Here is a 144,179-nt window from a genome sequence, read left to right on the forward strand (position 1 = left end):
ACTAAGTGTATAACCACTGAAGTTGATATAAACATGAATAAAACTGTTTTAATTTATCAGGAATTCCTCTACAAGTCTAGTACAAGAAGATGGAAGCCAGAGGCCCAAATATGATTATGTATGATTTTTAAACTAAAGATCTATGCTTAATTAAAGTTGTTTTTTTTTATGTTTGTGTGTTGGTTCGGTACTGACATATAAAAACTAAAGAAAATAAGATTAGATAATATATATATATATATATATATATATATATATATATATATATATATCTAGGGCAGCCATGTATATATCATGTCTCCCTTGGTACAGCAAATCTGTCAAGCAAGATATGGCACACAGACCACCGTTCTATATGATAGGATGCTGGACAGGACAGGGTAAAAAAAAAAAAATAATAATTAAAGCATTTAAGTTAGAAATTTAAGGCTGCAGGAGAGTTAAATCTAATAAGTTTGAGAGTGGAGCAGAAGCCTGTTAAAAAACATATAATTTGATCCAATACCTTTGGTTGCATCTATAAAATGAGAAAGACAAGACGGTTCAAGAAACATATATAACTTTTTCACCAACTCCCAAATGAGTGGAAAACCTGGCATACCTCAGCATGGTGTGCAGTGTGTCCTTAAAGGTGCAGTGAAACTAAAATATAAGGCCAATGACAAAAATTTTTTGTGTGTAATCACTACTAAAATTACTGTAATGCTTTTATTTTCTTTAAAATTTATATTTACTTGCTGTGGGTCCACAAACACGTCAGCGGCTATATTTGTGTCACCATTTTTACTACGGTGTCTCTGAATGGACAAACTACTCTGTGTCTGAAGTGAGAACCCTGTGAGCTTTAGAACTGCAATACTGGAACCACTCACAAATGTTTATGTCTGGAAGAATTTTGGCCACTAATGGCCACTGTCATTCACCACTGTGCTTGGCATTTGACATTATTTTCTATGCCCACTTTCCCTGCTAGATATCAGTAATTCTAACACACTGTACCTTTAAGAAATCCAGCAAAGACCTGACCTGGCTTCAGTTGATCCATCTACTATTGGCTGAAGTCTCATCAGAACATAGATATAAAGGCTAGATGACTCATCTGTGCTGCTGGCCAATAGAGTCGAACGTCTGCACTGGCGGCCATCTTGCCACGGTCAGGTCACTCATTCATAACAATGTTTTAATGGTTCATGCACTTTTTAAATAACCATAACTTGCTCAATTTTATAGCGATTTTTAAAGGGTTTGGTTTGTTAAACGCCAGAGATGTAACTATGACGATGCATATTTATGAATTAAATTATGAATAATGATAATGAATAATTATAGCTAAAGATTCTAGAGCCAAGCTTTCCTATAAAAATGAACAGATCGGTGCAATGAATGTACACACGCAGAAGGTATTTACGTTAAATCAATATTTAGGCTACTGAAAGCGTACAGAATGACATGATTTATATATATATATATATATATATATATATATATATATATATATATATATATATATATATATATATATATATAAGTATTAAGAATATAAAATAATTTGAATTATTACATGTTTACTTTCATGACCCATTCTGCTGCTCTGGTGATCCTTACTGTGCCTTCTCATAAAGAACACAACTGTGCTGCACGTCTAAGTACTTTTTTAAAGACAAAAGCTGCAATTTCAACATGTTCAAGTATCCAGAATTAAAGCCACGTTAATAACTTTTGTAAGAAACGAACCCATTTGTAAATCCATCAAGACTTCCACAAAATAACAGTACTTGGGTTTGTGCAGATCACTCACCTTTCCCTCAGATACCACAGATCCCGCCAGAGACCTTGCCTGTGGCAAGATGGCCGCCGGTGAGGACGTCAGAAACCCTGCCATAAAGCATCTATGGTTGAGAAGCCATTTTTAAGAAATGGAAACAGGGAGAAAAGACTGTGTTATGTCACATGATGAACTGGACATCAACATTATTGAAGCATCTGGACAGAGAATGGAACAAAAAGCAGAAAACATCCAAAGACCTTTGGAAAGTCCTTCAAGAAGCCTGGAGAAATATTCCGGAAGAAACTACAGAAAGCTTGTGTAAAAGCATTCAGACTGTGTGGAAAAATAAAGCTGCTCTAACTAAATGCTGACATTTGTTAGAATTGTACAAACTCAGTTTCGTGTTTTTTGTTTGTTTTTTTGTTTTTTTTTACTTATACTTACTTTACTTATACTCATATAGCACTTTTCCAGTCAGATTGACCACTCAAAGCACTGGTTGTAAGACATTCTGCTCTTCCTCTTGAGCTACAGCCGCCTGGCTTACCTCTGTAGCTCGCCAGTGATCATCTGGTTGGCTCTATGGATGGATTTGAGGGCGTTACACCCGTGCGTGGGGGATAAGGGTGTGTTTGCTGTTGCTAGCCCTGTCTCTCTTGTTGCGTTTGTTTATCGTTCAGCTGAGAAGAAGGAAACTAGCGGTTTTAATGCTTCATACCAGCACATATTTCCCTCAAAGTGTTTTTGGATAGGCACCATTTATCAGTCTCACGTCAACCAGACCCATGTTACTTTCTCTATGTGAAGTGGAAGAATGAAAAATATTGATTACAGCCTGTTACAGTTTCAGATATTGTTTGCCTTCATTTTATTTAACTTTTCAGTATTAATGATGTTTGCTATAGTGGCAGCTGTAAAATCTGCTAGTCTTCAGACAGCCAAGCACAGATGGATTTATACTCCAGATATGCAGGGGTGGGTCTTGAAATGTTTTTGGAAGTGGGCCAAGTAGCGGCACTGACCAGGAGAAGGGTGGCACAAATTATTTTTTTTAAAGGTCTTGAATTTATTAAATATTGAACTGATTATTACAGTGAAGTAAGTGATTATCTAATGTAAAAAAAAAATCAAAGAAAAACCCCAGTAAGGATTGGCTTGCTCTTTCTGTTGATACAATACAGTATGAACAGGCAGATTTCAGGCATAGTCGCAAATGGTGATAAGCCATGATTAATTAATTGTAAACTGTGATTAATCTGATTAATAAATTAATCATTTGACAGCCCTAGTGAAAAAATGTCCAGGAAGCTATAAAGTACAGCTATATTTTGAGATATAACTAGTTGTATTTTGTGGCAGCAAATTTGACCCATCGCATTCTTTATGTCTCACTTTTAATATCCACACTCCCACCCTCCTCCCTCATTCCTGTTCAAATCAAATCCAGGTTCACCTCAAACTTCCTAAAAAAACTGAGCTCCTCCTCATTGGCACAAAATCATTATAAACCAGTCACAGTCTCCCCCTCCCCTCAGGTTAAGAATCTCATCCTCGATAGCACGCTGTCATTCCATTCCCTACATCGATTACATCACCTGGTCTACTTACTTCCACCTTCACAATATGAACCGACTCCACCCCTCGCTGTCCACACTGCCTCCATCCTTGTCAAGCCTTGTCACCTCCCACATTGATTACTGAAACTTCCTCCTCTTTGGTCTCCTCCAGAAGTCCCTCCACAAGCTCCAACTGGTCCATAACGCTGCTGCCTGGATCATAAAAAGAACCCATCATCACATCACTTCCATCCTGCAGCAGCTCCAATGGCTCCCAGTCAGCCAAAGAACTGATTTCAAACTCCTCCTGTCCACCTTTAAGGCCATCCATAACCTTGCCCCACCATATATGTCTGATCTCCTCCAGCCCGCTCCCCACCTCAGCACCATGGGTAGAAGAGTTGTCAGCCGTTCTGCTCCCAAACTCTGGAACTCCTTACCACCCGACATCCACAATATTGACTCTTCCTATCTACTAATCTAGACTCAAGACTCATCTGTTTAAGATTGCATACTCACGCTCAGCACAGCTACACTGTCCTCTACTCTTTTACTATATCCTGATTTTATCTGTTGTTGTTTTAGCTGTTTGTTTTTAAGTGTCCTTGAGTTTCATGAAAGGCGCTTTTAAATAAAATGTATTATGAAAACAATACTTTTGTTTAGATTTTAACCATCAAATCAGTTGATTTATTTAATCTGTCTATATAAAGAATAATGTCAAAATACAACTATTCTTAAATAAATAACACACAAACAACACAGGACAAGTCGTCAGAAATATACAGACATTTATTTACAAACAAGCTTGCATTTGCATAGAAATTTAAAATTCCAAAATACAAGTTTTAAGACATTAAAGTAAACAGATTTAGGAAAAATTATTTTCTCTGATGCAGTATTTAGCACAAGGGGAAAGTTGACATGTGAGAATCAAAGCTTACATGCTGCTTTTTCCGTGTTTATCACATAAATACACATAAATAAGATTGTTAAGTCTTATATTCCAACAGGTGGAATCATCTCATGTTGCTAAGCAGCAGTCACAATCGCATCGCATCATTACACTTATCGTTGTCATTAGTTTGGTCACCATCATCTCCAGAATTATGACGTTAGAAATATTTGTCTTTCTTTTCTTTTGGTTCTTTCTCTTTCTTTTTTTTTTACCCTTTTCTTTTCTGCAGCCTAGTGGTTTCACTTTAACAGACATCTGTAGACAAAATTACACATTTTGCTGCTGAATTGGTTACAGCTCATCCCTGAAAATCCTCTGCTTACACACTTCGAGTCACACAGCCCTCTCAAAGTTTAAATAAAAACATTTTTTTATTATTGCTGTGCTGCAGTTGTATAAAAGAAGGGAATAAAATCAAGTCTTAACTGTGTTTTGGTTTAAAATCTAAAAATATGTATTATTTTACATGTAGGCATATAAAAATGAAAAATAAATGTGCATGAGGTAAGCAGAAATCTTTCTTTGAAGCTAGAAAACTGATGAAATAATTTTTCGTTAGAACAGTATATTTAAAATATTTGAGATAAGTTTGTTCTGCTTCAGTTATCGGCCATCTTGTCAGGTGTCTGGAGGCGACATGCCGAGGATCAGCTGGTCGCTGTCACAACCTCTTGCTGTCGAGTCAAATGCTTCATCGTCATCCTCTGCAGGGATCTGCAGGGTCAAAGGACCCAAAAGGTGGGACTCTTAACATGGAAAAATACTTCTGAAGAACGCAGACTGCAGCCGACTGCTGTCAGATGTAAATCTAATGCTGAAGAGCATAAATGTGCAATAACATCAGCTAGCTGGCTCCTGGACATTTTCAAAGGTCCCAATTGAAAATAACTACGTCAGTAATGTGTTTCCTCACAAGTAGGAGTCATCAAACATGAAATTTAACTCCAACATCTTGCCAAATAAGGTCACTTTTGGTTCCAGATGGCGTCAAATATTGCAAATGACCCTAAACAAACAGCTGATCAGCTTCAGCCATAATTTGTTTACAGTCAACAGTTCAGACAGTAAAATTTCTTGTGATATTTGAACCTGAGATCCCCACAGCAAGAGGCGTAACTGCCCGGCTTCATGCCTGTAGCCCTGTCCCTCTGTCACCATGACAACTCCCCTCTTTACAGTATCCATTTTCCATCATCCCCTTTCTGATGACGTAAAGCTCGTGCAATTAAAGAATCTCCTCTTCTGTACAAAATCTAACTTTTTTTTTTTTTTTACATTTGAATCACAAATGAGGCAAAATATCAAAACAACTTTCAAAAATATAATATATGCACATTGGCTCCAAACATTTAGATCTCTGATTTACATCTGGTGAGCACCCTACAGTAAAATCTCTCCTGCAGGCGTGTTTGTAATCAATAAGTTAAAAGCTGGGCTGTGGATGCTTCCTAACACATCCAAATATCCGAAACCAAATGCTTTCTGTTCACAGCTATTTCAAAAGTTAACAACAGAGAGATAAAACGAAGGGGAGGGAACATGCGGTAGTAAAAGGGATGAACATTCTTACATTAAAGCTGTAAGAAAGAGTGAAGGAGAGATGAACATATTTCCTGAGATGCTTCACCTGGAAAGTTGCAGTGGGGTGGGGTGGGGTGGGGTTCTCTAAGATGCTCACACACACCTTCCTCTCCACATTCACCCACCATCTATCACTTTCTTTTCCCTCTCTGACATCCATTCGTATTAGAAAGCTTAGTGATGTTTATATTTCTTTGGCATGTTTGATGAGCTCTGCAGCTTTAAAATAAATTTAGTTAAATTAAATGAAACAATGAAGTTTGGCTTGAAGTGAAGCGTCAGGTTTGTGATTAAAAATGGCACAAAATGCCTTAAAACTGTCAGAAACTATCAAGGTGTGGAAATATCATGAGGTGAGGGAAATATTAATGGTTAATGTGTTGTGGAAAGTGTGGATGAATCAGGTACCACACAGTCCTCTTTGTTTTGTGCTACTGGTGCAAAGACCGAACTAAAGAAGCCAGGGTGGTTATAATACGGGGGCTGGTTCCTAAGGAGGGTGGCTGTCCTACGGTCCCTCAGAGCCTTTTACATATTAAAATTCTTCATCGGGGATGGCTGTGTTGAAGGGGTGGTCCCAGAACGTGGTGGTGATTCCAAAACCTGCAGATATAAATAAAAATCACATCATATAAATAAAACAGAAAAAAAAAACACGTAAATCAAAGATTTTCTGTAACTGTGTTTTTCATCAAACTGCTCACCTGCTCTCTGGTGCTCAAAGTGGTGTTTGACGTGGTACGCCTTTAGGCCGTACAGATAAGATCCTCTTTTTGGTGACCCGTAGTGAAGGTAGTAATGGATCATATCGTACACGACGTAGCCGCACAGCCCTCCAACGAACATGCCGACTGCAATGGTCTCTGGAAGTATGCTGCTGAGGATTAAATAGAAAAGTCCCACCACTATGGAGGCCAGGCCGGGAGGGAAGACCAACCTGGAGCCGTCAAACGGAGACTGCAGAAGAAAAATCATACTTTTTTTTATTTAAAAAAAGAAAAGAAAAGAAAAAAAAGGCTGTACAGGTAACAAGTTGTGGGCGGATGATTATTTGGACCTTCAGACTAAAAGGACTGGACTTTCTTTTCATGCTTCACTGTTCGGTTTGTGTCTCTACAAGCTGGAGGGAAGATTTTTTGTGTGGTTTCAGAGACGATTAAAAACATCTTTGAAACATGTCTCATCGAGTTCAGCAGCCAAAAAAGAAATGAAAACAAAAAAAGTTTTGACTCAGGAACTGTGGTGTCTAAAGCAATCAGCAGCTAGAAAATAATGGGCACTGATGGCATTTAGGTCTAAATACATATTTTATTTGTTTTTTTTATATTTAATATGTATAGATATATTTTCTTTTCTTCTTATTTACATAATATTTATTTCCTCATTGTTTGTTGACATTATTATTATAACAAATACAAATTTAATTTAGTTTTGGTTGTAAATATCATCATTTCTGTTATTCTTGTTTATTTCTTCCCTTAAACTTGTATTTCATACTGGTTCATTTTACTGACTGAGTAGAGTTTCATTTACACTATGTCTAGGTGTTCGGTCTTATTAATTTTTTCTTTCTTTTTTCCATGTCTTTACATGGATTTTTTTTCATCATTTCATTAATAGTTTTTCTCCTTTTAATATTTACATTTTCTTGTTAACTGATTTTTGTCTGTCTTGTCTCATCTTGTCTTGTTAATTGTCATTTTTGTGTTGTGATATCTGTTATATATATATATATATATATATATATATATACATAATTTTTTTTTTTTTATTATTTCAATTTTTGTAATGGATGTTTGGAATTGCTTGAGTCCAGTGAAATAATTATTTGCATAAAGTGAGATTTTGCCTTTTGTAGAAGTTCTTTCTGGTATTTAAGCGTTCGTAATGTAGAGAATGATCAGAAAATGTTGCTGACTCATCCTGCAGGTTTTTCTTTCAGTTTAACCCTTTATTGGGCATCAAAAATCAGCAAGTAAATAAAGGGTTAATGCTTTTTCAGGTTTTAATAGGACCTGCTCAAGCAAATCATGAAGAGCTTCCTCTCTTCAGTTTCACAGGAAACAAATTCCAACTGTTTTCATGTCAACTTTAATCTCATTTTCAGGTTGTAGCAGCAGGTTTTCATCATTATTAATAAAACTGTTTCTGTTTTCAAAGGTTGCTTTGAGTTTCAGACCAGAATTTAAAAGATTTCAAAACATTGACGTTCAATAAGTGAATCTAGTGTGTTATTGAGCTGAGACTGGCAACAATTTTTGCAGTTAATCTGCTCTTTTTAGGAATTTTACAGGTTGCATTTTAAAGTATCTACAGTAACACAAGGGTGTCAAACGTACGGCCTGGGGGCCAAAACCAGCCCATCAGAGAATCCAATCTGGCTAAAGGGGATAAATTTGGTGAAAAGGAAAATTACTAGAAGACACTAAATGCAATTTTTGTCCATGATAGGTTGCATTTTGTATGTTTAAATGTTCTCTGGCACCTGCCAGACCAACATAAATAATGTTTTGCATGTTTTGTCTGGTAAAATTAAGGTTAAATATTTAGATAAAAAAATGAATTCAAACAGACCTTGTGGATCGGTTGGAAAATAGCATACACACTGAAAAGAGCATATATCTACTACCATAAGGTCTGTTTGAAAAGTTTTGGAGTCCTAGTAAATTAAGATAGGTTATTATGTGGCTTTTTAAATTACCATATAAACTTTTTTTACCCTTTAAAGGTTTTACTTACTTTATCATTCATGCTACATTGCACCCTACAAAATACATTAAATCAATTCATAGCTGAAACTAGTTGATATTTCAAAAGATGCGACTGAAATTGTTGCTCATGGTTTAAACTAAAAACATGACCAGATCGCACAACTTTTCTCTGTGCTGCTCAAAAAGAGATGCATTAAAATAGGCTGTGATGTGTTTCTGTGCATGTAATATTCTGCCAGTCTGGGCTGTAAAAGTGATGTTGGAAATCTCCAGAGATCAACATGAAAGCACTTGGGTGTCGTATTGGTGGTTTAAAAACCTCCTAACAAAGCAAATTTTCCTATGACTCATTTAGAGAAATGAGAGCTTCTAGAAATACAAATATAACCTCACATACGAGCTGTGATCTCAGCGGCCCTGTGGTGGTACCTTGTGGTGCTGGCCGTGCAGTAGGAAGTGAAGGGTGATGAGGTAGTAGTTATGAGCTGGTGGTTTCATGTGGAAGACGAAGCGATGGATGCAGTATTCAATGAAGGACCACAAGAACCAGCCTAGCATGAAGAGCACTGGGAACATGTACTTATGGATCGGGATGGAGAAGTCTGGAAACACACACATGCAGATACTGATACGGACTCATGCTGACTGGATGCAACCATGACGACAAAAATAATGATTGGTTGTTTGGTTTGTGTGTGTTGTGTGCAGGTGTGTTTACTTGAGCTGAGGACCACCCTCGTGGTGCCCTGTGCCAGGGTGGTGTAGCAACTCCAGCTGAAATAAAAGACAACAGGGAGCCACACCACCAGTACCCAGTACCTGTAGCAAGGGAGCAGAGTAAGTCACAATCACACTCATAGATATCTGACATTACCTTAAAATGCACTGATGTGTGTTAGTTTTTACTGTGTGTCAGTTTTTGGATACATTTTCATTTTGGGTAGTTTTTTTACCATTTCACAATTTTTATTTAAGCACTTTGAATTGTCTTGTACATGAAATAAATTTGCCTTGCCTAAGTTTTTTTAAGCTTCAGCTGTCATTAACAGTAGCTTGACAGAAAGATGACTTGTAGAAAAAAAAGCCTGAGGAGTTGTAGCCTCTGGACATACATGCAACACATTACACACTTTGTGGAGTGAGAACCAAGAAAGGGTGTGTAAAAATCTGATAGCTTAGCCTGCAAAAGTTAATGTTCACCATGTTTTTACCCGATTACCAAATTTTTGCTAAACTATATCCTAATTTTCCTTTCCAATCCAAAGTACAAAGACAATCCTTTCTCACCAGGAAGTTTTGGTGCTGGCCTCCATGAATGGGTTTCCAAACAATCTGATTGGTCTGTCGACCGGCTGATGAACCCAGGCATCGTATTTCTCTCCGAGGTGACCCACCTGCCACGCCAGGGGTTTCCGCCAGTCGACCAAATCCTGGAGAAACACAAACAATTAAAAAATCTGATTAGCTTGTTCACTTAATGCAGAAACTGATATGAAACAAGCACTTTGCACAGAAACTGGTAATAGTTTTGTCTCCAGCAGGTGGCAGCAGAGATTAAGGAACCAAAACAAAAATGCCAACAAGTAACCGGTCAAAACAGAAATATTATGTAGAATGAATTTGTTACGTGCATGTAATTTTACAGGTTAACCTGAGCAATCTTAATTACTGTGATAATGAAAGCTTTTCGTTGAGTCCAAAGGCCAGAGACAGCAGCTTTTATAAGCTCTTTACAAGCTGCCACACGTGAGTCACGCTGCTTTTGAGCCTGAACAACAAAGACTCTGCAGTGTATTTTTTCATTGATCTGAGGTCAGTTTGGTCATATCAGAATTTTGTTTTTATAAATTAGGGTTGAAAAACTGATCCTGAGTCACAACTTATGACAAAATTTGCTTATGAGGAAAACATGAGCTGAGAATTAACCAGATAAACCACGACATTTCAGCAGAAAGTCATCACGTTGGTCATGTTTCTGCTTTACAGTTTTATCTTTCAAGTATCTCATGATGTCAAATCTTTGACATTTAACTTACTGACATTATTTATAAGTTATGCTTATACTGGGGCACAGCCACTTGGCCTAGCTTCAGACTGATTACAAGGGATCAGGGGTGGGTCTAGAAAAATTTTTGACGGATGGGCGAGGCAGGAAAAAGGGCGGCAAAAAACTGGTCAAGATTTTAGCAAATAATGAAATAATCACTACTTAAGATGTTCACCTAATATAAAAATCTACATTTGTAAATGCAAACAGCTAATGATATATATATGTATGTCTTTTTAATCAACAGTTTATTTATGATGATCTTGCATTTTATGTCTTTAATTACTGCTACACAAACATTTACACTTCACTGCTAATGAAAACAATATGTACTTTCAGCCAAATCTCCAATATTTCCAGCATTAATAGCTGTCTAATGTTGTATTATCTGGTGGTTTTATGACTTTTAAATACACCCCCTACTTTTTGCGTAACTCCACCCATTACTGAATTTGAAAAATGCCTACACTACACTACACGGGTTGCTGTGGGAGGTGTGGGGTGGTCAGGGAGCGGAGAATGGGCGGGATGGGATGCACAGGTAGAAATGATTGACAGACAAACAGCTCAGCTCACATCCCTTCATATGCGTTGGTGGGTGTGGTTTTCTATGCCTGCTAGGCGAGGACCCATCTATCTGCATCTGGAGGGAGGGGGCTGTGGGGTTTTTAAAATTTTCTCGTGACGTAGATAACCTCTCTATGTCACGAAAAACATAACTTGGTTTTACCCTGTAAAGGGAGTTATGAGCTATTTTTTACCCACAAATAAACTAAAGAAATACTAATTTTATAAACAGTATATGTAATTTTTATCATAATTAAGTAATTCTGTGTTGTTTACAGCTCAAAAAACATATATTTGGGTGCACTACCCCTTTAAGTATTAACAAGTTGGGCAGACCACTACTATCACCCACGTAGGCATCCGGTGAGATGATGCTGTATGAAATGTTGATGCAGAGCAACATATAGAAGTACATTACATGCTGCATTCACTTGCACTTGGCCATCTGAGACTTACTCATGTAACGTTCAGCGGTGTTATAATTTTATTGTCTGTTCTCGGGGTGGCATCTGAGGGGCAAGTCAGATTTTAGGGTGCTACGTCTGGCTCGTCGTTGCAAGAAATTAGAAGTTACTGTCCACGTGATAATATATGCTTCACGTGTCCTTATTTAGAGTCAAATTACCAAAGATATCTCTTGTAATTTACATCTTCATCTTTACAGCAAGTATCATGTAAATGCATTTAGTCACACTGACAGTTCAGCACGTGAAGGCAGCTTGTTGTAATCACTCCAGGCTTTAAGAGATATTCACCCTGCAGTACGGAGCCACAACATCCATCATCCACTCAGGACATTTACTCATTTAGCAACTTAATGTTGAAGAACAATAATCATGTTTCAGTAGGGTCAGAAACCCAGGGGACAAAATGATAATCATAAAAACTTTTTCTTTCTTTCTTTTCTTTTTTTTTTTCCTGCTCTGGTTCAAAAGCGTAAGTGTTGTGCTGCACCGTTAAGCGCAGTCTGATTCGCAGCGGTCCCTTGGAAAGGATGAAAGTTGGAAAGGAGAATCATGCCTTCTTCTTTATTCCAAACTTTCTAAACCTTCACTACCCACAATGCAACTGTAACTACTGACATCTCTTTTAAATGTTTCATTTATTTCTCACAAAGGCTGATTTAACCCCAGGCTGTGAGTCTCATGCAGAGCGTGTGAACTTCACACTCTCACATGTCCCACTGAGTCATTTTCACGTCTCAAAAAACACTGATAAGAGCTCAGATAAATGTTTTACTGATACTAAAAAATAAATGATGAATTGACTTTCTTCTTTTGTTATTGTCAGCAACAGATTTCAAAAGAGTTGGGACAATTTGTGACACTGGAAACACTTCTGACCTGACTAAACCAGCTTGTTGAAAAGTGAAATTGATTACCATTATTTCCATTGAACAACAGTTTGTGGGAGGGGTTTTATTTTTAAACACTCCCAAACGGTGTTTCAGTGAATGGTAGGACTGGAATACAGCCAGATCAGTTTAACAGCTAAACTCTTATTACACAGTCATGCTATTACACAACATGTAGAACTGGGTTTTTGTCCACGGTGAAATAAATTAAAACACCCCTAAACTTGCATTATCTGCAACCTGTTTCTATACTTGAGCATTAATAGAGCTGATGAAGTCACTCATACTGCCACAGATGCTGTCTTTTGGTTGTGTTTATTTTAAATGCGTGCTGATGACAAGCTGAATGCTCGGACCGTTTTTTACTTTACCATTTTAAATTAGCTCAGACTAAGAAAAGGTGGTATATTTCTGGATTTTGATATATGTACACACGTTTTCAGTACATTTTGGGGCTTTTCTAAACATGTGCATTGATTTCCACCACATTAAATCATGTCTGTTTTTAAATGCAGCACACCCTGAAGAGAAAACAAACATTTTTCCTGCCTTTCTGCTTGTCCCTTTTGTTTCAGATTACTGAAACCCTCTTAATATTTTAATGATTTAATGCATTGGCAACAATTTATTCTTGTAAGTTAACATAAAGAAAATTTAGTCTCCTCTTTTATCCAATCATATTAATGAGCGAAAGAAGCAAATTAACCAAAATAGTTGTGATGTACTACTTTTTCACCATCTATTGTCCTGACTTAACACTTTTTGCCAACATTAAATCAAAACAAACTTTATTTAAAAGACATTTAACATTTCTGTTACAGCATTTGAAAAGTTTTCAGCTTTTTAAACTAAGGTTGTCACGATGCAAAAATTTTAAACTCAATATAGATACTAAGAATGATGCTTGACACTCGATACTATTTTTGATACTATAGAGGGGGGAAAATGTATAATTTTAATCAAAATCAAAGCACCACAAAAATCACACAATCCAAACAATACAACAAAAATAGATTTAAAAAATGTATTAACAAAAAAGACATTAACAATGTAATATTTTTAAAATCTTAGTTTGTGCAGAGTAGGGTTGTCAATATATTAAAATTTCAAACTTGATACTGATTCTAAGGATGGTGCTCAATAATACTATTTTTGATCCTATAGAAATAAAATTATTATTCCTTTAATCAAAGTCAGAACACCACAAAATAAACAACAGAAAATAAGCAATACAACAAAAATATATTAATAAATATAAGAAAATACATTAACAGCTTAAAATAAATGCATAATTTTGAAGCTCCATTTGTGCAGAGATAGTCTTCATACAGTCTAACAGTGTTGTCAGGCAGTTTGCTCACTGTGGTACAAAAAATATCAGACGAGAGCAAGTAAATAGAACAAACAAACTAATCAAGACTATCTACTTTTTAAATTAGATTAATTAAAAAACATAAAAAAGATTAGCTTTTTAAATGTTTTTGTAAACAGTCTACATTAAAAGGCATTAATATCTGACTGGAAGCCAGGGTTTGATCAGCCAGTAGCAGCTTTGTGCAGTTCATTTTCAGGTTGGTTATGGAGCAGAAGACAACGTCTAATCTGCTGCTCTTCCTGCAGCTTGAAGATGAGGAGGACGGGGGAGGGGAGGGGCCTGCGGTATAATCTGCGAGATTCTGCGAGAATTGTAAACAATAAGTGTTTTCACATCACTTTCAAAGTTTCCAATAACACCAGAAAAAGTCTCCAAATTGGTTGCTAGTCGCCGCTTTTCTTTTTTCTTTAAAGTTTTTTCTTTTAAAGAGGTCTAAAAACTTGCTAATTACACTGACTTTATATATATATATATATATATATATATATATATATATATAGCAACAGCTGTTTTTTTTTTTATGTTTGTTTGTTTGTTTGGTTTTTTCCCACGAACCAGCAGATACCAAAGTGACATTTAAGTATCGATACCCGTGCTAATTAATATCTAACTAGATATTAAATTTTAGAATCGATTAGTATCTGAGAATTTTTGTTTTTGTTTTTTTTTGCTACTCTTGTTTCATCTTTATTTTTATGCAAAACTGCATGTAGAAGCTCAACCCTTTTAAGCACAGTCAACATACAGACATTGTTTTTTTCAGGACAGCCTCAGTTGAATTATGCCAAATAAATGTGTCGATGAATACATAGACAGATAAATAGCGACTTTGCTACTTACAGTTACTTCTGCTGATCACCTAAAGGGTAAGCTATCTATCATCATTTCCCCCACAGTTCCACATGACTGAGAAACGGTTTGGAATATAAATGATGGTGCTTGGGGGTGTCGATAAACTGCCAGAGTTTTAAGGGTTAACAAGTAGTTAATGAGAGACTTCCTCAACCAAAGTATTGTTGCTTTCAAGCTGAAACTGAGAAAACAATCAGAAAGAAACTGTTCAGAGGTCAGTTTCCTCCTTTTGTGTTATTGCCAGCTATTCAGGAAATCTGTGGTATTCCTGTTTAACAATATGTCAGGCAGGAAAGTCCAGTGATGTGCAGCACCTGCTCATCAAGTCAGCTCTTCATTTGTTTTCAGACTGAGAGAAAACCTCTCACTAGGCAGAAAAAAGAAGTGACAAAGTTTCTGTCATGTGGTTAGCAAAAGCATGGAGGCAGATTATTTTGCAACATGCAGGTAAAAAAAAACATTTGTTGAAGAGGTTATGATCATATCTCGAGAACAATTTACAACTTAAAAAAAAAACATTTTAACAGAATACCAGCAGTCATTTAAAATAGAAAAGGTGATGTTTGCCTGCATTAAAACGAAGATTCTGCTTTCAGTTTCAGACATTAACAGGTGAAAGAAGACACAAGGAGAAATAGACTGTGCATGTTTGAAGACGTGCTACATTCCTGAGTGTCACAGAGGTCCAACAAGGTGTGCCAAGTCACACCATCTCTCCATCACACACGTTCAGCCAGTTTAATACTTTGAGAGCTTCTAGAGATCACTCGGAACTAAATTTTTTTACAATTAACAAGCAGGTACGACATCCCATGTGCAGTGGTTATACAACCGCACTTGTAGTGCTGTGCAAAAGTCTTAAGCCACTCCTCCTTCTTTATATAATACCAAAAAAAAAACAAATAGGTGCACTGATTTATTGAATTTACTGAAAATATTAATGGAAATACAGTGTTTAAGACAATAACAGAGTTTGTACAATTCCAATAACATTGAACGTGATTATTTGGTCTGAGCAGCTTTATTCTTCAACACAGTCTGAACCCTCTTTGTTAAGCCCTCTGTTGTTTTTTAAATAGTCTTCAAAGCATTTCTGATGAGACTTCAGCCAACAGTAGATGGGTCAGACGAGAATAAAAAAAAAAAAAGAGATCAGACGAAGGTCCAGATGCATCACTGAGCTCATGTGTCAGGTCTTAGTTGGAGTTTTTCCTCTTTCTCAAGGATATCACTTTCAAATCCTAGATAGTAGATGGACTTGTAGATAGTATTTTAGACCTAACACTTCTTTTCTTGTCCTCCACTTATACGGTTTCTTCAACTACTTTAAAGACACTGCACACCAAGCTGAGATAAGCCAAGTATTTAGCTAACAGCTCTTTGGAAATCACTTGTTGCTGCTGAAATACTATTTTCTGTCTGTCAAACTGTGTTACCTTCCCCATTTCTATAGAAGCAGCTAAAGAAATGGATCAAGAGGGGTGGGTAACCTGCATGCGTGAAAACACATATTCCGAGTGTTGGGTAAAAATTGCCTTACTGCACTCTGACAAAACAAAAAAACAAACAGATACCGTCTAAAGAAAAACGTGAGTACCTGAAGAATACCTTTGTTCACATGGCACTAGAGTTTTGGGAGCCTGAAAACTTTTGAAACAAGGTCAAAAAGTGGTTTAGTGAGGTCAGTGAGATGGTGGAGCTATGATAGTGGAGTAGTCCACATCTGTCCAGGTAACCTTGATTTTTTCTGCACAATTTCATTAATGAAACATGTCTGAGAAACACCACATTGCAGATGATTCGTCCCTATTAAAAGGACAGGAAAGAACTCAGCCAGAATGCATCATTTATGGTGATAAGCTTAATAATGAAAGTATAAAGTGAAGCATGGTTTCAGCATGGGGCTGGGGTTCGCTTCCTATTGGTAGTTGCATGAAGGGGGTCCTCAAAGAATATTGGCTGGGAACCATTACTCCACACCACTTTAAAAGTTTGTAAGAAAAAAATGAAAAACGTTTGCACAGTTCTGCACACAAACACTTCATAAACTTATCACATGGGCACCGTTGCTGAAACCAAACCACACACTGGTGCTTTGTAAAGGGGTGTGTCTGGGAATGAGGATTTACAATATTGTGTAAATTGATCAAACCGACGAGTGAGTTCAGTGTTAAAGGCAGACATGCTGCAAGGCATGATGTGTTTACAAGCTTTATGAGGTGCTGCTGAAGTGTAGTTGACGACATGGAAAGTCACTAGCAGGACATCTTATTCAGTACATTGTTGCCTGGAGACAGAAAGAGCAAGACAGACTGGTTGAAGCTGTCATTCTCAGACTGTGCTAGGTAAGAAGCTGCTATGCTCTAGTTTCTGAGAAAACACAAGTTGCACAACCACATGAGCACAATTTAAACGAATGAATCTGCCAGTGTGGGCATGAATTTAGAGATTTTTATAACATCAGACTGACTTTTTTCAACAAGAAGATCTCAGTTTAGCTCTTTTCTGAGGGAATATTTAGGGTTACCACTTTGGAGTTAGTGTAAAGTGTTTTGTAATGTTATTGTTTACACACTTATTACTCAGTGTGTTTTTTGCATGTTTGCATTTGCTCTTTTCTGACTGTGAGAACTCCAGAGTTTGCACACAGACAACCAGTTTCAGAAGCAGGCAGGGTGAATAACCTGCTGGTTGTTCACCAATATTTACACACATGCTTCTCTTGTTGCCACGTTCTTGTCTACAAGACTAAACCATGTGCAATTTTAACAAACACACACAGATGGGTTGGATGCAGAAATATACTTGTCGCATGTGATTTAAAAACCAGGTAGACGCACCTTGTCCAAATCCACAGAGCTGCATTTGTTGAATGGGGAGTTTTCCTCTTCTTCTTCCACTTTCTTTGTCTTTTCTGCTGTCATTCCTTCTGTCTCTTCTCTGGCTTTCCTCCTCTCTCTCAGGGTCTGAATGGGGGTAAATAAGAAAAACACAAGTGATTTTTTAGGAACAGATGTTTAGAAAGGTAAATGTTATGATGGCTACCTTGCTTTTGATATGTCAACATAATGTCTTTCAAATAATCTATAGATTGAGGAAAAAGAACAAAGTGTTTATGATGAGTCACACGGTCTATTGTCTGTCTATTTGCAGATTCTGGCCTCTCTGTCCTTCGCTCTCCTTTCCTGGATATAAAAGCACTATCACCATGTTTTACTGCTCATTGCTGCTTGTGACATGTAACACATTTACAACCTCCAACCTGAACATCTACATCAGGCTTCCCCGTTTTCATTTTTCACACATTTTTTCATGTGAATTTTGCAAAAGCTGCAGCACAGAGTTGCCTTTAAAGCGGTGAGATAATCCTGTAAAACTGTTGCTGCAGCCACTTGTGTGTGTGGTGGCTGAATGATTTTGATCCATCCCACAGATACACAAAGCAGATCAGCAGGATTGGTGTCATTTGTCCACAGTTACACAAATATTCAGCAACATGAACATCCAGACCAGCTTTAAAAAAAATGTATTATACACGTGATTTTACGCCTGAAAAGACGGACTCCAAATTTTCTACAATGAGATGACACACAGCATAAAATCTTGATCAAAGACAAACAACATGATCTGCAGCTGTAAATGTGACCATGTGGGAATAAATAAGTGATAAATGATACTGTCCATCACTGTGAACATGGAAAAGATATTACTGTTTCCTGGTTAGTTTTGAAGTTTATGATTATCTCACAGACAAGCATACGTTTTGTACGGGGCCTGTTTACATTTAAATATTTTATGGCAGTGACTGTGATCTATGATGAAAATCTCACTTAATTTTCTATCAAAGACAAACATAAGAATTTTTTTGCATTGTCATTATATCATATTACTATTAGCAAAAAACAGATGTCACAGTAGTTAAAGTTTAATGGATTGATGTTTCTCACTGACTGAAATGAGGCACAAGTCTGAACTGAAACTATTTACAACCTAAAACAAAAGGCAGAAATAGTGAAAAAGAATAGATAAAGGTTTGTAGTAAAACAGAAGAGAACGCAGATATTTCCAGCCATCGTGTTTCACTTGAGTTTAGCCTTGAACTAAAAGGGAATAGTTACCTATTTTTTGCCATAAGATTAACCAGTTTTAATATTTTTTTCATCATTATTTTAAAGGTCACCTTCATTAACCAGCTTATAATTACCTCCACCAAGGAGGAGGTCATGTATTCGGCAATGCTGGTTTGTCTTTCTGTCTGTCTGCTAGCGACATGACTCAAAAAGTTATGAATGGATTTTGAAGAAAGTTTCAGGAAATCCCAAAAATGGGATAATGAACAAGTGATTAGATTTTGGGGGTGATCCGGATCACCGCATGGATTCAGGAATTTTTGAAAGGATTCTTTACTATGGGGATAATTTTGCCATTACAGCTTCTAACTAAAAAATAATGCCCACAATCATTAGCAAATAAAAAATGGCATTGCCTTGGCCGAGGTTTACACTCTGAGTGTTTCTAGTTCCACATGTAGCAAATGTTGGGTGGATTATCTTCAGATAAAATTACAACAAACCTAAATTTGTATAGAAAACTGTTGAATATTCCTTCAACTGTATTCCCTTTTTAATTCAGGGGCTCATCAGGCAAACTGCGAACGGCTGCTGCCGCACATCCTTTCATTCTGACAGTCCGGTTAAATATTTATCAACCTAGCTGGTGTGAGACATGTACACAAGGTTACGTTTGTTGCTGACATCATCTTGGCAACTTAACACCTACAGTTCCGATGCCCCATCATCACAATGTTAAAAAGAAAAAAGACAAAAAAACAGAGAAAAAACAGAGAAATCCATTAAAGTGTCTTGGCCTTTGTAAAAGAATAGCTTTGTTGTTGAGTCACTGTAATGTCTGGTAAATGGGACTAAATAAATGTTATCAGTTCTCATCTGCAGCATGGCCTGAGACAACACTGCCCACCTCCACTTAAAGAAACTTATCTGGTTCAGAATGATGGAAAATGTTTAACTCACCTCAATGGTTAAACTGATTTAATTTATTTTAATATATTATTTGTCTGCTTGTGTACGTTCATTCTGTTTAAAGAGATAATATTCTGTCATTTACAATAATTTACCCAGAAAGGCTGAATGCATTCATATTACAGATCATTAACTGCATTAAAATATATGATGCAGATTTACATATGAATGTGCAGAAAAAGGAGGTTTAAACATGAACAAAAGGATCATAGTCTTCCTAAATACCTTCATTACCCACATAACCTTATCCTTAAATAACCTTAATTATCCACAATATAACATCTGACAACTGGAGACCGTGTACTAGCTACTATTTGGGTTTGGAAAATGGAATCAGAACTAAATCTTCTACTCTGCCAGAGCTTCTGCTGGAAACCGTCCAGATTTTCTACAAGAGTTCATTTAGAACAGGAATGTCCAACTCATTTTAGTTCAGGAGCCACATACAGCACTGCATTGCAACTTACAAATCACAATGGATCTACAAAATCATGAAATATTTAATCCCAGGTATCTGAAACTAAAAAATACAGTATTTCACATTATGGTCATAGTGATGTTTTAAGATCGTGAAGTTATTTTAAATGTTCATATGTGTACACTTCCACATCTGTGTAGTAATCCTGACCACCTGAAGAGAACAACCTCCTAACACAAACTCAAACCATATCTATTAAGTAAGAAAAAGATAAAAATATAGCAAGTTATTGGCCTGCTTCTGAACTGTTTTATATTTAGACATAAAAAAAAATTAAGAATTATAGCTACTTTTATTTTTAAAAATTTGAAGTTAATATTTTCACACCCAGAAAAAACAAGCGGTGACACAACTTTATACGGCTGAAAGTAATAACCCGGCACACCCTCTGTCTCAGCAGCAGCCATGGCCTACGTGAGCCTGCGAGTTGTGCGATGTTTAACAAGCTTTGCCTCGTACCACTTTACGGTCTGACAAACGTGACTTGGCACTGCGTCATCAATGAACTCTGCAGGTGTGGTGCATTTAAGGGATGTGGGCAAAATCGAGATGTAAATATCGCCACCAGGTTTTCATTAGAATGGTTCATGTGGGAACACCTGGCAGAGACAAGTATGTTGCTCCTAAATCCTGTTTAGATGCAGTGCTGGCCGGTACAGTGACTGGTCAAGATAAAAAAATCTGCTACTAAAGAATTAAAGAATTAAAGACGTGCACAACCCATGTAATCTAACTGGGCTTTAGATAACAGGGTTGTGTTTATTACTGTGGTAACTACAAGGATAACGGTGTTCAGTGACATCTGATTATTGATCCAGGTGAAACGTGTGTTGCCATAGATATATAGACAAAAATGCCCCCTTAACTGCTGCTGATTATCGGAGCATTTTGTCAACACAGCTACCATCTTGGTTAGGAGGAAGCGTTGCCTTCTAACACAAGTGTTTATGAAGGTAAGCCTAACATCAGAGCTAAAACCACCATGATGACTCTGAACTTTGAACCAGTTTTCAAGTTGTTTTATTACAAATGCCAAACGTGCTATTATGAGAAAGAATACATGATTAAATAAAAAATTATCATATAAAAACACTTTACTTAATTTAGGATAGATCACTGGTTTCCAACCTGTGGTCCAGGACCCCCCAAGGCTTTGAACATTCAGAGCTAATGTGATTGTCTACACATTGTGGGGAAAAAGTAGCGTTATATGTTATTTTAACTTAGGCTTTATGGAAGGACAGGACTCAGCCAGAATACATTATTTAGGGTGAGAATCTCACTTTTAAAAGCATAAAACTGAGAATGGTTTCAGTACAGGGTGGGGCAGGGGGTCCATGGCTTTTAAGTATTTGCATGAAGGGGGTCCTCAAGAAAAATAGGTTGGGAAGCACTGAGCTAGATAACAGTAATAATTCTGTAGTATTTAAAATGGACCTTTATACTTAATACTTACTAAATACGTTCATTTTTTTCTATGTGACACAAATTTTTATATTGTGAGTAAATTTTACTTTTTATTTTTCATTGTTTACAAAAACTGTTAATCTGCAAGATATGTTGTTTAAGTATAAAAGGACTTTTTGTGCATTCTAATAAACATGTTTTACTTTAAAACAAGCGAAAATAAAAAAAATTTAATGGTTCACATAAATAATAGAAACTTTATCAAAAGATTCGCCTTTAATACAAGAACAAATTAAAGCTTACTTTTTCATTCACCATAGGGTTACATTCACCTGTAAACTATTTATCTGCCTATTACCTCTCACATTAGCGGCTCACGCCAAGACCAACAAACGCCGGTTGTTTTGAAAATAACAGGAAGTGACATCACCACACACAAACGTACTCAAAAATAAATCAGATAATGGACTGGTAAATGTAAACAACAATCTTTTAAATATTGTATTTCAGAAGTGCGTGTTATATCAGATTACAGAAATCTGATTACTTCCAGATATCTGATTTTAATGGTCATAAAAACGGGCTCAGTGTTTCATGAAAACAATTGTCTGAGAATGTCTTTAATATTGTGTAAATATCTCTAAATACAGGTTAAAACAGTGTTTTCTCATGCACCTATGCATGAAATCTGCACGGTAACTTTCAACTTATCTTGCTTTTAATCATTTCATTTTATGATTTTATTACAATTTTACTTCAAAGCACATTGAATTATCTTGTACATGAAATGTGCTAAACAAATAAACTTGTCTTGCCTAAAAGAATCTGTATCAAATTAAATTTTATCAAATCAAATGTGAATCAAACAGAAATTAAATTACAGGAAATTTGTGGCGATAACCAGCCCTAATTACATGTCAAATAGGAAAACCTTAGTGAGTATTGATATTCCACTCATAAAATTAAAGCTGTTATCAATCCACCTTCAAATACACTCCATATTCCAACAAATTATTTAGGAAATAATCACAACTTTAATGTACAGCTTTGTGATTCTCCAATTCTACTCTCACAGGAACATGACAATATATTAGCTAACCGCCGGTATTTTTAGTCAGTCTGCTGATTTTAATGAAATACAGTGAAAACTGCACATATTTGTCTGTGTATTTGCGTGTTTGATGATTCAGCATGACACCGTTGAGAAGAACGGTTGTAAGAAGAGGAACATAAAAAAATCATCTGATTACTGTCATGTGGATTACTGAGCATAAAATAAACATGACGCAAGTTTTGTTCTCAGCAGAGGTTAATTCTTAAAGATCTTAAAGATCCCACCAGTAATGTTGAGACCTCAGATTTCAACCCTTGTTTTGGTCTTAAGGGTCAAGTGTTGGATGCTGTGACATCTAATGGGATAAACTGCAGTCAAATGAAAAACCTATCTATCCCCAAATTACACCTTATGTCCCCTATAGACCACTGCAGTAGTTTGTCCATGCAACATACAGTAGCAAATAGGCCAGAAGGGCATCATCTTATTGATAGAATTCTACATTGATAAAAAAAAAAGACAGACAATAGATTCCACTAAAAATAACACACTGGAACTTGAACTACACACTTGTACAGTTGGATGACTTTCTGCAACAATGCTGTATTAAAATCTGTATGCTTAAACATAAATAGCTGTTAAAAGTATTGAAAACTTGCCTTCTCTCTAAGCGGACTTGATTCTTTTAATTTAATGGCATCGCACTGACTTAAAATTAAAACTAAATAAATAAAAACTAATTAGACGATCATTTCTATGCTGAAAAGAAATTTTTGGGGGGGCTACGGCAAATTTGATTAGACATTTATTGAGCCATAAAAAAAAGTTGTTTCTGTTCTTGAAATGCTGCAACCTAAAAAAAAGACAAGATAAGTTAATTAGCCTTTTTATTGTCCCTTTATTTCTTCAGAAATGCCTTCGTAGACAAAATGGCACAATGATTACTCTCTTTAGTGTCATTTGCTTGAAAACATTAAATGCTGAAGGTTTTAATTAGATTAATTTTTAACTATACAAAATGTAACGTTTACATTTTAAGATAAGAAACCGAATAGTTAAGCCATTAAAGGAGCTGAATCCACCATTGACTGCATCAGCTGGCAGTTCACAGAACCCATTTCTGTCGATATGTATCCTCACAGGTAAAGTTTCCGTAATTGACCATGTTTATTTTGAAATGTAGGCAGATTCTTCTTTTATTATTATTATCTTTGGGCTTATAATGCAGTGTAAAGAGTAGAAAGTGTTAAAAGTTTTATTGTATCTGTGCACCTGACCAGGAATAACCAAAGCAGGAAGCTGTTCTGCAACAACCTCATTGTGCAATTTCATTTGTAATTAAATTTCTTCACCTTTGAAAATCATAAAACATGACCAATGGTGAAATAAAGACCAAAATATTAATAATGTAGCTTCTCTTCCCCTTGTGAAAAAAAACTAAAAAAACATTAAAAATATAGTGTATGTGGATGTGATCAGAGCTTTAAATTCAATCACGTGTGACGTAGAAACATATCCAGACCTGCTGCCTGACAATAAACCCATACTTCACACAATAGCCGCAAAGCACATCTGTGCTTTTTTATGTCTTATATTTAAAATTGTTTCAAACAATATTCAATCTGGTGGACCAACAAAGACCGTAGCTCAAAATAATTCTGTTCTGAATATGAGGCATGCAGGTTTTTCCATTAAAGTGGAACCATAAACTCGTCATCGACCTGAACCACACAAACATTTTCTTTGTAAGTGACCTCCTTAACTTAGATTTTTAAAACACACACACACACACACACACACACACACACACACACACACACACACACACACAAAGGGGGGCACTGAAACCATATCTTCCTTTCACTGTGTTTAGAGCAACAATTATTTGGTCTGAAACACGTCAAGTGGTTTTGGGTGAGGGGGGATTTTTCCATTTCAGATTCAGACTTTGATCACCAACACCAATGATGCTAAAACCAGCTTTGAGGAAAATCGCAGACCTAAAGACGAACAACCCAACCTTTTGTGCCATCTTTTGAATTTGGCTTTACAAAATGCTACCGTGACAAGTACAACTGTCTGTGGTCAGCTAAGTAAGCCGGCATGTAGAAACCACCACTATTTTATCCACCAAGCATGAACAAGTAAATGATTTCATGACAAATCTTTAAATCTGTTAAATAACTCCTTTTTCACACTGCAACACTGGTAAAAATCTTATAAAGAAGCACAGAAACAAAATGATCTCATTCCATGTTGTGTTACTAGAATAGATTTCATATTTTAACACTTAAATGCCTTCACAGTAGAGCTGATTTATGCAGCATTAATGGCTGTTAGTTGATGCTAATGATACTGTATATCTCAAGTTTAAAATATAAATCTAAAACAAATCTATAAATGTCACCTGTCCGATAGAAAAGGCATTAAAAAGTACAGTTTTCAATTTAAAATTTAAGAAGTGCTTGATAAGGTATTGTTATGAATTGTAATTTTTACATTTAATAAATTCATGAATTAATTGAAAACCCGATTTCCTGCACTTGAACCACATTAAAGCAGAAAAAATTCAATCTCTAACAGAGGTAATAATCCATCTAAAAAGACCTTAAATGCTGGACTAAAAACAAGCAGAAAAATGAAGGAGGCCGACGATCAAGAAGAGATACAAATTACACATAAGATGAAACTTTAGTTTGCTGAGGAAAGAGCAATAAACTATTTCATGGGGACATTTAGGCTTTTTAGAAGACATGTGAGTTAAAAACACAGTTATGTTTGAGCCTTTGCAGTTTATACAAAAGAAAAGTTAACAACACACACATTTGTAGACAAAAGGGGACAAAGCTAGTTCAAAGTCAGAATCTGACAACACGTTACAGATGGGTTTCTCTTCAACATCATCTAAGAAATGTTTTTGCAGCAAAGAAGAAGAAAGCAGTCCTCATTCTGGTTTGTTTGACTCCAAAGAAGAGATTACTAGACAGTTAGTCGCACAAACACCCAAAAAATTAGGTTGGACATTAAAATTTCCGAGTTGATCATAGGCCCTTTTGTCAAGAGCAGAACATGGCTGTGGATCCAGCAGAGGCAAAGAAGTCTCTGCAGTGGCCACTTTGTCTTGAAATGCCAAAATCTGATCCATTGTTAAAATGGTTTTACTCCCATCTCATAGATGGAAAATTTTTCCAAAGTATGGATACATGCTCCACAATAATCCTTGAAAGCAAATGTGGGGTTGCCCAAGGATACTTTTTAGGCCCACTGCTTTTTAATCTGTACATGCCTCTACATGAGGATGTCCTCATGAGGAATAGCATTGATTTTCACAGCTATGCTGATGATACGCAGCTTTACATCATCGTGTCTCCTGGTGAGCTAGAGTCAGATAACGTCCTTTTGAACTGTATTTTAAATATAAGTCTTTGATGGTAAAGAATTTCCTAAAACTTAAACAGGACAAAACTAACATTTAAATTATCAGTCCTGATGACAAGACAAAGATCCTTTTACCAAAATTAAAAAACTTTAATTCTGCTCAGTGTGTAAGGTGTCCTTTTTGACTAAGGTGGATTTTATTCCACACATTAGACATGTTACAAAGGCAGAATCTTATCATCTTAAAAACATCACCAGAGTCCAACCATTTCTCTGTCTTGAAAGGACAGAGGTGCTTTTGTATGTTTTTTTTTTTTTGTAGTAGAATAACTATTGTAAACTCTGGCTTTCCCAAAAAGTCTATTTTTTGTACCTACAAAAAGTCCAGAATTCAGGAGCATTTGCTCCTGATGAGGACCAGTGGGCAGGAATATATTACACCAGTTTCAAAATTGCTGAATTGGCTCCCTGTGCATTTCAGGATTAATTTTAAGGCTCTTTTGGTGGTTATTAATAGCCTAAATGGTCTTGGGCCTTTTAATTTATCTGACCTCTTTTAAATTATGAACCCTCATGGACCCTGAGGTCCTCTGGTACCGGCCTTTTAGTTGTTCCCAAAGGTAGAACTGAAACTTACAGCGAGGCCTCATTACTTCAAAAATTACCATGGCCCTCGTCTGTGGAACAACCAGAGAACCTCAGCTGCAGAGACTTTTAAAAAGAGGCTCAAAATCTAACTTTGTAGCTTAGCTTTTAACTGAACTGTTTTTATATTTTGTTTAGTCCGTTTTATTTAGTTATTTAGTCATGTACTTATTTATTTTTGTACCTTGTTAAATTCTGTTTTTATGGTTTTGTTTTACCTAAGCACATCATTTTTATTAGTTCCTGTATCTATGCCTACATGCTTATAACTCCTATTTGTTCTTATTTCCTGGTTGATCTGCACGGTTGTTGTCATGGGGATTGCCATCCTCATGGCAAGATTCTTAATAATATTAATAAAACATAATAAAACATAGTTGTTTTTATTATGTAAAAAACTTTGTGCTACTTTAAAAAAATGTTTTATAAATAATATGTGACTGATTGATTAATTGATTGACTGACTGACTGACTGACTGACTGACTGACTGACTGACTGACTGATTGACTGACTGATTGATTGATTGATTGATTGATTGACTGATTGATTGATTGATTGACTGATTGATTGATTGATTGATTGATTGATTGATTGATTGATTGATTGATTGATTGATTGACTACTTCATATTCTCTGTATAGTAACCATAGATAATAATTATAGTTATTCAGTGATTTGTAGGCAAACACATGTTCATTTGAACTCATACTGTATGTTCATAACTAATTACTTGAAAATGTCTAAGCATGCGTCCGTGAATAGTGGAGGTATTTGTTGATTTTCCAGCATTTTTGACAGCACATTTATTTATGCATGTAGCACAGTCCAAGCTATCAGTGTGATCATTGCATATCACTGTTAAAGACTGAGTCATATATTGTGTTTAGGGTGATTTTTCTGTTAAAGGTGACAAGTTGTAAAGTGTCTTTGTCAACATTTTTTACATACTGAGACAAGAGAAACTAAAACCAACACGCTGCTGATTTTATCAAACTATTAAAACAGAAACCAGGTAAGATCATTTCGAAATAGTTTCAACTCTAAACAGTGAAACAGTATTTTATGGTTGAGCTGTATCAATACTTTGGCAACAATAATTTACAAAACCATAAAAACACACTGAAGATACTGCGCACTTCAACTCAACAGAGATTCATTTTTGAGGGGATTAAGACTGGTAAAAGACTTCCTCGAATATAGAATATATTGAATGTGTTAAATATGTTCAAGAGGAATAATTACCACCTTATGTGGAAGCAAATCCTAAAAGAAACTCATTATAGCTTAACAGGAAGTGAAGTCACAAGAAAAGTGATTAGGTTCCTCTTTGCTGAAACTATCAACAACAACAGTATTGAAAAGATATCGCTTCACACAAAAAAGTCACAGGTGGATATGTTTTACTGGTAGGATGTATATAAAACTATTATTTATTTATATGTTAAATATGTAGCGGCGGGGGTCCTGGTGGGCAGTGGGGGGAATTAGGGCTCATGGGGGTGGAGTCTGCTCTCCTTCTCGCTCTCTCCCCTCCCGCCGGGGGCTCCTTCGGGGAGGGTGGGGGCGGTGTGCCTTGGACCCGACCAGGATACGTGTGTGCAACCTGGGGCTCTCTGGTCCCCTGGTGTGGTGGCGTGGGCTGCCGGGGGTGGGTGGGCGTCCGGGGCGCTCATGCGTTGGGCTCTTGGCTGGGCCGGGCCTTTGCCCCTCTTCCCTCGGGTGGTCTTGGGGAGGCGGGGGCGCCTACAGCGGCCAACTGAGGAGTTGGCTGCCTGGGACGGGGATCTCGCTCCCAGTTGTGCCCCTCCCCGAGCCCCTCTCCTCCCCCGCCACCCCACATCATACACACTACACATAGGGCACTGTGGGGCAGGTGGAGGCGGTGGGTTTGGCTGAGGGGTCCCCATTGCGGGATCCCCCGGTGGACCCCTGCGACTGCCCACCCTACTAGATTTTAATCACAACCTAGACATCAATGTACATTTAGGGCCTCGGGGGGATGGGCACATGGGCTGTGGGTGGGCGGACAGAAGCCACCGAGGTGGCCCTTCCTCCATCCCCTCCCTTTGTGACCTCTCTCCCCCCGATTTTATTTACATGTTAGACACTACCACATTTAACAGTACTGCACTACACACATAACACACACTCTCACACACACTGAGGGAGTCCTGAGGGGGTCCTGCTGCCTGGCAGCAGTGGGACCCACCACCATCTCATGGCTCCTTCCAGCCTGGGGCTCCTGGGGTGCCTAGCCTTGGTGTTGGGTTGGCGTGGCCCACGGTGGTTTTGCCTGGGGCGGTCGGGCCCCGTCGGGTCCCTGGGTGGGGCTCTGCAGGGGGGAATGGGTAGCCCTTGGGCCTGTGGGGCGCCTGCCCTCCGTGCGGCCCGCACAGCAGCGCCCGGCGCCCGGTGGGCCTGCTCGCCATCGCCCTGGGCTGCCCGGTGACCCTGCCCCGTCGCGCCGGGGGTTCCGGTCTGGGGGCCCCTCTGCTCTGGTCCGGGTGGGCCGCTGCTCTGTCTGCTTTGGCTGTCCCGGGCTTGGTACTCTGTGGACCTGCTTGGCCTTTGGGGCCTCGGGCTCCCCCCGTCCCCCGCTGATGCTTCGTGGTGCGGCGTGATCGCGGCCCCCTTGCGGGTACACATTTCCTCCTTGTTGCATGGCCACACATGCATGTTAACACGTGCATGCTCACAAACGTGCTCGTCTCTCCATCCGCTTCTCACTAGATGTAGCTGATGTTTGTGTGTTGGTACGTTTGTCTGCAGGTACGTTTGATGACTATTGTAATTTTTTATATCATCATCATCCTATTTTTCTTTTGGCATCATGTAGTACTGTGGTAGTTTATATTGTTGTTGTTTTTTTTTTTTGTGATATGTTCTGGGCAGCATAGACAACTGTTATTTCCACATTTTAATCCTGTCCTTTTCTCCCTTTTTTTTCTCTCTCTCTTCCTCTATCTCCCTGTCAGGTTCGGCACTGACATATAAGACTAAAGAAAATAAGATTACAATAAAAATAATAAAAATATCATATATATATAAATGTATATAACATGTCTCCCTTGGTAGAGCAAATCTGTCAAGCAAAATATGACCACAGACCAAGTGTATCTTCTTATTGCTATGCTAACTAAAGCCATAACTCAGGTAAAAATGGTAAATGGTCTGTGTTTATATAGCACTTTTACCCAAAGCACTTTACAGTGTACATCCTATTCATCCATTCACACACATTCACACACTGATGGCAGAAGATGCCATGCATGGCGCTCAACCACGGCCGGTCAGGAGAACTTTGTGGTTCAGGGACACCTCGACATGAGCTCAACAGGCCGAGGATCGAACCAGCAACCCTCAGGCTACAAGACAACCACTCTGCCCACTGATCCAGGGCACAGGTAAGGGCTGCCATACTATACTGATGTCAAATAAGTTGACAAATCTCAACTCCGCCCCTTTCCTCTGTTGCATCACTCCAGCTCACCATCTTGCAGACATTTTTCCATCTAGTCTTTCAAACATTTCAGGTGAGTTTCAGTCACCTGCTCTGAAGAATGTTTTACATTACAAAGCCAGAAAGCTGCAGGTTATTCCTCAAGTTATTAAGTAAACAGGATGCATGACATGTCAAAATTTCTTTATGATAATGGCCTAGGTGTGCCTGTACACACTCCTCAGGCCAGACCTGAGACAAGGGGTGGTTTGCCAATGATGTTGACATTACTGTCACCCCACCCCCACCACATCAGTTAAATCAAGAATGACACCTAAGGGACAATGTCAAAACCTTCAAATTGTTTTAGCTAATAAAATAGATCAAAAGCAGTTAATAAGCTAAACTTATTGCACAATATTTTTTCTTCTTTTTTTCCATAAACTGGATGTAATTTTAGGGTTATTATCATAAACCTGTTGAGGCAAAAACTTACTCTGTCAAGGATTGAGGAGTCTGGTTCTGAAGTGAAAAGTGATTACAAGTTTATTGAACACAGAATTAAAATACAAAGAATAGAACAGAATAGGAAAAATAGAAAGAATAGAATTGAAATTCCTGAGAGACTGCTCAGAGGTCTGACAGCACAGAGATCTGAACAGAATCTGATAAGAAACACACATGCAGCATCTTTTAAGCAGAATGCTCATGTCACAGAACATCATGAAATACAAACAAAGAGATTGTCTGTTCCTCACACAGGATTAGACACTTCAGCAAACCTAATGAGCTTTTTCAGTTTATTGAGCACATAAACAACCCCAGTGACATTAAGGCAGGATACCCGGCTGGGTCATCCTGAGGCGCCTGGCTGGTATCAGATAAGTCACACAGGTCAGAGTGAACTGTTCTAAAGAATGCATGATAGCAACAAGCTACTCAGTATTAAACTTAATTACCAAGAACCTAAACAACCTGTTTACCCTGAGAGTGATCAGTAGACACAATATAATAAAGGGAATAATATGAAATTTCCACAACAAACCTCTACAAAAAGAGCAAAAGGTTAAGCACTGCATGGTTAACAAACAGGCAGGCTGACTGAATCATCTTAGTTCAGAGGTTGAAGTGTAAAACATAAGACACGCTCTGTCTGACGAGGAGGAAGCAAAAGTATAAAAGAATAAGAGACAAACAACAAAGGAGATCATTGGAGTGGGGTGGCGATGTGGCCTGGTACCATCACAACACAGAAACTGTAGTCATCCTCCACTGGGACAGCAGAGGGTGGGGTTAAAAATGCATGTAATGAGGGCAAACTGGATTGATTTTGAGAGCAGTGAAGGATACACTGTTCTACAAAAAAAAAAAAAAAAGGATGTTACAGCAGTGGACGGGTTTTGATTCAGCTGAGTACAGATTGATTCTAACTTTATCTGTTTATGATCCCAAAGTAATACAGAGAGAAGAAGAGGAGAAGAAAAAAGGATTTATTCAGTCATTAAAATATTTGAGGGAGAGATGAAGAGGATGTAACATGGACCCCATTGTACCTTCAGAACTGCCTTAATTCTTGGTGTCATTGATTCAACAAGATTTTGAAAACAATCGTCAGAGGTTTTGCTCCATATTAACATGACAGCATCACACAGTTGCTGCAGGTTTGTCGGCTGCATCCATGATGAGAATCTCCCGTTCCACCACATCCCAAAGCTGTTCTACTGGACTGAGATCTGATGACTGTGGAGGCCGTTGGAGTACAATTAACTCATTGTCAGGTTCAAGAAAGCAGATGGAGATAATTTGAGCTTGAAGGAGCCTTAAGCCTGCAAAGAAAATATCCCTGCACACTATTAGCATTAAGGTGCATGAAGCGTTGATACAAGGCAGAATAGATCCAAGCTTGTACGTTGTTTCCACCTAATTCTGACCCTACACTACTTAAACTTGCTGTCAAACACCTTTCCAGTCTTACCTTGTTTACTTTTTGTTCTGGTACACCTTCATCTCTTGTCTTCTTGCATTTCTGTATTGGATTCTGCTGAATAAAGATTTTAAAAAAAATCTGATCTGAATGTGGAGACTTATCAGACCAGGCAACGTTTCTCCATCTTCTCTTGTCCAGTTTTGGTGAGTCTTTGTGAATTATAGCCTCAGTTTCCTGTTCTTAGTTGAGTGGCACCAAGTGTGGTCTTCTGCTGTTGTAGCCCATCTGCTTCAAGGTTGGACATGTGTTCAGAGATGCCATCCATTCATCCATTATCTATACTTCCTCTACACCACTTTGTCCATGAGGAGTTGCAGGGAAGCTGGAGCCTATCCCAGTATTTTAGCAGGTGGGAGGCAGGATACACCCTGGACAGGTCACCAGAGAGGCAAACAATCACTCACATTCACATTCACTCCTAGGGAGAATTTAGAATCACCAATTAACCTGACATGCATGTCTTTGGACAGTAGGAGGAAGCCGGAGTACCTGGAGAGAACCCAGGCATACAGGGGGAGAACATGCAAACTCCACACAGAAAGGCCACTGTTCAAACCTCCAACCAGCCGAGGCTCGAACCAGCAACCATGCCGCCATGTCCAGAGATGATATTCTGCATATCTAGGTTGGAACCAGTAGTTATTTGACTTCCTGTTGCCTATCTATCATCTCTCTGCCATTCTCCTCTGACATCAACAAGACATTTTGGTCCAGACGACTGCTGCTCATTGGATATTTTCTCTTTTTCAACCTATTCTCTGTAAACCCTTGAGATGGTTGCATGTGAAAATTACAGTAGAACAGCAGTTTGTCCCTTAAATCCTTAAATTCTCATGCTCAATTTGAAGTTCCTAATATAAGTGTCCAGTGAGTGTTTTTGGATTCTTCTCAAAAGTAAAACCACAACTGAATCTAGAAATACAAAGCTTTCATTTCTGCTACATGAGGACAAATTCAGCATAAGGCCGTAACAAGCTCACTTCCTTCACCCTCTCAAATAATTAGCAGGTGTTAAAACTTCAGGCTGATGTCAGATACTCTGTAGATAGAGAGGCTGCCGTAGACTGCTCCAATATCTGGTCCAGCAGGTCCAGTTTGTGGCTATAATAAAAGTCGAAAATCCAGTTTAGTCACGAGAGATGTAATACAAACAGCTCTATGAGCAAAGGCTGTCAGCTACTGGTAGCTTCAGTCAGTCATGCCCTGACAGAGACTTTAACGTAGCATGCAAAGCTATTTGGACAGTAAATCAAGGGAGTTTTATAGGTGAGTTTTCATAGGGTGGAAGTAAATGGAAGTTGAAAATATCCTCCCTTTAGATGTATAGCTAGTCTAGATTTATGCTTTGTTTAAAATTACACTTAGATAATACTAGGTCTGACCAAGTAAGACCTCTGTCAAAAAATGGTGTAAAAAAGCACCAGCACACTCATTCAGACATGGAAATGACATCTTCAGCTGCCACAAGATTCAACAGAAAACAATGCATGTGTGAAAAGGGAAATAACACCCCAACGACAAGCCAACCTTCTGAAGAAGGTGAAGTAAATTTTATTGAATGGTGCGACATACCCCACAACCCAAAATGTGATCATTTTCTTTTCTCTTTGAGTTTTCCTCATTAAATTTTATTACTGAGCATTTTACAACTGGTGATAGGGAGAATGTGGTAACTAAAGGTGGAAGGACTGAGTGTTCGGGCAAAGGTTGGCTTGTTACTGCCTTTAGGTACAGTGATGAGTAAGCAGATCTGATTGCAGTTGGTTTGTGGAGCTGAAATTTTCTGATTAAAAGGGTCTCACAGGCACACACAGCAAAGTCTTGTAATATTTCCTTAAACCCAAGCATCATCTGTCACCTTGAAAGTCTCCAACTCAAATATTTAGGATTAATGCACTAGTTGTTGCCCACTGTGTGTCAAACCTGCATTTCAGGTGATCAAGAAGTTGATTCCAGTTAGTTAAAAATGCAGGACAAAAGCAGCACATGTAAGTTGACCTTGGTGATGCTACATAAACCTTTATAAACCTTCAAGTCTCTAGTTACTCTAGTTAGTTAAGTCTACCTTGCCACCTTGCCTTGCCTAGTTACAAAGTGGACAAGATTGGTCAGTCAATCATCCTGAGTTAGAATCAGGTTGTATATTACGTCTATAAAGATAAGATGGTTTTGTAAGAATGACACTGGCAACACTCAAACCTCAACATCCCCAACTATTGGTCTGGTAAAGCAGATATTTCTAATTTTTTACTGCCACAGCATGATTTGAGGTGATGTTATCTGAAGTTGTGGCACTCAAAGTTGCCTTCAGTTTCACTTGATCCAAGTTGCTTTTTTGCTGCTCTAGTTTCATGTCAGAGCAGAACATGTCACAGAAAAATATGAAATTAGAAGGTCAGGGACAGATCTGTAAATGCAGCCCTTCCTCTGACATTACAAAGCTACCGTTCAAGCTTAAAGACGCGAAAACAGTGATTTTAGTGCTTTTGTTATGTAGATATATCTAGAATTCTAACTTTAACCAGATGAGTCAATAAGTCAGATTTTAAATCAGTTTTCAAACTTTTACTCACTCTTCATACAAAATGGCATGTAATACTAACAGAGTAGAAATGTAAAATAAAACAAAACAAGAAAAAAAAAAAACACAACACCAACAAAATCTGGAAAAAATAAATTGTAAGATAATTTTAAAATAATTACTAATAAACTAAAGAATTGTAAAATGTTTATTATTATTATTATTATTATTATTATTATTATTATTATTATTATTATTATAAAAATGCAGAAACACCATTATATTATATTGTGTATTATATAAAAATGTTGAAGTAACTTGAGTAAACTAGCCTGGCTCTCGTTAACCCCATTTCCTTTTTGCATCTATGAAAAGCACCAAAGATAGCTTAACAGACAGAAAACAGTATTTTTGCAGCAACAAGATGGCTCCCAAAGAGCTACTGTATTAGCTGAAAACTTGGCATATCTCAGCATGATGTGCAGTGGATCCTTAAAATATTTGAGAAAAATGGACACATGGAGGACAAGAGAAGTGTAAGGCCTTAGAAAAAAATATCATTAGCAGATGATAAGGAACTAAAAGTGATTCTTTAAAAAACATAGGGCCAAATGCAGCACAGACCTGAACCAGGACTGAGAGATACATCTGGACCGTCAGCCGATCCATCTACTGTTGGATGAAGCCTTAGAAATGGTCTCCATGCAAGGGTGGATGTCAAGAAGCTATTCTTAAGGAAGGGAAGTGGTGAGAAAAGGCTCAGGTGTGCCACATGACACAAGAACTGGACTGAAAATGGGTGGCAACAGGTCTGATGGAGGGATGATTCCTTCCCAGAGTCCAGACCTCAACAGTACTGATGCAGCGTGGGATCACCTGGACAGAGAATGTAACAAAAGGCAGCCAACATTCAAAGAAGAGCTTTGGAAAGTCCTTTAAGAAGCCTGGAGAACTATTCCTGAAGACTATTTAGAGAAGTTATAGGAAAGTTTATTTAAGAAGGCTGACAGATAAAGTTGCTCAGGTCAAATATGGCTTTTTCAAGTTTGTCAGAATTGTACAAAAATAAAGAAAGAAAGAAAGAAAGAAACAAAAAAGAAAGAAACAAAGAAAGAAAGAAAGAAAGAAAGAAAGAAAGAAAGAAAGAAAGAAAGAAAGAAAGAAAGAAAGAAAGAAAGAAAGAAAGAAAGAAAGAAAATCACTACGACTACTTATTTTCCTACTTATTCTTTTCCTAAGAATATATGAAAGGAATCAGATGTTTGCCTAGTACAGTATATAGCGCTGCTAGATAGTGTTTTACAAGAAGAAATAAAACCAGACAAGACTGACAATGAAAAATCTGACCTACACAAGAGCCCAGCCAACATTAACATTAACATTAACATTAACATAGCTATTTACATGTCTTCACTTTCTGAAGCACATTCTACAGTCAAAAAGCGGAGAAAGTATTTAATTATTCTCATTACTACAACATGTGAGGCTATAATGACTTATCACCTTACTCATGCATCCTACTCATGATCCTGAATCATACTAAACAACTAACAAAAGTGGCAAATCTGGATTTGAGCTGCACGCTGATGTTAAAATTGTGTGTGTTTGTTCATGTCAGGGTGTGTAGCAGCAGTTATCTAGAATAGGATGCATGTGGAAAGAACGGGGTTGAAGTTCAGCAAAGCTGTGGTGAGTTCGATAACACTGAAAAGGCCATAACCTCAAAAAAAAGTTGCTCACACACACACGCACACACACACACACACATGGCACAGTTTTACAGATCATCTCAAGGAAAATGGATTAGTTAGAAAAATAACACCTTAACCGATCAGGTACTTGACATTTACAGCTGTTTAGCTTCATGACAGGAGGAGACACAATCAGACCTCCACGTGTCCATTACTGGTTCTGAAGAACTTCATGAGGGATCCAAACCTTTATAATGACATAACACTAATTCATTCCTCAGCCTCTGCCCATCAGATATGATAACAATGACATCAGCATTGGCAGGAGGATCTTAGGGTGTGAAGGCTGAATACTCACACACATTCACACACAGTATCAGACACATTCGTACACACACTTCTCTGCCTGGTTTTAGCCACAGGTGCTATGATACATGCACTAATTGATTGTCTTAATACACAACAGCAATTATCCAACGTCTGACACACCTCACCGCTCGAGAATTAGCACAGTAGGATTAGAATAAATGTGGACTAACCCTGTTTCCTTGGCTGGGGTGTGGGAACACACTGAGGAGAAGCCAAGGGCTGTTCCCAGCTTTCTTGTCTTTATAACAGGAGATTTCACAATATCACAAAGCTGATAAAAAATATTAATGAACATGACATTAATGAAGTAGAAGTACAATTTCTGAGTCAGTTAGGGTTTTCCCGACATAAAAAACCGCAGCTTACCATGTACATGTAAGATGTATTTAGATGATTTCCTCAGTCAGGCTCAGTCATATATTTCATGCAAATGTGAAAACATGCTGAAAGTAAAAAGGCAAACATCTCCGGTTGCAGGTATTACGATCAACCGATCGGGCCCAAGGACTGTTTTCATGGTTTTCAGTTTAAGTTTTTGATGCTTTATAGAGTCTTTATATGATACCTAATGTTTTTTTAATAATTTACATTATTTGTACAGACTGTAAATTATTGTAAAATGTTTCTTGCTGACCTGAGCTGCTTCCTGTCTTCTCTCTCTTTTCCCTTCATTTTCTGGTTAATAAGATTAAATAATAAAAATCTAAAAAAAAAATTTTATGAACTACTTTTGGGCTATGTTGTCAATAACAATGCAAACCTGAAGAAGCCATGTTATTTTTCCCTATTTATATGTAGGAAATGATGAAATATTAATTAATTATGTCCTATTTTGGAGGTGCATCGAATGCAGCAAGAAAGCAATACAGAGGAACCAAAGCATTGTGGATTTAGAAAGACGGGGATCCAAATTTTAAACACTCCTTAAGTTTTGTTTAGAATATGTAAGAAGAAATATTCATTTCAATGCATATTAATAATTAGGATTTATTCAGTTAAACAGTTTAAAATGAAATGCTTGGAGACAACTTTTTACTCTTGAAAGAGGGACCCTGGACTCCCCCCTTGTCCCCACTGTGATGTCCACCTGTCTTATAACAGGAGTCTAACACAGGACCATAATTACAATATTAGCCACTACCAGACTAATAAATCTGCAACAAAACAAGCTGTGTGCTTGTGTGACATCTGTGGATTATATATTACATATTATTGGAAAATAAAGCTGGATTCATACAAGATTTGTGAGATCATTTTTCTGGCAGGTTTCCTTCTGACAGGGTCTGATAAAAATCATGTGCTATTATTGGAAGAGCGCCTCCCTTTTACTGTTTTTAAAGATGACTAACCGTCAGGTTTATAGAATATAACACTGGTTGTCAGGTGTAATAAAATGAAGCAAATAAATAATAAAATAATAAAAATGAAAATACCTTTTGCACATTTGAGAGCAGCACAGTCTTGTTTTTCATTGTAAAACTGTTGCATGTTCTGAAATTTCATTTTCTTTTGAATGTTAACTTCGAACATGACTGAACATTTACATGAGCAAAAATGATATTACAACTCAAAATAGAAAACATTACAATCCCATCCTGTCTAAAAAAAGAGTGGGAAGAAGCATGAACTTATTTAATACAACCCATTCAAATTATTCATTTCCTATTTTTGTTTTTTTGTTTTTTTGTTTGTTTGTTTTTTGTTTTTTGTTTGTTTTTTGGTTTTTTTTCTCCACAAATGTCATAGTATTTTTTAACATCAACAGCCATTTGTTGCTATTTTTGGTCTTCCTATTTTTGTTTTTTGTTTTTTTTTATGTAAAATGCATATAGAAACTCACCTAAAATGATGTAAATTGAATGTATCAATAAATATAGCATCATAAAGGCTAAAAAAACAACAAATCAAAAGGGATAAAAATTAATACTAGTAGTACTTTGTAGAAATAACACACAGATCAACAGTAACCGAGCCATTTCTCATCCGGACAGAAAGATGCTTCATCATAACTTCCAAGTTAAAATAGTGGTTTCTTAGCAACAAGTGATAGCGATCTTTTCACTCTTCTCCTGCCACAGTGTAGCTGTAAACGTGATATTAGCTGAGAAGTCATTTTGGAGCAGAACCTCATCAAATGTCTACACATTTCTGAGGTGAGAGTGGTTGTTTGAGGCGGACAGATCATGAAGACAAACTAAGCCATCTTTAGCAATGCTCTATTTTTTTTTTAGCTTAAAGCTTAAAACATTTTCAAGCTTTCCAAAGAAACTTAAATACTGACCATGTGGCTCAGTAATAATATTTTTAGCAGCCTGACAAATGTGACCCTCAATCTTGCAAAGTCCCTGTGTAAACCACTCTGTCAACACTTTCTTTACAAAAATGTAAATACTATGTTAAATGTGTAGATGACAGAGGCTAACACTGAGATCCCGCATATGTGTGACTAGGTTTCATTTTCAAATTCATTTGAAACATTGGAGACTACATTCAGCTCATGTGTGGGTTATTTAAGGGGAATGATACAACCAAAGAAATGAGGGTGGACAGGGTGAGTGAGGCTGAGGGTGGTGACCCAAGCTCATCTGCATAACTAAAACAACTAGTCAAACCTGAAGGACCAGAATTCAAGATTCCAGCCTGGCTATTTCTCCACCTTTCTCCCTTCTGTTTGTGTGTGTGTGTGTGTGTGTGTGTGTGTGTGTGTGTGTGTGTGTGTGTGTGTGTGTGTGTGTGTGTGTGTGTGTGTGTGTGTGTGTGTGTGTGTGTGTGCGTGGGTATGTGTGTGCATGCATCTGCAAGAATCAGAGGCTCTATGTAGCAGTCCACTTCAGCACAAAGTGTTATATTACCATATGCAGGGTAACTGGTGCGCTAAGTGGCTTATAAACACACTGTTATGCTAAGTGAGTATTTTTAGTTTCTTATTGAATGAAAACTCACCTACAGCAGAATCCACCATAAAGTAAACTTCTTAACAATCAGAGTTGAATGTAAAGCCACTATTATCAGTCACTGGTACAACCAATATAAAGGGACAAAGACACATATTAGAATTCAGAAGTCCAAAACCAGCAAGCTCAGAAACTCAAATTCTAGAAATGTTAGAAATTAAATTACCCTGAGAGCCAGAAAACAGCATGTCTGTTTTCTATTACCAACATCATTAAACACAATGAGGAAGATCAAATTTAGAGAAGTATCCCTAAAACAAATGAGGAACTTAGTTCAAGTTAACTTAGTTAATGAGTAACTCCTAAGTAGCCTAATTTTCTTATTATTATTACTAAAGACTTTTAACATCTCAAAAACATAAACATGACATTTTATCTTTAAATATCCAAAATTATAATTTCCTATATCATAAGGATAATATTGTGAATCATATTCGGGTAAAATTAAGTCATAATTTTTAAGAAGATTTTGAAGTATTTAAACAAAATGGTGAAAATTGTATACAGGGGACAATGGTCAATATGCTGAAAGAAACACCTAAAAAAACTATTAAGAAACCCAATGCTACGTGGATATAAAAAGGTTAAAAAGCTGCATCTGTATCTGGTGAAGCTTCGAGTTGAGAATAAACTACCTGACAAACAAGAGAGCGAGACGTCAGCCTCAATCAACCTCCCCCGAGTGTTTGAGCTGCACCAGGAGGCTCATATTGAACTTAAAAACTGTACACATGCTTTGACACATTCCACAGTATGTGTATAAAAATAAGACCACATCAAAGAAAAAAAACTCATAATAATTTAAAATAATTGCAATAATGCTCAAAAAGTATAATAAATTTAGTATATTTTATTTATTTATATTTTAATACATTTTTAAATGAGAAGGGGAGTGAAGGACTCACAAGCTGATTTCTATGACTGCATGTGGATTAAAGCACTTAGATTTACCAGAACTGACACAATCTCCATATGCAACTCTGACCGAATATGATATAATAAAATATATAATTTAATATAAATATAATATGGAGAGAGAGTGTGTGCAGCAGCATGCCGAGCCGGTGAAGAGCAAAAGGCGGGAGCTGGTTTCACCGCTACTCATATTTATTGATGTTGTGCTCGACAGTCAGCTGTATCTTTTCAGCCAGCCGTTAAAGTGTTTTCTTTCCCAAATATAAAAGATGATCTAAATATCTTAAAAAAACTATCTGAGCGGTCGGTTTGTGCCGCAAATATCTTTTTTAATAACACAATCACAAGCACTGTAATGCTCTGAACTCCTTCAGTCTGCTTTTTGTTTCATCCTCCTCCCTTCTCTGGGTGTGTCTGGAAGTTTCTTTAACACCTGCCAACAGTTTGCTTTTCTGCAACAACACACCTTCAAGTGTATGTGTGTGTGTGTGCTATGAGCCAACCTGTGGCATCCAAAGTACTGTACACACACAGTCCCACAAAGGTCTACCTTTAAGGACACTTAAATAATGTGAAACCAATAAGATGGACATAGATAAAGGAATACAAAAGAGATCACAGAAAGAAAATAAAACATATTTTTTTAACATTTAATTATAGTTATATGTTAATTCCCCTCTTTATTTGTGCCATAAAACAGTTAAAAATTATAGAAACCCTTAAAACTTGGTGCCTCCATGCTTCTATCGCTTCAAAACAGAAAGTTTTATGTTGATGTGAAAAGAACAAAATAGTCCTCTATGGCTGGAATAAAACCAAGTTCTGATGGAGCCAAAAATATGCTGAGTTGGAATTGGATTGGAAAAGCTGGGAGGAAAATGTGTAAAAATGGAAATACTTTCTGTTGTTTGTTTCCATGCCAATATTTTTTATTTCCTGAAAGCCAAGACTTGAGAGAGTTATATGTAGATGAAAAAGGCAGGGTCACTGTTGATCTGTGTGAGATTTCTACAAAGTTTTGTTAGTAGTAAAACCTGTTTTGTTTGTTTTTTTTGGTTGACCTTTGTTACTAGCTCTATTGATATATTCATTTTACATCATTTTAGCCTTATAATCTGACAACTGAGGCTGTCCTGGAAACATCATGTCTGGATGTTGACTGTGATTTAAAGAGCTGTGTTTACACATGTACTTTTACATTAAAAACAAAAACAGGTGGACCAAAATTAGCAAAGATTGGTTGGAGTTTTAAGGGTTATATAAATTCAATAATCAACCACCTCCAAATCTGGCTCACTTTGAGCAACGGGAGGAAAGAGTAACATCCTTCCTGTTAAACCTTTTGCCTTTAAATCAGCTCTCTTTCCCTTCCACCATCCATCTAATCCTTGCACCTTGCCCTCTGTCTTCCCAGGGGTTACCGTGGCAATGAGGGGAGTCACATGAGGCCTGCACCTGAGCCCTAATTGCAGTGTCTCTATAGCAGCATAAGTAAACAACATGCTGAATAATGCATCACCATGGCGATAAACTTGTAAAAGAGTCAGTTCACCTGAATGGCTTGTAGGGAACAGCCGATGACGCAGGAGCTGGAGAGGCATGAAAAGAGTTAGGCTGTAGATACTGGGACAATCTTTGCTTTGCTGTGACTCATTTATTAGCTTGTGTAAGTCTGTAACTACCTGTCAGGATAAAGACCTCAACAAAAAATTACATTTTATTGACAGTTATCGGGTGTTAATATTCAATTGAAATGTTCACATTTTAGTAATTCCTTTCTCTTTGCCCTCCCCGTGCCCTCTGACAGAAGACAATCACATCATTGAGGAGAGAAAGATCCATGCTGATCAAGGTCTGCATTCCTGTGCTCTACCAGCCTGACCCAGGCACCCTCCAGCATTCCTCCCGAAACAATGATCAACACTGACTCTCAAACTCAAATCTGGGTTGTATTTTAGTACATCTGAACAATTAGAAAGTTTTCCTCTTAAACTTTTGGTCTTTCCTAATCTTTAGGAACTTTCCTCCAAATCTTCAAATTCTGCTGAGTATCTCCATACTATTTCTATTGTTCATTCATTCATTCATTCATTCATGGACAAACTCATTCTTTGTGATTCTACTCATTTAACAATAGGTCTACTATCTTCTGAAGTTCATGACCATGCTGCCACATTATCCCATACATCAGGCAGTAATATACAGCTGACTCAGCTGAATCCATTTACATTTTAAGTCTACGACTTATAGAAGGAAAAAATTGCACAAACAGGCCAAGTGGAACAAAAATGACGGGAATGTGTCATGGATTTCTGAGCAGGCCGTTTCTATGTCCCTTCAGAGGTCACCAGGCAGAGTCAACCCAATTCTCTCAAGACAAAAAGGGGCTGGAGTGCCAAGCAAACAAAGGTGCACCTTTAAACGTCACACCGATCAAGGGGATAAGAAGTTCACTTAAACACAGAATTCTACTCACAGCTGAGCATATTGAGAGTTGTCTGCTAAAATCTCTGATTTGCAGACTCTATAGAATCTATTAATGCCAACAAAAAGATCTAAGAAGAACTTCCATCTTTTAGTTTACAGGACTGTCTCAGAAAATTAGAATATTGTGAAAAAGTTCTTTATTTCCTGTAATGCAATTAAAAAACATGAAATGTCATACATTCTGGATTCATTACAAATCAACTGAAATATTGCAAGCCTTTTATTGTTTCAATATCACTGATTATGGCCTACAGCTTAAGAAAACCCAAATATCCTATCTCAAAATATTAGAATATCGTGAAAAAGTATACTAGTAGGCTATTCAACTAATCACTTGAATCGTCTAATTAACTCGAAACACCTGCAAGGGTTTCCTGAGCCTTGAAAAACACTCAGCTTGGGTCAGTAAACTAAATCACAAGTATGGGGAAGACTGCTGATCTGACTGCTGTCCAGAGGACCATCATTGACACTCTCCATCAGGAGGGTAAGACACAAAAAGAAATTTCTCAAAGAGCAGGCTGTTCACAGAGTGCAGTTTCAAAGCACATTCACAAAAAGGCTGTTGGAAGGGGGAAATGTGGCAGGAAACGCTGCACAACCAAGAGAGATGACCGCAGCCTTAACAGCATTGTGAAGAAGAGCCGCTTCCAGAATTTGGGGGAGCTTCAAAGACAGTGGACTGAAGCTGGAGTCCAGGTATCAAAAGCCACTGTTCACAGACGTGTCAGGGAACTGGGGTACAATAGCCGTATTCCCATGGTCAAGCCACTTCTGAACTCAAGACAGCGGAAGAAGCGTCTGACCTGGGCTATGGAAAAGAAGCACTGGACAGTTGCAGAGTGGTCCAAAGTCCTCTTTTCAGACGAAAGCAAGTTTTGTATTTCATTTGGGAGTGAAGGCACCAGAGTCTGGAGAAAGGCTGGAGAGGCGCAAAATCCAGGTTGCTTGAAATCCAGTGTGAAGTTCCCACAGTCAGCGATGGTTTGGGGAGCCATGTCAGCTGCTGGTGTTGGTCCACTGTGTTTCATCAAGTCCAGAGTAAATGCAGCTGTGTACCAAGAGATTTTAGAGCACTACATGCTTCCGTCTGCTGAAAAGCTCTATGGAGATGATGATTTCATTTTCCAGCATGATCTGGCACCTGCCCACAGTGCCAAAACCACCAGTAACTGGTGTACTGACCATGGCATTACTGTCCTCGATTGGCCTGCCAATTCCCCTGACCTGAACCCCATAGAGAATATGTGGGGTATTGTGAAGAAGGAGATGAAAGACACCAGACCCAACAATGCAAATGAGCTAAAGGCCGCTATTGAAGCATCCTGGGCATCCATAACACCTCAGCAATGCCACAGGCTGATTGCCTCCATGCCACGCCGCATTGATGCAGTAATCCATGCAAAAGGATTCCCAACCAAGTACTGAGTGCATTAATGGACATTTTCAAGTGTTTGATTTTGTTTTGCTGTTATAATTTTTTTTTGTTTACTTGGTCTGAGGAAATATTCTAATATTTTGAGATGGGATTTTTGAGTTTTCTTAAGCTATAGGCCATAATCAGCGATATTGAAACAATAAAAGGCTTGCAATATCTCAGTTGATTTGTACTGAATCCAGAATGTATGGCATTTCATGTTTTTTAATTGCATTACAGGAAATAAAGAACTTTTTCACAATATTCTAATTTTCTGAGACAGTCCTGTATATGATTTGAAGATGGGTCTAAAACGGAAAAAGCAATGTAGGCCACATCTTATCTTAATGGGTTAATAAGGCGGTTAAAGTGAACATCTATATAGAGACGTCACACATTTTTAAACTTTAACACTAATTCAGCATAACGGTGGTGCTTTTAACCCTTCAATGCTCTACCATTTGGTAGAGCAATTTCTTGAATGACTGTAATAAATTTTATCAAAATATTGTGATATTTTCATTTTCCCTTGAATCATACAACCAGACCAATCTGAACCAGTGGCTAGTTTTCAACACTGGCTCTTGAAAAGGAACATAATCTAAAAGTGACTATTCTAATTTGTTGTCAGTGTCAATAGCAGCTCTGTTTGATTGTAAACTAGCTCCCATAAGTACATTCACCCTCCCAAACACAAAAAATAAAAGCTACAATCCTGCTGCTGCAGGTAGCAAATCTAATATGTTAACATGTTAATATGTCGGCATATTAACTAATCAATAAGAAAGTGTAAGCTTATATGTGGCTGTGACCATATACAAGGTGTGTATTGATGGTTTTGAATAGCATCTTGAGTAATTCCAACTTTTGGTGAATTGTTAACGGACTCCTCCTTCAATAATCTGCAGATCTTATGAGTAACAATGTCAGATAATATTGGCATCTGATAAACTCAGACACTGTTTAATGGACCCAAACATTGCCAAATTCCTGTTGTACATTCAAGGATATCAAGTGTAAGTTGCCTGATAGTTCACAATCTCCTCAAATCATTTATTCATGTTCTGTTTGAGCATACTCCAACAGATTGCTGAACAACTTTTATATAGTCTACAAAGGCTTTGTACTTATGTTTGCTTATACTGTTTAAACAAGTCGTCCTGTGCTGCAGAGCGCCGCTGGAGCAGTCTCCCCGACGCTTACTATAGTGCAGACTGCATCTCTCTGCTTGACTGCAGTTTAACCTTATTCACTTAGTAAATTGGTTTTAATCACCCGTCTACAGCTTGATTTATATCGAACTACAAAGGAAAGACTGCTTTGTTGTTCCAAGGTAGCACCTGATTAAAGTCACATTCATGAAAGCATAAAGAAGAACTCAAGCATGGTGCTCCCTCACACATGGTTTGATTTGAAAAAGGATAACTAAAATTAAACTTGTTAAGATTAAAATGATCAAGTTTTTCCTTTGAGTTGCTACTCGACAGCACATTAAATACACAGTGATTTTATAAGGGAATTCCTTTAATTCCAGCAAATTTTTCCAAGCATAAATATCAATTTCCAACTCCTGACAAGTGTTTTATGCCAGGAGTGCCCAAGTCCAGCCATCAAGATCTACCACTCTGCAACTTTGAAATGCAATCCTTTCCAACAGCCCTGAGTCAAATGGCTGAATTCCCTCATCTGTATGTCAGTCAGCTCTGCAGAGGCCAAGTAACAAGATTCAAGTGTGTTGGAGAAGGGATGCATCTAAAAGCTGCAGGATAGTAGTCCTCGAGGACCGGACTCGGGCACCAAGGTACGTAAACTGGATAACCTCAATTTATTATTTATTTTAAGCTTAGCATGAATTCAGCATTTTTCCTATGATATGTTAATAATTTTCTATTTTCTATTATATTTTATCCACCATCAGTGTGTGAATGTGTGTGTGAATGGGTGAATGTGACGTACCTGTGAAGCGCTTTGGGTAAAAGCCCTATGTAAGTACAGATCATTTACCATTTACATGTAGAATTGAAATCAAAGTGCAAAGTGCAGCTCATTCATGCAGTTTCTTTGATATTCACATTGAAAAAATTAAATAAAGATGATTTTGCATTCTAAGAAATGCAGATTGTCACATTTCATCAAATAATGCAGAATATAGTTTAATGGATGTTAAATACAATGTTGCAATTCCATTTACATTTTATTTAATCCAAGAAAAAAAATTATTGTCCCAAAGAACTGATGCATAGCATGCATTTGATAACCCTTTAAAATCTGGAAATACATCCACTACTCGTCTCAGAATAATTCTGCCGGCTCACATCAACTTAATTATAATGACAGAAAATTAAGAGTTAATGTCCTGGACGCAGAAACTTTGCTATAAAATATTTAACACTCCTGCCTAAGAATCCTACAGGTCATGCATTGATAATAAGTAAACTCTAACATAGTAATTAACCAGAAGCATTATGACTTTACAACACTTCTGCTGCAAATTGTCAAATTTTTTTCAATATCTAAAATTTTATTTAACCTCTGCATGTGACCTGTCTGTTGGATGTGACCCAAAAAGAGTTGCACTCCCTTCAAAGTCACACCATGTGACTCAAAGTTACATCCTGTGACTGCACTGGTATTTCCCTGCAGTGTGAAAGTGCCACATAGTCATCAGACTATTCATTGGAACTACACAAGAACCAGGTTTATCATTCACAGCTTCAGATGCCCATGTTTCTTTAGAGATTGGAGAATGAGAGGAGAAAATTAGCATAACCCATTCTAATAGAATACCTGGAGGACAAATTTTACTAAAGTGATATTTTATTAACAGCCTTAACGTCTTGGTGACTCAGACAGTGAGCTGAAATCTGTCTCATGACTTCCAGCATTAAGGACACGTGATGAAATGGGCTTTTATTTAGCAATTTTAAGACCATTATCGTCAGTCTATAGGCGAATCTTTTGTGACGTCAGTGTTTACCTTTTGCCGCATTGCATCACGGTATTGGGTGGCAAGAAGCTGCATCTGTTAGCTGGATTTCTTTGCGTTTGGAGTTTGAGGGCGATCTACTACATGGTTCACTCGTGTTGTGTGATTGGCTGTACGGCTCGTTGGGGGCCCAACAAAAAGTTTTTCCGCATTCCCACCGAAAAAAGACCCCGAAAAAAGAAGGAAATGGTTACGTGCTATGATACGTGCTTTGATACCTGCAAGCCTCACTGGTACACGCAGCTGTTGTGAGTGCTATCCTGACCGCTGTTTCTATTTTAAACATTAAAGCTGCTACATGACTGCATGTTTCTCCTAGACTGGATTTGAAAGAAAAATTTTGTAAGATGTTATTATCGTTTTTCACGATAGACCAAACGCCATTTAAATTATAGTTAACAGGACCAATAAAATTGAAAAACAGTCATTAGATTTAAAATGAAAAATTCAAAGGCACTGATAAATAAAGCCTTACCCGGCTTTGCAGTCGCAGTGACATGTGATTATTTCACCGTTTTCTTGGGCGATCACCCACGGAAGATGCGAATCACGCTGTGACACTGCTTGGCCGGGTCTGACCTCCGCTTTGAGCACGACCACTGATTTTTGTTTCACCGAAAAGATTGGCCCAACCTTTCTTGAAACAAAATAGTTATAAGCTTCGAGGCTTTTAAAAGCTTTTAACCTCTCGTGGGTGAAGGGTCCAGGGCTTTCAACTAAATAAGAATAAATATCTCCCTAGCACATCTGTGGCCAAGATGCAGGTGAGTCAGACCAGTATTTTTCGTCATCCCAGACTTCATATGGGCTTTGTATTTGTTCGATTTTGTCTGCAACACAAATTTTTAGTTTCTCTCTAAACCTCCTCTGGTCTTCGGAGCTTAGCGTACTTATATAATTTGGATTTCGCCCGCTTACTTTCTTGTTTATGCTAGCAGGTTCCGCCATCTCAACAGGTCTTCTTGCCACCCAACCACACGCGCATGCGCAAAAAGATGTAAACAAAGATTCGCCTATTAGTTCACACCATCAGCAGTCCCATCAGTGTGACTGCAATAAACAATGTTTTTGATTATATGTGGAAATTTATTCAATTTGAATTTTTTAAACTGGATGCAGTGCACATTTATTGACACATTTATTGTAGATATGCATAGGCAAGTAAAGGCAGTGTAGTCCTATATAGATCTTAATTTAAGTTCAGTGATGTGGTAACTCACTGCCTTGATATCAGGGCTTCTGCTGGTCAAGTGTGTATCCTAACCACCTAAATGACTAGCATTTTAGTGTTAGTGGTTGTTGTTCTCCTCATTCTTAATAACAAAAATATCCTACAAACAAATATTGATTTTTTTTTTTTCATTTTTATTGTTTACCACTAAAATAAACCATATTACAGGCATTTGCATAAAATGCTTTTAGAAAAATTAAAAGTTAAACTACAAAATCTGTGGAGAGAATTCCAAAGTAGAGTTCCAAATACAGATCAATATCAGTACAACCACAGAAGCAAAATCATAAAATCCCACCCTAAGGTTGAGAGGGTAAAATCTAAATTAAATAAAGCTAATTATGCATTAACACGAAAGGCCCACTTATGCTCTAAACTAAAGACGAACCAGAGTATCTTCTGCATCATTTACATGTATGATTTGGTCTGTTTTGGGGGCTCTTGCAGATCTGTACCCTGACAGAGCAAAGAGAGTAGTACCACCGGAAATTGTGGGGGCAGTGTTGAGCAGCTGATATGTGACCAGCAAAAAGAACAAAGAAGAAGAAGCCACAATGTATTTAATGGCTGCACAGACCACCACCGTCTACTGTGCTTCATCCTTTCTGAATATGAACTTTATCATGATTTCCTCCTCCGTTACCATGTTTGTTATTGTCTGAAACTGACATCAGAATTCGGAGATGAGAACATGCAACTCTGCACTGCCCTCTAACAAACAACCATGCCAACATGAGGGATGCATGAAAGTAAAAGGGCGGTGATGTTCTAAACGGGGGTACCTCTTTACCCATGAAAAGAGAGCATAAATTGGCCTTAAGGGTGGGGAAAGAGTCATATTTTAGATGCAACATGATATGGACGATTCAGAATCGAAGAACAAAATGTAGAAATCAGTGCAGCACCCAGACAGTCTGTGGTGTGTAGATAGTAGACATGATGGCTGAGCATGAAATCCAACCACCACCCTCTGCATTAAAGGCAGCATGTAGAAGTACTTTGGCCTCTATGGGTGGCTTCTGGTGCTCGGAAAGCCTGGTTCATTTGAGGAGGTGTGAATGAAACGAACTCTGGTCCTCCAAACGTAGCTCTCAGTTTTCTTAACCAAATGCAGGAAGTAGACTAAAACACAGGGCATTGTGGGTAACCACAACAAAAACATACACAGGTGTAGGATGATAGGTGGCTCTGGCCTAAAGGAATGTTCCCCTGGTCAGAAATGAAAGAATGTGGTAAAAGTTCTGATAGAAATATGATCAACCCAAGACCGCTAGGACAGGGGTGCCCAAGTTCAGTCCTTGAGATCTACTATCCTGGAACTTTTAGATGCAACCCTTCTCCAATACGCCTGAATCAAATGATTCAGTTCCCTCGTGCACATGTCATTCAGCTCTGCAGACCCCTGGTAACAAGCCATTCATTTGATTCAGGTGTGTTGGGGAAGGGTTGCATCTAAAAGTTACAGGATAGTAGATCTTTAGGACTGGACATGGGCACCCCGTGCTAGGATCTGATACAGCTCCATGTTTTTTTCTCTGATGTGGTGGAAACAGAAGCTGTTGTGTGTTAACCAGTTAATTTCCTGTTAATAAATCATCAATCACACTGGATCACGCTTTTCCATTAAGAATGCTACAATATTAGTAACTTTAATTATGCTGTGATGATTATGATTGATAATCAGTGGCCTGTACACAGTGTGTGATGCTCGCGGTGGGAGAGGCAGCTCTGTATTAGATTCTTTAAGAAATTGATTGATAAAGTAAAACAAGCATTAGTCCTAAAAATTCAACCACATGTTGAGCATGGACAAACTGTCAGTCCAGGAGAGAAAATCCTCAGAGGGAAATAGCAAATATCCGGATCTTTTCTTCAGACTTGAACTGCTCCTACTATTCTCATTTCTCTACCAAAGGAAAAGCTTTAAAATTTCAGGAAACTTCAGGATGAGTTAGATCATTGGCAAACATTTAATAGGATTAAATTCTAAACTGGAACAAATACAGTGCACCCAGAAAGTATTCACAGCGCTTCACTTTTTCCACATTATGTTATGTTACAGTCTTATTCCAAAATGGCATAAATAAATTTTTGTCCTTTAAACAAAACACAATACCCCATAATGACAATGTGAAAATGGTTTTTTATTTTTGGAGATTTTTGCAAATTTATTAAAAAATAAAACACTAAGAAATCACATGTACATAAGCATTTGCCATGAAGCTCAAAAGTGAGCTCAGGTGCATCCTGTTTCAACAGATCATCCTTGAGATGTTCTTACAGTTTAACTGGAGTCCACCTGCGGTAAATTCAGTTGATTGGACATGATTTGGAAAGGCACACACCTGTCTATAAGGTCCCACACTTGACAGTGCATGGCAGACAACAAACCAAGCATGAAGTCAAAGGAATTGTCTGTAGACCTCCGAGACAGGATTGTCTTGAGGCACAAATCTGGGGAAGGGTACAGAAAACTATCTGCTGCCTTGAAGGTCCCAATGAGCACAGCGGCCTCCATCATCCATAAATGGAAGAAGTTCGGAACCACCAGGACTAGAGCTGGCCAGCTGCCTAAACTGAGCGATCGGCGGAGAAGGGCCCTAGTCAGGGAGGTGACCAAGAACCCGATGGTCACTCTGTCAGAGCTACAGCATTCCTCTGTGGAGAGAGGAGTACCTTCCAGAAGGACAACCATCTCTGCAGCAATCCACCAATCAGGTCTGTATGGTAGAGTGGCCAGACAGAAGCCATTCCTTAGTAAAAAAAAAAAAAAAAAGCATGTGGGCAGCCAGCCTGAAGTTTGCCAAAATGCACCTGAAATACTCTCAGACCATGAGAAACAAAATTCTCTGGTCTGATGAGACAAAGATTGAACTCTTTAGCGTGAATGCCAGGCGTCATGTTTGGAGGAAACCAGGCATCACTCATCACCAGGCCAATACCACCCTACAGTGAAGCATGGTGATGGCAGCATCATGCTGTGGGGTTGTTTTTTTTTCAGCAGCAGGAACTGTGAGACTAGTCAGGATAGAGGGAAAGATAAATGCAGCAATGTACAGAGACATCCTGGATGAAAACATGCTCCACCGGGGCAACGGTTCATCTTGTCAGCAAGACAACGACCCTAAGCACACAGCCAAGATATCAAAGGAGTGGCTTCAGGACAACTCTGTGAATGTCCCAGTGGCCCAGCCAGAGCCCAGATCTGAATCCGATTGAACATCTCTGGAGAGATCTGAACATGGCTGTACACCGACGTTTCCCATCCAGCCTGATGGAGCTTGAGAGGTGCTGCAAAGAGGAATGAGTGAAACTGCCCAAAGAAAGGTGTGCCAAGCTGGTGGCGACATATTCAAAAAGACTTGAGGCTGTAATTGCTGCCAAAGGTGCATCAATAAAGTATTCAGCAAAGGCTGTGAATACGTATGTACATGTGATTTCTTTGTGTTTAATTTTTAACAAATTTGCAAAACTTTAAAAAAAAAACTTTTTCATATTGCTGTGAAAACTTTCCGGGTGCACTCTAATACAGTTCTGGAAATAATTCCCACCTAAATCAAATCCTTGAACCCCTCAATGCCTGAAATGATTTACTACTATATAAAAACATATAAATACAGGAAGAAAATATGGAAAAAGTAACAAAAAGAAAAAAACTGTAATGAAATACAGTTAAATATTAAATAAGATTACAATAATTAATGAATAGATAATAAATCATTAATATGAAATAAATACAAACAAATCGATAAATCAAATAAATCAGTTTAATAAAAATAAATAAATAAACAAAGGCCAGAAGACGTTTGCCACAAATTTGAGACAACAAGCATGAAGTGGTTAATTTAGTGAAAAGGAATTTAGTTGAATGAACTACAGTTTATGTAAATATGATGGGCAGCTAGATGTATTTTAGTTAAGTAGCATTGTTCAGTCCAACTAGATTTGTAAGGGTTAATATAACATTAACCAAGGATCTGACATGATTTTTCTGTGCCATTTAATGATAGGAATATGAGGTACTTAATGTAACAGAGTAGTTACAAATTTTCAAAATACTGAATTAGTAGGGCTGATCCAAACACCAAAAGAAAAAAAGATGAATTAATCAGAAATGCAAATTAATTGTGTGTTTACCAGCAGCTGGTGTCAAGTTCGGAAAGGAAAAACAAAGCAAACTGGATTTGTTGGAATAAAACTTTACATTGTAAATATTCCGGCATCGTAAAATTCCAGAAAAAGACCAAAATAAAAACCCCGTTTAAACCTTTACATGTCAGAACACTGAGCTACTAGCTGTTTATGTGGGTTTCAACACATCTATAGGGGTTAACCTCTTGATGCCTTTTGTCGCAATTTTATCTATTTTATTAAATTTCTATTTGGTAAATTTATTTTATATATTTGCTTTTGTTCACTCGTATTCATATATTCAAATTTTATGGTATTTTTATTTATCTTTAACAATTGTTATTCATTTATTTTAACTTAACTGTAGTTTTTTTATTCCAGTCTTTTTCTCTATGTTATTTTTTAACCTGAATTTTCCTATATTTATTTTGTTTTACATTATTATAAATCAATTTAAGGGGTTATGGTAAAACATTATCCCAAGCCAGAACTTTTTTTTTCTCTCATTTTGAACCTAAACATCAGTTGAACTCAGTGTTGGATGATCCAACCAAGTTAGTTTTTTTGTTCTGATTACAGCAAAGAAAGAAAACCCACTTATATGTTAAACTGTTCACAGACTATGTGAGAAGGTGTCCAAAACCTGCACACATCCTCCATCTAACTAACTATTAGTGACAAACACAAAGAGGCCAAAAGCCTTTTTTACAGCCATGTCTTATCAGTTACTGAAGACTGAAGGACAGACTTCTGAGTGGGCAAGCATGTAAATGTGCACTAAGTCAGCAAGAGATTCATGCAAATTCTCCTCACACACAGAGAAACACAGGAATAGAGAAACAAATTGGGTGTGGATTCATCTCAAAAGAAGTGATGGAAAGTTTCCAGTTTCCCATTAGTTGTCCTTGTTTGTAATCCCCTCATCTGGGACAAGACAAACCAGTTTCTTCCTCTGTCCCCATTTCTCTCGTACCCTCACACACACACACACAATCTCGTGAATGATTCATTAACACCGTGGACATCCACACCCACCCAGCCCAACCCCACAGGACTGTCATATCACCTGCAAGCCTCTCCCAGCTCTGCTCTTTCCCTACTCCACACAGAAATTACACAACCTTTGAGCAGGTCCTGTGTGTCTTTCTCCACGAACTCCTCATCCCCTCCCCTATAACCAATAAAGTGCAACAACAGGAGGAGAACGGTGATGATGAGGACAGCAGAAAGTTCTCTTTTCTTTTCCATTTTTTACTGGATCAAAGAAAACACCCAGTAAAGTCAAGTGAGACTCCAAAACACAATTCTTCCTCACACTGGTGCATTTTTCCCACACCTCCAAATTCAATTATAATCTAAAATCTGCAGCTTGTAAACTCAATATGAGGAAAATTCATCTCCCTTTTCCTCCTTGAATATAGAGGGTAGATACCCTAATGACATGTATGTCAATAAAGACTAAAAACTTCCAAGCAGCTTATCCCAAAGGGGCTACAGTCTTACGTGAGCCAAATTAAACTAATAAAGTGAGATTTAAATACTTAATTTATATACTTACTCGCTTAAAAACCTCAACGGTTGTTTAATTAAAAGTTGAGACAGCTCAATTAAACGTGACTTGAACAAATTTTCCTCTCTCTTACGTTTGTTCAGCAGATCAGTAAGATAAGCTTAGTTGCTCTGCAGCCCTGGGTTGTACCTGAGCCTCGTCGGTGCCGCTTTCCCTATCCAGCTCCCCGATGTAGTACTGCTCCATCCACCGCCGGGCGTTCTTCGAGTGCCGGTGAGGGGGTCCTTCCATCGCCCGACTCACGTCCTTGCCTGAGCGGCTCCGTATCAGTGCTTCCCCGCCCGGGTGCATCCGCAGGAAGGCGGTTACGTCGTAGACCCGGGTCCCAAGCAGTACCCAGCAGGAGTCCTTGGTGCAGTGACGGGCCACCTCCCTCTCCGTGAAGAACCGGGGAGACGAGGACGGAGACATCCTGACAGTGGAGATGTATAGAGTCCACCTGAAACTGAAAACTGAACACAGCAAGGAGAGCAGAGAGACCTCCTCAGAGGGACCTGACAACTGATCTGGACCAAATCTCCACTTCACTGTTGACACGCAGTTTACACGCTCATAAGGACAGTGAGCAGAGGGGCAGGGTTTGAGAGGCGTTCACAAGCATGAAATGAAGTAGTAATAACAGGGACCCTGGCCAACGGTTGCTTAACATCGAGAAACCTCTAAAACATTATTATAAATCTGATTAATATCTTAGTTACACATCCGATGTTTTCCTATATTTGATCAATTTTATCCCAATTTAACTTGAGAAAATAGATTTCATGTAATATATATCGAATAACAGAGCTTTATGTGCTCCCTGAATGCATCACAACATAAGCGACACCTGTTGCTCTGTAAAAGGCTTTTGGCGAAAGTACAAATGGCTCCACGGGTCTGCAATGTAAAGTAATATTCATACATGTATTTGTTTACAACATAGTGGTAATATCTGTCGACAATTCAAATTAATGTTAATTATGGTGTCAACCAGAGAGTGACATAACATGTTTGCACAATTTGTCACGAAGTCCGTCATCTCTTTTACTCAACAGGAGTCGTTAGAAAGATTTGTCCAGCTCTCTGGCTCAACCAAGTACTGAAGAAGCTGTGTGCACTTATGCCCAAGTTGATATTGTTTGATGAAATCGTGATGTTTGTATTTAAACAAAATGACTTAGAAACCCTACAAAAAACTTAAAAAAAAATTATGCACTGCCTCTAGCACTACATGACAGCGCCTGGGTCTAACTGGACTTAAAGCAGTCTATCACTTAATTATGATATCCCATCTTGTTTGAATTCATGCTTGTGTTCTTACTCTCAAATGTAAGTCGCTTTGGATAAAAGCATCTGCTAAATGACTGTAGAATAGAACAGAATAGAATCACTTCCTGATCAATACGATAAGTCAGCAGTATCCGGTTATACTGAGGTAGATGACGTCTGAGATATAGAGCCATGTAATTTCGATAACCCAGATTTTAACAGATAGGAACTGAAGGGAAGTAATTTTGCCGCATTTGAGGTTAAAATGAACTTCTTTTAATTACAACTGCATATGTCACAACTAAGAGTGACAGTCACAGATGTTTGTTAAAATTGATTTTTTTCCTATGCAAACAGGGCGAATTTAATCTTCAGCGAACAGATGAGCTCAGGCTGCCTTCACGTGCTGTCGAAAAAAACTTCATTTAGGCAAAGCGATTCAAAAACTTTTCACTTAATTATCAGCCAGTGTTAAATTGAGCATTTTCTGCGATATATTAAGCACACATAAACCCTGCTATGTTGCTAATAGTTTTGTTAATTGATATTTAAAATTATGCAGACAACATTTTGAGTTTTATTAATGGTAAAATTATAAAAACAATATTATCTACATGCGTAAAAGGAAGATATCAAACCAGGGGCAGTTATAATATATTTTTGTTAGGGGTTCTAGGAAGGGGCAAAGACAGCTAATAATACTAATAATATATTGCAATGTTAAAAATGCTAACTTTGTCAATTTACTTTTGTTCAATATGAATGACAAAGGAAGGACTATAACCACAATTTAATTGGCATTAATAAAATAGAAAAAAATGTTCACAATAAGAATTTTGACCATATTTTGGCAAACAACAACCGCAGTGACATCAAACTCCTTATTGAAATGCCATAGGAATGGGTGTATTGTACTAGCTTAAATTCCTGTTTTAAATGTATGGAAGAAGGAAGAAAAATATTTGGCCTGTAATCTGTATATGACTCTTTTAAATTAAATTGGAGCATTCTAATGTAAATTTAAAGTCGGACAAATAGGGACTGTATTCACATTTTGGCAATCAATAACCCCTGAGTATAACTGAAAACTTTTTATGTCAACAATCATTTTTCTGTCACCAAAAAAAGTTTATACTTAAACGAATAAAAAAAAATAATTACCTTTTTCTTCCTGTATCTGTAGCCAAACTGTTACTGTATTAAATAGTCTGTAAACTGTAGTTAATGTACATATGCTGCTCCCCCATCAACCCCCATCAAGCAGAGGACTAAGGTCAGCTAGTCCAGACTAGAGTTCAGACTAAGCATGGAGAGGCAGCATTTACATGTTGTGATGCAAACAAGTGGAACAAACTGCCAGTAGAGATAGACTTTCACCAAACCAGGTTAAAAACTTTTAAACTCTTTTAAACTGTATTTCAGATTAGTCCTGAAGACAAGAGAGAGATCGTTTCACTAAAATTACTTCATTTTAAACCATCTCCTTGTGTGAGAAATCTATGTGTCCTTTTGGACTCAGAGCTGGACTTTATTCCACACATTAGAAATGTCTCAAAGACAGGATTTTATTTCCATTTCTCTGTCTTGCCAGCACCTCAGTGCGGATGCATACTTTTATTTCTAGTAGAATAGATTATTGTTATGTCCTGCTCTCTGGTCTTCCTAAGTAAAACCAACAATTACTTTAGAACTCAGTAGCACATGTTCTGACAAGGACCAGAGGGCGGGAACACATTACACCAGTTTTAAAATTGCTAAATTGGCTCCCCAAGTGTTTCAGGATGGATTTTAAGATTCTTTTAGTGGTTTATAAGTGTCTAAAGGGTCTTTTTTATTTATCTGACCTCTTTTAAAATTGTGAATTCTCGTACCGGCCTTTTAGTTGTTTCCAAAGTTAGAACCAAAATTTATGGTGAGGCCTTGTTTCACCACTACCGGCCTTGACTGTGGACCAGCCTGCATGAGAAACTCAAGGCTGAAGGGACTGTTGATGTTTTTTAAAAGAGGCTCAAGACCTACCTTTCCAGCACTCAGTCCATCAGCACTGGCGCCCCCCAAGGCTGTGTCCTCCCCCCACTGCTCTTCTCTCTCTACACCAATGACTACACCTCTGGGGACTCGTCTGTGAACCTCCTGAAGTATGTGAACCACCGTGATTGGTCTGATCCGGGACGGTGACGAGTCCGTGTACAGACAGGAGGTGGAACAATTAGTTCACTGGTGTAGTCAGGACTATCTGGAGCTGAACCGGCTCAAGACTGTGGAGATGACAGTGGACATCAGGTGAAACCCCCGACACATGCACCCCTCACCATCCTCAACAACACAGTGTCTGTTGTGGACACCTTCATGTTCCTGGGAACCACAATCTCTCGGGATCTGACGTGGACTCACACATAGACTCTATCAGGAAAAAGGCCCAGCAGAGGTTGTACTTCTTGCGACAGCTCAGGAAGTTAAACCTGCAAAAGGAGCTGCTGATCATATTTTACACCGCCATTATCCAGTCTGTACTCTGCACATCCATCACTGTCTGGTTTGGATCGGCCACCAAACTGGATCAGCACAGGCTGCAAAAGACAGTCAGGTCTGCAGAGAGGATAATTGGGATCAACCTACCCTCCATCCATGACTTTTACATGTCCAAGGTCAGGAAACAGGCAGATGACATTTCTGTAGAACCCTTACACCCTCACATAAACTTTTTAAACCCCTCCCGTCTGGCAGGCGCTACAGAGCACTGTAATGCCAAAACCACCAGACACAGAGACAGCTTCTTCTCCCGGGCCATTACCCTGCTGAATAATAACCCACGCTGAGGCATATTGCACATAACTGCACTATGTTAATGTTATGTTTATATTTATACCATATTGCTTCTATTTTCTATTTTTATTTGCTTTTATTTTTAATTATTCTTTGCTTTTTGTTCTGAAAGTACAATGAGAGCAAAAATTCACCAGAGTCAAATTGCTTGTTTATGCACACAGACTTGGCGAAATAAATGATTATGATTTTTTTACTATTAGGAGATAGGGATAATATTGCCATTACTGCTTCTTGCTCAACAGATAAGGCAACGTAAGGCAAGGCAAATTTATTTGTATAGTACATTTCATGTACAAGACAATTCAAAGTGCTTTACATAAAACATAAAAACATTACAGCAAGGTGCAGAAAAGAAAAAGGAAAAAATAATACAAGTGTATTAGAAAAACTAAAATTAAAAAAGATAAAATTGATTACATCAAACCAAAAGGAAAAGCTCGGATAAAGAACCAGCTGCAGATCTGGACTCCTAGTAAGAACTATTGAAATGCAGCAGAGACCAGGTGGGTCTTCAACCTTGATTTAAATAAATTGAGTGTTTCAGCTGATCTGAGGCTTTCTGGGAGTTTGTTCCAGACATGTGGAGCAAGCTGAATGCAGCTTCTCCATGCCTGGTTCTGACTCTGGGAACTGATAAGAAAATGGATCCAGATGACCTGAGGGTTCTGGTAGGATCATACTGGGTCAAGGGCTAGGGTTCCACTCATGTATTTTGGTCCTAAATCATTCAGAGCATTATAGACCAGCAGCAGAACTTTAAAGTCTATTCTCTAGCAAACAGGCAGTCGTATAAAGACGTCAGAACTGGAATGATGTGATCCATCAGATAATGCCTAGAATCATTTGCGACAAACAGACAAACAAACAAACAAACAAACAAAAAAAATAAATAAATAAAATTTAAGATGACGTCATGTGAGATGTTATAATCCAACATTGTTTGGCCCGGATAATGTTGATATTCTGGATCTGGTAATCCAGAATTTTCAAACATAGGGTTGCTGGGTGGGCTGTGGTCTTTCGGGGGTTTTCTCAGGTGAGTGACCCCATGGCTTGGCGGAGATGTGCGCTTGGAGGTCTGCGAGTGTTTATAGTTGTAATTTGATTTTTAACTATTTTATTTTAATGGGATGTAATTCCACAAATGGCCTGTCTGGGGCAGTACTTTGTTCTGTTCTTCATCTAGTCTGCCGCTAAATCTATTAGAGAAGAAGTACCTAGCAACGGCGCTACGGAAGAATTTGCATCTACATCCGGGTAACTTTGCCTCCTCATGCTGTAACAAGCATGGCAACGAAAAACAAGCACCGCAAAAGGTCTCAAACGACTAAAAAAGTGACATTTAGGTCTGAAGACTATGAGCCGGAGGCCGAAAACAACGATGGAGAGGAAGTTGAAGATTCAGATGAAGGTGTGAACACAGCGAGGAGAAATGAAGCAGAGCTCAATCTGGATGAGGTTTTACGGCTTGGAGGAACTAAGGTGCGTTAAACTGATTCACAGAAGTGGACAGTTTTTTCGTTTTTTTTGTGTGTTTGGGGCAGTGATTTATTTTGTTTATGTGTCCGCAGATGTTCAGGAGGGTATATTTTTGCAAATATCGCAACGAATGTGTGTCACTGTGTTTATAGTTTTATACATTAAACTTATTTACTGTTCCCTTTCTGATTTTCATAAACTACAGTGCTGTTTGTTGATTTTTCTTACTAAATTGTACTACTGTGTGTTAATATATGTATGAACATTATGAAAAATGAGCATGGTCGTTTGCTTACACACAAAATCCGAAGATATTTAATGAAAAATGGCTTGAAAGTGTCAGTTAGAAACAAGAAAAAAAGTGAGTAAAGTAAACACAAAGTTTGAAGATTAAGTTGGTGTGCAATTCACTAATTGTCAACCAAGCATAAATCTTTCAAAACAATTCCTCCTCTGTCTGTAGGCCGACTACATCCTCCTCGCTGGCCTGGATGACTCCAATGAGCTTGTTGATGGAGGAAAGAAGGGAGCAATAGACGACCTGGAGGAGGGCGAGCTGGAGAGATTCATCACCAAACTGGGCATCCAAGCTTACGCTGATCAGCAGTTCATCAGAGATGAGGGGGAAAGTAACTCTGAAACTGTCAAGAGGGAAAGTAAAGAGGCCAAATTTAAGAAAGTGTCTGAAGAGGAACATATATCCAATTCTCAGATCGAAGTTTTAAAACCGGTGAAAAAGAAAACAGAAGATGCTCAGGTATCAGCTAGAAAAAAAGCAAAGCAGACTGTGAATGTTTTTGAGTTCCAGCAGAGGCAGGTACTGCTGATCAAACCTGGTGGGAAGTGGTTTGAACTGGAGTACACAGCCGAGGGCACATCGACACAGCAGGATGCCGCACTGGTTTCCCAGTATAAGATGCTCGCCCAGCAGCTGTTTGAGGCAGAGGTTGAGCTCTTTAAAACCAAAAAGAACCTGCAGAAAGGAGCCAACTCTGCCTGGATGAAGACTGTTGTTTCTACTGGTGTGTTGGCTGACAGGATGGCTGCTATGACTGTACTGATCCAGGACGCTCCAATTCACATGCTGGAGCATGTGGAGAACCTGGTGTCCATGGTAAAGAAGAAGGGCAGCCGGCGGATGGGTCTTATGGCTTTAGACACCTTACGAGAACTTCTGCTGAACAATCTTCTGCCAGAAAACAGGAAGCTCCGCTCCTTTGCTCAACACCCATTTGATCAATTGGAGGAGAAGGCCAGCGGCAACCGTGATGCCCGCGACCGTCGCCTCATCCTCTGGTACTTTGAGCACCAGTTAAAACACCAAGTGGCCGAATTTGCAACAGCTCTGGACTCAGTGGGTCACGACACAGTGGCAGCCACCAAGATGAAGGCGCTGACCACCGCACATGAACTGCTGTGCAGTCGCCCAGAGCAGGAGAAGGCACTGCTCATCCAGGTCATCAACAAGCTGGGAGACCCTGAGTACAAAATGGCAGCAAAAACATCGTACCTGCTGGAGACGCTGCTGCACAAACATCCCAACATGAAAAGGGTAGTGTGCTGCGAGGTGGAGCGGCTCATGTTCAGGCCCAACATCAGCCCAAAGGCACAGTACTATGCCATCTGCTTCCTCAGCCAGGTGATGCTGAGTCATGATGAGGCCGAGCTGGCCGCCAAGCTCATCACCATCTACTTCTCGTTCTTCCACGCCTGTGTCAAGAAGAAGGACATTGAGTCAAAGATGCTGAGTGCTCTACTGTCAGGTGTGAACAGGGCGTATCCTTACGCCACCACCGGGGACGAGAAGGTGAAGGAGCAGCTGGACACGCTGTTCAGAGTGGTTCACTTGGTGAAGTTCAACACGGCTGTGCAGGCGCTCATGCTGCTATTCCAGGTCATGGACTCACAGCAGAGCATCTCGGACCGATACTACACAACACTGTACAGGTAATAATGCTTCACCTGTTGGTTTCTTGCTTTTTTTGGGGGGGGGGGTGTCTGTAATTCACTGCAAATCACAGATGTTAAACTTTCCCTCCTTCTCTGCAGGAAGCTGCTGGACCCCGGGCTGTCATCATCCACCAGACAGAACATGTTTCTCAACCTGCTGTACAAGTCTCTGAAGGCCGACGTGGTGGTGAGGCGGGCCAAAGCGTTTGTGAAGCGGCTGCTGCAGGTCAGCGCCAAGCAGAGCTCCAGCTTCGCCTGCGGAGCGCTTTTCCTTGTGTCAGAGGTCATGAAGGCCAAGCCAGGTCTCAAGACGCTGCTGCAGGAAGGAGGGGTGAGAAAACCTCGTTGGAGTGTTTGTTTCAGGTGTTGCTGCAGTGAGCCTATGTGGTTTCTACTAAGGCTGGGTGTTGGGATGTCACCATTATCCAAAAATGACAATAATGACAATAATCCTCTTTGTATGATTATTGTCAGAGAAATAATCACATTATTACCATCATGATTACATTCATCCATCCATTTATTTTCTACCGCTTATTTGGGGTCGGGTTGCGGGGGCAGCTGCCTAAGCAGGGAAGCCCAGACTTCCTTCTCCTCAGCCACATTCGCCAGCTCGTCCAGGGGGTTCCCGAGGTGTTCCCAGGCCAGCCGAGAGATTGTCCTGTGTCCTGGGTCTTCCTCAGGGTCTCCTTCCAATGGGACGTGCCCAGAACACCTCACCGGGGAGGCGGCCAGGAGGCATCCTGACCAGATGCCCGAGCCACCTCATCTGGCTTCTCTCGATGTGGAGGAGCAGCAACTCCACTCTGAGCCCCTCCTGGATCACTGAGCTTCTCACCCTATCTCTAAGGGAGAGCCCAGCCACCCTGCGGAGAAAACTCATTTCGGCCGCTTGTATTCGCGATCTTGTTCTTTCGGTCCCTACCCACAGCTTGTGACCATAGGTGAGGGTAGGAACGTAGATCGACCGGTAAATCAAGAGCTTTGCCTTTTGGCTCAGCTCCTTCTTCACCACAACAGACCGATGCAGAGTTCACATCACTGCAGACACCGCACCGATTCGCCTGTCGATCTCCCGGCTTAGGACCATGGTCTCGGATTATCAGGATTATTATACTATCACTATAAATGTGTAAAATCACATAAACACTTTTTACATTTAATCTATTTCTATCTTTTGATGCCAGCATAACTAAATAATATAGCAACAAAGTAAAGAAACCAAAAAGTCTCATTCCAACTAAAACCATAAATAAATCTTACATATTAACTCTGGATTTTTCTCAGAATGAACACATGGAAAAGACTGCTGGACCTCTGCCTGGACTTGGGAGTTTTTTTTCTGAAAATTACATTATAAACTGTTTTTGAACATTTCTTCTGAACCCAAGTAGAGAATTTAGATCCACAGGACAAAACATTTAGCTAGCTTTGACTTCCAGCTGCTCTGCTGTTTGAGACATAAATAAAACTGAAGCTGTAAAAGTAAAGAAAGAAACAAGACCAGATATCTAAAATTAAAAATACTGAGTCGTACATAATTACAAAATTGCTAACTATATGAAAACATTAAATTTCAGTGTTTCATTTAATTTAAATTTCAATGCTGTACTGGCTGGTGAGCCGTCTTCCACATTAACACCTTGGTTGTTATTTTTCTATAACCCCACCCTCCCCAAAAAAAAAAAAAAAAAAAACTCAACAAAGATGGCTTAATCCAAAGGGGTAGAGTTCCAGCACCACAATCCTGCAGGTTTTAGATGTTTACCTTCTCCAACACACCTGATTCAAATTAAATGGCTGTACTCAACAGCATGTTGACCGATTAATCTGATTTAGGTGTACTTCAGCAAAAAAAAGGCCAAAAACCTGCAAGACAGAAGCCCTCAAGGGCTGACTTTAGACTTCCATGGGTTGATCCATTTATTTTGGAGGTAATAACGCTTCTTCCGACATACTTTCCTACCATAACACACCTCTTCTGCAACTTAAACAAAAGGAAAACTAAACAGTATCAAACGGATGTGGTATAACATTATTTTCCTTCCTTGCGAAAGTTGTTCTAACCTGCTGATGTGGTTCAGACATAGTCTTTTATGGAAAGTGACAGTATTGAGGAATCTTTATGATAAATTCATTTTTAAATCCTTACTCTGTTTTCTTATCAAGGAGGTTTGCCTTTTTTGAGATCGGTAGTAGATGTTTCATCTACCATCCAAACATACATTTGGACACAAACTACACTCATGATGTTTTTACACCAAAAATATTTTGTTCACAGCAACTTTTTCAGTTTCAGAGCCTTCATGTGAGACGTTGCAGTCACTAGACGTGTATTCCTGTAAAGAAAAAGTGAGCTGTACCCACTTTTGTTAGCACAACCACAGCATTTTTACCCTAGATAAACCCTAGGTTTTATTGTGCTAGTGTTAAAAAAAAAAGAACAGCATCTCATCATGTGTTATATTGGAGTTTTTGAGTTTTCACCGGGTCCACTCCTTTTTAGTCAGCCGGGCGATACCCCTAGGATAAGTGACAACAGTGGGGGGAGGAAGAGTTTGCTGCTTAAATGCAGGGAAAAGTGTTTGCTGGTGGAAAGAGGCTTTACCAAAACAAAAGAAGCATAGATCGTTCAGAGCGAAGTTGATAACGAAAATAATTATAAAGTTATACATGATATAATATTAACATAGTGGACACATTTGTTTCAGGCTGTAGTCTGCAAAGTGCAACAGTGTCCATTGGATGTCTCTTAACAAATAACTCTGCTGCTTAGAGCAGCTAAACAGAATCATGAAATAGGCAGAAGTTGTTTGAGAAATCATTGTAATGTGCAGTTATCCACTAAACTTAAGTAAAGGCCACATTTCAGCATTATTTGTCAAGGTTGGAACAAGTTTTTCTGCAAACCCACTCAGATTTGTTTGTTCCTCGATTTGGTTAAAAGGGGTGTTCTCACCAAACAAGCTGTCTGAGCTGGTCTTCTGTCTGATCACCCGTTTTAAATGGAGTGAAAACCGCACCCACCCAGCAAGCTGTTTGGTCGTCCAGGCAGTGAATGGAGCAGACCCACTGACTTCAGACACCCAAATATAGTGTACACTGAAACATTGAAGTGGGGTTTTTTGCAGTTTACCAACATGTTTCCCTTCTGTGTTCTCTCAGGACACAGAGGAAGAGGCGTTCAAAGACCTTGCAGAGGAGAATGATGATGACGATGATGGAGAGGAGCATTTTGTGGATGCAGACAAAGTAGAGGAAGGAGTGGAGGCAGAGGAGGTCAAACAAACAGCATCATGGGTGCATCATCAAAATCTGGAAGGTGTGTAAGCTGCTCTTATCCTTTTGTCTGATCTTGTTTATTCCAGCTCAATTACATCATGAATAATGGATTATACAAAAATTATAGTTTATTACACTTTGGTAATTTTTTTAATTTATTTATTTTCTGTTCAATTATAGGCGGGAAGAGCTTGGAGACTTACGACCCACTGCACAGAAACCCGTTATACTGCGGTGCTGATAACACAACTTTGTGGGAGCTGCAGAGGGTGAGAAATATTTAAAAACTCATAATAAAACACAAAAATGTCACCTCATCAATGAAGCGTTCATTCAGATGTGATCTGGATTAGTCCGGTATGGACTGCTTGTTGAAGTATAGATTTGGTAGACATTTTTCTTAAATAAAAATAGAGATGCATTTAGATATTAGTTTAAAATCCGAAGACAGAATGAAGAAAATATGATGTGGTTAAATTCATTAAATTAAAACAGAAATAAAGAATAAGAGTATTTTAAAAAGTCAAATAGAAATGTATTCTCTGAAACATTTTAGATTTCATTTTCAGACTCATGTGAAGTGTTTGTTTTTCTCTGCAGCTTGCTCTGCACTATCATCCCTCTGTGTCACTTTTTGCAAAAACCATCCTGCAGGTAAAATCCTCCACACACTCACCAAGCTCTGTTAACATCATGTCTGATTTGTTGCAGTGGTAGATTACCTGCTTAACTTTTTATGTTTTTATCTCAATAGGGAGACTCCATCCAGTACTCAGGTGACCCTCTGCAGGACTTCACCCTCATCAGGTTCTTGGATCGCTTCGTCTTCAGAAACCCCAAACAGCTAAAGGAAAAACGTAAGATATACAAACCATGTTTCTCACAACATTTATTCATACTGTTAGTCAGTGTATATACAGAGCCCGTCCACAAAAAGGTTACACGCTGTAATATTTTGCTGGACGCCTTTGGCTTTGATGTTGGCAGCGTTCATTGTAGCATTGTTTCAAAAAGTTTTTGCAACTTCACAACAATCAAATACACCCAGACGTGCATTCATTTTTATCCAAGATCTCGTAGTGATGATGGGAAAGGCAGACCTCCAGCACATCCCAAAGATACTCAGCGTTGAACCTCTCCGTTATCTTACGTCACTTGACTCTCCTCCTCGGGTTCCTTGCTCTTCCTATAAAAATATTTTAATGTTTACTTACTTATCTGAAAAAGCCACCAAGAATGAGTCATTTCAAAAAACTACCCGACATCGTTAAGCTTTTCGAAACGCAACTGTAACTGATGTGAGGCAGAATAGGTAGTTTTAATAAATAGCTGATGAAGATTCTGAGAAAATACGATAATGTATACATCACATTTGGCATTTAAAGACATGGACACCTCCGTGTGCACAACCCCGCCCTGCCACCAACAAAGTTTCACATTATATATGTAATAACCGAAATAAAATGACAAAGACGCAGACACTTCTTGATTTCTGCAGCAGTTGGACTGGAAACCAGCACTGCTCCTAGTAGACCACAGATGCACCCAGTAATAATACTTCATTCATTATCTGCACCGCTTTGTCCATCATGGGTTGCAGGTAAGCTGGAGCCTATCCCAGCATTTTAACAGGTGAGAGGCAGGTACACCCTGGACAGGTCACCAGTCCATCACAGGGCCAACACGGAATGAGACAATCATTCATTCACACACTCTCACTCCTAGGGAGAATTTAGAATCACCAATTAGCATAACATGCATGTCTTTGAAGGGACCCGTTCTCTCTTGGCTTCCTTCCACAGTCCAAAAACATGCACTTCAGGCTGATTAGAGTCTCTAAATTTGTGCTAGAAGTGAGTGGAGTCTGACTGAATATTTGTCTCTCTGTGTTGGTTCTGTGATGGACTAGGAACAGCTCCAGCTCCCTCGCAACCCTGCATTTGAAAAATAAGTTATCTCAAGATGACAAAGTTTGTTTTCCCGAGATAACAAGATAAATTGTTATCACAAGGAAACAATGTTTAAAAAAAATAAACATGCAAGCATGACCGCTCTCGGCTTCCATACAATTTTAGTAGTTTCAGCATCTCCTTAGTTGATTTCTTTGCTTGATGCCAATAATTTGATCCTTCTGAAACAGAACAATATCTTTCCCACAACTACAGGATGTCTTCTGACATGGTTGTTTAAGAAATGAAAAGCTACTCATTGCATCATTAGTTAAATAACTTGTTGCCAGCTGAAAGATAATCAGCCATGCAGTAATTAGACACTTGGAGCCTCTTACCTGTTAGCTAAGTTAAATCCTGGTGGGAACTTTTTAATCTGGACTGGCAGTGTTTATGTTTAGATAAGCCATGGGAGGATTACTGAGCAGTTTACTCAGATTATTCAAAACATCAAAATATTATATCAGGAGAAAACATTAAAGCCATTTTCATGCAAAAATCAACATTTAGTACAGACTGGGGTGTTATACAATCTTAATTAATTTCTCACTATATGTATAAGAATAAATTATATTAGAGAGTCAAGTATGAAAGCAGCTAAAAATATAACTGTGTTTTCATGTGTTTTACCAAGTTGAGGGAGGAAAAACAAATCTGTTCACCTGTGTCCACCTCCTCCATCTCACCCGATGAGATACAGCTCTTATGATTATAAAACACTAGATAAGCATAATATAAATAATTACTGTGTAATTTTTATGTTTTGGTCTGTGTTGATTTAATATTTTAGTCAAACATCTGAAGTTGATTTGGAAATGAACTGGAAAGTTTGAGGATTCAGATTAAGTCACAAACTGACATCTTTAAAGGAAAATTTAGGAGATTAAAAACACGCAGGCTTCTAATATTCTGACAGTCTTGTGACAGTTGTTTCTGCTTTAATGTTTTTTGTTCATCAGAACACACAGACTCTGCAGCGTTGAGACCGAGACAGAGGTTACCTGCCAACTCCTTACCAGGTGAGCTTTACTAAAAGTCCACTTGTGTTTGTTTTACTCAGCCATGAAGCAGATTTTTCATTGCATGTTGCTGTTTTCTGTTAGTGAACTGCGGAGAGTTTCTGTCCAAAGAGGAAAGCCAGATTCCTGTAGATGAAATCTTCTTCCATCGGTGAGTCAGAAAATGTAGTTTACGTTAAATGCATTCATCTTTACATAATTTTGCTTTTTTCTAAGCATTGTTTAATTGTGTGCTGGGTTTGTTCTCAACACCTCTTTGCAGCTTTTTTAAGAAGCGGCAGCAGGAGAAACAAGGTAGTCGGCCACGAGGAGACGGTGACGATGAGAGCGTGGAGGAAGTGGACGATGAAGAGTTTGAGAAACTTCTCGGTGAGTTCAGAAAGTTAATTCCATGTTTTTAAGCCCTACTCCAGTCAAAACAAAGAAAAAAGGCACAGGATCAATTATTTTTCTTTAACCCCTAAATTAATCCATGAATGCTGACTTCAGTCTAACTTTCTGGTTAACAGATTCCTGTGAAGCAGACTCTTACTACACCGTTAATGATCTGGACTTTGCAGGGTGAGTAAAGGCCCATTTATGATCATTTTAAGTTGTCAAACGTCACTATACTCCCCGTAGTTGTTTTACGTGGGCGTAGTTTTTAGGCAATGCATAGCATTTCTCAAACTTTTTTAACCACAACCCCCAAGATAAAATCTGTTGGTGTTTGCGACCCCCCACCTACACGACTGAGTGGTTAGTTGTGTGATATATCAAATGGGTCATCCTGCAGCCATCCTCTAAATGTAAGGCTTGAAAACTTTTTTTTTGTTTGTTTGTTTGTTTTTTTTCACCTCAATGATCTGCCAGCTCCATGAAATTATCTTGGGGCCACCATAGGGGTCAGGATTTAGTTTGAGACCCACTGCTCTAGACTGCAGTTCAGAGTTTACAGTCCACCCAGTTCATGTCCAGTCTCCTCTCAGCTGTTCTGCAGGACTTGTCTGTCCCTTTGACAGGCGAGGTAACATCAGAGGTGTGTTTGCAGTGAATCCAAACACTGTTTGGTCTGCTTTTGAAAAGCTCCATCTCTAAATACATGAACATTGACCAGAAATCGGCCTTAAACCTATTTTTCTTATATTTTATGGCCTGGTTGCTGAATTTATTTTTTCTTTTTACATCAACAACTTGGCTACAGTTTCATAATCTACTGTACGCAACACTTCGTTCACCAGACGCCACACCGATTCATTCCTCATCAAATTAAATACACAAGACATCAAAATAAATCATTTCTTACCAGTTATCTGAAATCATCTAAAATTATCTGAATTAAGTAATTTCCTTAGATGCAGGTCCACCTGTCAACAAGTTTTATTATTTATTTAATCTTTTTTCCTATTTTTTCCCATATTTGACATGTGAACACCAGCTAAGCATCTTTGATGACCTGGTGGAAACTTTTATATAGCTGTAACTGTCATGGAGACACCAATAACTCCTGGTCAGTAACCCATGCAAGTTCTATTTATTTTGTTAAAGGGCCAAATAGGAATTTAGTTGAAATCTTTTTGGTGACAAGATTGTGTAAAAGATTAACTGTTTGCAAAGTTTTCTAAGCCAACTCTTAGTGCTTACATGGTCCAGCATAATGATTTTATCAGGGCAAACACAACCAGGATACGCTGAACACGCCAGCTGATGTCATCCTGTTTTCTGACAGGTCGATTGATATCAATGAGCTGAATGGATCGGTGCATCCTCCACTTCATTAACAAACTCAAAAGAATCATCAGTTAAAGAAATTTGATTTCAGGCTTTCAGTTAGATCATAGTGGCTTTTATCACTTCCGTGCACAGTTATGTCCCTGCTGCTTGTTCCTGCTGCATTTCATTGGGATTTCTGTTGTCATCGAGTGGCACTAAGAAAAGATCCCACTTTCACATCCAGCCTGCAGATTTTTTATTGCCTTTTAAGAGGTTGTCAAAAGTTATATATTGTCTGAATCTCCTCTTCATCTGTTTTTCCTTTCATGTCAGTAATGTGAAGAGTAAAAAAGGTAAGAAAGGGGAGGAAGACTCCGACTTGGACGAGTCGGATGTAGACGACCTGGATGATGAGGAAGTGTCGTTGGGCAGTATGGATGAGGAAGACTTCGGAGACGAACTGGAAGAGGATGGAGGGACCTTCATGGATCCTGACGAAGATGGAGAAGAGGACGATGAGGGTAGGGAGTGTCAGGAAGAAAAAAATGAATATTCACAGATTGAGGCTTTTTTTTAGTGCTACATTCAGATCACTTTCTTTATAATTCTTTAAAATTTGATATGTGAACATTATTCTGTAGGTGTGTGTATTTTTGTTAATTTATTTATCCACACTGTTGGACATAGTGTCGGTCATTTTAAATTATGGAGGGAATCTGGGATTTAACTTTCTGTTTCTCCTTCAGTTCCTGAGCTGGAGGATGACGATGCTGCATTTGACGGTTAGTACAAGTTAATATGTAAAGTTCTTCACCACAGTTTCAAAGTTACACCAGCGGTGTCGTGTTGCGACTACACACCCCCATAAGCAGTGTGATTTATCAATATTTACCTGAAAATCACCACAGAAATTTTCCAATCTGTTTTTGTATAGATATTCTCTTGTGCACTTTATATAACTGTGAAGAACCTTTTTATCTTTTCAGATTCAGATGTCGATGAGATGGAGATGCCTGATATGACTCCTCAGACTACGAAGAAAAAGAGGAAATCCACAGAAGACCTTGATTTTTCTGGATCTTTAGGTTAGTTGTGATTATTTTTTTTTCTTTCTCCGCTTTAGTTTTTTGGGACCTCGTGATGCAGCAGCTTCACTGACTAGATTTAAAGCCACGCTACTGAACTTAAGCAGATTTTCACACTTTGTCGCCCCCCTAGAGACGGCTAAGTCACCAGCCATCTTGCATCCTGTCTCTTCTCTGAGTTTTCTCCAGACAGAAAAAGTCTATCCAGTGTTGACTCTTGTCTTATCTCTTGCTCTGTCCCTTTCTCTTTCATTTCCTCTCTTCTTCCAATGATGTCCTCTTTGGTTTCTTTGGTAAATTAGCCATAGCTGAAGTTTAAAACAGCCAGTGTGTTGATCTCCAGTGGCTAGCGTGTGAAATGGTGCCCTAAAGCGAAACACAGCCAGCAGGGGATGCCCCAGACTAAAAAGAGTTGTGCGGTTTTTCAGCTTCAGGTGCTGCAGGGCAACAACAGCTCCAGGAATTTACATAATAAATTTTCCTTCCATCAGTTTGAGTTAGAAACACAAAAGTTTCAAGGCTGGAAAGTTATGTAGTGTTACTTTAATGCAGATTTTTTTTTCCAGGTTCTAAAAAAGGGAAGATGAAGAAGAAGGAAAGGAAAAATGCATCTATGTTTGCTGCTGCTGAAGAGGTGAGATAAACTCAAGAAAACTGCAAAACCATATTTCCATTTTTTATTATATTTTTAAATGATCAGGATTCTCGAACTGCACATTTTACCTCTTCAAAAAAGAATCTCGATTAATAAAAATGAAATCTATATTTCTGTGATCCAGTTTTTAGCTTTGGTTAGTGAGCAACTAGTAGGAGTCCACACACCAGGGGGCGCTCAAGATAAAGGGTTGAATTTAGTAAATATTAATGTTACTTTCATTTGTAAGACATGTAAATTATCTGTTAGAAAAGTGAAATAAGTAGTTGAGGTTTCACACTTTTTACTAGTTTTAGACACACATTTTACCAGTAAAATGATCATGTGTGGAGGCACTGGGAACCAGAAGTGTTGGTTTTAATATCCTAGAGAATCTCAAAACCCCAAGCAATAAATTTCAAGGAAATCTTTAAGTTGTGTTTGAAATTTAATGTGAGTTTTTTTTCCATTTAGTTTGGTTCTCTGTTGGATGAGAACGCCGACTTCAAGCTTGATAACATCGGGCTGAATGCCATGTCCAACGCAGACAAAGCAGGTAAGCTGTGAAACTTTACCTTAAAACTCCTGCTGCTGGTTGACGAGGAACAAAACCTGAAGATTTAATGTCTCATATCATCTTTTTAGTTTTGCTCTTTATGATTGAAATGCACATGTGAGAAATTTATCTAGAGAAATTTAGGGAAGAAGTTTTTGTAATTATTAATCTACCTAATCATTTTAAAGATTTGCTGATCAATCAGCCTCTGATCGTTGTCACCAGATCAAAAACGAGAACTGTGTTGTCACCTAGCTGAGCCTGATACTATTTGCAGTTATGTCCATGAATCCTGTTTATTTTGCACCATTGCTTCATATCAGATCATAACGGAGTTAATCTTATAAACAAAATTTTTGCTGACCTGATGTCAGCCCAACAAATGTCTGCTTTTACCACCCGATGGGATCTGTGACTTGGACAACTTCAGGCTGGTTCATTTAAAGGCTCAAACATAAACTTGGTCTCAAAAATCATGATCTGCACATCCTTAGTTTTATCCCTTAAAGTAAACTACTGAACTTGGTTTAAAATGTTATAAATATATATTTATATATAGATATAACTTCATCCCACCGTCCCTGTCCAGCAACTGTGGCATAATGGCCTGTAGATCTAAAATTATATACAGCTTTGAAACTCAGTAGTTTGGGAAAAGGTAAAAATGACAACACAAAGGTTTTTCTTGGGTTTGCTGGATACCAGCCACATTTAATGACTTCTCCACACAGAGAAAACATCAAAGATTCCTTGCTTAAATAAATTAAAACCAACAAAGTGACATGTGTGAAATAACCAGATAATTATATTATAACCATGTAGGTTAGAGGACAAAATGTACTTCTTCCAAATTGTGTTAATGTTTTAATAAATATTTAAAATGGCTTCATCTGATCATGTTTGTAGAAGAGGAAAAGTTACTTAGTTTTTGGATGTGTGTATGAGAAGACTGATATAACGCTCACGTCTGTACAATAAATATGAAACATGCCTTTGTACACTGATCAGATAGTTATTTCGGGGGATCATTTTTAATAAAAATGAAATGATTTTGGCCAAATGATTCAACCAATCAGACGTTTCCCCAGGATAAAGCTCTCCCTCGTTCTGAATTACAATCTATTTGGTGTAATGATGGTTAAAAGGCTAACTTGCAAGAACTGACAGCTACACTTAAGCTATGCTTACTCAAAACTACTTATCAGTAGGGTTGTACAAAAATTTATATGTAATGAATAATACATGCATATATTGTATGCATGTAACATTATTATGACAATAATGTGACTGCAGTCCTTGTTTATACATTTTTCTCCCATTTCAAGTGAATAGCCAATATTGACATTGCACAACCCTATTTATCAGTATTTCTGTAAAGAACCCTTATTACAACAATAAAAAGTAAAAATAAGAAGAAAAATCTTTTATCAAACCATCTGAACAAGAAGCGTACTTTTCATTAACGATCCATATCCCACATAGTTTTATGAGATGGATGGGTTTAAAGCCACTAATGTCTCTTTTTTTTTTATTCTCCTGAAGCCGTGAAGCAGCTCAAGTGGGAGGCTCAGCGAGATGACTGGATCCATGGGCGTGACGCCAAGACGATGCGCAGGAAGAAGACCATGTTCAACAGGAAGAAGTTTGGCCAAGCCAGGACCGGAAGCAGGATATTGGGGAAGAAGAAGAAGAAGTAGGAGCTCCTGTTATGGTGGACTTTTTAAATAGATGGACACGCTCAGTCCTGTTTTGTCGACCAGGCTATGTGGTCCCTCTCTCGGATACCATTGATCCCTGCCCACTCATTGGACTGGTAGTAAACTGGGAAAACAAAGCAGAACATTGTTCTCAGATGTATTATTAACAAATCTAAACTTTAAGGCATTGTTGTCATGGTGCCATGTTTTTATTGACAAACTACAAAATCCAGTTTCAGAAAAAAAATAAATAAATTAAATAAGTTTATATTAATCAGCATCTATGTTGTGACAGTTGAATCAAATAAAATTCCAGTTATTTTCTGGTTTATTTCTCTTTTATTCCCATTTCTGGTTTGTCCCACAGGTTGGATTAAATATGTTCAGGTAGCAGGGTTGGGCGTTTCACTGACCATAAATGCAGGTTAAAGCTTCATACAAAAGAAGATGACGCATGTGCACATGGTTCAGGAAAGCAACTCTGGGCCAAAGCTCATTTACAATAGACTGAGTTAAAGTCTATAACTGTTCTGTGGTCAGAAGAATAAAAATCTGTTTGGTCTTTGTGGAAATCATGGACTCGGTGTACTGCAGACTAAAGACGTGAGGTAAGAGCGCTCAGTTCAGAAGCCTGCACCTCTGGTGGTATGGGGTTGCATATATTCCAGTAGAGCTGGAAACCTCTGGAAAGATACCACCATGGGTGAAAGGTATATACAAGTTTTACAGCAGCATCTGCTCCCATCCAGAGATCTTTGTCAGGGAAGTGTTTGTATATTTCTACAACCACACATATTTCCACTCTGAGCCACATATTGCTTTGTCTTCAGAAAGTGAATAAGAATGTTACGGCTGGCAACGTAAAGAAGACTTTGATAAAAGTGGAGCCAGACGTGGTGTTACATGCCCATCTTTCCAGCTACAGCCAAAAAAGCCGACCAAGTATTGCCTCCTTTGCGATTTATTGACATCTGAACTTCTGAAATTCACTCAGTCATCTGAATATCGCCTGTTATTTATTTAGAGAAACCAACGGTTCTAATGGAGCCTGATTTCAGGACCAAATCTCCAAACTGGTGTTTACTTCTGCGGAGTTAAGTACGCCTATTTTAGTTTTAGGTAAACTGATGTGAACGTGGGCTGGTTTGCCAGAAAACACCAAGGCTCCGAGACTCCAGAGTGGAGCCTAAGCCAGAGTCTGTGAAAGCACTACCACAGACCTCCCTTAAGCCTTGTTTCCACCAATGGGACGGTTAGGGTGCAGATATGGCTTGTAAACTGTAATCTTGTTGTGTTTCCACAGCCAACCGTAACCTTACCTGAGTGGCGGAGTATCAGCCGGATAGCAATAGATGCCTCAGCTACGTAATAAGAAGACACACAGCGCCTCCCTTAAAGTATAACCAAAACACAACTCAGAAACCAAGGAGGAGAATGGCGGTCATCCAACAGTTTGTGTTCTTTCTTCTTGGTGGTGCTTCATAACTCCACTTAAAACGGAGCTTAAATCAACACAAAGAAAATATGTTGCTCTAAACAAGGAGCCTTGCTGTTATGCCAGGTCTTACGGGAAGTGACTTTTTTCCCCCCAAATAATCAACAGATTGCAGTGTATCAAGCTCTACCCTTTTGGGGTCGGTTAGATTGGTACCACAAGGGAAGGGTCCGAAAAAGTCGGATAGGACGGATACTGGAGAACCATTCCCAGTTTTCACGTGTGGAAACGCAAAAAAATTGTCCTGACCCACCCCACCCCAACCTGCACTCGTTGGTGGAAACAGGGCTTTATAATTTTTCCCCAACTTGTTCATTAGCGTCTGTTCTCATTTAACTATCCTACAGCAAAAACTGTGTCATCTGACAGAGACGCAGATTTTAGTTTGTCTGCAGCAGCAGCAGACAGGAGGAGGTAGTGAATTCAGTAAATTGCCTCCTGAAGAAATTCTGGTGGATTACTAACATGACAAGCTGTTTTTTGGGTAAGATGCTGCTGGAGATGTGCTGGATTCATGCTGCTGTTAGCTGGTTTTTCCCCACATAAGAAACAATGCCTTGGGTGGGTTGCAGTTTATGGACGTAAATCTCAATAAAAACATTTTCATCTCAATACTGGAAATTTACTGGGTCTCCTTTTCGCCTTCCTTGGCTTGTTACTCTGTGTTTTCTGTGGCATTGCTGCTAAACTTCAACCATGTTTCATGTTTGGGAATGATGAGTGATTAACGAGTGATGTTATTTGGTATTTGACCTGGATTTGTTATAATGAATTAAATTGAATGCTGAATATACTTAAAAAAAAGAAAAAAAAAAGGTTAAATTTATATTTTATTTAAGTATTTATTACACTCTCTTGTGTACCTCCTGGAGTGTCCCCACATACCCCCATTTGAGATACAGTAGTCTAAATTAAAGCCACATTTTGATTCAAAATGTCATTATTTATCATGGATGATAAATATAAACAGTTTTACCTTCCAGAACTGATGGGAACTTCTTGTTCATGGTGCTCCTGAAGTCTGCAGATGGAAGAATTAAAACAAGTCTTTTATTTAGACTCATTACATTGATCCAACAGCTCACCAGTTTGCATACGCCTGAATATTGTTTCACACCTTGACTGTTGTTCATCTTATGAAACAGTGCATACGCCCCAAACACGCCCAGCAGCTCCACAATGATTACTCCCTTCATGAGTTTCCTGGCCAGAGGCTCCAACGGTTTGGGAGACATCTGAAGAGAGATTGACTTTGAGTTACAAGGACAAGAACTGCATCATCATAAATTCTGTAGTCTATAGTTAGGACATCCATTAGTCTCATCTTAAAGCATAAAAAATATAAAATTAGGACAAAAATTGTGTTTGGTAAATTACTTCTTTGTTGTAACATGGAAAGTTTATTTCCCTTTCAAATGTTGTAGGTTGCAGCCCACACAGTCAACTATACCATAAATGCATGTCTTTACAAATGTGGCATTATTTAAAAGGGAAATAAACAGGATTTCCAGTGGTATAAGATGTATAGCCAAGACGCATTTTTACAATAAATAAATGAATAATCCACCAAACACAATTTTTTCTTTTTAAGTTGATCTTATGTCATTTCATTCCATTTTAACTAACAAAGCATACACAAACACTGAGATACAATTATCTGAACACACACACACACACACACACACAAATGTTAATGAGGTTTTATTTGACACGATGATTTTCTATTAGGCTTATAAATTTCACATAGTGCGCTTCTGCATTGGAGCATGAACTGATAAACATGATACGCTGCGATAGTTGAACACACGTATAACCTGAACTGTTTGTAACATTGTTTATCCGCCTCTTTACGTCCTCTTATTTGTATTAACTTACGTTTAGATTCGTGGTTCAGCAGACAACAAAATGTCTCCTTAAACGAAAACTGAAGCTGTAAAGGTCGCAGAAATGAAAAGAAACAGTTGCCAGCCTCACATCTGCCATGTGTCATGTGTCACTTCCTGATTAGAGACGCGCATGCGCATTGCGCAAGCACTGTTGGGTAAGCCTAGATTCTGGTTATCTTTGGTATAATTTGATGTAGGTCACCTCTGTGATTAAACTGAACTTAACTAATGACAACAACTCGTAAAAATGAACCAGTAATATTTCTGATAAGCACTTTGTGGTGTAAAAACAATAACTGGCATATGGTGCGATTTTGGCAATTTATTGCCTTGCTGTGACAAGTTTTCGTGTTGTTTTGTGATCAGATCTTTTTTTTTCACTTTAACCTATTTTTATTAATATACTAAATACACAAAAATTATATAATCTTTACTAGGGGAAAAATGGCCACTTGTTAAAATAAATACACATAAATGCCAGTTTTTCTCCCCTAGTCTGGAATCTGTATTTCAGACTTCAAATACCTTTACAAAATCATCTAATTTAATAAGAACAGTTAAAAATTTCCAAAGCAACATTTTCTGTATTGAAGTTAGAATAATGTCCACTATACCCAAACTGAATGTCAATAAATTCATATCCAGTAAAGAGAATATATATAGTTATATAAACCATATACATTAATACCCACACAAACACTCAAAATTACACTATTGTAGCATGTGTGTCTGGAGTTTTATTTGGTATTAACAACTTACATGTATTCATACTATAACATACCAACTTAGTCTTTTATATTTTGATGTTGAATAAATTGTATGTCCCCTCTGCCTACTCTAGCAACTCTGAGGAGACATATTACATCTTACTCTTCTGATGGCTACTTCTAGCAGGATAATGTAACATATCACAAAGCTCAGATCATCTCCAGCTGCTTTCTAGAACATGACAATGAGTTTCTCATCATGGATATATAGGTGACAAATCTGCAACAACTATATGATGCTACCATGTCAACACAGAGCAAAATCTAACACCTCATTAAATCTATGCCACCAAGAATAAAGTCAGAAGTGGGTTCAAACCGGTATTAGCAAGTGGTTAGTGGGTGTAAGTGTATGATAAACATATCCACTTGCTGCAACACTAATACAACTAAGTTGAGCTTCAATACAGGTTTGAGTTCAGCCCTTCTCCTGTTTCCTTCCTTTCTATACCAGAGACCTCATCAGATTGAGCACCTGTCTTATCGTCTATCGTCATTTCCCATCAGCGATGAGGAACATTCTGTTGATGGACGATATGTCAAGCACCAGTTCATCCCATTGTTCGGGATCGTCACCTTACACTATGTACCACCTGCCGCTCTTCTCACATCAGCATGCTCTGATGCTGTCCTCCAGGTTTTCATCACCAACACTGCCTTTTGTTGTCCTTCATCAACTATCTTTTTATGCCATCATTTTTTAACTTTTCCTCTAATCTTTCCTTCTCTCTGAACCATCACACCTCCATGTTTGTTCCTATTTTTCTCAGAATTACAGCATCTAAATATATCCTGCACAACAAAAGAGTCCTTAATAATAGAGCATGTTGATATCTGTGTAACCTGAATCAGCAGGTGTGTGTGTGTGTGTGTGTGTGTGTGTGTGTGCGTGTGTGTGTGTGTTGAGAGTGACCTCACTGTGGTGATGTCAGATGTGGGTGGAGTGATTCAGTGTTTTCTGCAGAATGACTGGTCAGTTGTGAGACCTGGCCATCTCAGATTGTATAAAAGGAAACAAGTCACCTGCTGCTGTAGATTTTTCTTAGTTTGACAGCATCATCACTCATCCATGGCTGCTGTTGTTCCTGTGAGTATTTATATGCATGTGTGTGTTTCTGGTGTTTATGAATCTCAGACCTTACAAAGTGCCTTGTATCATTCATGCAAGGAATGAAATTCCTTGAAATGAAATGAAATTTGCATTTCGTTTGAATGAAATGTAAATTTAAAGTGTGTAAGAAGTGCTTCCATCCCACATAAAGGAGCTTTTCTTGCTTAAATGTGTCAAATTTTAAATTGATCAAATGTTGTTATTAATCCTGGCACTGTACGTGCATGCCTGAGTGGACAACTATTTACAGTTAAATCAATGTGATCAAGTATCGGTGTTGTAAATCAATCTGCATGGCTGGATTCTCTTTATGAGATCGATTACGTTGTGGTTTCTGATATAGAGGATAACAGAAAGGCAGCAGCCTAATTAAAAGGGAGTGTATGAGCTGTTGCATTAGAAGTGTGAATGACAAGTTGCACACACACATGGCCTTATTCTGTCTCACTGCCTCAGCTACTGGTTTTTTTTGCTCCCCTTGATTGAACGTTTAGGAGGAAAATAACAGAAGCCTAAATATAAATAGTTGTTACATTTCCCCATAAAGTGTTTGTGGTGAAATGATTGTGAAATGTGAAAATAGAATAAATAATGAAATCCAACAGTTATATATATACTACATTGCCTCGATTTAACTAAACAAATAAGTAATAGCCTCCTATTGCATAATTACTGCATGGTTGATTATCTTTCAGCTGGCAACAAGTTATTTAACCCCAGCTGATGGAATGAGTAGCTTTTCATTTTGTAAACAACCATGTGGAAAGACACATCAAGTGGTCACGGAAGAGATAGTCTGTTTAAGAAGGGTCAAATCATTGGCATAAAGCAGAGAAAACATCTAAGGAGATGCAGAAACTACTAAAACTGGGTAAAGAAAATGGAAGGATAGTGGGGAACAATGAAATCAAATCAAAGATAAACAAAAATAGGACTCGGGGCTATGTTTAATAGTGAAAATAATAACATTGCCACAAAACCAGTGTGAAAGGAACTCAAGGGACTGGGAGTGAAGAGGTGTGTAGGCATAAGAAAACCACTAATCAGTGAGGCTAACCAGAGAAAAAGGCTTCAATTTGCAGGGGAGCATAAAGATTGGACTCTGCGGCAATGGAAGAAGGTCATGTGGTGTGATGAGTCTAGATTTACTCTGTTCCAAAGTGATGGGAGGGTAAGAAGAGAAGCAGATGAAGTGATGCAGCCATGATGCCTAGTGCCTACTGTACAAGCCTGTGGGGGCAGTCTAGAGTCCAAGATGACAATGCCAGGATTCATCAGGCTGCAGTTGTGAAAGAGGGGTTCAGGGAGCAGGAGACATCATTTTCAAACATGGTCTGACCACCAGAGTCCAGACCTGAACCTCATAAAGCACCACATCCCCTGACTCTCCCATCATCAGTACAAGATCTGGATGGAAATAAATGTTGTGACATTGCAGAAGCTTATCAAAACAATGCCACAGCTAGTGCTGACATGATCAAAGCAAAAGGTGATCCAACAAAATATTAGTGTGTAAACTGTTTTAGGTGGCTGTTTTTTGTTTGTTTGTTTGTTTGTTTGTTTGGGTTTTTTTTTTTGTTTTTTTGTTTTTTTTTTACCTGGCACTGACTTCTGAGACAGTAACTTAGAAATTGTAAAAACTGGAATAATGTATGATAACAGAAAACTATAATAGAATATCTATAAATAATAATATATTATTACTAAATAATAAACTATAAAATAATAATAAAATAAATATGAATTTGGGGAAAAATTGTAAAGACAACAGTAAAAAACATTAAATAAGGTATTAAAGGTATTTTTTAAAAAAATAATTAAAAAAACATTTCAACACCTCCATAGTCATCTTGTGCTCTCAAAAAGGCAGATTTCCATGGCTAAAGAGATAAATTAACTTGCTGACAATAGTGTTTTCATGATCTGCAGATTTTAGTAACATTACTCCCAAAGGCCCAAAAAATGCTCATTTACATCTTAGACATCATTATCTGCTGTGCAGGTTCTCCTTCCTCATATTTGCAACTTCAAAGAGACACAGTGAGTTTATTGCTTTAAAACCAGGAAGAAACGAATGTAGCGCGCTGAGGCAGGTGGTATTGGTCCACTGTAGAATGGAGATTAGATTGTTTACTGAAAACCATTTTCTACAGAAAAGCAGAAATATTTGTTGTCTTTCTTGTTGACTTGATCATTTCAAATCATCAAGTTATCCTTTCAGCTCAGGAAACTGGTTGTTAAGAATAAAGGTGCTCAATGGTTAAACTAGTATAACAGAACAAAACAACATGGCGGGTTACCTATTATCAAAAGAAACTCATGACTGATATTCAACCATCAACATGAACATTTGGTGTGCAGACTAAGGATGGGTGAATAAAACGCATGAACAGAAATACTTTAAATAAATGCTTATAATATAATAATCAACTATATTAATGAGTAAATAAAAAAATAATGAAGATAATGTGACAGGATTTATAAGGAATGAATACACTGTAACTGGGTTTCACATATAATTTTCTTACATAAAACCTTAAGAAGTGTAAACAAATTGCATGTTTTTATTAGCACAGCGGTATCAAGAAAGAATCTAATCCAATATTTTGACTGACAGATATTGACTCCAGAATATCGATATGCCCATCCCTAACAGACTCAAAATCTACACCGGCTGCATCTAACAAATTGTTTTCTCTCTTTCAGTTTGCATCCTGTTATGCAGACGTTTATCTGCTTCGGAGAGACTCTGGAGCTGAAAACTGCCTGTCGCTCTTCACATATCGGGGCCCTCGCTGCGCCCCGCGGCCCCGTCTGGTTTATCATGCACCCAAGATGACCCTGCGACAAATCTGTCGTATGTTGAAAGTGATGAAGCAGGTCAGGACTCGAGAAGCTGCTGCTGCAGCTGCCAGGTGAGCATCACCTCCACAAAGACACTATAAAGTCTTGAATCACTTCCTGATTTCTTTATATTTTGCAAGTAAATTGGTGCAGCGCTTGATTGAATCGTGCAAACATAAATGAAAATGCAGTGTGGAAGACAAAAACAGTTTGTGTAATTCTAAGCTTGAAAATCAACGTTTGGTTTAAGCAGTTTTATTCTTCATCACAGTCTGAACCCTCTTAGTGCCCATTTATGCTCAACACTAAAGACAAACCTTTCATCTGTCTTCTGCATTCTTTACGTGCATAATTTGGTCTGTTTTGGGGACACTGCGGATGCAAGATGTTTTACTTTCTTGTCTCTCTAATGTGACCATGTCACATGGGGGTTAGAAAGAAGAACACAATAATTTCTTTTCTTACTATAATATCAACCTTCCTGATTTGTAAAGACATCTTTAAATATATTAGGAGCTGTTGCTGATTAATGGTTGTACAACTTGTTAATTATTTAATGATGGTTCATCTGCTTCAAGCAAAAGAAAATTGCATTGGCTGATGTATTTGTTTCTTAATATTTATTAATAATAAATGCTTACAATATTTTATAAATTGTTTCTTAGAAACATACAGCCGCCGTTTTCTGGTAAAAGTCCAATGAACTATTGGGATTCTTATCAAATAGAATGGATGTCACTGAAGTCCTGCTAACAGGGCTCAAAACCAGTGAAACTGTAACCTTCAAATTGCAATAAACACTGGTTCTTCAAAGAGAACAACATTAATATTACAAATGTACAGTTATGTGAACAGAAAACAATATGAGCCGTGTTTGTGCTGGTCTTGTCTGCTCGGAACTGGACTGCAATCACTCCGGTGCAGGAGTCTGCTGTTAATTATTCACCATGTCGTGTCCCTGGCAGAACAAACACTCAGTCTAACTTCCTTCTCTTGTTTCTCTGCCTCTGTGTCTGGTTTCTCTTCGGATTCTTCACAGGAAGCAGGGGTCTGCATCTCCAGCACCGCCATCTCCTGGTACCAAGTCGGAGAAGAAATGCATCCCGAGCTGTCTCAGGCTAAAACGCAGTATAAAACGTATTGGCTGACCCAGAAGACCTGGATCACTGCAAGCGATGCTTTAACCCAGCAGAAACCAATTTATTTCCCCGTTCTATCTGTCGCAATGACCTGGGAGATCATCATCAGTCCCAGCTGTGTGACTCAGGGTGTTGGGGTGCACTTGATTTGTGGTCCATCAGAAAAGGATGGCGTGAAAGTAGACAACCACTAAAACTGTTAAAAGATCAAAAATAATCTAAGCTATTTATGTTTTAAACTATGTATATATATTTTTAATTTGTTTACATTTATTGTCCAATTCATAACCAATGTCAGGTCCCCCATGAAGCTACAACACCATCCACCTTTTCTATAGAGTTCATTTATTAAAGCAGCTTGTTTGTTGTGTTTTATAGGCTGTTAATTAATCTGATAAATGCATTTGTTTGCTTGTTTAAGACAAAAATACCATTATAAGATATGATGAAGCATCTATGTTTAAGCTATGTTATAACAATAATAATTTGGCTGAAATGAAAATTTATTTGGTGAAATGGCTGATCTTTGCATGCAGTGTTTTGTTTGTACAATAATGTTTTATGAAGTCAATAAAAAAACTGAGACTGCATATTTATTATTATTGACTGCATGAAAGCTAGAGAAAACTAAAAATAACTCTGTAGGCCTGAAACTACCCTCTAACAAACATTTTGAAGTTCATTCAGTAGCAGCTCCATGTCAGTGTGTTATAAATATTCTCCGCTGCAGGTTTGCTGCTAGTTATTGTGGCAGCAATGAAGCACAACAGATGCAACATCCATTTCAGTCAGAGTAACACCAGATGACCACATCAAACTGGATGTGTTATATCTTTTTCAACAAATATAAACCCACTATAGGGAGTTACAGGCAGCTATGTTAGTCCAAAGAGCAAAACATAACAGTTTAACAATAAGAGGGTAGAAGAATGTACAATTATTTCCTTATAAGCTACAAAAATCATAATATGCTTACACTTTGCATTATCCATTTGGACAAATTATCAAGGCTCAAAAACATTAGACCCAACATTTTCCTTTGCAAAATGCAACATAGTTTTACACAAAAATTATATTTCATGCACGCCTAACTAGTACCGAACCCCTTTTTCCTTCAGAAGTGCCTTACTTCTTAGTGTCATAGAATCAACAAGGTGTTGGAAACATTTCTCAGAGATTTTCCTACATATTGACATGACAGTGTCACACAGTTGCTGCACATCCATTACCACATCCCAAAGCTGCTCTACTGGACTGAGATCTGGTGACTATGGAGGCCGTTGTCATTGTCATGTTCTAGAAAGCAGGTGGAGATGATCTGAGCTTTGTGACATGGTGCATTATCCTGCTGGAAGTAGCATCAGAAGATGCTACACTTTGGTCATAAAGGGATGGACATGGTCAGCAACAATCCTCAGGTAGGCTGTGGTGTTTAAATCAGGGCATGTTGGTACTAAGTGGGCCAAGAAAAATATCCCCCACACCATTACACCAGCTTGAAGCTTTGATCCAAGGCAGGATGGATCCATGTTTTCATGTTTTCACCAGATTCTGAGCCTAGCATCTGAATGTGGAGCTGAAATAGAGACTCATCAGACCAGGAAAGGTTTTTCCATCCTCTATTATGCAGTTTTTGTGGATATGTGTGAACTGTAGCCTAGGTGCCCATTCCCCCAGGTTCTGTTTGATCCATTTTAAACAAACTCTGGTCCACTTTCACGCATACTATGGTTCAGTTTGAGTAACATAAATGCACATTCAACCTCTGGTGCGGACCAAAGAGGCAGACTCTGGTCTGCTTAAAAAATGTGGGTCTTGGTTATTCTGTAACTGAGCCCTGGTGTGTTCTTCGTACAGTGTAAAAGCACTGCGACCATCCAGTGAACCAAAGAGAGGAAGTGATGTAGAGCAACATACTGGATATCTCACTGCCTCTCCTGCTGCTCATACCACACAGATTCTAAAGAAAACTGTATTATGTTGGAACATCAAAGTAAAAACAAATACCCCAAGACTAAATAAATTTATTGTTGCTTCCTTGTTTATTTGTGGTGAATGAGCCATTTTCAGTCCCAATCATTTCTTGTTGATCAGGGGTTGTTTTGGGGGATACTGCCCCTAGTGAGCAGTAATTATAACTGCATGACGTTGCTCAGGAGGCTTGATCCACTAAAGTAAAGTGAAGTGTAAAAACAAGCCAAACCAAAGGAAGGTGTGAAATTTTTCGTAATTCCCCACCCATACCTAATGTCCCGGACTATCCTAGTGTGAGTTGTAGCCTCAGTTTCCTGTTCTTAGCTGACAGAAGGGACCCGATGTGGTCTTCTGCTGCTGTAGCCCATCTACTTCAAGGTTGGATGTGTTGTGTGTTCAGAGATGCTATTCTGCAGACCTTGGTTGGCACCAGTGCTGATTTGACTTCCTGTTATCTTTCTATCATCTCCAACCAATCTGCCCATTCTTCTCTGACATCAACGAGACATTTTGCTCCAGACAATTGCTGCTCACTGGATATTTTCTCTTCTTCAGACTATTCTCTGTAAACCCTAGAGATGGTCTACTGTAAAATCCCAGTAGATCAGCAGTTTCTGAAATACTCAGACCATCGACCATGCCACGTTCAAAGTCATGTAAATCCCCCTTCTTCCTCATTCTGATGCTCAGTTTGGACTTCTGCAATGTTTTGATGAAATTATGAAGAACATTTTCAGTTTCTTTTTTTGATGCACCCATGTGGTGGAACTCTTATTGAGCTTATTTAGTAAAACCTGAGCTTTTCATATTAATTAGAATGTCCATTTTAATGTAATTCATTGTCCTACAAATTCTGCACATCTGCAAATTCCCCTGTATGTGTTTTCTCTTGTTTGGCTTCCTTTACGTTCTTCTCATCTAAATTCCAAACCTGCTTATAAGTGACAATTAGCTTACATGATGTCACAGTTTGTCCATCCAAAACAGCATGTTATATCTGAAAAGTTTTAACTTTTTATCATTTTTATTTGTTACAAGAAAAGAAGCACCAAATACTGCTGGCATGCAGATGAGTTGGACTCACATGAACTAAAGGAAAGGGAGAGAAATGAAAAAGAGGTTTCTGTAAGAGGATCTGCTGTACAGAGACCTCCAGAAGTGTATTTACACCTCAGAATAATTCATTTACTGACAGTGTGGAAATTACAGCTCACCTTTACATTTGAACTGTAAGAGCAGAGTTAGCTCGTGTGTGTGTGTGTGTGTGTGTGCGTGGATGGAGGCTGGACAGAAGCTACTGCAGATCTGACAGGTCTGCTGTTAAATGTTTCATGCTGGATGCTGTATGTGTCTGTTTAAGAGTTTACCTGCACATGGGTGAGGAGTCAGGTTGTCGAACAGGAAACCAAAGCTCTGGTTTCAGACTGAGGAGGAAGATGATACTTCAGAGCTATAACCTCGAAATGTTTCTGTTTATCATCTAGAACTGGGGTGTCAAACATGTGGTCTGGGGGCCAAAAGGGGCCCACCAGAGAGTTTATAAGTCCACATGTGATAAATGTGAAAATGATAATAAGTGCAATTTTTTTAAATTAAAAGTAACTGCAATTCCTAATTTGTTCACATGAGATTTTTTTTATGTTTAATATATACAAATAAAAAAACAACAATGGAATAATTTGTTATATCTATTATATCTTTTAGACGTAACTACGGTGGCTGGGAAGTGCAAAACAATATTACATCAAGTGAAACCCTATTACATTTTCCTTATACACATCTACATCCACTGCAACACTTTTACATTGTCACAATGCAAGTTTTTACATCATAGAAAACATTTTACATTTACAAAAGTACAATACTGAAACAGTTTTACCATGGGCTAAACAAGTTTAGGTTAAAAACATGAAACACTTAAAATTCCCTGATGCAAATGTACATGTAGCTGTAAAACACTTTTACAAAGTTCTGATTACATTGCTGAAACACTTACCAACAACAAAGCTACTTTACATTGACGTGAAACACTTTTACAAGTTCAGGAAACACAGTTACAAAGATATGACCTGGTGTTTCACCAAAATCTGTGACCCATCAGAATCTGTGACAATAGTGTACATTTCTCTACATGTACGTCTTAGAAGACAAACAGAGTCTAACAAACACATTTATTGAAGTCTGAGTTCATTATATTGCAGGTACAGTAAAGTCACACATTCTAAAATGGTGACATCTGTTATCCTGGCTACGTAAGGGCCACATTATGTTAAAACATTCTAGACTAAAGGGGTGGCAGAGGTCACCATTTCTGATAGCTATCAGAATGTGTGACTTTACTGTACCTGTATCATAATGAACTCAGATTTCAATACAAATGTTTTTAAGACTTAGTTCATCTTCTAAGATGTACATGCAAAGAAATACACACCGCTCCTGGTGGTCACAGGTTCTGATGGGTCACAGATTTTGATGTAACACCAGTTGTGCCATATTTTGTAATGTTGTTTCTTGAACTTGTAAAAATGTTTTGCAAGATGTAAAACTGTCTCAGAGATTGTAAAAGTGTTTAGTGTTATGTAAAGTTTCTTTGCTGCTTTCTTGTGCAACATTAATCACCCACTACAGACCAGGCATGCACACTACATCATTTCCAGTACTATTTGTGTTTTCCGACTGCACAGAAAGTTTTCATTCCACTGTTGTATAGAAACAATTCTTTTAAAAAGCAAAAAGAGAAAAGATTTCAGTTTTAAGCTTTAAGGTCACCAAGCTGGTACTAAGTAAAAGTTTGATCAAAAAGGAAGATTTTAAGACTCATCTTAAAGGTAAAGAGCATTTCTAAGTGCTCCCATTCTCCAGTTATAAATTCTGGGAATTACAGTTAACCTGCAGCTTAAGAGTGAAGTGCTCTGTTGGGAAAATATGGAACTATGAGATGTTTAAGTTGCAATGACAGTTGGTCACCATGGCTTTCAGAACATTTTTGGGACAGGCTATTATCATTACGAACTGCAGTAGTCCAGTCTTGAAGAAACAAATGCATGAAGTAGTTTTTTCTGCATCTCACTGGCTCTGGCTGTTCTTTATTTTGCCTATGTGAAAGAGAGCAGTGAGTCACATAAAATTGCAACAAATCACTTCCACTGTGTTTTTCTGTAGGTTGGTTTTTCCTTTTCTCATGAAGCAACATTTCTCACCTTTCAACAAATATATACTGGATTCCCAAAGAGCTCTGCTTTTCTCTCATGTGTTTCCTTTTTAAAATTATTAGTTTATTTATCAGGGTCAATGCAAAGAACCATAGAGAACATATAGAAGTACTGATGTTTTGCATAGAGTATAGCATTAAGCTAATCCACAACTACTGTTCCTGTTCAATAACATTATGCCAGAAGGGGGCAAAGCGGGCAACATACGTTTAACAGTAGTTTTCCAACATTAGTCTCTGCCTTTTGCACCTTTCTTTTAGTATCTTTGCTCATGGAGACTAACATGGTTCAGTGTGCAGCTGGATTTAAGTTAGATTTTTAAAAAAAAGATTCAGACCAGTCAGCATTACTCGGGTCTTTGTTCTGACCAGAGACATTTAAGAAGCATCCAGTCCCTGCATAAAGAAGAAAACTGCTTTTTAGTAGCTTTATTCAACATGTATATCCATGGGAAGAGAAACTTCTTTTCCTTTAGTCCATGTCTGTTGAACAACCTTCCCAAAGACCAGGGGACATGGTTTTTAAAAGCAAACTTAAAACCCACCATTTTAATCTTTCTTTTATTTGAATTTATATTTATTTTAATCTTAATTTCCATATGTTAGTTGATATCTGTCTTTGCTTTTTAAATACTTTTAACTAGTATTTTATATTTTTAGTTGCATTTTATGCTTTGTTGAGATTTTTTTTATTTGTCTCCTACATTTTGTGTAATTTCAGTCTATTTTAATGTATTTAATTTTTTTATTTACTTTTATTTACCTAATCACTAGTTTTTTTCCCTTACAGATAGTTCAGTTTTACACACAGATTTTTTTATTTTTTATTGTGATAAAGTGTACATTTACAAAAGAAACAAAAATTAACACAAGGTGTCGAGACATTATAAGTCACACAATATACAGAAGGGAGAAAACAAAACAAAATAAAATAAAAAAGGGAGCAAGTAAATAAATGATGGAGAACAAGTGAATGCATATATGCACAGATAGTCCTTAATGGCAAAAATGAAAGGGAAAAAGCAAATAATAATAATAATAAGACTAAGAATAATAATAAGAAGAAGACATTTAAAAGTATTTCAGATTGTTAGAAAAGTTTTTTTGTATATTCAAGGTTAATACATTACTATGTATTCAATTATCGCTTAACTGATTTTCAGCAGCCACCAGAGATGTAAGGTGATAGCAGTGCCTTTAAAAATTAATAAATCCTTAATTACAAGGCCAGCATGCTTAAAATGGATTTTATGTAAAAACATAAATGAAGTAAAAATAACAAAACAAAACAACAATTTATTAGATTTCATGATATCTTATAGCTTTTTATAAGTTTGTTGGTAAGAAACATCTCTTGTAGGTTAAACAGACAAACTATTAGGTAGCTCATACTGATGGACTCTCTTTACATCCTTCACTGCCTCACTTGTTTCCATCTTCTCTCATTACGGATGCACAGTGTATATGTTTGGTGTACGTGACCACAGATCCTTTGGAACATCAGAGTTGCAGGTTTTAGTTTTCAGGAAGAGGTACAGTACTTACAGTATTAATCAGGAAGGAAGCTTAAACAAACAATGGAAATGTTTATAGTCTCCTTTTCCTCCGGTCAAATTAGATCTATGAAAACTGAACGAATGCAATGCTAGTGAAATGTTTTGAACTAACTAATCTGTAAGAAGCTAGTCTTTTTCTGTTTATTTTGACACATCTCGTTTTGATTTTTCTTTGGAAAATAATTTGCTCATATTTTCACATGAAAAACTATACCTTTAGGAAAACAGTCGACATTATCCAACATAGCTGAAGAAGAAGAAAAAAAAAACATTGGCCAATTTATTGAAAAAGTCTGAAACGAAATGCTTGGGAAAAAAAAGGAGCATTTTCAAATATTTATATAGATAACTTTGTTTTTTCTCTCTTTGCTCTTGGGTTGAATTTGCAAACTTAAACAGTTCTGAATGAAGGAACAATGTTTTAAAATGCACTTCACCTGTACATGTTAATTGCTGCAAGGATTTTCTTCAGCTAAACTGACTCTCTGGAAGGAAATGCAGGTTCTGGTTTTGCTTGTTTGTACATGCACACACACACACACACATATACATATGTATATATATATATATATATATATATATATATATATATATATATATATATATATATATATATATATATATATATATATATAATTTTTTTATTTTGATGGCTTCCCTCTTTATATAGTTTAAGGGTTTATTTGTCTGTATAGAGATGGACTGTGAGATTTATTGATCATGGCCACCTCTGAAATCTGATTGGACATCCCCAGGTGCTACCTCAGGTACCTGACAGGTCGCTGGAGGAGGACAGAATTGTCTGGTTACCAGTATCATTACACCGATCTGAAGTAAATTAAAAAATTTAAAAGTAGTTTCCTGAACAAATTATCTTTTTAAAATATTGACATTTGGCTACATATTTCTAGAACATTTTTTCCTTGTGCAAGTACAACTACTAATGTTATGCAAGGCTGTTAACTTGACTTTAGCATGAAGCTACGTAGCAATGCTAATTTAGTTACACTGTAGCACTAGATTAGCTTTAAGATAATGTGGGGAAAACGATGTCATATTTAGTTTATTGTGTGTATTTAGGGACTACACATCCACTCATTAGATGATTTTCACATTATAGCCAAAATTAAAACTATAAAGATGCTCAAAGAGCTCCTCGGTATCAATGATCCTTAGCGCTAAGGTAGCACTACATGATCCAGTTTAATTTGAACCGGCGGCTAGCAAGGCTGCTAGTTAATTTTAAAGTAAGATACAAGATGAAAATGTGGACAAATATAGCCTGTAACTAGTATTAGTTTGTAAAGTTCCATACAATAATGAGGAGAAAAGGAGATATTTCTGACTTTTTCACTGGAAATAAGAAGAAGGACACAGGCTGGGACAGACCTCAGCCCCTGTAACCCTGAAGAGCTTTCATCTTGCAAACAGTAAACCAGAACTTTTAGGGAGATATAGCATTGATCCCCCTACTACCACATCAAGTGTTACATACTGCACCCCAAAACAATTGACTTACCTTTCTAAGGACATTTTCAACTTGTTGCAAAAATTTTCACTTGATCTAAATTATTAACATGTTTTATTTCTAATATCTCTCTAATGTGACCATGTGTGAGAGGAACACAATTTCCTTTCTTAGTAGATGGCCCTCCAGATAAAGTATTGCCCACCCTCTGGGTAAAAGTTGAGCTCCATTAGTTTGGTAGTTGCTCCTTTTATACCTAACACTGACACCCTTACCTATCACCAGTTAATTGCTAGTTGTAGAAATTGTAGAATCTTCTAGAAAAAAGTGTTACTGTTTATTCTATACTTTCCCTTTAGTCCAACTCAGTTAAGAAAAAGTTTCTTTACTTTCTTATAGAGGGCCTCTTTAATTCCCCACTCAAACCACTTGTCTGTCCAAGATTTTAACAATGTGGTCCTGAAAGATGAACATTTATCATTAAGATGCAGGGAAAAGAAATCCCACTTAATCCGCAGCTGACGCTAGTAGGGGACCTGTCTGTTTTATCAACTGAAATGAGAATGAACACTCGCTTCATCAGACTAGCCCTAATTGCGGCCAACAAATGTATAACTATCAACTGGAAAAATAATCACCCTCCAAGTGTTTCTTTGTGGCTTAGAGAGCTCTCGTCTTACCGGTTATCGGAAAAGATTATGTTTATTATATAAAAAAAATAAACAGCAGTCTATGATAAATGTTGGTGAGGATTTGTTTTCTTATTACGTAACAGAGCTTCTAAGGTTTAGGTAAACAACCTAGAGGGCTCAGTGTAATAATAATAATACATGTGATACTTGATACGCTGTTATTTTTTATCTTCTGTACTGAATAATGTTTTTTGTTCTGCCTTACCCCTATAGTGCATCTTTTACAGATGTGAATAAGGGTTATTTTGATTGTTGTAAAATAATTTGGTGTATTACTTTATTTTTAATGATTTATTTCTCTTTAAGATTTATGTATTCATTTTTTTTTTTTTTTGTTTATTAGTCTTGTAATGTTAGATTTACTTATGTTTGTTATTTAATTATTATTAATAATATCCTTGTTGTTCCCCACTCTTGTTGGGGGGAGGGGGGTTATTGCTAAATATTACTGTATTTACTCTGAAATATCAACATTGTTTGAAAACCTCAATAAATTGTTTTAAAAAAAAAAGATTCAGGGGAAAAAAACTGCTGAATTCTGGCCAGATGAGTCTCTCCTGTGTTGAGCCATCCATCTATTGAGTGGTTGCTTGGTTTCCCAATAGAGTTCATTGCAGTCCTACCTATACTGAACTGCAGGCATGACTTTGTTTGAAGAACAAAAAAAAACAAACAAAAAAAAAAAAGGGAGGCATTTGGCGTCTGTTAAAAATCCCAAATTTTCTTAGCTGTCCTAGCCATTTAAGAGATGCCAGTGTTGTCCCTTGTCTTTTATTTCTCATCTTTTCTCCCTGTGTCAACTGCAATCCTGGGGTTTTGTTGCAGTTGTAACAAAGGTCTAGTGTGGTTAGCCACAATCCTTAAGAGCTACCTACAGGTGTTTTCTTGAGAAACACCCGAAGGCAGCTCCTTTAGGCGTTTCTTTTCTACAGCCAACTCATCAGGCCAGGATTCTCTTATTTTTCCAGATCTGAATGATAAAGAACAGAGTAAAAAAAGGTTTTCAAAAGTCCACCTTACTTAATTTAGATTGGATCTAGCTGCTTGTCAAGTTCTGCATAATGACCCATTAATTTGAGTCAGACATGTTGAAGAGCGAAACCTCTGAAACCTACAGGACAGTGGCCCTTGAGGACCAAAGTTTGACATTCCTTTGGTGGAGGTTCATTTTATACCCAATTGTGACACCCTTACCTGTTAACAGTAAATCTGCTAGTGTCTGCAGAATGCCATCGTATATTCCTTGAACCTTTTTTCTTTGACAAATGTTTTAGTGTGCTGCTGTACAAACCTGTTAATATCTTCTATTTATAATAAAGTTAACCAAGAAAGACACTGAAAATAATTATTTTGTTGTTGTACATCTTAAAAAAAAATGTTCAAACTAATAAACAAATTGTCGGTTTATGTTTTTATTGCATTTTTAAAAAACTTCCAACTTTCCTGAAAATGAGGTTTTCATAACATTAATACCTTTAAATATAATACGTAATAACCTTTAGATGAACACTGTACTTAAATCTACATTTTCTTCAGGTATATTTAAACTTTTATCCTTTAAGCGTGTTTGTTTTGCTTTAAAATATACTGTATGCTAAATCATCCAAAATATAAAGGCAAAATAAAACCTGAATAATATGCAATAAATCCACTTACAACACAGGCGCTTCATCTAAATAAAAATTATTTATTTGTCATTAATATTATAGTTATCATTCTATCTAGAGAGTCCACCATGCCACTTTCAGATTTGGAGTAGTGCTAAGACACCTTTCATCTGCTTGAGAGGAAGATGAGGAGGGAAAAGGGAGAGGTGGATAGATGGATGGTCAATCAGACTTGAATTGGAAAGCTCAGGGTTGGGACTCAAAGTTTTCTCCAGCTCATTCTCCATGCCGATGCAATCATAGAAGAAGGCGATATAAAGAAGGAGGGACTGAGTTGTCATTAAGAATATTTTGTCTCTGTTGACATAAATGAGGCCGAGTTGAAGAGGTGGTGAAGAAACGAGGGAAGGGTGTTAGAGACCAGTCGAGAGGGACGATGGGGGAGCAGCTTCAAGCTCACTGGTCAGGCTGTCGGACAGGGAACCAGAACAAGCCAATCACAGACTGACACAGAGGAGGAGGGTGTTTGTGTACGTGTCTGCATCTGTTTGTGTTTGTAGAAGTGTGCTTGCATTGATGTGTGTATCCGTATGCTCATATCTGAGAGTGTGTAACTGGTCAGAGTCACTTTGATCCATTGTCACTGTACACTTGTCAAAGTTACTGTCACAACCGGGTACAAAGTTGAGGTAACAAACGTCCTTCTTCCTCCACTTCTGTGAAAAGAGACAAAAGAAGAACACGTGTAAAAAAGCAACCACGTGCACTTGAAAAATGGTAAATGGCCTGTACTTATATAGCGCTTTACATGTACGTCACATTCACCCATTCACACACACATTTACACACACTGATGGCGGAAGCTGCCATGCAAGGCGCTAACCACGATCCATCAGGAGCAATTAGGGGTTCAGTGTCTTGCTCAGGGACACCTCGACATGAACTTGACCGGGCCAGGATCGAACCGGCAACCCTTGGGCTACAGTATGACCCCTCTACCCACTGAGCCATGCCGAAAAATAAAGTACAAACTCTCAGATTTAGCTTTAAAGAATTTACATCTAAACTGGAGGAACTGTTGAGGAATTGCTGCCTAAACACATAAGAGGACTTTTTTCAGGGGCTTAAATACAACTAAAATCAGCAGAACCACAAATAAAAGGCTGAATTTCTATACTGTTCATGTTAAATACTGTTGATGTAAAAGGAAGCGCTCCTGCTGGTACTTCATTATTCACAATAGACACTTTTAATGAGCACAATTTACCAGTGAACCATTCACTGGCACACCTACCGAGCATTAACCTGTTTACACTATCTTGTTTTATTATTATTTCATTTCTATTATCTGTATAAATTGCATATAATGACTTTAGAAAATGTTGTTACCTTCTGAGTTTTTCCTAGGAACACCTGGGAATGTTTGTTCCAGCAAAGGGAGGCACAGTAGAAGAAGTGTGATACCACTGGTTCAGAGTAATGTAGAGTAATTTGCACTCTGGTGAGAGCCAAAGAAGCAAACTCTGGTGTGGTTCGCTTACAGTGTGAAAGCAAACGGACCATCCAGTTAACCAGAGAGGAAGTGTCGTAGAGCAACATGTTGGATATCTCACTGCTTCTCCTGCTGCTCATCCTGGACAGATTCTGGTGAAAACCACATTAGGTTTGAACACTAAAGTAAAAACAGAAACCTCAAGATTGCCTTAACTTGTTGTTTCTCCATTGTTAACTTGCGGTGATCGAGCTGGCTAAAGGGGGAAAGATTTCAGTTTCCAGTCCCGGCCAAACTAACTGAATTTTCTTCTTCCTCCTGATGTTGTCTACTTCCATCTAGCATGGAGTTATTGTAACTATGTTACGTTGCATGTCATTCAGCTCTGCAGAGGCCTGGTAACGAGCCAGTCATTTGATTCAGGTGTGCTGGAGAAGGGCTGCATCTAAAAGTTGCAGGATGGTAGATCTCGAGGACCGAACTTGGGCACCCCTGATCTAAAGGGTAAGCTAGTCCAGTGATTCCCAACCCTGGTCCTCAAGGCACACTTTCCTGCAGGTCTTAGATGTCTCCCTACTATGACACACCTGATTCAAATCCATGGCTCATTAGCAGACTTATACAGAACTTGTCAGAGATCCATTTAATGTGGATCAGGTGGGTTGCAGCAGGGAGACATCTAAGACCTGCAGGATAGTGTACCTTGAGGACCAGGGTTGGGAATCACTGAGCTAGTAATTACAATTTACCCCACAGAGTTACACACTACCACTCCTGAGAAACTGCTGACGATATAAGCGATATTTCTCAAGGGAGTTTTCTAAGTTATTAAACAGATAAAATACTGAGCTGGTGCACTTCATGTGGTCTTTGGTTTGATGAAATCTGACAGTGTTAAAATACAAGGCAAATTTTGGTGTTTAAACTAGTCAAAGAACAACATCAAAGATGCAAATCAACTAAATTTTCCATTGTAAATCTTCAGCAGAAGATTTTGTCAACACGTAAGAGAGAGTTCCTCATTACAAGAGGCAGAAAATTTCTGGATTTGCTTTCTTGTGTCTTATATGTTTTTTTTTTTTTTTTTAACTAATCCCTGATGGATTAACACTACCTCAAACATCACCTTTCATCGAGCTGTAGTGTTGCCACTGGAAACCATGTTGTTGTCAGAGTTCGACAGAGACTGTTCCTTTACTACGGGGTCTGCAGGAGAGAACAGCGGAAAAATATTCTAATATTTTAGGAGGCCAAGAAAAAGCTAATGTTTTGTCTTCTTGTGTGCTGCTTACAGAAGTAGGGATGCTCCATGGCTTCTGTGGCCGTCAGTCTCTGTTGGTGGTCGTAGCGTAGCAGCTTGTCCAGCAGGTCCAAGGCTTCAGGGCTTACTAAGTGCTGGTTCTCTGTCTGCACAAACTGTTCCCAGCGCTTCCTGCTCTGCCTGCAGAGATAAACAACAGTTTCATATCACAAAGGGGTCACAAAGACTGACTGCAGGAACCATCAAAGCTGTGGATATACAGTCTCAGAAAGAAGAGGTCAAACAGTCGTAATGGTGCTACTTAAAAAGACTGGAGTAAACGCCTGTTTCCTGGGTGGGGCTTTAATGTTAATTCGCATATCCTGTGAGGAAATTTTTTGTTTTGGAAAGCATATACTGTGTAAGCTATGAGGACAAGCTAGCAGAAGCTAGGAAGAAAAGACAGTAGAAGCAAGGCCAAACTGAAAGCCCGGCCTCTTGAGAGCCAGGCACGGGTGTAGAATTAGGCGGGGACAGTAGGAACGTGTCCCTACAAATATCCAGCAACTGCTGAGTTGTCCCTATTATATTCTATTGCAATAAACAGTTGAAAGATCAGTACTCTCCACCGGCAACACTGCTGTTTTAATTCCTGGTTCATAGCTCATTTCAGATATTACTGGCTCTGTTCTTTTGTTCTGGTTAGCGCTAGCTAGCACCAGAGGGCCGTGCTGCCATTGGTGGTGGTGTCTTCAGTCAGAACTTCAGGAGCAATGAAAACAAAGGAGGGCATTAGGAGTTACTTTAGAGTAAGTCAATGTTAGAGTCTAAATCACAAAAAAAAAAATTTTCCAACTGCTTTTGAGCCATTAATAATAGGGATAATATTGATGAAAAGCAAAGAAAAAGTTCTTTCCATTGCATGCATCAATGTGTTCCTTTGGCAGGTGACAGAATCGAAGCTGGCAGGACGTTCAGAGAGAGGAGGACATACTGAGGCAGGTAGAGAGGCTGAGACAGCTGAGATTTAATACTCAGAGTTGGTGGCTTGGGCTGCATAATTAATTAAAATGTATTCAAAGTCATATTGTAGCATACTGAAGACCTTCACATAATACTGTACAGACTAAATAATACATTTTGTTTGGTTTAGATCCCTGAAAAATGGACCACAATCATTTTAACGTTTTTATATTAAAATTAGAATAATATTGTTAAAATAGTTATCATTTCCTCTATTACAAGTTCTATGCAGTTACAACGACTGAAAGTGATCACATGTAGCTTTTCTTTCCCAAAACTGTCACAATGGTATACTCCGTTTGCAATTCTGTCTGTTATTGGTCATATTTTCCTTTAAGGTTTCATTAAATTGATTTATTTAAGTTGTGGATTTCCTGAATTGTGTGATTAAAGTACATTTCTGTGATATTGATGACTACACCACTGTCTGTCTGGACAATATTAATGTGAAACAAATATGCCAACAGATGTCTTTAACCCAACGATACAGAATTCATTCAGTTTAGCCAAAAGACAAACACAAAAACAGCCTTAATGTCAATCCATGAATAGAATGTTTTGCATTATAAACCTCTGCTTGTTCAGATGTCCATACAGATCACATATAAATCATCCTCTGGAAATGTCAGCGCCTGTGTGAAAACCCTGACTAAAGGATACCATAAAAACAGTTTTTGCCATAAAAAAAGAGAGGAATGTTTGACAGGAGGTTAGCACAACATTGAAATTAGAGCAGGGAAGAACTACAGCAGGAGGGAAGATTCAGCACCGATGCTTTGGCTTCTGTCCGAGCCCCATCCTACACAAGTCAGAGTGGACTTACTGTCCAAGCAGGTCTTTGAAACGCGGGTCCAGTTCGATGTGATATTTCCGCAAGTAACCGAAGAGCTCGTCTGTCCCCAGGACTTTGGCAATTCGCACAAGCTGGAAAAATGACAAAAAGGGCCTCAGTTGATTAGAGATTTCACGATTACTTGATTTGTAAATGCAGTGATTAATTAATCATAAAGATCCCTAAATACAATCACTTTCCACACCTTATTATGTTTGAAACACATCAGCAGATCCAGCAAAACTCGGAATAAAACCAGTTACACAACATCCGCGTCTTATGTTGGTTTGTTTTAGTTCAGGTGGAGTTGCAGAAGAGGTGTTTGAGTAGGAAAGTGTGGCAGAAGGAGGGTTATTCCCTCCAAACAGACAGATTAAGTCATTCTAGCTGGTTATAGAAAATCAAAAGACCAAAGTGTCATTGTGGAGGACAGCTCACCAGCCTGTAAACCGTGACATAAAAACATCGCAGTAAAAGGAGGAAAACATAGAACATGTTTCGCCACCTGCAGGATAAACTTTGGAAATGTGCATAACTGGGTTAAAAAAAATTTAATGTTTACTTAATGCAACCCTGAAACTAAATGTTATTGTGTGATTTGTATTTTGTAATTATGTATGACTCGGGTCGGACTTACAGCACAATGTGATGAGTTAAGCAGCGTTAACTGAACATTATGTTATACAGATGAGAAAAACCGAAAAAGTGGAGAGTTTCGCTGTTCAAACATAATCCACTTGACTTGAGGTCAATGACTTTTAGTTGTCAATGTGCAATGGTGTGTAGAAAAAAACGTAGATGATTTTAGATATATGGTCTTGCTTTTTTCTTTACTTTCATTGTTCCAGGATTATTTTTGTCTCTAAGAGCAGCTTTTCTGCTAAAGGAGCAGGAAATCAAAGCTAGCTAGTTGGATTTTTCCTGTGTTTCTACACAGGTTCAGGAGAAATGTTCAAAAACATCTTTATAATGTAGTTTCCAGAAAGAAGACTCCCAAGTCCAAGTAAAGGTACTGTAGCCTTTTCCATTGGTTTTCTCTGGAGAGAAAGCTAGAGTTAATATGTAGGATTTAATTTATAGTTTACAGAGCAGAGGGGATTTACTTATCCCAAGCGATGCTCTAGCACAGGGACCATCAAGGCCAGACCTCTTGGGGCACTGTCCTGTTAGGGAACCATTTAATTTGAATCAAGTGTGCTGCAGCAGGGAAAGATATAAAACCTGCAGGACACTGGCACAAGAGGTCCACAGCCTGCGATCTTAGCTCTAGCTCCTATCAAACAAAGTCAGTACTGCAGTTTTAAAGCTCAGAGGGTTCTTTCTTCACACATACAGTTGGTTATGAGGGGCCGTTTGAGACATTATTCAGAATTACCCTCTCACAGACACATGTGAAATTTAAGTCATTCACACATTATCCTGAAACCTCTCATATATCATACTGAAATCATTCACACATTATAGTAAAACCTCTCATACACTATACTGTAACTGCCTCTTATATACTATACTGAAATACAGCTCCCTGTCTCATCCTTGACTCAGTGTTTGATAAAGGAAGTTCTCAACCCTATCTTACTGTTTTCATTTGTCAATGTTTAAGTCAGTATTAAAGCATCGTGCTTATGTAACTGAGATAATAACTGTGTGTTATAAATAATAATAAAATTACATTTATAATGTGAAACTAATTAAATATTAACCAAAATAAACATTAAATTGTGATTATTTTTCTGAGAGGAAACTGTGAAGTAGCAACATCCTCCATCTATTGTTATTGCTAATATTAAAGAGCAAGGCCTCAGATGAAGATCTAGAATCCAAATCCAGCTTTTCTGAATGATCGCAACGCGTGTCTACATGAAATCAGTTTTCAATAACCTTTATTTATCTGCCTTGTTGACTCAAACGTGCTGCACATGTGCCACAGGTACCTGGTCGTAGTTGTCTTGTCCATGGAAGAAGGGCTCTTTCTGAAAGATCATACTGGCCAGCATACAGCCCAAACTCCACATGTCCAGACTGTAATCGTACATCTGCAACACAAAGTCATCAAACAGCGCTGCCGATGATGAGAACAGAGACGCTACAATTATCCACATGTGAAAACAGCAGCAGATGAATGTGTTGACTGGTTTGAGGTGTGTGTGTTTTACCTGGTAGTCCACCAGCAGCTCAGGGCCTTTGAAGTATCGTGAGGCCACTCTGACGTTGTACTCCTGGGACGGGTGGTAGAACTCTGCCAAACCCCAGTCAATAAGGCGTAGCTACGAAAAAACACACAAACATTTCCTCTTTCAGCTTCAAACCTCATTTCATTTCTTCTTAAGGGATATCTGGAGGATGCTGAGGGCTGAACTGGGTTATTTAACGCGTGTTCACCTGCTGCCCCCTACTGGACAAAACAGGGTTTTTTGGAGAGGCACCCAACTGCAGTTTAGATGGGGGACAACAACGCCGCCATACCTCAACTCTATTCCAGAATGCAAGGAGACCTCCACACCAGAAAGTTTTCTTCTTTGTGGGGCAGCAACACGCGAAACACGAGAAAGAACGTACGTAAAAGAGTGTTTTAATTATCAACTAAGTGGTATCATCTCTAATATGCATTTTTTTTTTTTTGCTATCTACAAATACAATATATAAAATTTTTTAGAGGTCATAAGCTGCTGTTTCTCCGCCAAGTCCGCCCTTGAGATTTATGCAACGATGCGGGCTAACATTAGCTTTGCTAAAGCGAGTGTGCACTTTACGATTCGGTGGACCGGGCTAACGTTAGCTTTGCTAAGAAGCTGTCCTTTTAATCAGAAGCTTGGCAACGTTGTATGGGAATTTAATTTGCCTTTTGGTGGGTTGTGGTGTAAAATATATTTGTGCCCAGTCACTTCCAGTACCTGACCTTAATCGGTGTAAACAAATAGCATAACAGTCACTGTAATGGGAGTTTTAATAATTTTATGGATACACAGAGTTGTAATTCCTCCTTCATTTGCTTTCTACATCAGTAGAGGATTCTCAGCCTGTCAGCTTGTATTACAAGCCGTTTACTAATAAGTCTTCTGTTGACCTTCCCTTGTCCAGATGACCCCTCTGGAGCGAAACCTGCTGTCTGGGTTTGGGTGTCTCTCTAATTTCAAGACTGCAAGTGATGGGGTGATCGAGAGGCGCTTAAGGAACCACACTGCAACTGCAGTACATTTCCAGGGTATGTTGATATGTTGTCTTGCACTTTTTCCCAACAGATCTTTGAGAGGAGGTCATGGGTCTAGGAGCCAGGATAAGGAGAGGGGAGATCAAGCTTCTAGACTTTGTGTTTGATGTCATGCTCTCAGAGGTAATATGGTCAGTTTTGCTGGCTTGGGAAATGAGAGTAAATTATTGGTTGAGTTTAACTGTTTTTCAGATCCTGATAAGCATCCTGGACGATGAAGGACTGACCCAGCAACAAACAGGGTTCATAAAGGCCAGTGGCAGACTTCTTTAGGTGTAAACCTCCATTTTTTTATTCATTGTTCATTTTTGACTCCTAATTTTGGAATATTCAGTTTTATTTGCTCATCATTTTTGTTCAAGCTTTTGCCCCTTTTTTCCCCCTTTGTTCTTAAAAGATTTAGTGATGGAAAATAAAGTTAATTTCAAATATGAGAACTTCTAAGTCAATTTCTTAATGTTACCAGTGTGATGGTGTCAACAAAATACTTGATTAATTTAAAAAAGTCATTTCAATGTTGTGACAGGGTGTTTTTTTTGTTAAGGAAACATTTATGATTATGATTAATTACTTAATCCAGAGGACGATGGCTACTGGCTGTAATGATCTCTTGTACTTTTCTGCGTTCAAGCAAACCCGAAGAAGATTGAACATACTGTTTCCTCAGTGTTGTGTAGAGGGTGTGCAGTTGTCCTTTATGTCCAGCAGCTTATGCAGCATTTTCCTCTGGACAGTCACATCTCCCTTTGCTCCAGAACTAATTGGGTTGATCACTTTCTTTAGGGCTCAGGTTCCGGTTCTGCTGCCCCAGCACATGCTGGAAAGCAGATTGCACTTTCTACAACAGACTTACAGAAGACATAAAACAATCAGAGATCAAATGATTTTAGCTTCCTTAAGACGTACGCTCAGTCCTTTCCTCTAGACTACTCTACTCTAGGCTACTCAATTTGGGCCCACAAGGGACACAGCCTTGCAGGTTTTCAATGTCTCCATAATTGAGTCAGCTGTTTTGGAGCAGGGAATCCAGGGAGGTATCTTCCTGGAGTTTATGGACCTTCTCACAACAGAGCAGCTGAATTTTATCAAAAGCACTTGAGAAATTGAAGAACATGATCCTCAAAGTGCTGCCTGATTGGTCCAGGTGAGAGCGGGCTCTGAAGCAGGTAGATGATGGCGTCTTCAACACCAAGAACATTAAGATAGGCAAACTGTAATCAGTCCTGAAAGTTGTTGACTTGCTTGGAGGTGAGTTTATAAAAGCCCTAAGGAGTGATATGCTGTCAAGTTGAGTTTAACTGGATTACACGAATAACATGCTAACAATATGAAAATGCAATGGTTACCTGGATACCATGTCTCGTATATATGCATATATACATACTATTCACTACTAAGTTAGGAATATTCAACTTTCTGGTGAAATTGACACAAAATGTCTGTAGTTCACAAAACTATGATATATCATGAATGTATGACATTTAATGGTAATTCCTTCAAAACAATTTATAGATAGAACAGTTGACAGTGGTGGGTATATATAAACAGTGTCATGGGTTGTGTGTTGCCTGGTCTGATGGTGTTTAAATATACTGTTTACATACACGCTGTCCTTGACCCAGAATATTTTCTGGTCCATTCATGGTTCAGACACTTCTTTTGGTTTATTTGTGGTTAATAATCTTAATGAAGAGCTGTTGTGCAATAAATACATAAGTTTATTAATAAAGGTTATAGTGCAACACAGACACATTCTGACATCAAAAGCCAAATATCCTTAATTTGTAAGTTTATTTGTTCTATTAATGTGTAAATATTGGAATGTTTTAATATCTGAATGAGCACACTGGCGATCAGTAAAGATACACGTGTTCATTAAATGTCAGTTTTGAAGCATTTCAAGAGTATTAGAGTAATGACAGTCAACTCTAACTGTTTCATGTTTGATTCCAGATGAATTACATTCTCTTATGGGCGCGATGGTGTATGAAAAGTGTTTTGCTGCTTAATTTAAGCAGGCCTTTTAAATCTGAGAAATATAATGATTATGTTAATAATAGGCCTAATAATTATCTTTAGTATTAAACGGACAACCACATCTACTTTTGACTGAAACATTGACTTTTTTTCCAATCATTATGTAATCAACTTACTGTAAACACTGTTGAACATCTGTCTGTGATTATTATTGAACAATTACATAGAAGTTGTTAAATTTTTTCCACCATAAATTTGAAAATGACAAAGAAAACAACCCCAGTCAGCTGCAAAATTCATAAACATATAATCCCGTTTTAATGCAACAACCGTCCACTGCTCTCTTGCCATGACCAATATGGCGGACGTGTCTGTTTTTGCCGAAGAAGAACAATTTCCGGTGGCGAGGTCACGTGACTTCCGGAATAGAGTTGAGATATGGCGGCGCTGTTGTCAGCCATCTTAACTGCAGTTGGGTACTCTTGGTTTTTTGTGCTTTTCTTTCAGACTCTTGTTTTTCCTGTTCTCCTCGGTCCAGAAATCACTGCCCCGTCATCTTTCTGATTTTCTTTGACAGTTTTCACATCCAAGTTAGACTTTTTCCCAGATTAGGAGAAAGAAAACAAATCAATTAATAAAATAATAAGATAACTAATATTAAAAGGGCTACCTCAGCTTAACTTTTACATACTCTTCATATTTTGTACCTTCATAGTATGGTCATGGTCAATTTTGACCGTGACCAAGAATTTCCTCATAGTAGGTGTCTATATCAAACTTTAAACCGTAGATATATTTAGAATGTCTAAACAGCTTTTGGCACATTAATAAATTCATGATTAATCCTTAGTAAATGTTTTACAGAGCAGGGAGGTTAATGTTTTTAGGTTTAACAACACTGGTTTTTGGAAAGAAGCATATATTACTGCACAATATCAAGTGTAGTGAAACATGAAAACATTAAAGTCATAATAACTTGTTCAAGCAGTTGAGCTAAACACCCCCCCCTCCCAATTATCAATATTAATTAAACATTTATCACTTAGAAGACAAAACAAATCATGAAATGCTTATTATGAACTAGTCTCTGTAGGTTTGCAGGTTTTGAACACCACAAGTTCCACCTCCTTCTCTTTGGTCAGCTTGTGTTGATAGTAAAGTTTCTTTTACATAAACATCTGCTTTGCTGCCTGCTCCTCTTCATTAGTCATCTTCATCAGAGGGGCTGTAATTAGTTTTCTTCCATGTTGTTCTACTCTGACACTTTCTCCTCTGAATCACTATCAACCTTCTCATCTTGGACAACAGACAAAGGGTTTGTTGCACATTATGTCTTGTTGCCATGACATCAGTTAGAAATTACAGCTCACATACCTTTATAGTGTTATGAACCACCCCACCATCATCCTCCCAACCCAAACTGATTCTAAATTGTTCATTTTATTATCACTATTATATTACATTGCAGGTGCAGATATTGTGTCTGTGTCACGGGACCATTTGACCTCTGCATGACTTCTGTTCCCTCCATGCAGCATATGTGACCACTCTAATGCTGTTTCACTATTTTGCCATTTCCAGATAACCACCATGCCTCTTGTCTCTGTGTGCACACAGATAGATCATTTTCCTTTATATGACCCACACTGGCACATCCTAAAATACATCTATATAGATATGGGATAAATATGACCTGGAACTGCCTCCATCGGCAGCATCTGTGTCTGGACTCACAGCAGTCTGACTACCACTTAATTATGACATCCACCCCTATTTGATTTCTTGCTTCTGTTGTTCTTAATCCCAGATGAAAGTCGCTTTGGAGAAAAGCGTCTGCTAAGTGACTGTCGAAATGACTGTAAACATACCCAGAAATAATCGACTGTTTCTGCAATTACAAACTTTGAGTAAACGACCTTGGTATCAAAATCAAGTTAACGCTTGAAAGATTTCATCAGAGGTGGAAGCATCACAGCAGATGCTACTGTGTGACAGGATTTTCTTGTCACCCAAACTTTTTTTTTTCATTTTCTAGTATATAATGTCTTTCTTCAAGGCTCTATTTTAGGCTCCTTATTGTTCAGCATCTATATACTCCCACCAGCTCAGATCATGGAGACAAACAAAATATCTGATCATAATTATGCTGACGACACTTGGCTCTATACTGCTGTCTCACCAGGGAACTCTGGTCGCAAACAAAGCTTAAGTTTGTGTCTCAGCCAAAATGTGGATATGGGAAAATATTCTTCAGGTAATTAAAGATAAAACTGGAGTCATAGTATTTGGAACCACAGAAGAGAGTCCAACGAATCAAGCCAGAAATCTTGTGTCATCTTGGACCTCAAGTTAAATTCTACCAGTCATATTCAAGCAGGAACCATATCAGCCTTTTACCACCTAAAGAATATATCTAGAATAAGGGACTGAGGGCTCTGTTTGTAGTAGTCTTGACTACTGTAATGGAGTTTTTACAGGTCTTTCAAAAAGAATCACTAAGACAACTTTGGCTTCCTGTAGGACAAAGAATTGATGTTAAAATGTTGCTGCTAGTGCACAAGGCTGTGAATGGTTCTGGTCCAGAATATATATCTGACCTGCTGACGCCATACCAGCCACAAGACTTCTACGATCATCTGGGTCAAGTTTGCTTTCCATCCCAAGAGTTCAAACTAAACAAAGAAAATCAGTGTTTAGCTTCTGTGTTTGATTCTAATTTCTGGAACAATCTACCAGAAAAACCTTAGTTCGTTTAAATCAGGTCTTAAAACTCTTTTATTTGGCACTGCTTTTAATTGAGCTAAAGAGTATTTCTTTTACTTTGTGAATACATTTTCCTGCATATGTACATTGACATTGACAGTGATGGTGTTGATGATTATGTATTTCCTGTTTGTATCATATGTACCTCATTGTATGTATTCTGTTGTCTGTTTCTTTCTATTTCAGTTTGTTCTGTTTCTATTCTATTCTTTTTATTTAGTTTTAATGTCTAACATTTTTTTTTGCACCTTGCTATAATGTTTTTGTTTTAAGTAAAGCACTTTCAGTATTTTATACCTAAAATGTGATGTACAGATAAACTTGCTTTGCTTTTGAAAATTTGCTGCAGTAAACAAAATAAAACCTCAATAAAACGATGAATCAATATGTGGACACAATCTGTGCAAAGATTCATGGTGCAACAGTGAAAAAGAGCAAAGTTATATAGATTTTAAATAAATAGTCACGCGTTCAGTTTTGCAGAGCTTAGCATTGAGTGAGGTGCTCCATGTCAGATCTGGGACACACAACTCTGTCCCACTGTCTTTAAAATCATCTCAGGGACTTTTTTGTAGTGGAGCATTTTTTAGGATGCCATTTCATCCTAAAGTAACTAAAAGATATATAAAATCAGTGCAAACGGGTGGATCCGTGCATAATGCTAATGAGTGCATAAACATGGAAATCCAGTATATACTTTCTGTAAGTCTGGTTCACCTCCTCATAGCTCTGTCTTCAACAGGCCGGGTTCATGGTTGACCTAGAATGAATGACACCTTTCTTCGTCCAATCAAATCCATGTAACAGGGCAGAAAATAATGATTTTAGACAGTAAACTGGGAAAATGGGTTTTTCTATAAATGAGTTTGTGGATAGAGGTTTCGTAAATGCTGTCAGGTGAACAGGCGGATCCATAATTTGTGTTTTAATTTTTTTGCAGAATTTGCTTATTTGTTTTATAATTGTTTGTTGTCTTTGTGTTTGGTGGTCACGAAATTGTTTAAATGAGCATTTAGCTGATATTCTGTACTTTCAGTGGATACCACACACATCTTACAGACCTGACGTTACACCTTGTGAAGATTTTTAAGTTTTCATTAGTAATTTATTGTTTTTTGTGTGTGTCAAATTTTATTATATAATGAAACTACTTATGCTGAAAACATCTTGTGATTTGGAGGCATTTGAGTGGCCTCAAATAGGAAAGGGCACCAAGTACACAGCAGTGTTATGGAAGATTTAAACTGGTCCAGTCAGTCAACAGGTATTAAAATAAATCCAACTAATCTGGTGCATTTCAGAGCAGCAAGAAAGGAACTGTTTATAATGCCTTCTTACATTTCTTTGCTGAATCAGCCAGGATGCATGTTCAAAACAGCTGGGGTATTTATATGCACTTGCTAGCTTGTGACACGGTGCATGAAGCAAAATTCAGCTGCAACATCACGCAGTGTCTCTGAGGAAAAAGTTGTGAAGTGCGGTCTCTCAGTCTCGGGATGCTGCTGGGCAGCAACGGCTCCAGAGATGTGCACAATGAGTTTACATTTAATGCTCAAACCTGATTTTTTTGCATGCTTGTTCTCATTATCATTTACATGTGACAACTGTACACAGCACAGAAGTAACACACGTGTGCAGAGGAAGACGTGACGTCACACGCAGCATGCTGTGTTTGGAGAGGTAAATTTGGATGCTACACTTCTTAGACTGTAATATTTTATATTTTGAATTTTATGTATTATTGTCTCTCTTAGTTGTCTTTCTGATGAAGAGGGTTAGGGGTTACCCTAACCCAGGAGTTCAGAGTCAAATTGCTTGAGGGCCACTGATGATATTGTCATCTCATAGAAGGGCCACGTTAATATTCAAGTATAGGAAAAAAAACTGCAGTAATTCCAAACATTTGTTTTATTTGAATTAGTAATAGTTCCCACATATTTAACTAAATCAAATGCAAACAGCAGTCGATGCATTATGTATAATGTGGAAGAAATTTGACTTATTATGCTCTATAAATTATAATTACACCTATAATTATTTCCTTTATTATATACATTCATTCTTTCATTTATTAATTGTATTCACACTGATTGCTCCTATATTACACTTATTCATTGTGCACTGTGTTCTGTTCTGACTCTGTTTAAAGTTCACTGAAGGGACAAAGTGACCCCCAATCTCCTCAGAACTTTGATAGTAGCTGCAGGCTGGTACTGGTACAGACACAGATCTGGGGCATAGCTTAACTCTTTAAAGATAACATAGGTTGTTTGCAACACCAATCTACAGATTTACGCACCCAACTCCAGATTCTGAAGAAGGGAGGTTCCACTCTGTCCTGGTCTTATCTGTTCAGGATGAGCTTCAATGATAAACAGAAAGGTATAAAACTTTGTCTGACTTTGGTCCAGCAGAGTCTCTCCTGCGAGTCAGGACGACCACTCTCAACACTTGCAAGTAATTTGTCTGTGTTACGGTTTCCTTTGATAAATCTTGTCATACTTTTACTCATTCCAGACTCTTGGTAATTTTTCTACAACAATAGTTTTACTGAACATGTAGTGCAGGCGATTTTTCTTTGCTTTGACATTCAATAAAAATGAGTAAGATGGAAAAAATCTTGCACTGAGAAAGAGGGGGAAAAAATTGTAGCATTTTACTTCTGTCCAGACAGCTGACAGCGTTTCTCCTCACAAAGTTCAGCTACATCCGGCCTGATAGAGGTCACAGTTGAAACCCTGAGCACAGCTTCATGATGGTTATCACTCAGCCTGGACCTGTGCTTGCATTTATTTAAGTTCATAGTGGAGAAAAGTTTCTCACATAGATATGTGCTTCCAAAAAGGCACATCACACAACCAAACACTTTTGACAATTCTGGGAAGGACGGATGCTCTTCCCTCAGAAATTGTGCAGTCACGTCTGCTTTTCCCTGTGCCTCTCTGAACTTAGTCTTTAGCAGCTGTTGCACTGCAAGTCAATATTTTCCATTTGCAACACACTTGGGACGCTGTTCACGTCAGCTGGGAAGGGGTCTGCAAACAGCTGGAAAGTATCATAATGTGCTTTAAAGTCAGCAAATCGCTGATCAAACTCCTGCAGCAGCAGTCAGTTGTTCAAAACCTTTAATCCAGATAAAAGCTATCCAGATTTGGGAATCCCATTTTTTAAGACGCTGGATTACGTAATCCATCTTAATTTTACCTCGGTTGTTAAAAGCAACATTGGATTGGATCACCCTGATCCAGAATCCCGTTTTTCAGGATCACCAAATCCAGATTTCCAGGGTGTAAATCAATGTGAAGAACTGATAGAGGAGATGGTATGGGGTTACTTTAAGTACTTTTCACTATGCAACAACACACAGGAAATCATGAACATCCACTTCTAAGTATAATTTTAGGACTTCTCATCGGAGCCACAACAAATATAAAACAACGTCCCTCTCTGTGACAATGTTAATGACACACCTGAGCCCCATGTTGAGGTACAGGCCCAACCTCTGGCATCCTGTCAGGATGAGGGACGGACGGGACGTGTAGTGAGGGATGCAATCATTACATATTATTTCTGGCAGGTTCTTTTCTGATTATGCAGAGATGACTGACAGGAAAATTGATTATTGAATGTATGTTTGTTATAGAATTTGCTGATGATTATAGCATTTATTCTTGCTTTACTAAGCTGAAAGGCTAACAGGAGCCTGTCCTTATGTTAACCACTTTATCACTGTAATGTTTAAATAAGTCAGGTGCAAAATACAAATATAAGCATATGCACTGAATAAAAAGTTCTATTCAGTGCAAAGATCAAAGTTATCCGGATCCTACTCAAAAGTTTTGAACAACCCAAACTGAGGGTTTTATCCTGATAACCAGAATTGGATTATGTGATCCAAGCCGATTTCAGATTTCGGATTTCCTTTTTGAACAACCCATTTTAAAGATTTGATCCTATCCGTTAACCAAAATCCGGTTGGATTACATTTGAACAACCGGGCCCAGGTTATCAACAGCAGAACAGAATGTCGTATCCTCCTTCACACAGACATGACAGGTTCATATATCAGACATTTGCTACACAGTGCCTATGTGTGTATGATACAGTGCAAAACAACTGCTGGATCTGTGTTTTCCTCCTCCAACTTCCTTCGTACCAGCGCTACCAGCCTGTGTTTTTTACCGGTCATGCTTGGGGCTCCATCAGTGGCGATACAGACCATACTGCAGAAATATATCCATGGCTGTGGTGCGCCCGTGCATCGGACACACTCTCAGTAACTCCTGTTACTTCCAACTGCTCATTGACACCACTTATAAAAATGGCTAGCTGAGCACTGTCTACGTCCGTGCTCTCATCAAGCGCCACAGAGTACGCAGTGAAAGTTTGTGCTTTGTCAAATAACTGTTCATAAATGTCACATGATAAGTCGCTAATGTGCTTCGCCGCTGTGTTTGCAGAGATTATTGAACAAGTTTCTCTTCTCCAGACACAAGATATATCAACAACTTGCAGCATGCAGTTTTTCAGAAACTGTCCCTCAGTGAACGGCTTTCCTGCCTTGGCGATGAACTCACTAACCATGTAACTTGCTTCGACAGCAGCTTCAGCGTCCTTCTGGGCCTCATGGAAAAGACTTTGCTGAGAAGTTAATCCTCTGTGTGTTGCTCTTTTATTCCTTGTTTAGTAAAGTAATGGCGTTTGAGTCTCCTGCCCTAACCCCTAACCCATCATTTCAACTCTCTGTTTGTCCTGTACATGCTATAGAACTGACAGTAAAGCAGACTTTATCTTTGATTTTATGTTATTGTTTTAGTAAATTTTTTCAGTAGTACAGGAGCAGCAAATACCGTAGTTATCACAAGCCTACAGCACCCTCTCACAGCTGTAGACGGTAATGTTTACTTCTTAGTTCATGTCAGTTGTAATGAATTACCATTTAAAAATGTGTTAAATTATATATATATATATATATATGATTTAACACATTTTTAAATGTTGCACCTGACTATAAGTCACAGGACCAGTCAACTATTAATAAAAGTGCAACTTATAGTCCAGAAGATACTAAATACCTTTAGAAAGCTGGAGAACTGTCGCTCCAAAGACTGTAAGCCAGTCTGGCTGCTTGGAAGTAAAATATAAAGGAATGAGGGGTGGATCAAGACTCTTGCATAGAATTTTAAACAATAAATTTGCTTTTGAACATTTTTTGTCCCTCTCCTGTTAATGGCTCATTCGTCAGTAGTGAAAACATCTTTTCTTTTTCCATGCACTGATGAAAACAGTTCTGTATCATATTGCAATGCATTGAAGTAATTGTCCTAAATGTCATCCCAGAGCTGTAAAAGACAATAAAGACTGGACCGAGAGGTCCAGGGCTGAAATTTCAGGCTGAAATTTCAGGAATCTTATAAATTCAAAGGAAGGCATGATGCGCAACATGTTGACTCAGCGATGACAGTACCCTCTGAATGATGGACTATGGGACAGCTGGAACAGCTCAAAAGACACAAAACCCCAAAACACTGCATTGTAGGTTGATAAATTTAAATTTGCAGCTGTTTAAACCTTTAAAGAAATAACATTTTAAGGTTTTGAGACCTACAGAAGCTCAGACAAATGATAATAAAGACTTTCATAATCTGAGAAAGGATTTTATTGCCCATTTATTTAGATGGAAATGACATGTGTTATTTTAAGAAGCTCACTCCCAACAGTCACACCGGGGCTGTGTGTGGATAAAAGCCTACGCTAATGCAATAACAGCTCCTTTTGAAAATAGGAAAATACATAACAAAAGCCAAAGAGAAAATACGCAGCGAGAGACAAAAAGCTGCAGGCGCATGGGGGTGGGGGGGTGGGTAATGTTCAGAGTGGGTGTGTAAGATAAAAAAAAAGAAAGATGACTATTTAAGGCACCACCTACCTTTCTTAACTGATGGTCGATCATCACATTGTGAGGCTTGACGTCACGGTGCATGATTCCCATACTGTGACAGTAGTCCAGAGCCTGACACACACACACACACAACATCAGAGGAAACAAAGATACAAATGATGCTGGTGAATTATAAACGCTAACACAACAACAGTAATGGCATGTTGATGGAAACACATCTCACCTTCAGTAGTTCGTACATATAGAAACGGATGTCAAAATCTGTCAACTTCTGGTACAACTCCTGCAGAGACCAAACAAACCTGCATCAGGATTTATGTTTCCTCCATTTTCTCACATCTTATATTGTGCTCCTCTTTATCCCTTCACTTTATCATAGAGTGAAGGAATAAAGAGGAGGCGATTGATGGATGCTGCGGCAAGCATGCAGAAGACCTGTACCTTGAAGTCTGTGTTATTGATGCATTCAAAGACGAGTGCTGGAGTTCTGGACTGCACAGACAGACAGAAAAGAAAGAAAACATGTGGCTTGTCACAGATTCAGAGAGACCCCTGTACAAGGGGCAGCATGAGATACATGCAGTATAGAAGATCTTTGCACACACTGGAAAGCAGCAATCCCAACATGTAGCATCCCAAGATTACAGGCTAAACAACTCTACCAAGCACTGGCATCCAAACAAAATACAGTTCAAACCCAAAGCAAACCACACAAGGTGTCATGTGAAAGCAGACTCTGCTGATAACAAAGATGTCTGTCTCATCACTGTGGGACAAAAAGTCTGGGAGCGAGGAGCCAAAAATAAAAAACATATCTCATTTTGCTGTTTTACTGAAGTGAAGGTCTAATTCAGCTTTAAAAACTCTTAAAACGTCTGCAAAACTGCTCGAGTTCACTTTTCTGACCTTCTATTGAAGCACAGATATTACTTCACTCATTCCTAGATGAATTGGGCTGCTATCCTCTGGTTTTTGGTTTCTGGTTCCAGGTGAATTTACTCTGACACAGTACTACATATCTTCATTCTGACACTTCTGTAGAAATCTCACATCTTAGCTTTTTTTGAGACCAAGATTGTACACACAGCCCTCGTAGCTGTGAAGATGTACTTCATTTATTTTGGGTACGGTATGTCATTTTGAACAGGAGGCAGAAAATAATTTTGGTAAACAATAAAGATATATTCTATTCTATTCTATTCAAAATGGGTATTGACTTGACTAACGGAAAAACCCTCTGCACTGAGCGTGACACACAGGCAAGTACATTTCTGCAGCTTCATTTCAGCCAAACTGTCAAAAGGCTGTAACTGTGATGAGTTTTCTGATCCCCTGTCGTTTGAAGGAACAAACACACACAAAGGGACCCTGCAGGGTTTCCACAACACCACTGAAGCACACCCTGGCTGAGTCAGAGCGCTTCCACAGCCTAAAAATATTCTTCCTTCCTGGTTTGTGGGTGTTGATCAGAGCTGAAAAGTTTTTATGGAGGGACATCTGGTGTGGTTTTACTGCAATTTACAAACATGGTGACTTCTTTACAGAAGAAAAACATTTCAAACATTTCAGAAGCAGCAGGAGCCCAAAGCCTGCAACCAAAAATAACAACAAAACTGGAACTGCATCAAATCAGGACTTCTAAAAACCAGTGTAAAAAAAAACAAACAATCGTTATATATTCAACCCCAACATTGGTGACTTCCTAAACCAGCAATGATCTCATCTTGTAGTCAAACAAATGACTTGTAGTTCAGCTACACGGGGGAAGTTAGCGGCGGTTCTTTGAGGACAAGAACTGAAGGGAACGTCTTTCATGAAAAAGCTCCAGAGACCGTCCGCACGAAGAACAAAAAGGTGTAAAACCGGCTGAAGCTGACAAAAACACTGTTCAGTCAAACACACCACAGACAACCTGCGTGTAGCTGAACTACTAATAAATTCTTTTAACTGCAAGATGAGGTCATCACAGCATCACCGGCATTTTTAAGTGTGTTACTGTTGCTAGTTCATTTATTGCTTTTTATATTTACAATAGTTTTCAAGTCCAAGGTTGTGTACAGCACTTTGGACAACTATGTTGTTTTAAAGTGCACTATAAATAAAGTTGGATTGGACTTTGTTAATTTGTTTGTAGAATTGTTGTGGTGCTTGTACGAGTTTAATATTTTGTAAATTTGTTTCCTTAAATATAAATGTGTTTTCAAATTTTCTAATGTGTTTTATGAAACAAAATTGTTTTCTAAATTTAATTTTGTTATTTGAATTTCTTAATGCCTTTTTCTGTGTAAATGTGTTTTGTACTTCTCAGCTACCATACAGGTGGTTCATAATTAGAAGAAAGAGAGCAGCAGCTCCCCTATGAGGTCCCTCCTCATCTCATAGAGGAAAGCTCATGAAAGTTTTACCAAAATTACTACAGATGACACAATGACCCATCGTTGCATCTCACACTTTAAGACCAAATCCCAGGATCCTTCAAAAATCCTTCGCTTGGAGCAGTTAACTCTCCTCAACAACTTTCCAATATCAACATTTAAAATTTAGTCACCAAACCAAACAAAATATATAAATATTAAAATGAATATATAAAAGAAAAGAACATTAGCATGCCTACCACTGGGTCTTTGACTGTGTCCACGAGTCGGATTATGTTAGTTCCTCCTCGCAGGTTCTCCAGAATCTTGATCTCTCGCTTGATCTTCTTCTTCTTGACCGGCTGATTCATCCAAAAGAAAAACAAACACCACAAGCACAGACAGATTTAACAGAAGTTTCAGATTAGAGCGAGGAGGGGGGGCATTAGGATGCAAAGCAGGGAGGCTTGCTGTTTCTTCCCTCTCCTGATCCTGAATCTGCTGATTCTGCCTGCCCCCACCCCACTGCTGCACTCCTCAGCATCCCTCTGCCTCAGCCTGACTGAGTTGGAGGTTTACATTTAAATGAAAGACAGCTGATCCTCATCCGTCAGATGTGACACCTCCTTTCATTTTTAGGCTGGGTTGGAACCTCGCAGCTGAACAGTTGCTGGTGCAGCAGGAAAGTTGTGTTAGAGGTCAGTTTTCCCTGCAGACCGGCAAAACAGGATGCCTTCAAGTTGATGTGCATTTTCAAACCTTTTACTAAAGCTGCTGAATGAAAAAAATATTAAAAGAAGTCTCTGAAATCCATGAAAAGTCTCAGCTTCCTCCTTCTGCTGCAGGCTCGCGTCATATTTATTCATTCAGTTTGTATTCCTGTGAAGTTCGACTGGTCTTCTTCCCACATTTTTAAATTTTTCTCATTCCAGCATCATGAGATGGACTGTTACCTGGCAACAGAAGCTGACTCACCATCTTTTTTTTTCCCATGTGAAAGTAGCAAATCACAGAGATCCAGAAAACCTTAACACTGAAATTTTAGATTTAGGAGCCCCACTAAAATCAGACTGTATGCAACTTCCACATTTTTTTCAATCTGCATTTCTGTAGATGTTGTGAGGCTAAAAGGAAACTACAGGAAATCTAAACTGATAAATCCTTGCAAAGGGACAAATAATATAATTAATTTGAAACATTGTCCAAATTTATGACCTCTTCTGCTCAGACTTTAGTGGCTGCAGAGTCACATCCTTCCAGCTGATCCAATCTAACAAACTTTTTATTAACCCTTAAAACTCCAAGTCATGTTTTTTGCTACTTTTGGTGCTCCGTATTTTCTCATGTAAAAATGCTGAGAATCTCAATGCTTTTAATCCCAATCTACATCCAGACACCAGTTTCCCAGGACAGCCTCAGCTGACAGATTATGAGGCTAAAATGATGTAAAATAAATATATAAATAAAAATAGCACCACAAAAAGCTCTTTGTAAAAATCTCACACAGATCAACGGCGACCGAGCCTTTTCTCATCTGCACATCATTCTCTCAAGTCTTGGCTTCAAGGAGAAAAAATATTGGCATTGATACAAACACACAACAGAAACTACTTTACACTTTTTTCACCTGCTGTTTTTTTTTTTTTTTGCTATTTACAGTAATTTATGCTGCTAATTAGTCAATCAAAACATCTGATTAGCTTTATTTCAGCCAAAGAGCCTGACATTTCTTTTTTCAAAACAGACACTGAACTTTCCGCTCACTTGAGCGGTTTGGCTTCTCCTGATTGGACATTACTATCAATAAGCTCTCTGATTGGTTAAAAGTTTGCCAGAAAATTGCCCTATTATACCTTCCAGGTTAAGAATAAAGGTCTCTCAGCATCATAATGATGATCTTTTTTATGGCAAAAATGTAATAAATAATAGTTATGTGGATTTACCATAGAGTCTCTGAATAAAGGCTACATTTTGCAGCTGGATTGTAAACCTCCTGCACGGGTTCTAAATGCCTGGAAAACTTCCATATATCATTTAAGGGTAAGCTATCCATCACAATTTACCCTACAGAGTTACACAATACTCTTTCTGAGACACTGTTGACAACTGAAGTGATAGTGCTTGGAAGCTCTGGCAATCTAATAGAGTTTTAAGGGTTAAGAGGGGTTAAAATACATCTTTAATATTTGCAAACCAGATGGAAATCCAATATCATGGCGCTAAAAGGTCCTAATAGAGGTTTGGTTACCGCCTCCAACCTGGAAGCCACACAAACAGAACTGGTGGATCTTAGTCCTAGCCAATCACACTTCACAGAGCATGCTCGGTCAAATCTATTAACCTACACACAAATAAATAAATGTACGCTTGTTTAAATATTGTATTATTCATTTCCTTCCTGCTCTCATTATATTACTCACAGGTCACCACTCAGTGAGGCAGCAACTCTTTAAATCTTCCACTGATTTTGTTTGTTCGCTGGTTTAACAAGCAAAACTGCAATTAGAAGCAATTTGGTTCGTCAAATGAAAAGGTCCAAAATTTGATCGTTGATGGTTCTCAGATGTCAGAATTTTCTGCATTTCCCACTCTGCATGACCAAACAGGAAACGCCATTTATTAAGTGTCAGAAAATACAGAGAAATGCAGAAAATATTTATTATTTCAAACCCAAGATGTGTTGTTCTGTTTAACCAATAAATATAATTATTTAACATAATCTATTAAATCAAAAGCTTTGAACTCAAGAACATCCTGATTTTATTTTTTAATTTGTTTATTATCAAAGTGTCTATTAATCTAACTGAACAAACCGCACTGACGTCACCTTAATACAGAAGTTTTTATATTAGGGCTGCAACTAATGATTATTTTCTATACTGATTTAAATATTGATTATTTTCACCGTGTGGACCCCCAGGCTGTGGAAATCACAGTCTAACCCGTTGCCCTCATTTCCATCTCTTCTTAAAGCTTGCTGTTAATTCATGGTGGTTTGTTAACTGTAAATAATTATTAGCTTCCAAACTTGTTTTTCATGTATTATTACTGTATGGTTTGGTTGTAAGGTGCTGAGGAGCTTTATGATATCCAATAAATGAAGCCATTACTGTTATTATTTCCCTGATTAAATGACAAATAATTTCATTTTATTGTGTAAAATGAACAAAACTTGTGAAAAGGGACTCAAAAGGCTTTGGTTTGCTTCTTTTTCTTGGATGGAAATGTTAATCATCACAGAAAAAAAAGAGGAAAATCTTTCTTCTTGGCCGACTGGCTCATTATTTCAACTCTGAATGAGTTTACAACCAGGGAACTACAACTAGGGAATATTTTCCACATTTCACATCACTGCCAACATCCATGTAACTGGAACCATATGCCTGGCTCAGTTATAAATATTCCCAGAGGGACTCAGCAGCTCACCTTCAGGATCTTGACCACCACCTTCTCATTGTTGGTGATGTTGATAGCTTCAAAGACTTCGCTGTATTTCCCTCTGCCCAGCTTACGAACTAGCTGGTAGTCCTCCTGGTTGCTATGGAGACAGACAGAAAAACAAGATGCTTAACTATTCTTCCTGAAATGGATTCATCTTAGGGGAGAACACAATGGTAAACATGAGGACAAGTATGGAGGTGAGAAGGAGGGAAGTGCCAGACAGCAGAGCAGCAGGCTGTACTACCACTGTGTCATCACACCCTCACAGCTACATGGATAATATTAGCCATCTGCCTCGCGCGCTCTCTGCTTCCTCAACATCCAGAAAACATCTACTCTGGTCATCACGTGCATGCACTTTAAGTAATCTGAAATATCCTCACTTCCAGTTGGGAACGTGGGCCTCGTAATCCCAGTACTCTCGACTCTTCAGCGTGTTGACATCTGTGTACACACGGGACTTGCTACCGGCCACCGGACCCGGCATGGCTCGGACGCCGCGGGGCGGGTGTCACAGAGATCTGCTGGGATGTGGATGACGGACCGACAGGAGAAAGCTGCAAGGGATAATGAAGAGGGGGGTATGCTGCTCTCTGTGTGTGGGTGGGTGGGTGTGAAGTGGAACAGGCCAGCCAGCTGGCTTGGAGAGGGAAGGAACCAGAGTGAGAACCAGAGATGTCCGCCGCAGTCAGAACCCGCAGGGCAGCAATCCTTGACGAGTTGAGGTAGAGGAGCTACAGTGGAGCTCGGAAAGGGGATGATAAGAGACGGGAATGGTGATTAAACAGGAGGAAATTGAGCCATCGGGATGCTGAGGTAGAAAAGACGAACCCCTGCAAGGCAAAAGAAGAGCGGAGAAAGAGGTTTGCTGATCTAAATGTCACGGGCAACGCTAACTTTACTCTCTTTGCGGGCCCCAAATCCAAGTGGAAACGGGTAGGATTGTTGAACTAGATTATGAACGATGAAAGGGGGGTGGGATGCCCTCGGTGGTCCAGGGCTAGCTATCAATCAATTGTCGATGTGATGAATCGGTAGTGGGGTTGACCGGAGGCAGAGGGGGGTGGAGCAGCACAGGGATCGATGTTGTTAGCTAACGTTAGCCAGCGATGCTACTTCAGCGCGGAGATGTCGCACCGACGGGGAGCGCTCGGCTCCGTGCACCACCATCGGCGGAGCCTGCGTCATGTGCTACCAGCTGAGCGGGGAAGCAGCTCCTCGGTAGCCCGGTGCCAGATGCCGACAGAGGGCCCGGGATTCTGGAGTTTGTTCTGCTGCCACGGACCTCCCCGGTCGAGAGCGTATGGAAGGGAGGCGGATTGCGTTGGAAGATGAGCAGGAAAGCCGCCCGGATGTGAAAGCCACGGGCTGCCGGGGTGAAGAAGGAAGCAGCGACTTTCTGGAAGTCAGCGGGGCCACGGCGCCCTCTGGTGGCCAGGATGCGGAGTTTTTTTTTTTTTTGTTTGTTTTGTTTTGTTTTGTTTTGTTTTTTAAAAAACCCTTTAAAGCCCGACACAAGAAATAATTAGCAAAATATATAAAGATTTGAATCTGGTTTTTTTGGCCCTTTAACAAAATGTAATAATAAAAATAATTTGTATATTTGCACCGTTAATTACCATATTATATGTCAAAAATATTGTAGTGCATATCCGTTTCCAATAGGGAGCAGAAAACATATATGCAATCAAAAGTGTTTTGAGCAAAGTTTTTCTCATGAAGTGATGGAAAAGGTCTCAGAAACGGTATGTATCAAATATTATGTACATGGCATTAAACTGTTAAATACTTCCAAATCATGTTCAAGTGTCTGTGAAAAGTTTCATAATAATACAGCTGAACAGAAAGCCAAGATAATGCTGCTAGCTGGCTCAAATCAAATAAGAGTCTATATCAAATCAAATCAAATAAAATAAAAAATAATGTTAACTGCAAAGCAGGACTGCAAAACTATCTACAGCAAATGAACAGAATGTAGAAATGATGCCCTGAAGAAATAGGAACAAATCCAGCAATGACCTGACAATGGACTTGAAAGATACACCTGGATCTTCAGTTGATCCATCTACATTTGACTGAAGCCTCATCAGCAATGGTCTCCATGGAGGGTGACTATAAGCGAGCCATTCTTTAGGAGGGAAAACAGGGAGAAAAGGATGAGGTATGCCACAAGAACAGGAAGGATGAATTTTTCCAAAGTCCAGATCAACATTACTAAATCAGTGCGGGATCACCTGGACAGAACACAACAAAAGGCAGAAATATCCAAAGAATAGTTTCGGAAAGTCAGTAAACCTGGAGAACTATTTCTTTAGACTACTTAAAGAAATGATAATAAAGCTTGTCTAAGAAGGTTCAGGCTGTGATAAAGAATAAAGCAGATCAAATATTGACTCCAGCTTTTCAGAACTACACAAACTGTTTCAATTCATTAAAGAAATGAAGTGGAGCTTCTGTATTTGTACATATTAGCCATCAACAGCTAATCCTTAGTGGGGAATCACATTTTAAAGCATCATGTTTGTTCCTTTTATACATCCACTGTCTGTGTTAACAGGTTATACATGGAACTTCTAGTCTTCCTGCAAAAAGAGGCTAGAAATGCAGATATTTGTAACTTTTGCTTAAGAATTTAAGTTGATTAAACAAAAACATGGTGGTTTGAACAACACTGAGTCCCTTTCTTTGCTCATATAAAATACACATTAACTAGATGGAATAGGAATCTGTATCTCCTGAGGCTTCTTTATTCCTCTTGATTGTAGTTTCTATTTTGTCTGACTGTTAAACAGGGTTTAATAGAGAAAATAATATTCTCTCTTTGACATACTGGTGAAAAATGTTAAAGACACTGGAGTGATTTAACTAATTATGTGGGGAAGGTAATGGTTTAGAATTTAGACATTATGGCTCAAATACCGTATTAATGGAAATTATGATTTTTTGGACTGAATCTGTTCTCTGAGTCTGACTGGTTGGGTGGGAATAAACCACTGAAGGACTTAAGGTTCTTATTTATGGACCGTGTACTTTTATCCCTGTTGGAGTGGTCTGTGTACCTTGTTTTGTTTTCTCCTTTTTATTTTTTTCCTTGTCTTTCTTTCCCTCTGTATAAATTGAAAAATCAATTTAAAAAAAAGTATAAAAAAAGGGATTTTACATGCACTGATGTGACACAAGAGCTAAAGGATAAAAAAAATCTACATATACCAAAAACGAAAAAACAGAAAGCACACACTACAGCTGGTTTCCAGCATGAACAACTTCTTGACTCATAAATTTTTATAAATGAAAAAGTTTTATTCATTAGTGCTGTGTAATCGAATGCTACATACATACAGATAATCTTATCATGAATGTACATGAACCGTACATCGCCACATTTTTTTTTCTTTTCAAACTTTTGTTTTCAACATCTTCCACATGAACTACAGTACAATTTGGGGGAAAAATAATAAAAGAGGGGAGGACAGTGCTGTGTGGAGGGGAGAGCAACAGTTCCTGAGAAGAAACACAGGAAGTAACACAGCAAGCATGCAGAGAGGAGACATCAGTCTGACTATGGAGGATGAACGACGGGGTAAATCTTCTCCAGTGCAGTTACAAACTAAAAACGCAGGTGGGTGAATTGAATTATTTGTGCTTATTGTTTCTCATTGCTCCAGCTGCTTCACAGATCTGAGATCTTTTCAAAAACAGATAAAATGACAATTGCTGCTCTCTAACTTTACAACTTTGCAGACAGGGATCAATACCAGCTCCTGTATCAACACCGCTCGGTTAGTTGAGGTATTCTTTGGCTTTTTTTTATACACAATTTACTAAAGTCATTCTGAACCTGGAGCATCAATTTTATCAATGATATTTCACCATATAAGCCCATTTTTAATGAGTCCTGATGTGTTTGTGTTGTGGTTACTCAGATTGTCACCACTCTACAAAACTCAACATGGAGAAAGTAATTTTTTTTTTTTTTTTTTTTCTGTATAAAGTTATAATTTAACATATTTATAGTCTAAAATCTACCCCAAGGCCCTGGGCTCTCCCTCCAGGAGCACATATTTAGATCAATTTAAAGAATACTGATGAAAAAACATCTAAACAAACATAAAACCATAAAAAAGTCAGCATTTCTCTCAAAAGTCTTGTAAATGCCCGATTTATTTAAAAAACAAAAACAACAACAACAAAAAAAAAAATAGCTGATAAGGCCAACCATCTGATCTGGTGATGATGAAGGAGGCAAAATGACAAACACTATAAGGCTAAAAAATGTTTAACTCCATCTCAGGATGTATTATTATGTTTTTTGTTTTGTTTTTTTTTAAATACTGCACTCAAACTTTAAATCGATGCTGAAACAGGGGGACCAAAAAAACAAAACAAAAGAAGAAAAAAAAAACACAAAAAGAAGTGATGGCATTTCTAGCCCACATGTAAACAAAGAAGCTTCTTAAGCGCAACTAGAATCTCGTAGCATTCAGAAAAGTAAGGCGTGATTCACTCTGGTGACAAACCCGCCCAGAAAGATGCCACAAAACACGTAACAGAACAACAAAAACATGAAAAGCTTTTCACACGAGGTGCAGGAACCTACAGAAATCTGCTCCCGGACAGACCTGTGAGGTTCGCAGTTTAAAGAAAAGAGAAGAAAAAAGGCTCAGGTCTGCTGAAGCGATGCTTTTCAGTCTGAATTTCCCCGTTAGACAGAATTCACCGTTTACATTCACACACTCGGACTCGCACGCAGGCTTCTCTTCCAGATCAACCCGCGGCGTACTGGCACAATCACTACAGAAACAAACGACAATAAAAAAAAATAAAAAACAAACAGCATTTTTCAAAACGTTTAACGTGGTAAAAATTTGCAAGAGCATAAATAAAAAAATCTCAGTACATTTTCTTTCTTTTTTTGTCTTAAAGAAAGACAACTGACATTTCCAAGTCTTCTGGTTAAATACACTCACACATCCATACTATGTACAGGCTGAGAGAGAAAGGGTAAATGTGTTTAAATTTAGACATTTTCAGTACACAACTCTAACAGCACTGACCTCTGAAGGAATATTACTAGTATGCCATTGTGAAACATGTACATATAGATATTCCTATATATATTTTTACATTAGCAAGTCATTAGTGCTTTTACTGATGGTTAACTTCAGCTGGTCGGTTAGTCTGCACACCACAGGGTGCGGCATCATACTGGCATTTCAATACACACAGGGGTTGCCACGACGATCACCTCTTCTATCAATGTATTATATATTATTCCACCATGGGATAATACAATCTCAAAGCCTCTCTATACCATTTCACTTAATTTAAATCAAGGAGCTTAACTGTTGGAAAAAAAAAATGTAAAGGAACTAAAATCCAGAGGGATGTGGAAGCAGGGAGTTTGGTTGAGGACTGAGAGTTTCTGGGGAAATCATCCTTCACTTGAAACACTGACAGAGTGGCATAAGGACACAAACGCACAAGAAAGATGGAGGAAAAATAGGGAAAGACTCAGTCATAACAGATTAGATGCACCTAAACATTAACAATTTATTCAATACTCAAACATTTTTCCAGCCCAACTCCTTTTTTTTTTTTTAGAAAAAAATAAATATTGGCTGTCTGATTTGTAAAAAGATGTTTCTGTACCCAAGAATTAGTAAGAACGTATAAAAAATGGAAATTTCGAGGTCGCTGCCTCGTCGCTGCTATCAACATGCACAAGATTGAGAAAATTAAAAAGCAGGTTTGTGAAAAGACATAAAAATATCCCATTTTATGGAATGGCAAACATGGGAGTGATGGAAACAGGTAAGGTTTGAAAATCAACTGAAGTCTGACGCAGCACTGGTGGGAATAAATGCAAAAATAACAGCCCATAATAACTGTGAATGTTAGGCTTCATTAACAGCCTTCAGTCTGTTTAGGAAAAAAAAGAAACAGATTCATATGCACTGTGGTACGTCATAACCGCTTCCATCAGCGGTGTGCTGCACCGTGTGATCCTGCAAAGAGCCCAAGTCACTGAATCGCTCTCCGCACCAAACACACTTGAACTGGCCCTCTCTGGAGTGTGTGCTCTGGTGTTTGGTCAAGTGCTCGCGCTGTTTGAAGCCCTTGTTGCAGTGGTCACACTTGAACGGTTTCTCGCCTGTATGCACGCGCAGGTGGCGGTTCAGGTCTGATGAGTACTTGAAACGTTTCTCGCAGTCGGGGCACTTCAGGGGCTTTTCCCGCGACGGGTCGCAGCGATGCTGAACGAACTCTGAGGAGGACAGGAAGCGGCGGTCACAGAGAGAGCACTTGAGCGGCTTCTCTTGGCAGTGTGAGTTCTGGTGACGCTGTAACGTGGAGCTCTTCTTGTAGCCCTTTCCGCAAACGTCACACTTGTACGGCTTGTCGGGCGAGGTATTGGAGGACTCGCCACACTTGTGTCTGAGCAGCTCTCCCGACTGGCTGAACTCCTTCTGACAAGAGGCGCATTTGAACAGGTTGTCCATGCCGTGGACGTGCTGATGGTAAAGAAGGTGAGAGGGCTGCATGAAGCCTTTGTCGCACAGATTACATTTGAACGGCCGGTCGGTGGGGTCTTTGTGCATGCGTCTGTGGCGCACCAGCGCGTACTGCTGCTTGAAGCTCATTTGACACTCGTCGCAATGGAAGGGACGCTCCTCCGAGTGTGTCCGCTCGTGCTGTCGAAGGTCAGATGGCCGTTTGAAACCCTTCCCGCACGTAGCACAGCGAAACGGGCGTGAACCCTGTGGGTGGCAGGGGTGGTGGAGAAGTTCTGATGACTCTTTGAAGTGCAGCTCGCATAAGTTGCATTTAAACAAGTGTTCACCTGAGTGCACGTACATGTGGCGCACAAGGTGTGAGCGATGCTTGAAGCTCTTTTCACAAACGGCGCACTTGAACGGCCGCTCGTTGCTGTGCGTCCGCTGGTGGTGCTGAAGGTGCGAGGACTGACTGAAAGCCTTTTCACATATGTCACATTTGAAGGGTTTCTCTCCCGTGTGCACCCTCTCGTGCCGTGTGAGTTCTGACAGGTGTTTGAAGCCTTTCTGACAGACAGAGCATTTGTACGGCCGATCTCGGGCCGAGGGAAAAGGGAGGATGGACGAGCTGCTGCTGCCTGATGCAGCGTCGCTGTTAAGCTGCTGGGAGTTGTTAGAGGAGGTGGGTGTTGTGTTACCAGAAGAACCAGGTCGGTACGTCTTCTCACATATTGAACACTTCATCGGGTTGGAGCTGTTATGTGACGTGTGGTGCTGGGCCAGGGAGGTAAGCAGAGAGAAGCCCATCTTACACACCCCACACACAAAGGGCTTCTGCTCCACCTGAACACACTGGTGCTCCAACAAGTCTGTTGCCTGATGGAAAATCTTCATACACTGGGTGCACTGGAACGACCTGTCCTGAGTCACCATGCACTGATGTTCGAGTGGGTTTGCAAGGTGGGAGATGTCATGTCCACAAGCCCCACACTTATGTACTCCCTCGGCTCCAACCTGTAGGGAGGCCTGCTGGGTGTCGGTTGGGAGCTGCTGCTGGCCGTGCTGTCCACTTCCATGCTGCTGACCATGCTGGCTGTGCTGTCCATGCTGATTCTGCTGCTGTAGAGACGTAGCATCTGGCTGCAGTACTATACCATAAACAGCGCAGCCCAAAGCGTTTTCAGCTCCTGAAGGGATGGTGTGGACGACCGGAGGTGGAGCAACAGCATGCTGCTGCCAGGCCTCTGTCATGCGAGCGCGGGTGTAAGGATTCAGTTTGGCCGCCGGAGTGGCCCAACTACAGTGAGAAAATGAAAACCCGCAGGCATATTAAGTAATAAAGCTACAGCTTTCTGAATATGTCAAGGACAATGGAGAAAAAAAAACAACTCACTCCATGTTTGCAAGTGGCGCCGGAGAACTGGAAAGAGCGTTTGGTGAAGGGGCCGTGACTGAGGGTTTGATGACTGAAGCTGGAATGTGCAGAAGCTTTGTGACGACCAGACGTTGGACGAGGTAGAAGGATCCACTATCCTTTCAGGTTACATCTGCATGAGACACAGAATCAAAGAGTCAAAACAACACACAAAGAAACAGAAAAATCCTCTGATCCAGCAAACTTAATGCTTACAAGCTAAATACTTTCCAAAGATGTTGAAATATTAACATTTGCTTTTTGCAGTCTCTTACATAAGCTGTAGCCATCAGCCTTTGAACATCCAACTGATCCACGACTGCTATAATTATTTAGTAATGTTACAGATGTTGCAGCCTTAGGTTTACAGCAGCTGGGTGCCAGACTGTGCAGACAAACATCTGAGCAAAATTTTCACCCTTGATCAATAAGCAACTCTCACAAGCACAGATGTCAGGTGACACGCATAATATTAATGCCACCTGTAACTCTCTCCCCCACAAGAGAAACATTGAAGAAGTTCATATTTTATATTTAGAAAAACAGCTAAAATGTGACTGTAACACAATGAGAGCCTGGTGGAAATAAGTTGTTTTTCATTCAACACTCATTCCATTTCGCTCACAAAATAATAAAGTATGAGCTCAAAGAAAAACTTGGCAAATACAGTTATCTCCCCCATGCACAGTACAAAGTGTTGGCAGCAAAAATGCTCCTCACAAAGTTTAAAATCAGAAAAAAAAGAAAGAACCAATGTGATAACATAAAGTTTGCCACCTAATTTTAGAATAGATTTTTTTGTTTGTTTGTTTACCTTTAACCAGGGTATATTATCATTTAGGCCATCTTCAGAAATATGGTTTTTACTATGTATGCGTCCTTAAAAAAAGAAAGAAAAAAGCCAAATACAGATATGTTGGGATGGGTAGAATGAGCTATGCAAGTCTGGAAGTTATACATTAATTCATATTAATTAATTAATAAATTATGTAAATATAGTTGATCCGCATTGAGAACGATATCTTTACCAAACAAAAGAAAAAAATAGCAAAGCACAACTGATGGTGTTAACTCAACAGGTTCAAATTTTAACCCGGAAATTTGAACTGCAGGAAAATAACAGAAATATTTAAGATCAGTGCAGATGCTTTGAGAGACTTACTTCATAATACCCTGTTATAATCCATCATATTATCACCTTGTGCCAGACAGACCTTGTGCAGGCACGGTTTCCTTTACACACACACACACAAAAAAAAATTGTATCTTAAGTTGAAGAATATAATGAATGAAAGGAAATAAAATAAAAGATTTGACACCATGATTTTCCCAAAGCTTAAAAAAACTGTATGCCTATTAGATGTAACGTAAGGGTTACCTAGAAATTCTGTTATTATAGTGTACATCAACTATGTATTTAATCCAAAAGTCATACTAATGCACACCGGATAATGAGGTTTTTCTTTTCATTTTATGATCTGTCATTTAAATGAGAAATGCTAAATATGTTTCAGTACGATCAAACAATGGGTTTCATGAGGATGTGCATCCTCCGTAAAAGCAGTAACAACACAGTAAGTGTGCTTACTAACATACACACCTGGCCACGAATCAATACCACCTTGGCGTGTCTTTGTAAACTTGGAATTAATTATTTTGGATGTGCAGATGCATCCCTGTCTATGCAGAAATCCAAATGCTCAACGATTCGCGGTAAAAATGGAAGGCAGCGTCTGCGCATCATAACGTTTTTCGTCTCCAGGCAAAGATCGCTGTAACCAGGATGGGTTAGCCAGTAGCCTAGCCACCTGCTAACGCAGCCACAGAGGAGCTGCATAGAAGGGAGCGTTAGCCCGGCTAGCCACGGAAAACAACAACCACGTAGCGACAGCGGTGGGAACACGTTTGTGATTCCAGTGTAAACAACAATGGGGGAAATCCCGCATCAACATACCAGGAGCATTCAGTCAAGCCTGCCGAAAATCCCCGGTTTAATACTGTCGTAGGTTAGATGCTCCTTCAAATAACGTGAGGTTCCTTCTTCACATCCGCAAGCGGTCCTCGTATGTTCTCTTGTTCAAGCGCTGGGGTTCCAGGGGCCGAAAATGTGGGGTCATAAAAATGGGCGGAAATTGTCCCGCGATTTCCAGAGTCAACCCATTAACAGCATCGTTTCACATCATCATTTGTCAGGCTCTTGACGCATCTTCTCGACTTACGAGAAGATATGCATTATGTTATTAAATGCTAGCTAGCTATCGGCTAGCTCCAGAGCCCCTGCCCGCGCACGGGAACATGAATACACTGAGAGTTAATTGGCATGCTCACAACACACACACACACACACACACACACACACACACACACACACACACAGGCTGGTGAGTGATGGCTTTCAAGAATCAGAGGACAAAAATATTATTCGCACTTACTGTACGAATAATATTACAACCATTTTTATTTTTTATTTGAATTTTTTGTTGTTTTTTAAACAAAAAACAAAATTTGAATCACACTTTAAACAGGTCACTTACAATTTTACACAATATACTTGGATCAGTTTAGCTATTTATCTTAATTTAAAAGTACTGATAATGAATAAATTTTAAAGAATAAGCAAAAGTCTACATCTGTCTCGATGTGGTTTGCTATTTCTGTTATTTGGTATTTGTGATTTGCTATTTATGTAATTTATCTCATAAATATCTATGTGATTTGCCATTGATGAGATGAAGTTACAGAAACACTCTTGTAACAATACCTAATATAAAAGCTATATAGTTTCATTATAGTTTCATTCATGTTAACAGCATTGAAATATTAATAATACAAATCTCATTATCATATGTCATCAATTTACTTTTTAAGATAACACCCTTATTCATCCCCAGAGGGGAAATCCTAGTGCAAGTTTATCTTGCTTAATATAATTTGTATGGCTGATTGTTTTTCTGGTCAATCTATCAACGAAGAATGTGTTGTTATTATTATTATTATTATTATTATTATTATTATTATTAATTTAAAGCTTAGTTTAGAGCAAACCAATGTAATGGGAACGTTTAGCGACAGACGCGGTTGCACACGGATGTAGATTACGGTTGCAATAGATTGTTTACATCGGAAGTGACGCCTAAAGTCGCTGGAAATTAGACTTTAAGTCTAGGTTATGCTTCTCTGAAGCCTTTTAGGTTAAATAAAACATTAAATCCTGTCCGTTTGGGCTAACTTACTCAACTTGGAATAATGAGAACGATGTCTTGATCATTCAGGATGTTGGTTGGCTACAGCAGCAGCTCGGAGGAGGACAGTGAGGCTGGTGAAGTCACAGCGACGACTTGTCAAAGCGAAAGCTGTTCTCAAAAGTTGCAGGAGGAAGATGACGATAAGGAGCATTTCCCAGCAAAAAAGAAACCAAGAATTGAGAAACTGGTTCCCCAAAAAAGGTGCGCTAAAAGAGTTGTAGGCACTTCTTAGAGGTGTTACTTGTGAAAGGGTGACAATTCTTTTAATACCAATCAGACGGTTTACATCCTATGATTAGTAGTGAGACGGAGGACTTCATGTCCAAAGAACAATATTTGTTTTCTAAAGAAATGGCACGTTTTTCTGTTATTACCCTTGTGTTTACTAGAAGCCTCTTGACCTCAATTTGTACTTAAAAAGCGCAATGACTTTCCCAGATGTAGCTTGTTTTATATACAGAATATCACATTTAACCATGAGTGTTTTAACTTACGATCAGTAGTTTTAAGGGTCCACACAATGTCCTTGAACAATATTAGATAAACACATACATGCATTTAAATGCCCCTAACAGGAATATGATGTTATCTGTACAACTTGCTCCCCCAAAAGTTATATCATATGGACCCCTAAAGCTCTTTTGATTTTGTGGCATTCATTTATCAAATTCTTTAAATTTAGTTTAAAATCTTAATTTGTCCAAACTTAAAAAGAGTAATAAATTGTGAAAACACTCCTGTAATTAACCATTACAGCTATATGAAATAGATGGCTGTGTAGAGTCGGGTTGCATGTACAATGCAAAAAAAGACAATGGATATATTGAAAACAAGATCAAAATATAAGTCAATCTCAGCATTTCTGTTCAGACAACAGAATCTCAACACGTAACTATTGAATGTATCTTTTTAACTGAGTATTTGTTTGTCACAAGTGTTGATAATACCTTTATGTGTACAAAACTATATTTGATTTTTTTTTCTAATTTATCTTTTGAAATAACCAGTAAGTGGAGAACATAATTATTGATTTAGAAATCAGCCAGGTTGGATGCCAGGCTACAGACAGTTACTATAAAATTTAACATTTAGATTCACCAAAATGAACCTTCTTTACATCGCTGACTGATTTTCTGAGTAATATTTTTACTGGAAAATTGAGTATCACAATGATTTTATGATTATTGTAGTATCTTCTTGAAACCATTAGCTGACAGGTGCTCAAATGAAGAATTGTTTTTTTAATCTTAAACTAAAATCAACTTTTTGACATTTGACTGAGATTACTTTAGAAACTTGTATGGTGAAATATTTACTGGCCTTTATATGTAATTATATGTGACTGATCTGCCACTAGTTAAGCATGTTAATTTTGATTATTCAGCCTATTATTTTCTGGTGGGAATAAAAATGAATGACTCCATTTTGACTGGTTTTGTGCAGACTGCCTCTTCCTGGCTGCCTCCTGGCCATGTTTCCTGATGAAGAGGATCCACACACTGAAAACAGCTCCCTTCATGGTGGACGCATCCGTTCCTTTAAGCATGAGAGAGGAAACTGGGCCACTTATATTTATTTGCCATGTAAGAGTGACCCTAAATTTTTTGTCTCTCCTCCCCCCAAAAAAAGACTGGATTAATTTATGGTCATGTGTATGATTTCTTATCTCCTCTTTGCATCAGACCATCCAGAAGAGGGGTTTGAGGAACTGTTGGAGGAGCTGCTCTCAATGGCAGGGGCTAAAGGTGTGGTTTTGACCCCGCAGGAGGAGTTCCACCTCAGCCTGTCTCAGACAGTGGTGCTCAGACACCACTGGATCCAGCCGTTCACACAGAACCTCAGAGCAAGCCTAGCTAACTGTAAAAGGTTGGTGTGTTGTATACACTGTGCAGTATCGGGGCAATCAGAGCTGATAGAACAGTGTGTATGAACTAGGAAAAAATATAAAATTGTGTTATATGTTGAGTTTACAGGGCTTCTCATTCCAGATGTTTGACGTTACCAGGTTTTGGTGCTCAGCAGGGAGGCTGAAAGTCTACAGTAATGCTGAGAGGACGAGGTACAGTCTTTAAAATCTTCTTTTGTCTCTTTTTTTCCAAGCCTAACTGGGTCAAAGTCATTTAGTCAGTTTGCACATTTTTTTTTGTTCTTCAGATTCAGAGCTTCATTTTATTTAATTCAGAATAAAATAACATAGCCTGCAGTAATGCTCCAAGTACTATAATCTGAGCCGGTTTGTATCAGAACTGAAAGAATTGAACATTTAGTTTAATTCAGTTTGTACTGTTCTGTCAGGTGAGTCAGATCAAGTGGTCAGGATTACGGCACACACATGGAAATGTACACATATGTACATTTAAAAGAACTTCAAGATCTTGACATGTTAATCATAATATCTGTGATTTTGTAGATCTGTAAGTTGTAATGCATGTGTAAATAAGTAAATATGTAAATGTACAATATGTAAAGTAGTTATGCAAATAGATAAAAAATTATGTAAATGTATAACTGAGACGAAATATTGTTGAAACTGCATTCTTCTAAAAAAAAATTGGGTTCATAATGTTTTCTAAAAGGATAGGTCATTAAATATAAACATCTTCATAATGTATCTGTTCTGCTTTGCACTAAAATATAAGAGAAAATTGGACGTTTTCATTATTTAAAGGTTATTATGCTATTATTTTACTGGTCCTGCCCATTTTAGATCAAATTGCACAATCTGTGGTCCCTGGACTAAAATGAGTTTGACACCATTGCGTCATAGGAAGATCTAGGAGTGTTTTGTCTTCTCTCAATGAGCCTGGGGCAGGGGTGTTGAACTCTGGTCCTCTGTACTGCATGCTTTAGATGTTTTCCTGCTTCAACACACCTGACACAAATTAATGGGTCATTGTGCAGAACTTGACAACAAACTGTCGGGTCTATTTGATTTGAATCAGGTGCATTGGAGCGGGAAAACATCTAAAACCTTCAGGACAGGGGATCAGAGTTAGGCATCTCTGGTCTAACTCATCAAAATATATTCCACTATAGTTCATCACTTAGAAAGATTTAATGATCATAAACCAAGAGCCCGAGTAAACAAACTGAGGGCGAACATGTGGTGTGTCCTTGACTTGCATCTAACTCAGCTGGATCTCACTGGGTGGGAAACTGGTGACGGAAGACAACCCATGAAGTTGTTGAATTTTGATGTAGATCTGTTCGGATTTTCTGTGTGCATGTCAGTGTGTTGTAAAATTGTTGAATGTCTAGCATGTTTTTTTTTCTGATGTGAGTCTGTAATTATAGTCTCAGTATGAATTTGTAAAGCACAACAACTGAAGAATGTGGAAGCTCTGATATGTCTCTGTAACAATGAAATTATCTACTCACTGGTGATGAAAAGTTCCCTGCCTTTGTTTTTTTTATAGCAGTTAACATGTTTTTTCTATTTATGGCCCGTCTATATGTATTCATCTGTTTTTTGTTATGTATTTTCTTAAAATTCTGTTTGTGTTACTGAATATCTGCTTTGTTTAGGACTTTCCTGGGGATGGAAGTGTCTACTGGGCATGCTCAGCTGTTGGACCTGGTCCGAGTTGTTGACAAAACCATGACAGAGTTTCAGCTGGACACTTTCTATAAGGTCTGTAATCTATTTTTCTGAGTGTCGCTTGGTTGTTCCAACATTTTTTATTTTGAGTTTTATATGGGGCCGTGTTGTTTTTGTAATTAATGAATGACCTTGCAAAGTCCACATTACGACTTTTAGATTACACAATAAGCCAAGAAATTATTTAAAATTTCTATTTTGCCCTAAAATATGTGATCAAATCCTTACTCTCATGTTCCCTCTGATGCATTTGACAGGATCCATCTTTCCATGTGAGTTTGGCCTGGTGTGTTGGAGACCTGACCGAGAAGATGAAGGAGTTTTTACAGGAGCTGCAGGTACCAAGACATTACAGCAGCAAAGCCTTTCACCCAATAACATGTTTCAAACATGAAATGAGCCCCTTCAAAAATTAAATTAATTTAAATTTAAATTAAATTAAATTTGCACAAATATATTTATAAATGTAATGCATTAAACACACGCACATACTTCTTTTAAACCAGGAAAACCCAAAGACTATTACTTGTTTTAATGAATAACATGTAAAAATATGGAGCAAATGTCGTTCTGATTCTATTTATAATTCATGTATGTATCAATATTTCACCATAAATGTATATATTGTTATTTATTAAAAGATATATCTCCTCATTTATTCACCTCTTTTGTTTCATAAAAGAAACTTATGTTGGTATTTTTGGTTAAATGACAGACTTGTTCAAATGTTATAGGCTGTTCATGACTGATTTATTTATTCCTTCATTTATTCTGTTCTTCTGTTCCAGAGTGTGATAGATGAGCATGAAGAAGGACCGTTTCTGTTAAGGCTGGACTGTGCAGAGCTGTGCTGCAGAACGGGCAACAAGAGTTTCCGCTTCCCCCTGGAGCTGTGAAAGTTGATAGAACTGAAACGGTTTCAGTTCGCCGTTTCACGTCTGCACGCCATGTGGCACAGCTACCAGATAACACACCAACCCAACAGGCTGGCAACATCACACGGTCTTCTGAGATCCTCTTAAACAGCCAGATGATGATGATGATCAAGTGCTTCAAATTGTTTCTGTATTGTTTGAAAACTGTATGTAAATAAAGATGGTGTTTGTTTCTACTCATTTTTTGTTTGTGCGTGTCAGTGACTGTAGGGTCGAGTGTGTCAAGATTTCTGATGCTTGCGTCAGAAGCTGTGGTGAGATGAAAAAAGCCTCTAAAAAGGAAGTTGTAAACATGATGATTACTGAAACCTCGTTAGTCACAGCTCGATGTTTATAAGAACAAACAGGAGCACTTTGTCATCTTTTCAGGTGGTTACAACAGCAAAGATGAAAGACTTCAATCAAGGGTTTGAAAGTCAAAATATAAGATTAATTTCCAATTATTATTTTAGCTTTAAAGAAGAAAAGGTCACTCAGACTAAATTACTATATATATATATATATATATATATATATATATATATATATATATATATATATATATATATATATATATATATATATATATATATATAAATTGATTCAGACCTAAAATTCACAAAAATCTTTGAGTCTGAAGCAGATGAGTCAAGACATTATAGGTCAAATAGGGAAAAGTATAAATGAAGTATTTCCTTTAAATCAGGAATATTATAAATCAAAAAGAAAAGTATTCAACCAGCCACCCCCCAATGAGGAGCAGATACAGCTCCACGTTTCAGCTGGGTTCGTGTCCCGGCCGGGGAGCCTTTGCTGCATGTCATTCCCCGCACTCTGACCTCCTTTCCCCCAAGCTACTGTTGAGTAAAAAAAAAAAAAAAAGCATTTTTGTATTATATTTATATATTAATGAAGGAATTTACAATGAATATAAATATTTAATAAAATTATTTGATTATATATAATAAACCATATGATTAATTAGATATTTTAATATATTTTTTTCATTATATATTTGAACCCTTTTGTGCATGAATTATTTAAACAGTGCCACATTCTCCACATACAGTATTTTACTTCTGCAGACATGGAACAATGCTTTTCTAATTCTTAATCATATTTGACTTATTGTACTTTATTCTACAAAAATATTTATTACATGTTTTAATATTTACATAAAATAAATATTCTATAAAAATATTAAATCATTTTTGTTTGATGTCCACTGAAGTGGTTAATTTACAAATTAGCCAATCAAACCATAAAAATAAAATTAAAATCAAACCAGTTATTTAACTGGGCTTGAATGTCTCCACCTAGTTATCTTTTTTTAAAACTAGAAAACGTGAGTGAAACAGAGCCAACTGCTGTGAACTGCTGGGTGGCGCTATTTTCCACAGCAGGTGATCAGAATTAATGTTAAATTGTAAAAATAAATGAAGATTTGTGCTAACACAGTCAAGAAAATGGCTCATGCTTCTGTGTTTTCTGGAACCTCCTGGTGTACAAAAGAACATTTAACTTTTCTCTTCCCCACTTTTTAAATCCCAACTTTGCACTAAGGGAGCAGACTGGCTTCCTCATGGCAACAGAGTCTGGGGGCTGCAGGCCAGCACAAAGGGAGAGTCAGGGGTAATTCAAGGGTACCTGAAAGAGAAAAGTAGTTTTAAGGAAGAAAACTCAAGTCACTGACTGGATTATTTAAAATGTTTTACTCTATAGAAGGCAGCACATTTTAGTGACACATTTATCATAATTCACAGCAGATGTGATACTTGAGAGTTTTTCGTCTTGGTCAGGCCCTGCGAGGGCCACATGGCACAGTACAACCTCAGAGGCCAGAATGGGTCTGGCAGCATGTCCACAATGAGAGGAGACAAGTTTTTCAACAGACTGAACCTTTCACATCTTTCTTAACAGGAAGAAAAAATACAGATAAAACATCCAGGAAATCAGATCCATGTCAAGGACTAAACAGTCTCCTCATTCAAGCCTGTGCAATTCCAGCCTTTCAAGGCACCATTCAAAGCAAACATCTACAGAACCAGCAACTTAGACCAAAAAAAGGAGTTGTTTGTGGTTGATGAGACCAGACCGGCCAGAAACAAGTGTTTCTAAATGGCACTCAGTGCAGACTTCTTTGTTTCTAACACATTTTTATCTTTGGTCTTTGACAAATCTAAAATCAAATCCCAGATATGGTTTTAGTGGACCCCACAATAAAGACAACCGTCATGGACTCACAGCCTGGTAGCTTGCAAAAAGAGGGTGAAAAATTTAAATAATTAACAAAAATCTCACCAGAAGGCAAAAGAACTAGGCTGCTTGAAAAAAAAAGTTTAAATTTGTTATCGTATTGAGAAATATAATTACAATATGTGCTTTACCATTTCTCTGACATTATTTCAGAAATCTATCTCAACATTCATAAACCATCTGACTGATTTATATCCCTGCTTTTTTTCGTTTATGTATACGTTATCAAAGCATGTGAAGATTACGCAGGTGGAATTTGTTGTTTCTTTCTTGTAAAATCCCACACTGATGTAAAGTAACAGTATAGTCTTGCTCAACAGTAAACATCCTGACTTTAGGGTGACATAAATATGATCTATTTCAAACTTGATTTAAAAATTAACAAACTTTTTGTTGAGCCTTGTGGCATGAACACAGAATATTTGGCAGTCATTGTTTGGAGAAACAGGTGAGTTAAGTTGCTCTTCAACTTTAAAACTGTTTGTGTGTCTGGGAATGAAACCATCTTCCTGCCGGCATCACGGGGAAAACAGCACGGTCTTGATGTAAGCCACGGTTGTGACGTTCGTCAGCATGTTGACATGTTCGTTCCCCGGAAGCTCTTTAATGGCGACGGGCTGTTTCTGCATCCCCGCCCAGCGTTTACACTGGACGGCGCTCTGCAGGTTCACTGTCCCGTCCCCGTCGCCGTACACCACATCGGGTTCCACGTCGGGGAACTTGTCGGAGTACTTGAAGGCCGCAGAAGTTGGAATGCCACTGCCATAAAGACAGTGGACGGCCACGCCAGGGGGCATGAGGTCTGACACCAGCGGCTCTGTATCCTTCCTCATCAGCCAGCCTTCACTGAAACCAATGTCAGAGTAGAGACGCTCGTAGTCCTGCACGGTGTAGTTGGTGGTGGGTGTTTGGACCAGAACCTGGAGGGAATAGTATGTTAATGAAAGTAAGCTGAGTAAGATCACTGAAGTGTTTTTCCTAAAATAATCTGCTGCCAACAATGATACCCATACTCTAGACCTGCGGGGAAGGAGGACCTGTTAAGCTAACAATGATAAATGAAAAATGAGGACATTTGGTTCAGGGGGGACCAGAGGAAATAGTTGAGTTTGAAAAAGTTTTGAGTAAACGTAGTTTTAATTTCTGCTAAGCTGTCAGACAGAAAAAAGGAGGAAGCATGAAAGTGGGTTTGGTAGACAAGTGGAGCTGTCTGTCATCTGCAGAATAGTAAGATTTAATATTTTATTTCCTTAAAGTAGCACTATGCAACTTTCTAACCTTAAAAATATGTGTTTGACTCATTTTGAAGGCACACTGACATTTATTATGTATGTTGCTGGAGCTGCTGTTCCCCTGCAGCACCCCGAGGCTGAGAAACTGTGCTTCACAACTTTCTTTTGATTATGCAAAAAAAAAAATTAAGCTGTTTCAGTGCTAAGAGGAGGCTGAAAACCAGACTGAAGCAGTTTATAGACATTATCGTTAGTGAGCTGATATCTATAACTGGTTAAATGTGATAAGAAAAGTGCTGAGAACATAAAGGAAATGTGTAACAATAGCGGTAAATGATGACTTGATAATTATAGAGTGAAACTTAACACTTAGAGAGCAATGAGGTGGACAAAACTGGTGGAAAATGAATGTTACCATATTAGAATAAAGAAAAAAAAGTGGGAGCCTGACCACAAACACAAACACACTGACAGACCTGATCTTTGGGCCAAGAGTGGGCGTAGGGGAGCAGCCAGTTGGTGGAGACGGCGGTGCGTTGCTGGGAGCGAATCTTCAACGAGCTGATCACCGAGATGCGGTTATTATCACCTGAGGGCAGAGAACTGAGAGTGAGCACAGAATTTCAGAGTTTCGTTGTGAAACCTGCTGATTAAACCTTAACGATTCTGCAGACAATATATAGCATGTATATGTATTGTTTAACCCCGATTTCGTCTGCGATACAGATTTGATTCTTCTGGGAAACAACAGAAACAATCTGATGCAACTGTGCTTTGTGCAATTTACTGAGTACAGTTATGGAGTAATCCAGCAGAGGAAAAGAATGTTTGAGAGCTGCTGCAGGTTAATATTGTTAAAAACATTTAAACATTTGAACAAAGCAATGAGGAAGTGGAAATGATTTTGGGTATTTTTAGCTATTTTTAGATAGCAACATTTCTTTTTGATGCAAAGGGTCCACGCTGGAAACACATTCCAGTCACTGCATTTCCCTTCCCTTATTCATCATCTTCTTCATGTATAAATTCTATGTATTACAAACACTGTATTTCTATTGCTATGTCAGTTAAACCCTAAATATATTATTGCACTTTCAAACCTTGAAGCACACAGCCAAACATCCCAAGCATGCAGCCGATACAAGCCAGCTGGCTTTTAACACAGAGAGAAGATTGAACTTTGAATGGTCTGGTTCCTGCATGTGCCTGCAACATTACTCTATACGATAGCTCTATATGATACCTTAGTGTAGCTCTTATTGTGTGTATTAGCCACTTGACGCTCACTTTGTTAAGTTTATTCAGTCCTGGCTGCAGCCTGCAGGCCGTTCAACACGTAATCTCACTGTGATTGCTTTAAATGTTCAAAATGGACATCTTCTACATAAGTCTGATGCATAAATCTACTAATTGGGAGATTTTTTAAGCTGTATGTTGATCTGTTGCTACTGTTGGTGTATGGTGTTACACCAACACAAAGAACATATTGTTTGTTTTTGCAGGTAAACTTTGTTGTTTTTATGCCTTCTGTGTTACCAGATGTCACGACGCGGAGCGTTTTGGCCACGCCGGCCCACGGCGCTCCCAGGCAGACGAAAGCTTTGATGTATTTGTCTTTCCAGGCCTGCGGCTGCTGGTTGAGAAAGTACAGGGTGTACATGTTCCCCATGCTGTGAGCGATGAGCACCACGGGTCCACCGGCCTTCTCCGCCATCTCCTCGATCATCTGCTGCAGCGCCAGGAAATACTCTTTATTCTCATCTAGATGACAAAGAACAAAGAACATGAGTACAGAAATCTCCCCATGCTGGCAGAGCTACGAAACTGTGTGTGCTGTTTCTTACTGGGGGCTTTCCTCCAGTCGTACGGCGCTCCTCTGACATCATCATCTCTGGTGTAACCCCACTCCACCATCGCCTGCACTATGCTGAAGAAATACATGCCTGGAACAAAACATGCTAAGCATCAGAACACAAACAGTGACGACAGCTGTTCCATCTTTTGGAGGACCTCATCTCAACTCACCCACGCTGCGTTTGCCAGGGTCCAGGTACTCCAGGGAATATGTCTTTCCGAAGCCTGGGACACGGACAAACACACCTGGCGGGGCGGAGGAAGTGTGTGTGGTGCTGTTGTAGATCAACCTGAAGCAAGATTTCGATCTATGTCAGTTCTGCATCAGTGGTGAACCCCACACACACACACACACACACACACACACACACACACACACACACACACACACACACACACTAACAATCCAATTTTACTATAAGGCAACATAAACACTTTCTGCTTTAAGTTTCTATTTTCCCACCACCCTGTTTGTGATTTCTTACCACAACTTCCCTATCTCTGCTTCTAACAATAACCATGCAGATGTGAGAGCAGATATTTGGGGTTTGACAAACGGAATTGAATATTTGACTAATACCAAATCAGCCTTTCACCACTTGAAGAACATGAAATGAAATTAAATGCATCACTTGCTCACACACAGACGCCCACCTGATGTTGTCTATCCAGCAGTCGATGGCGATGGGGACCAGCAGCTCCAGATTGAGCCACAGAGTGTAGAAGGTGTCCGTTTTCTTGTAGCAAATGTAATGGACCACACTGGGTTTATCCAGCTTTGCTTCCAGCTGGTTTCCCAGATCTCCCGGAACTGCAAGAAGCAACATTCACATGGAATCACAAACTGGAACACCAGTCACTGTTAGACTGGACAAAATGACACGTTAACCTGCATCCACTTGACTCAGATTACGGGTGTTTTCCTTATAAAGGCATCATCTTCAATTTAGAAAATTCAGTTTAAAAAGGCAGACTGTGGAAAATCTGAGCAGCATTATTTTAGATAGTTTGATAAGAAATTGAATGTAAATGAGGTGCGGTGGACACAGAATGAGTAACTTGGACACTGGTGAAGGCCATCAAGATTAAATCTTTACCTGGGAGGATTTCCTAATTTCAGCAAGACAAATTACACTCAACAACAGCCTGACTCCAGACCACAAGTCCAGGCCTGCCACCTCTTAAAAACATGTCGCCACCTCTTAAAAACATGTTGGACAATGTGAAACCAGAAACTCTTGACTGCTGAGCAGCTTAAATCCTAATAAACTTTCAAAACTGCAGCAGTCGGTCTCATCAGTTCCCAAATGCTTACAGTATTTTGTTAAAAGAAGACGTAAAGCAACACTGTGGCTAATATTCCCCAGTCCCAAACCAAATCTTTAAAATAAAGTGCTGACATTGTATTAAAAATGAGAGTTTGAAATACTAGCTTTGTGTTATGTGCAGGGTTTGCTGTCTGGGTGCAATTTCTTTTACATTTGAATGTTTTGATTGTTTGTCTTTTGACCCATTTTTGCATCAAACTGTAAAGTGATCCAGAAAGATGAACTTTTACATTTAAAACTATTAATAAATGTTTCATTTTCTACTAGTCGACTCTTCCATCCCAGAACACATGAACAAAGTCTAACAGACCCCTCTGTCTGCATCGCTATCAGTGCAACACAAAGTCAAACAACATCTTTAACATTGTACTGTTTGTGGTTGATCATTTAAATTGATCTCAAAGGTCAAGCGTTGCTAAATAGTTTCTCCACTGTCTGCTGTGCTATCGAAACAAATCACAGGACAGTCAGTATCATCACACAGACTGCAGAAGAAGTAAGCATTTTCCCCCCTATGCCACATTGATTGATTGAGTGTTACAACAACAAACCTTGATCTAACAGTGTTATCTGGACTTCATCTATAGGAAAAAAAAACATTTATTTTGGGTTGTTAGGAAGAGGACTCAACTAAACTACTAAAAATAGGAAACCAATTGAGTCTACAATATGAGATTACTTAACTTTACTTTTACATTAGTGTAGGGCAAGCAGTTACACACACTCTTATCACTCTCATGTGGCCAGACAGAGCCTTTGGTTTGATTAGGCACAGATAAGCTCCTCCAAACTCAACATTCCTTCAAATAATTAAGTAAAATTTCAAGCATTTAAACTCATATCATATAAGCGTTGTCATTCTTAACTTGGAATCAAAACTGGAAGCTTCAATTCTGTCTGAAAAAGTCCCAAGAAAGATTTGTGTGTGTGTGTGTGTGTGTGTGTGTGTGTGTGTGTGTGTGTGTGTGTGTGTGTGTGTGTGTGTTGAGAATTGGCTGACTATTGTACTGAAGAGACCAATTCGGTTCCAGCTCAGTCATATGATCAAGAAACTTCCAGACTGTTCACAATCACACACAGAGACACACACACAGTGCTGTGGAGAAATCTTAAATCAAGCTATATTTTCTTTACAAATACTTCTTGAACACCTCATTTTTTCTGTTCATTTCTCTTTTTATATATTTATTTATTTATTTTTAAATGAAGTTCAAGCAGTTCAAAGTCTCATTTTGCTCTGAAATAAAAGCATAGAATAAATGAATATTTGAAGTTAAAGAAATTATGGAATCCATTTATAAAAACAGAATGTTTTCTAAACTTTTGACTTGTCAAAGTAGCCACCTTGGACAGACACTCAGGCTATTCTCTCTAAAAAAAAACTAAAAGGGACCTGAGAGCCGTCTGTCATGCAAGCTGTTGATTGTCGGAAACCAGTCTCATGATATTGTTGTTGATAAACGTTTCTTCTTATCTGAAAAAAGCCTTTTCTATAATTCTGAAATGTATAATATGTTTTTAAGTTTTGCATAACCTCATCAATTTCCTTTTTTTTTTTTTTTTTTAAAGGGCTGCTACTTACCTTCAAACATTTTAAGGACACAATGCACATCTTTCTGAAATATACTAAGTTGTCATCCAATAGCTCCTCACCAACCTTTTTGGTGCACATATTCTGTCTGTGAAATAGTGTTACCTTTGGTATTTTTACTGATGCTACCACTGAAATGTGAACAAACTGCTTTGAAATTGGTTTGTTGCCAAGTTTTCTGTTATGAGTCTACACAACACCAGTTCATCCCTTGAATTAGATGCCCCTTTTAAACTTAGTAACAAAAATAAACTCAAAAATTGTTGGGTAACAAAACTGGTCTGAAAATGAATAGAACAGAGTAGAGTACAATAAAATAGAATGAATAAATAAACAAACCCCCACTGTCTATGTCTAAATAAAATCATTTAGACATTAAAATGCCTGGGAATATACAGGTATAAATCAAGACCATTCTAAAATGTAGCAAAAACTGAAAAAATAAAACATGAATATATGAATAATATGAGTAGTGGCTGAAGACTGCACAGTACTATGAAAACAAGTCTACTAGCAACAGGCAAAACTTCTGCATGTGTTTCATTTGAACATATAATCCTAAAAAGAACACCCTGTAAAATGACCAACTAACTTTATCTGAATGCTTGTTCGAATTTGTTTTTAAACAGCAAATGAACGCAAGTGCCAGATGCTAATTTCCTCTAATTAGATCGTCCTGCATCATGCACTGTTCTCAACGACAGACCTCTGACAGTCTGACAGCAGACTCTGACAAGTCTACATAGTCTATATGTTTATACTAATTTAAGAATGTAAAAAAATACAAATGTGTGACGAACCTCAGTCTTGTTTTTAGCTTCACACGATGAATGCTACAGCATAATTATAGCTAGCTGCTTCGGGTGACTGACAGTTAGTTGCGCCATTATTTACCAACAGGCGACGAAGCTGACACGTGTAGAAACCAGAGAAAACACTCACTGAGGACGACGGGTGGTCTCGGTGAACGACAAGGTTTGCCGCTGAGACATTTCTCCGTCGGTCTCCCGCTGCTCAGAGCCGTCAACAGTAACAACAACAAACCGATGGAGAGGGCGATTACCCGGTGCCAACCCGCCATGGCTCCTGATGTCTCATAGCCAAACGGTCGCTGTCTTCTCCTCGGTGTGTGCCAGCGGATCTGCCCCGGTTCGTTTCTGCTTTGCGGTTAAATCCTTCCGATCATTCCTCCACAGGGTAACCTCCGATGACGAGTTTGACCAGTAAACAAGAAAGATCACGAGGTTCAGATTACAGAGCAATCCACCCGAGTACTTCGATAATCAAGTCAAAAGTTATCGATCGCAGATGTCTTCGAACGGCGGGGATCTTTGGTTAAATGTTGGACTTTGGATCGGAGCAGACCTAATCAGCTGCATGTATATGGCTCATGAAACTTTTTTTTAAACAATACTTTAAAAAATGTATCTAAAATGTTACAAACAAACTGAAAAGTTATGCTACATTAAAAACGACCCATTCTCCATTTCCATGTTACAAAAGCATAACATTTGGATAACTCATTTGCTTCCAATCAGCCAAACCTTCTTGTAATCTTTTAAAAGTAGTTTTGATAAGTGGTTCTCCAGAAATTACCTGACAGACGTAGAAAAACATTTTTACATTAACAAGGTGATTCCCAAGGAGGTATTAGTTGAAAACTTGGCATATTTTAGCATGGTGTGCAGTGTGTCCTTAAAATATTTGAAAAACCGGACAAGTGGAGGACAAAAGAAGAAGTGTCAGGACTGCAAAAATATCTAGCAAATGAAAAGAATCTGGAAGTGATGCCCTTAAGAAATAGGAACAAATCCAGCAAAGACCCAACACAGGACCTGAGACATGCATCTGGACCTTTAGTTGATCCATCTACTATTGGCTTCATCAAACATGGTCTCAGTGGAAGGGTGACTGTCAAGAAGCCATTCTTAAGAGAAAAAGAGAAAAAAAAGGTTGATATTACACATGACTGGACTGAAAATGGCAACAGGTCTGATGGAGTGATGAATCCTACCCACAGCCTGGACCTCAACATTACTGAAAAAGTGTAGGATCAGTTATCTGGAGAATTTATTTAGAACAGAAAAAACTGTTTTATTAAATTGTTGCACCTACTTCCTGTTATTAAATAAATGAGCAATAACTGTATTTTTACATACTAACAACAGCTAAGCTTTGGTAGGGAAATTCATTTTAAAGGATTGTGTTTACATAGGCACAGTTGGTGTTAACAGGTTACATAACAAGTTATATTAAGTTTATCGGTCCACAGAAGGAAACTTCTGTCCTGTCACCAGGACATCTGCAAATCTGGCAAAGGCAGGGCCGGACTGAGACACAAAGTCAGGCCGGGAGTCATACACTCACTTGAGCCAATCC

At 38.4% G+C, this 144,179-nt stretch overlaps 7 protein-coding genes across 11 annotated transcripts; 2 read left to right on the forward strand and 5 right to left on the reverse strand.

Annotated features, from left to right (window-relative positions):
- Positions 1–4,098: 4,098 nt before the first annotated feature.
- Positions 4,099–55,007, reverse strand: fa2h (fatty acid 2-hydroxylase). The gene is made up of 7 exons (XM_041996353.1): positions 54,599–55,007; positions 17,610–17,735; positions 9,862–10,004; positions 9,293–9,393; positions 9,004–9,176; positions 6,568–6,820; positions 4,099–6,466 (listed from the first exon to the last, which is right to left on the reverse strand). The coding sequence occupies exons 1-7, from the start codon at positions 54,878–54,880 to the stop codon at positions 6,399–6,401; spliced, it is 1,146 nt and encodes a 381-aa protein (XP_041852287.1). The 5' UTR covers positions 54,881–55,007; the 3' UTR covers positions 4,099–6,398.
- A 4,769-nt stretch (positions 55,008–59,776) lies between these two features.
- cebpz (CCAAT enhancer binding protein zeta) lies at positions 59,777–73,889 on the forward strand. Its single transcript, XM_041997262.1, has 17 exons — positions 59,777–60,028; positions 60,489–61,972; positions 62,075–62,306; positions 65,141–65,297; positions 65,438–65,526; positions 65,858–65,911; positions 66,012–66,114; positions 68,166–68,225; positions 68,310–68,376; positions 68,488–68,594; positions 68,735–68,786; positions 70,251–70,438; positions 70,664–70,699; positions 70,904–71,002; positions 71,569–71,636; positions 72,111–72,192; positions 73,735–73,889. Exons 1-17 carry the CDS (start codon positions 59,834–59,836, stop codon positions 73,887–73,889), a joined length of 3,228 nt encoding a protein of 1,075 aa, XP_041853196.1. The 5' UTR covers positions 59,777–59,833.
- On the reverse strand, positions 73,877–77,393 carry LOC121647646 (protein CEBPZOS-like). Its single transcript, XM_041997263.1, has 4 exons — positions 77,260–77,393; positions 76,502–76,619; positions 76,361–76,405; positions 73,877–74,013 (listed from the first exon to the last, which is right to left on the reverse strand). Exons 2-4 carry the CDS (start codon positions 76,617–76,619, stop codon positions 73,931–73,933), a joined length of 246 nt encoding a protein of 81 aa, XP_041853197.1. The 5' UTR covers positions 77,260–77,393; the 3' UTR covers positions 73,877–73,930.
- Positions 77,394–93,699: 16,306 nt separating this feature from the next.
- On the reverse strand, positions 93,700–119,233 carry csnk2a2b (casein kinase 2, alpha prime polypeptide b). Of its 2 annotated transcripts, XR_006011825.1 has the most exons (13): positions 118,258–119,233; positions 117,860–117,971; positions 114,694–114,795; positions 112,521–112,571; positions 112,303–112,362; positions 112,107–112,190; positions 100,383–100,493; positions 100,161–100,262; positions 98,218–98,318; positions 96,424–96,572; positions 96,258–96,337; positions 95,181–95,283; positions 93,700–94,355 (listed from the first exon to the last, which is right to left on the reverse strand). XR_006011825.1 is itself a non-coding variant. In XM_041996627.1 (12 exons), exons 1-11 carry the CDS (start codon positions 118,359–118,361, stop codon positions 96,261–96,263), a joined length of 1,053 nt encoding a protein of 350 aa, XP_041852561.1. In that variant the 5' UTR covers positions 118,362–119,232; the 3' UTR covers positions 93,700–94,355; positions 96,258–96,260. The 2 variants fall into 2 exon arrangements, 1 of the variants encoding a protein (XP_041852561.1); XM_041996627.1 differs by lacking the exon at positions 95,181–95,283 and having other exon boundaries at positions 118,258–119,232.
- A 2,565-nt stretch (positions 119,234–121,798) lies between these two features.
- Positions 121,799–128,058, reverse strand: znf319b (zinc finger protein 319b). Of its 2 annotated transcripts, none has more exons than XM_041996625.1 (3): positions 127,737–128,058; positions 125,762–125,915; positions 121,799–125,665 (listed from the first exon to the last, which is right to left on the reverse strand). In XM_041996625.1, exons 2-3 carry the CDS (start codon positions 125,764–125,766, stop codon positions 123,820–123,822), a joined length of 1,851 nt encoding a protein of 616 aa, XP_041852559.1. In that variant the 5' UTR covers positions 125,767–125,915; positions 127,737–128,058; the 3' UTR covers positions 121,799–123,819. The 2 variants fall into 2 exon arrangements, with proteins under 2 accessions (XP_041852559.1, XP_041852560.1); XM_041996626.1 differs by lacking the exon at positions 127,737–128,058 and adding an exon at positions 127,383–127,515.
- Positions 127,605–133,738, forward strand: usb1 (U6 snRNA biogenesis 1). 3 transcript variants are annotated; one of them, XM_041996628.1, is made up of 8 exons: positions 127,605–127,784; positions 129,055–129,228; positions 130,471–130,610; positions 130,710–130,893; positions 131,033–131,086; positions 132,553–132,658; positions 132,883–132,963; positions 133,414–133,738. In XM_041996628.1, exons 1-8 carry the CDS (start codon positions 127,711–127,713, stop codon positions 133,519–133,521), a joined length of 921 nt encoding a protein of 306 aa, XP_041852562.1. In that variant the 5' UTR covers positions 127,605–127,710; the 3' UTR covers positions 133,522–133,738. The 3 variants fall into 3 exon arrangements, with proteins under 3 accessions (XP_041852562.1, XP_041852564.1, XP_041852563.1); XM_041996630.1 differs by having other exon boundaries at positions 127,654–127,788; XM_041996629.1 differs by having other exon boundaries at positions 127,724–127,810.
- A 1,494-nt stretch (positions 133,739–135,232) lies between these two features.
- Positions 135,233–143,078, reverse strand: pla2g15 (phospholipase A2, group XV). The gene is made up of 7 exons (XM_041997305.1): positions 142,743–143,078; positions 139,536–139,692; positions 139,053–139,171; positions 138,872–138,970; positions 138,564–138,788; positions 137,504–137,616; positions 135,233–136,715 (listed from the first exon to the last, which is right to left on the reverse strand). The coding sequence occupies exons 1-7, from the start codon at positions 142,879–142,881 to the stop codon at positions 136,314–136,316; spliced, it is 1,254 nt and encodes a 417-aa protein (XP_041853239.1). The 5' UTR covers positions 142,882–143,078; the 3' UTR covers positions 135,233–136,313.
- Positions 143,079–144,179: the final 1,101 nt, after the last annotated feature.

This window comes from Melanotaenia boesemani, chromosome 10 (genome assembly GCF_017639745.1).
Source record: "Melanotaenia boesemani isolate fMelBoe1 chromosome 10, fMelBoe1.pri, whole genome shotgun sequence".
Taxonomy (NCBI): domain Eukaryota; kingdom Metazoa; phylum Chordata; class Actinopteri; order Atheriniformes; family Melanotaeniidae; genus Melanotaenia; species Melanotaenia boesemani.

Coding starts and splice junctions, on each gene's coding strand:
- fa2h (XM_041996353.1), bottom strand. CDS start 54,880: ATGTCTCCGTCCTCGTCTCCCCGGTTCTTCACGGAGAGGGAGGTGGCC. Junction 6,821..9,003: donor TGCACGGCCAGCACCACAAG/GTACCACCACAG, acceptor TTTCTTCTGCAG/TCTCCGTTTGACGGCTCCAG. Junction 6,467..6,567: donor CTTTGAGCACCAGAGAGCAG/GTGAGCAGTTTG, acceptor TTATATCTGCAG/GTTTTGGAATCACCACCACG.
- cebpz (XM_041997262.1), top strand. CDS start 59,834: ATGGCAACGAAAAACAAGCACCGCAAAAGGTCTCAAACGACTAAAAAA. Junction 65,298..65,437: donor GCATCATCAAAATCTGGAAG/GTGTGTAAGCTG, acceptor GTTCAATTATAG/GCGGGAAGAGCTTGGAGACT. Junction 72,193..73,734: donor GTCCAACGCAGACAAAGCAG/GTAAGCTGTGAA, acceptor ATTCTCCTGAAG/CCGTGAAGCAGCTCAAGTGG.
- LOC121647646 (XM_041997263.1), bottom strand. CDS start 76,619: ATGTCTCCCAAACCGTTGGAGCCTCTGGCCAGGAAACTCATGAAGGGA. Junction 76,406..76,501: donor TAAGATGAACAACAGTCAAG/GTGTGAAACAAT, acceptor TTCCATCTGCAG/ACTTCAGGAGCACCATGAAC. Junction 74,014..76,360: donor GTTCCCATCAGTTCTGGAAG/GTAAAACTGTTT, acceptor TTGTTTTCCCAG/TTTACTACCAGTCCAATGAG.
- csnk2a2b (XM_041996627.1), bottom strand. CDS start 118,361: ATGCCGGGTCCGGTGGCCGGTAGCAAGTCCCGTGTGTACACAGATGTC. Junction 112,572..114,693: donor ACACAGTCAAAGACCCAGTG/GTAGGCATGCTA, acceptor CTGTCTGTGCAG/TCCAGAACTCCAGCACTCGT. Junction 98,319..100,160: donor GACAAGACAACTACGACCAG/GTACCTGTGGCA, acceptor TCATTTTTCCAG/CTTGTGCGAATTGCCAAAGT.
- usb1 (XM_041996628.1), top strand. CDS start 127,711: ATGGGGGAAATCCCGCATCAACATACCAGGAGCATTCAGTCAAGCCTG. Junction 130,611..130,709: donor CACTTATATTTATTTGCCAT/GTAAGAGTGACC, acceptor TCTTTGCATCAG/ACCATCCAGAAGAGGGGTTT. Junction 132,964..133,413: donor AGTTTTTACAGGAGCTGCAG/GTACCAAGACAT, acceptor CTTCTGTTCCAG/AGTGTGATAGATGAGCATGA.
- pla2g15 (XM_041997305.1), bottom strand. CDS start 142,881: ATGGCGGGTTGGCACCGGGTAATCGCCCTCTCCATCGGTTTGTTGTTG. Junction 139,693..142,742: donor GAGACCACCCGTCGTCCTCA/GTGAGTGTTTTC, acceptor TGCTTCTTGCAG/TTCCGGGAGATCTGGGAAAC. Junction 139,172..139,535: donor TGCTGGATAGACAACATCAG/GTGGGCGTCTGT, acceptor ATCTTGCTTCAG/GTTGATCTACAACAGCACCA.